At 24.9% G+C, this 126,777-nt stretch overlaps 5 protein-coding genes and 1 non-coding gene across 10 annotated transcripts; 2 read left to right on the top strand and 4 right to left on the bottom strand.

Annotated features, from left to right (window-relative positions):
• Positions 1 to 2,083: 2,083 nt before the first annotated feature.
• Positions 2,084 to 16,258, top strand: LOC113560540. Its single transcript, XM_026966470.1, has 4 exons — positions 2,084 to 2,387; positions 14,965 to 15,166; positions 15,494 to 15,659; positions 15,946 to 16,258. Exons 2-4 carry the CDS (start codon positions 15,030 to 15,032, stop codon positions 16,120 to 16,122), a joined length of 480 nt encoding a protein of 159 aa, XP_026822271.1. The 5' UTR covers positions 2,084 to 2,387; positions 14,965 to 15,029; the 3' UTR covers positions 16,123 to 16,258.
• On the bottom strand, positions 16,225 to 19,566 carry LOC113560539 (phosphatidylinositol glycan anchor biosynthesis class U protein). Its single transcript, XM_026966469.1, has 7 exons — positions 19,243 to 19,566; positions 18,204 to 18,406; positions 17,914 to 18,118; positions 17,246 to 17,477; positions 16,904 to 17,175; positions 16,676 to 16,818; positions 16,225 to 16,530 (listed from the first exon to the last, which is right to left on the bottom strand). Exons 1-7 carry the CDS (start codon positions 19,370 to 19,372, stop codon positions 16,420 to 16,422), a joined length of 1,296 nt encoding a protein of 431 aa, XP_026822270.1. The 5' UTR covers positions 19,373 to 19,566; the 3' UTR covers positions 16,225 to 16,419.
• Positions 19,567 to 21,483: 1,917 nt separating this feature from the next.
• On the bottom strand, positions 21,484 to 29,570 carry LOC113552867 (chitinase-like protein EN03). The gene is made up of 6 exons (XM_026955860.1): positions 29,402 to 29,570; positions 27,374 to 27,642; positions 25,583 to 25,715; positions 25,299 to 25,469; positions 23,386 to 23,785; positions 21,484 to 22,026 (listed from the first exon to the last, which is right to left on the bottom strand). Exons 1-6 carry the CDS (start codon positions 29,517 to 29,519, stop codon positions 21,789 to 21,791), a joined length of 1,329 nt encoding a protein of 442 aa, XP_026811661.1. The 5' UTR covers positions 29,520 to 29,570; the 3' UTR covers positions 21,484 to 21,788.
• Positions 29,571 to 32,717: 3,147 nt separating this feature from the next.
• LOC113560328 (regulation of nuclear pre-mRNA domain-containing protein 2) lies at positions 32,718 to 41,817 on the bottom strand. 3 transcript variants are annotated; one of them, XM_026966125.1, is made up of 10 exons: positions 41,606 to 41,815; positions 41,180 to 41,465; positions 40,750 to 40,900; positions 40,289 to 40,418; positions 39,732 to 39,907; positions 39,361 to 39,670; positions 39,124 to 39,284; positions 38,884 to 39,067; positions 37,897 to 38,701; positions 32,718 to 32,776 (listed from the first exon to the last, which is right to left on the bottom strand). In XM_026966125.1, coding segments are annotated over exons 2-10 (2,196 nt in total). In that variant the 5' UTR covers positions 41,458 to 41,465; positions 41,606 to 41,815; the 3' UTR covers positions 32,718 to 32,775. The 3 variants fall into 3 exon arrangements, with proteins under 3 accessions (XP_026821926.1, XP_026821925.1, XP_026821927.1); XM_026966124.1 differs by lacking the exon at positions 32,718 to 32,776 and adding an exon at positions 35,886 to 36,203 and having other exon boundaries at positions 41,606 to 41,816; XM_026966126.1 differs by lacking the exon at positions 32,718 to 32,776 and having other exon boundaries at positions 37,628 to 38,701; positions 39,124 to 39,251; positions 41,606 to 41,817.
• A 5,229-nt stretch (positions 41,818 to 47,046) lies between these two features.
• Positions 47,047 to 47,165, top strand: LOC113550738. The gene has a single exon (XR_003405049.1). It is a non-coding gene; the product is annotated as a 5S ribosomal RNA (ribosomal RNA).
• A 10,727-nt stretch (positions 47,166 to 57,892) lies between these two features.
• Positions 57,893 to 121,089, bottom strand: LOC113550008 (neuropeptide F receptor-like). 3 transcript variants are annotated; one of them, XM_026951586.1, is made up of 6 exons: positions 120,560 to 121,089; positions 106,584 to 106,646; positions 65,426 to 65,607; positions 61,293 to 61,700; positions 60,089 to 60,341; positions 57,893 to 59,188 (listed from the first exon to the last, which is right to left on the bottom strand). In XM_026951586.1, exons 3-6 carry the CDS (start codon positions 65,576 to 65,578, stop codon positions 58,827 to 58,829), a joined length of 1,176 nt encoding a protein of 391 aa, XP_026807387.1. In that variant the 5' UTR covers positions 65,579 to 65,607; positions 106,584 to 106,646; positions 120,560 to 121,089; the 3' UTR covers positions 57,893 to 58,826. The 3 variants fall into 3 exon arrangements, with proteins under 3 accessions (XP_026807387.1, XP_026807386.1, XP_026807388.1); XM_026951585.1 differs by lacking the exon at positions 106,584 to 106,646; XM_026951587.1 differs by lacking the exons at positions 106,584 to 106,646; positions 120,560 to 121,089 and adding an exon at positions 88,400 to 88,506.
• Between the last annotated feature and the right edge of the window lie 5,688 nt (positions 121,090 to 126,777).

Below are 126,777 nucleotides of genomic sequence, written 5' to 3'. Positions count from 1 at the left end.
TTTTTTCATAAATCATACAAAGTAAATTTCTAAACGTATCATGAACATAATCGAGAAAAAAAATAAATCAAGAACTTCAAAAACGGAATTATTTCCCAACTATAGTTATAAGTAAATATATACGTTTTTATATTTAAACTGGAAAAATTCTTTGAACTGAATACAAATATTTTAGTTTTATACAATAGTATTATATTAATTAAGAGTTAATAGTTATATATTTTAACGAATTCTTATTCGACATTGAATCGGCATTATATTGTATAATAATGATTATAATATCGAGGCGTCTAGTTTTTCACAGTTGATAATATTGAAATGGATATTCATAAATAATTAAATTATAGCTTATAATTATTAAAGCACAGAATTTTTGTTAAACGTTGAAATAAAATAACTATAATAAGAATTGAAGACAATTAATTGAATTTATTGATACAAAACTACAGAACTACCGGTGAGGCTTAATAGCGTAGGATTAACAAAAAAAAAACGCAAATAATACGTAGGTATAAACTAAATAATATAATATTTGAGGATGGTACTAAATAAAGCAAACGGAATACTAGATGCACTAATTGTAACTTTTAAATTTATAGGATGCTTCCATACAGTTTTAAACGATTTAGATATATAACAACAATAAACAGATAATATAATATAAATGTTTTGCTGTAATACATTTTCATAAAATTAACTGCATTTTATATAATATAGTTTACGTTTATAAATTACATTTATAAAAACAAATGTGAATTTCCGGGATGATATACGCGTGCTATTAAATTCTATTATAATAGCGAATATACCAAATGGTTTCAAATGTTTATAATCATAATTTTCATCATATATACCTATACTACCTACTATTATATCGCCTATAGTGGTATTAATGGTATTATTAAATCAATACTTTTTTTATTTCCCATATATAATGGTCATAACAAACAAGCTGTTTAAAAAAAGCACAATAACTACACATCGGGAAAAAATATTTGAAATATGTTAGTATAACGTTACCATTAGCAACAATTAACTTTGGATTGTTTACTTTTAAACATTTAAAACGCACGCATCTTGATAAAAATAAATACGCAAATATGTATTTATGCTTATCATTATTATCATGTATTGAATGAAGTGTTAGTCCTAAGGCTTAAGCATATTATTACGAAAGATTTATAGTAAAGCATGCAAAGACATTAAACTCAAAGCGTTACATACTTTGTGAAGTATTCTTGTTTAATCCCTAAATCGTCAACGGTCTAACGGAATCCTAAAATTTCCATAAGCCAACAACGGATTGAATAATATTTTTCAATATGACGTGTTGACACTATAGGCTTTAAATTAATTAAGAATAATTATATAAATTGGTAATTATATATATAATGCACCTACTAGTGTACATATATTTTTATAAAAAATATTTAAAGACTGTAATAAAAAACTAAAATATAATAACTTCAATAAAGACTCTTTATGACATTATTGACGTACACGAAGTAACTAATAAGCTTATTGGTCCGTGTGTGATGTTTATTAGGTATACGGAAACAACATTAATTTTAAAATTTCTCATTTAATGTAATACAATACATTATGCGCTTATATAATCTTAGTATAGTATACAATTAAAACGATTTCCGTTCAATCCGATAAATTCAGAAAGAAAATGATACAATAACGAAACAATTATTATGATATAGTAATCATCTATACTTTGCTCATTATAAAATATGCCTGAAGTCATTTCTCAGGTGGAATCGTTGTTTCCGATTCACCTCCAATTGATCGTTAAACCAAACGAGTGTACGCCAAAAGAATATTTTTTCGAAAAAATCATATAAAAATGTGCCGTGCCTGTAAGTTTATACAAACATAGAAATTTTGTACATGACAACCTACACATGTAGTGTGTGTATGTGTGTGTATGCGTGTGTAGGCGTGCGCGCGTGTATTGGCCGCGTTGTTTTGTTTATTTATGCGTACCTATACACGCGACTCTCGACACACGCGATTGCCGAGCCCGCGGTGGATTGATCGCCCCGCACGTTTCCGTATCGCATTTGGCCGACGAGTGCCGGTCGATTTGGTTTACACACGCGGTGGTCTCGTATGACGACGACTGGCCAGCCGATCGCTCGTACGTCGATTCTTGCTATAAAATACCCTCGTCGCGCACTGGTCTCCGAAATCCAAGTCCCCGAGTCCGATCGCGTCGCGTACAAAAAACACACCCGCCGACGTCGTGCTTTTACAAACACTCGGTCCGAGTTCGCGTCACGATCACGTCCTACAACACCTCACACGCGTGGTGTTTACCCACATTATAATAAAATATACGCTTACGGTTCACGCACAAACTTAGACCACACTGCGTATACGTAAGTAATATAATACGATGTACACATAATATGACGTGTACATATTTCGAAGTCACCGGCGCGACTAGGGGGGATTAGCCCCCTTCCCCCACGACCGCGACATGCATTTTGCACGATTTTATTTTTTATTATTATTATTATTGTTTTTTTAAAAGCTTGATGATAAACTTTAAGTATACCTATTAATACAACATAATATGGCTTATTATATTGCATTGTACTTAATTGCAGTCAAAATCTTTTTTTTTTGTTAATATAAAATATATGACATGGTTATTACGTTCTACACTATATGTTATTATATATAGGTTAACAAATTCGGCATGCACATACCAAGTGAGAGAGATACATCAGATACAATATTAACAGTGAAAGAACGTTTAAAATGCATTTCCAATAACAGAGCTCAACAATTATATAGTTGTTCTATTAAATTATTTTATTATAAACAAATATAATTATCATTTATACATTTATGGTTTTTTCGGAGCGGTTTTTACATTATTATAATTTTTTGTTATAGTCATTAGTTGTATTCTTAAAAAATAAACGTTTACAGAGATTTGGGGAATTAAGCTTGCGCTCATGTTTTGTTGAGAGTAGCCCTTTATAAAACCCCAATAATTTTGACTCTAGTTGCACCTATAGTTGGAACTAATATATATGTGATACGTTATTATAAATAATAACTTACCTATTGTATTTCAACGAGGTAATATATTAACTAATGGTTTGATCTTACTTTGAGTATAATATTGGTTAGTTACTTATTTTGTTCATTTCACTATCGTCCCATTTCTGCAGTATCATAATAATTATCAAAAATATTGATTTATCGTTGTATAAAATAAGATTTACTGTGTATTAAAATATACTCATATATAGGTAATATGTATTAATGCTGCACAATACATCTGTGGATATTAATTGGATATATTTCAGTAAATATTATACTGACTGTATTACTATTATAATCTTACTAACCAATACCTCTGATATACATATTATTCGTGTGCTTCGTTCCATCGTACCACAATTCCATCATGACATTTAATCACGTTGAATCTGAAAAATATCAGCCAACTTAGTCCATTGTCAAGGATTTTTTCACAATTTTATTGTCAGCTAAAGTGTACTACAATACTATAACTTCACTTGAAAAATAATATTTTGAATAATTCAAAATTTGAATGACACAGTAATTTAAAAAGTTGTATTAAGTAATCAATTAGTTAAAAAGGTCATCGTAAAAAGCATCATATAACAATTAAAATTTAATAAAAGTAATTAGTTTTGTCTATTTAGTTATTTTTTTTAACATTTGTACCACGACAGCCAACATTGCTTCTAGCTCTTGAATTACTATGTAGAATTGTTATTATATGACACCTAGTATTTAATGTTGGTAAATTTAATTATGCAAATGCATAGTCGTTTATAGAATAAATTCAGTCAAGTAAAATATTCTACGTCATGCCATATGCCTTACATTTATTTATAATTTATGTTTAAAAATTTTGTATACGGGTGGATTACTTGCAGATATTTTATAAGTAAATATCTAATTAATTCGATTTACTAAAATTTAAGAAAAAACTTTATAATTAACCTAATTTTAGTAATTATAGTTTTCCATATCAACATTGAAGTGCCATCAATAAGTGGCTAATGGCTATTCTTAAACCATCCCAATCATGCCTGTTAAAATCGAATCATAGATCAAAATATATTGGAGCACTAAATAGGTAGATAGCTAGTTTATGTCTTAAATAACAATTAATTATACAATAATCATAATAAATAAATAAAGTATACAATTCATTTATTAATGCTACGAACCCATGAATACCACAAAACAATAAATAACAATTTAATTATAGCCTAATAATAGCAGCTTATACTATATTAAATTATTGAGCTTTAATATAATTAGTGTTTTAAAAATAAAAATTATCACTATTTCCATAATTTTATTATGTTCTGTAGTATATTGTGTTGACGCTTGATGCTGAACATCACCAAGTTTGATATTTAATTAGTAAAAACACAAATTATTTGTAAGTGAATAATAAATTATCTGTGGTTCATAATACATTAAATAGGGAAACCACTATTCGATGTAGGTATTTACACAATTTTTTTAATTAAATTAAATTATGTTTATTATTAATAGTATATACTTATACTTATACTACTATATAATATATCGTATTATATTGAGCTTTAATGACACAAATATAAGTGAAGATTTTAATTAGTCAGATTATATTCATTAATCCAGAGTCTTGCAATAGCAAATCAATATTTTACTCTACATATACAAATTGTAAATTGTCATATTCTAATTTTATTTGAATTAATATATTTAATAATCACATAAACTTAAACCTAAAATATACACAAATTTCAATTTTATTTAACTATTTTTTTATCTGGTACAATAGCTGTAGTTACATTAAACTAATTATAGTACAAGATATATAAACCAACGGGTAAATAAAGATTTTGTATGTTATCACTTTATCAGTGATAACTTTTTTAGTTAAACGATGGCATATGGTGTACCAGAGTATCATATAAAGGTACCTACTTAAAATATGTAGTTAAATATGCAGATTTATTTTTACATTTTATATTTATATCGTTATCATAGACATTTATTTTAATTATTATTAAATTAATCTCGTAATTTAGTCAACTTGTCTACAATCATCTAACTTTTGCATTAAATTACAATAAGTTACAAAATATACCTAATTGTGTTTTATAGAAATTTTTAACAAGCCTTTAAATAACAATGTATCATAATTTTTAATGTTGTTAACTACAATTATTTAACTTTGACTTATTGAACTTAACGTGCTTTAGAAGAAAAATTAATTCTTTAATCTATTTTCAATAAACCGGCTAACCGTTTTAGTATAAACTGTCAACTTTGGACATTTTCATTAAATATTTAAAAACAATTAACATTTACTTGAACAATCAAAAAATGAAAAAATAGACGGAGTCTATTAAAAAACAGAGTTGTTTTATTATTAATAATATTGCTTGTTAAATTTGTTTCACTGTGTTACAAAAAATTTAATTTTGAAATCATATATTTATTAGTAGTTTTGTAAAGTACATATTATTAAAACAATAAGTATAGCATGTAATATAAGTACGTGACCGAGAGAAATGCTTTTTTGCTAATTAATTTTCTATTGTCTTGACCTTATATTGAAAACAAACAAAATAAATAAATTTAACTATAGTATTAATACAAACATATATTATTGTAATCAGTATTACGATTTAATATTATAAAACATATAAGTACAATTAATGTAAATAATAAACGATTTAAGTAAATTTGTAATAATATTATGTTATTCGTTTGCTGTTAATTTATTGATATGTAAGAATATACATTTATCTGAAAAATTCATAATATTAAAAGTATAAATATGCATAGTTAAAATACGTTGCCCTACCCCTTATAAAATGTCTGCGAGCCAGCTATTAAAAAGAAAGGGGGGATTTAAGCGAAAATTATACAGTTTTCATACCAAAATGCCACCTACATGATTTAAAATGATAAAATTATCAAATATAATACAATCAAACTATGGATGAATTGTACGCTCGCAAAATAGATACAACCATTATCGTTTAAGATTTTTTTTTTTATTTAACTATAATGTTAATAAATTCGAAAAAAAACTAAACAAAAGCTTTTATAAAATTTTAAACAATTTTAAAGTAAGACTCGCACACAATAATATCAAAAGTTTTAAATATTAACAAAAAAAAAAAACATAAACTCATGAATATTTAGATTATTTTTTACATTATTTACTACAGTAATTTATTTATTTAATGTAAAAAAAAAATTAAAATCATCTATGTTTAGTATTTTCTTAATGCAGTAAACATATCCTCATATTTTATCTTTAATGACTCGTTAACATAGTGATAAAAGTATGAACGTCTAATGATTTTTTTTTTAAACAAAACATTAGTATAGCTTTATATAATTTTATATATAAAACCATTCAACTCTGTTTCGCGTGGTGTGAAAATATAACGTTTATAACGATTGTGAGTGTATTATAACCCTTAAGTGACCTAATGAATAATCAAACCATTTTTAATATAATATTACAATATTCTACGGAGTGTGTGGTATATACAAATGTCTACAATATATACATTTTTATTGAGATGGTTTTTTTTTTAAATCCAAGACATTAATTATCGGAATTTTAAAAACAATACAATTAGACACTGAATATTAGTACACGAACACGGTATGTGATAAAATATTTAAACCAAAATCAATAAAATTAATATTCACATCGACCCTTCGTTCCTACCTACGTACCTAATATAAATATTATTTTATTATTTTATTGAAAATTTGTTAAAATAATTCATGGTGGTGTGACACTATAACGTACATAAACTATTTCACAATTAGGTCCAAACAAAACGTGTGTACCTATTTGCTATTGCTATAGATATACCTTTGCTAGGTATACAAACAATTTTAAAATGTTCTCAATAATTGATAAAATGACAGTGTCAATTAAAAGTTTCCTGTCAAAAAATTTAAGTCCACCAATTACAAATATACAATACCTACTAATTTGATAATCTATTAAAAACAATATTTTACTATAGGAATTTTATTTAATAATATTAGTAAATCCTAATGTAAACAATAAATATAATACCTAAATAGAAAATAATATTTATTTAACCATTTTACCTCTTGAACTGTTCGTTTCCTTTAGAACTTTGTATATTAATAATGTATTATCATAGCTGATTTTATAAGATATTATCTTTTATTATTATGGTAATACTGTGAATATGTTTTCTAATTTTATTTTAGTACAATAGACATTTTGTGTGACAATGATTTGAATAAATAATAAGTATATTTAACTAAATGTATTTATACTCTAAATCCAACAATAAAAATGAATTCCCAAACAAATTGTAAGTTAATGTTTATACATGTAAATTATTAATTATAAATAAATTTTTTAAATTGTCTTGAAATCGTTTCCAAAGAATTGTGTATTTTTAGACCAGCTAATATTCATATCTTTTTAATATTATATGTAAATGTGTGTAATATAAACACAAGTACACAACCGAATTTCTTCATTATCTGCTATACATTACATATTAATAAATTATAATACATTATTATGATGATATTCGTTCACTTTGGTATGGTACATATTATTATACATTATTGGTATGCATTATTTTGAGAGTTTCTTAACTTTTAAAGTTGGCACAAACAGAGAAATGTATTTGTATACATCTTTGTGTCCAATATCCTTAGGGTATTATTATATTGCTACAGTTCTATCCTCATATACTGTTTATATAACACACATTAGGCTAAAAAAAAGTAAAAAACTTCATATGTATATATATATGGCTCAAAAAGAGTAAGACTATTTTGGAAATTATGTTATATATCTAAAATAAATAACGTAGTATAAATATTTATAACATTTTCAACAATCTAGTATTCGTTTTCGAATTACGGTAAAATAACAAAATCGATTTTGTTAAAAATGTTAGCTTTAAACGAACATACTCGTTTTCGTTCCTCAGACCCTCAGTTATTATGAGAGAAATGTGGGTACTGGAAGCTAGAGTTCTTTTTTTTTTTACCAAAATTCACTGTCAAATTTGAAGATTGAAACGATTTTTACTGCTCCAATAGATGATGACAGATATGAAAATAAAAAACACACATCATTGTAAAAATGTTTAACCAATAAATTCATGATTCATCACTCCACTTAGAATATAATAATATGATTGTCATCGTAAAATATTGGTATGTACCTAGATAAAAAAAATTCAACGATGGACGATCGATGTCCGTCATACTCTCCACCATAACAACGGCATAATGAAACTTTCGACATACGTTACAATATAGTTGTTGGCCTGTATAATATAATATATTTAATGTAACAATGTAATGAATAACCGAAGCCACTTTGAATTTAGCATGTATAACGCGTTACTGTTATTATTGTTACGTACTACTTATACACGTCTTACCTACCAAGTTAAAAGTACATCCAAAGACAACCCACTGGCTATAAAATATTCTGCTAATCGACGTACCTGTACTCAACGTTATATTATTCGAGTGTAGTCTTTTGTGCACTTAATATTATATTGGCCACATTTTATTAAAATATTTTTTTTCAAAAATCTACAAGCTTTTTGGGAAGTCCTGGAATGATTGATCGGCTGACACGGTGTATACCTTTTAGTCTAAAAACGTTTTAAAATGTAACTTCTAAATATTTCCATTTTTTTTCTTGTTATCACAAACAGGTAATTTCGTTTAAATCGAGTTCAAGTTATAAGACGAAAATAAATGCTCTAGTCTTCGACGAATTACTCGTTTACCGTAAAGAAATATGAAAAATTCCAAGATGCGTTTGTCAAGTACATGCACATTAAAAAAAACACCTATTTTAAACTCCACTTTAGATTTTTATCAGAGTATGGGAACATTGGGAAAGACTGGTTGAAACATTTTTATTTCTGAAAACATTTTAAAAGCTACTCAGATAAAACATTCATATAAATTGATGATAATGAAACATTTATAAGAGGTTATTTTTCAAATTAAGTAAATACCTACAACGAAAAAAGATGAAGAAATGTATACACGAGAAGTGGTTAATACGTAATGTATTCCATTTTTTACAGTACCTCAGCGTCTTTTGGATAAAGTAATAGAGTGACTTAAAAGATAATAATATGGTTTATCAAAAGTAATAATTTTCGCAGTTATATAATATTAATAATATAAATGTGTGTATACTGTGTATCTAATACACGACTAGTAGACGTTAATGCAGTACCTATAATATAATCAAATAACAATGATAATCATTTTTAAATTAACGTATGATATTGTAATTAATATACGAGTATATAAAGCTATGAAAAAAATACCACACCAGCAATAAAAAAATTCAGGCTGTCACTAACACCGATTGTTTATCCTCAGACTTGCCGAATTTCGTTTGTAAAAGTTCAAACTTCATAAATCAGTCGAGGTTTAACCAAATTATTTTGTGTATCCTATAAGATTTACCGGTATCTTTACTTGTAATAGTTGTACTTTATCTCTCTCTATAAATATATATACATCAAAACTGATTGAAAAAAAAATCATTTATCGGAGAAAATAATTTTTACCACCACACAATATTATATAATAATAACTGCTATTATCTTCTACTCACATATAGTAATATTGCATATATATATATATATTTGGTTTGTTAAAAATCGATATTTTTAATGGTTCTGTGCGAGCAGCACATGCACGCCATATTGTATACTATCTGACTAAGTAATCTCGTACAAAAAATACGCTTAACAAATTTAAAACATGACTATCCTTTCGAAATAAAGAAACTTTTACTGTTATTTTGTGTGTCAGTGTAGGTATCGCGTTCGAGTAGATAAACGCAAATGACAAATTGGGAGGGGACAACATTTCTGTCTCTCCGCAGCGAAAAATACAAACCATATTAAATTTTAATAATTTCACATCGATATTTTTTTATGCGCATTTACATCACAGTGGCTCGATATTTCGGGCTAGAACACAAATTAGTACGTTTTTTTTTCATTTCATTTCTTTACCACGCACAAATTTATTATTTTAGTATACTAGGTAGGGAATGGGTACTATATAACAAACTTAGCTATAGTTGTAGCCTTGTAGGTAGGTAGCTATTTATATTATGTATACTCACGACCATAGTGTTTGCAAAATAAAGTTTTTAACAATCCATTACTCGATTTATTTATTTTTTGAAATATCCATGAACACGTATTTGTTGTGTAAATTTACTCTGTGAAGTGTACTCACCAAGCATGCTGTCCATCCTTTAATTGTCCATTTATTCAAGTATAATATTGATATTTGTCGAATACTACCTAGTCTACCTAGGTATACCTATTTCAGGCTTTTGGTATAATTAAACATTTGTTAATTTTAGATTCATAGCAAAATTCACAAATAACATTGTTTGATAAAAATGTATACCACAATATAATATATAGATATTAGGTTATAATAATTTCGATAATTTTGATATTAAATACCTACCTACACTTATTATGAAAGCTGATTTTTTAAATAGTTCAGAATATCTATCTACATATTATATATGTATATACATATTTATAATTAATTCACAATATTTAAAAATCAAACATATAAATTTAAATACAAAACCTCAATCGCTAAATAAGACGTTCAAGTTCAACTATCATAGCTTACTATAAGTCATGATCTTTACCTACCTATCTGTTTTAACTAATGCAGGCATGAATACACATAAATAAACCTAATTCATATATTTATTATTAATTATTATATTTTATAATCTTTTAACATATATCTAAAAACATTTTATAGTAGAAATCAATTATAATAAGGTCTAACAAGATTACCTATGTTAAATAGGAAATTGAATAATTATCTACTAAGAAATATACATTTATATCGGAGATTTGTATATATATTGTATAGATACCTACGTCGAACAATTGCATATGGTTTGTTATAATAATTTTAATTTAGTAGGAAATTATATAAAAAAATATTTGAAAATTTTAGGAATTGAACAAGGGTATAAAGGTAGGTAGGTTTAGTAGGTACAGTTTTCTTCTAGGCCAAAACTATAGACCACAAATATCAAAACGTGAATGTACTATCTACCCACTTACATTAGACAAATAATCAGCGTGTCTTTGACATACAATTTGGTGCCCGGCCAAATCATTCCCTATATATTATATTCAATTGATTAGATCCTTCCAATCCATGTACAGAGTTTACTGCCATGTATATGTTTTCTCTGGGCAATTTCAAAGTTTTATGTTAGTTTACATTTATATTTAACTTTTGATTCTGCAATTGAAATGGACAAGTGTCAAAGGAATCGCTTTTTTCAGAATTTGATAGTTTTCACATTATATCATGTCAAAGACATTTACAATATCTTATACCGTTTAATCCGAATAAAGTATATTACATAAAATTATATTTAATTTGTTAAATATCAAAAGGTTTTGAATCCAATAACTTTTAGAACGTATACAAAATATATTTTATTAATTGCATTTATTTTTATTTTTTTTCAAGGAATTTATTTCTTTTCTCCTAATTAGTCAAGAAAAGCAAATATATTAAAGCAGTTAAATACAAGAAAAGCTATTATTGACAAATCAATATTTTGCTAAATTTAAAATGAAATAATGTAAATGACTTGTTTATAATGACAAATTATTATGAATCGTGATAAAATTAAAATAATGAAATATGTTTATTAATTATTATTAATGTTATTTTTGTAGTGTTCGTATTTTATTTTCATTGACAATGTCACAAACTACTTACTAGTTACTACTATCACTTCATTTTTATATTCTCAATATTGATTATTTTCATTTTAGTTATATAGTTTATATTTCTGATATTTTGTTAAATTACGATTTTTAGTATTTTTTACTGTAAATACTATTACTTATCAAAGAATATTGATCTATTTACAATAAATAAAATAATTATCATATTACATATTAAGTAAGTACCTATACACATTTTCGGAAATTAAAAATACAAATCACTGTTAAGTGTATTTATCGTTAAAATTTACAATAAATACTTATCATATATTTTTATTCTTACTATTAACAAAACTTCCCCAAGGGGCTTATATCACTTAATAGATTTAGATATCTAAGGCTTTCTATAATATCGATTCTTTCTATATTCTATAAACCTTTTATTTGCTTATTATACCTACATATATTTTTTGTATTGATTGTAAATTTAATATTTTAATAAAAAAATGAAATAATAATTAGTAGTATTGCTATAATATTTAGTAAAATTAAAATATGGAAAAGCTGCAGAGGGAAATTATTTCTATTTGCACCCGTGTGCCGCTATTTTAATATTCACGCCTATTTCAATTACCCACCCCGTTAATATATATCTTTCAATTGATTATTACGTGACCTATTATTTAATATTGTTATATTAGGTATGCATGGAATTTTACTTTGTAAAAGCTAAAAATCGATAGCTACTTAATATTCCAAGAAATGCATTCGTACGTAGGTACTGATAAATTATAAATTATAATAAGTACGAAAAAACAACTGAGTCGTCGAAAATTGCAAAGGCGACAATAAGTGTAGATAAATAAAATCTATAAATTTAATTTAATCTCAGTAATGTTAATATTAATGCCATTTAAACTATAATTAATTATAGAATTAAAAAAATTCAAATTCCTAGATTAATATCATAGATAAATTAAATTAAATAAAAAATCATTCAAAGATTTTTTTCAAATAAGCATGAAAATAACCTATTAAAAAAAATTGGGGATGTCATCACTCTGTTATATAATAGGTGTACTCAAACATCGTGAGTATAGTAAGTATAGTATAGTATAGTATCGTAAGTTAGTAGGTTACTATAATCATTATATTAGGAATTTTAGCATAATATATAGGTATATTCAATTTGAATTCAATGATAAATCATTGCGTTTACGTCTTTTCTTTTAAAAATGATACCTAAGGTATACCTAGGTCTCTAGAATTTTAAATTTATATTTTACTGTGAAATATTTTCTAAACGGTAGAAGGTATTTTAAATCAGACTATAATTGTTGTAAAAAAACATTACATACAATTAATTATGATATTTAGACTAATTTTAATCGAATAATATACATGAACCTATTACAATAGTCAATAACTAATACAAATAAAAAGTTAATTACCTATAATTATTTTATTATTTCATACACATAAATAATAAATAAATATATATATATATATATATTATTGTTACTAACCTGTAAATAAATACTGGATACCGTAACAGGTTAGGTATAAAATATATTTTTATCCGCTTATAACGTGAACCCATTTACATTGTTCTATTTATACATACCTATAGTTGTTATAACGAAATTTTTAAAACCCCTTCGACCTTCGATTAATATTTTTTGAATATTATACAATAATTAAAATCGTGGGGACGTAGCTCTTAAGGAACTAATAAATATATTTTTGACTTTATTTTTAGTGAAATGAATAAAATTTTTTAATACATATGGGTTGTAATAAGAACCTTCCTACGTGATACCTATAATAATACATTAATAACAATATAACATTGACAACCTCTGTAATGATAGCTTACCTATATGTGCCTTTGTACCTATAATCTATATTATGTTATATAAATTATTTATTGTATTCGAAAAATAGCAAAAAATTCGTTAAAACAGTAGGTATGCATTCATAGTTACGTACGTAGGTACCTAAATATTTTATTTCAAGTTATTCTTCTGTTTTGCGCAATCCTCTCAACCATCTATGTTTAATTTTCAATCTATATCTACCAATGCTACATGGAACTTTTTTATAATTTATACATGTTGGTTTATTTGTAAAGTTATTTTTTATTAAAATATTGAAATATGAAAATTGAATACCTTATGTGTTCGTGTAAATTTTAAAATATGTATCATTTATATATTAAATTAGTATCAAATTTTCAATATGTCTATATTCCCCCTTCAATAGACGTATACTTACTGCAGAATTATGCTCATTACATACGGGTTTATCATCCATAATAAGGTTGTATTTTTGATAGGACTATAGCTAGTGCCCAGTAGCAATCTAGAAATTGTTCAATAGTTTGGTTGTGATATGCAGACTAAAATAAATATAGAAAATTAAAGTTAGGTTGATATACTGTAACAAATTATTTTTCATTATAAAAATAAATATTTATTATATAGGAAGTATTTTTTTAAGATATAGTAATATTATTATTTTACCTATATAGGTAATTGTATATGCACTATGCACTATAATAGTATATACTATATACCTACTAGTGTTTCCCAACTTCTTTTACTCGCAGAACCTTTGCAGGAGCTTGAACGTATTGTGGAACCAATTTTAATATTTTTTTATTTTTTTTTTTTATAAATCTGATATTATTATTTGGTCCAAATCATCCAATTGTATTATTCTGGACGCCTTTTAGAAAATAATTTTATACTCGTAATAATAAAAATAAATATGCAAGATGATTTGTTTAAAGTAGAATACTCATTAGTTTGAAAACAAATTACCATTTTTAAACATATTTTGTGCCATTTTAAGTATTTAGTAGAAGAATGATTAGATTGATTTTACAATGATATGTTATTTTTTTTATGTGTATATTCACACGACGTGTAAAAGACAAAATGATTCGATATCAAAATTTAAGGGCGATTTCTTATAGAAAATTGTATCTAGTTGGTACTTTTAAGAGGTAACAATTTAAAATGTTCAGTACCTTTCAAAATAATCGAAAAAGACCATATTACGTGAAATTTTAACAAAATGTTTATGATAAAAGTATTTTCTATAGATACAGCTTTAACCTCTTTTTGAGTTATTTATAAACATTTGACATTTTGTTTTGTTTTGTTTTTTTTAGTTTTTATCTACAAACACGTATGCAAGTTGCAAATATATTTAAATATTACAGTTACATAAATCAGAATGATTACTTTTGGACAGCATTTTGCCATATCGATGGCTACTCAACAGCACAAAACTAAAAATCAACAGGAACAACAACAAGATCATCAACATCAACAAGATACATCACCAGGCGGAGTTAATATTCTATTGGGAGGGTAATAATTATAAAATATATTTAATTACAAATACATATACATGCCTAGTATTGATTGAATTTACAATTTGCACAAAACCACAAATTACAATGCACTTCAGAAGCAGTTCATACCATACCAAACCAAACATTTGAATATTGAATTGTATTGATAATGTTCTAAAACATCAATTTACGGTATATAATATTGTATATAATAATTAAGTATTGTTTAAAAATATTTACATTTTACATATTATAGGAAAATGCATTGAAATAATTAAAATTTAACTCATGAATGTTAATACTCTATTGCTATTATATTCATTACATCATTTTTTAATAATAGGGTTATGATGAGTAGCATGATATTATTTATTTTATGGATGTGTTATTGTTGTCGATGGAAAGACAATAAGTTTGATACAACAACATGTGATGAACAACCACAACCTTTTTGGATTGATGTAAATTCAAACACTTACTATGAAGCACTACAATGGTCTTTACAACAAGTAATAAACACTAATTCATTATTAATATATAAAAAACCAAAAATAATATTTTTTGGCATAGTTATACAAACAGGTGTAAATATGTTTGATTAGTACCTATTCAGTTTTGACTAATGGTTTAATAATAAACTAAACTTTCACTACAGTTGATGATAATGAATACAACTCTGAATATAGTTGAATAATTACTTAATATATTAATCATTATTTAATACTGCTATCTATTCCACTAAATCAAATATTTTATAAAAGTACAAAAAACCATAAATCATTTTTTTTTTTTTAGGAGTGCTGTGAAATACCAGAAACATATTATTCACCGGAGATAATGCAGGAAACACCACCAAGATATGAAACAGTTATCACACCACCACCTGGATATGAGGATGTTATGAGAGAAAATTACAAAAAGAAAAAGTCTTTACTGGATGTCACAGAAAATAATAAGATGCATACCATTTGACCACAATTATTGTTTTAAGCTTATATATACATCCACATATATATTTACATTAAATTCTTTACACTAGGAATTACAGGGGAGTAGAAAATCTTAACAGATCTGTTTATGTTTTGTACAATTTTATTTTATTGTTTTTTGTAAAAATATATTATACATTTTACTTATAAATTAAAGTGATTAGATGTAATTTGGTATGATGTGTTTAAGTATAAAAAATTACCAATAACAATTTTTTTTTCAAAAGGTGTCACATTAAGATTTTAGAATTCTTCTTAAAAAGTTTGGCATAAAATTATATTAATCAAGCATTAAACGTGCTTCTTTTCCGTTGATCATACGTTTCATACCATGTTTCAGAGCAAACTCTCGCTTTATATATGCAAACAATAAATCAGTGATCAGAAATATCTAGAAAAATATATTAACCATAATATTAATTAACAATTATAATCATACATCTTTGATAAAAACATATATTGTGTTAATCATTAAAATAAATGCATTTTTCATTTTAATATTTTATACAGAGAATAATAACATTTTTAATTCTTACCTGAGTTGTAGCAAAAGCAAGAGTAACTCCAAAATAGAAATTTGCATTTGCTGAACGTGAATAAATCCATAAATGCCACACGGTTGGGGCAAAAACAGTGCAACCCACAAAGAAACACGATACAATAAACGCTTGTTGCATAACTAAAAATTAATATAAAAAAAATTTAAAAATGTATGTATTTTTTTTTTAATCTAATTAGTAATTTTAGTTATGAAGTTAACATACAATAGAATAGATGTCTATGGATTGGAAGGAGACTAAGATAAAAGCCAACATCTCCTATGCTTGGATATGACTTAAAAACCGCTGTTAATGTTAACAAACTGGTAGCTAACAACAAAGGGTCACGGCGGAGACGTATACTTAATGGAATAACATATAAGACAGATGCATTCAATTGAAAAGCGCAGACAAATAGTGCACGGAAATGTTCAAACATTTCAGTAAAGAAATACCAAAACAAACCAATATTTGGTTTTAAATCACGAACATTTAATCTGAAAAATAAATTAATATATAAATACTTAAAAACCAGAAATTAGTGTTTTATTAAAATGTAATATGTACATAAAACCATAAACAGAGTCTAGGAACGTCCATTCGTTCATAATAGTATAGCATAAGTACAGTAGCAAACAGCTAATAGTACCACAAATTAAAAATGTAATTATGAATGAACCAGTCTTTTTCTTTGAGTCAGTCGGTGCACAACTTATCATTAATGGAGCTATTAGACCAAATGTGTAAAACGTTGGTAAAGATGCTAATACTAAGCTCAGACATCCTAATAGTCTATGCCCTACAACAAAAACAAATATTCATTAGTTAAATGGTTGATATTAAATAGTGTTATTTAGAGTTACAGCCAAACAAATTTGGGATTGGCGACTCCTCCTAATATAAACTCAATATTTTAAGTAACATTCACACAACAACGTGGACATTTTTAATTTTCAATCATACTGTAAAATTAATACGATTGATAAGTATTTAAAAAATCAAAAGTTTTGTGTTGAGCAAAAATAGTAAAATAGTGAGTAAAATTATTTATTTTTAAAAGTGCGCCAACCCCTGTTGCTAACTAATGTGAAATCACCTCATAGTAAGCAGTCACTAACTGCATGTTTGTTTGGCCACAACTATAGTAGCAGTGTTTATGGATTTGTATATAAATTAAAATATTTCAATCACTACAATACCTATAGTTTTATTTTTACAAAAATGTAAGTACTTACGTTTTACCATAGAATATAAACATATTGCTAAAAATAGATTGTTAAACACTGTTGTTGTTCTTGCAATACAACTAAATACCGTATAAGGGTTAAGCATGTAAACTGAACATACATAAAACGGATTTATGACTGAAAAGTCATCTGGTATCAATAATTTGTTGAATTCTTTATTATAGACATGTTTTGTTTTTGTTTGCTGTTTAAGCTAAAATAGTGTAAAATTTTTTTAAAAAATAAGTAAATAAAATATAAGCAATAAAAATAAAATTAATATTATACATTTAACATACCAAACTTTCAGTATAAATTTTAGATGTATAATATAACACAAAAGCAGTAATGAGATCACACGCAATAAATACTAATGATACATAAAAATCTGAAAAAGTTGATGTCAAGTGACTGAAGAAAACAAGAGCCAGTGGAGTCTCGTGAAATAAATCCCCATCGTATGGATTGATATCCTTATTGTACAAGGATACACCTTCTATAACTAAAAAAAAAAAGAGAAATTAGATTAGGTAGGTATTGAATAATTAAATTACTATAAAAGCAATTGTATTTTAAGTATTTACTATAAACAATATTCAGTTTTAAATCAAAAATAAATGTCTAGGTATTTTTTTATGGATTATCAAAGCATTACAAAGATTTGTATTGCCCATGTCAGTTTTCCTTTATCTTATGTCTGTATTTTTTTATTGTGAATAAATAATGCCAATAAACAATTTTCTTATACTACTTATTGGCATCTTAGAAAAAAAAGAATTATAGGTACCTATCAAGCACATAATCAGGATCAATGTTTGGGAGGGGGGTAAAATATTTATAATATATGAATTATATTACTATATGTATAAAAATACATTATAAAGTTTAAAGTTAGTTTGTTCAATTCAATTGTACATAATATTTAATATTATTATAGAAACAAGAAATTTGGGTTACCATAAAATACATACAAAGATACTGTGCATAAGATCTGATGACAGTAATGAGGTGATAAATAGCAAAGAACTTTAATATAAAATAAGGTTTGAAAATAAATCATTTAAATAATATACAAAGTATCTTCCTACCTACCATGCAATTTATCAACACCAAACACTTTAGTGTGGATAAAATTACACACAACAATAAATACTTGCAATGATCATTATAGCACCAGCACAGAATAGACACTTTTTTTAAAAGTCACACCCTAGTTTTGTTTTTGTTCTGTGATGTAGGTACAATATAATATAATCGTCTATAACAAGAACATATTATGCTCATATACCAAGAGATGAACTTATGTAATTATGAATAAAGTAATTTATTTATTCAAACCTCTTTTCCAAGAGTTCAACGGTGTTGACACTTCAACACGATCTGCAATGGAAGTACTGAAATCGCTGAAGCTCAAATAGATCCTAATAAGGATTCCAATCGAATACACAAATAATAGTAATTTTTCCATAAATGACTGATGATTTGACTCTTAATCTAAACGCTATGTGAACATATTAAATTGTAATTTGATTGTGTGCGTAAGACGCGACATATTTTGCTCGATTGCTTCTGAATAAAAAAAACAATACCGGATATTCGATTTTGATAGTTAATACCTACTTGGCAGATAACGTTTAATCGTTACAACATACTAAAATACTAAATTACTAATGTTCGTCGGTATAAAATGTTGGATCCCAATTAACAGTGATAAGCGTGATAAGCGTGAACTCCATGTTCATACCAACTTAATTACCAGTGTTTAGTGTTATAATGATTGAAGCACTGGTGAGAGTGGGAGTGCCTGAGAAAAAAGATCGATGGCCGAACACTTAAAAATTTAAATAACAATATTCATTTATTACGTTAACAACTCAGTTATTCGAATAAAAATTTTTTTCAGTGATTTGGTCCGCATAAATGCGTAATCGAGCATATAAAGCATTTTTCGAATAAAGCATATCGAACTTTTTTTGATAAAATAAATATCCAAAATAGATAGGTATACCGTATACTATATACGATATACAAAAATATAAAATATAAAAAAATACGCACATTATTAATTTATTATGTTTCTTAAATATACCTACTGTAATTAATTTTCCAATTTTATACGTTTGATGTTTTTTAATAAAACACTACAACATTTTCCGCCCTAAGCAGCTGCTTACAGTGCCTAATGGGAAATCTGCCTCTGATAATGGTACATTTTTATACTTATAAAAGTTTTATTAAAAACTCTAGAAATAATACATAGCTATTAGCTAGAGAATCATGGTTACAAGTTATTGGATTCTCCGAATAAATGCTCCTCAAATCTAAATCAATATTTATTGAATGTGTACAGACTAGTGCAATGATAAGTATACCTATATAAAATGCTTAAAATCACGATAAAAAGTGTAAGAAATAATACTATCGAAGTATCAAATGATAATAAACATGTTAGAAAAAAACTATTTTGAAAAAACCTATTGACCAAATGACCTTTTATGAATATGTATACCTACCTATTTATTATCAAAACCAAGTTTAGGCACATATTCTAATTATATTTATCAATTTGTGAGTACTGTGACAGTTAGTTTATTTACCAAATAATATTTTAATATGTTACGGAAAATATAAATGTTAATGTTGGAGCTCCCAGTAGTTATTATTCGTATAATAAAGGTATAAGTAATATACGTTGAAATAGATTGATTTTACGCTGTTGATAGGTATAAACTTATTCGTATTTAATTTTTAGTTAGTGAATAATCCATCAGCTAAATATATATAAGCTTACATAAAAAATATTCATTCAATTTACTGTAAGGTTGCCATTCATCTTTAGCCGCTCGTTAAATTTGTATCAGTTGATCGGTTGATGGGAAGCGAAATCTAAAAGAAAATAACTTTAATATTGTATTATTTAAAATTTGTAACAGTTTATCTAAAAAAAATTTCAAAATCTGGCAACCTTAATACATTACATTTATACAAATAAATAATAATATATTAATATTTATCATATACTATATTTATACAAAATATATCTATTCTATTCTTCAAAAATAAACTAGAATAGGCTATAATATACAACGTGTGTTTCTGAGATTTTACCGATTTCGAATTTTTCACATAATATTATGTTCAGGGAAATTTATCAAGTATACTCACCATCATTTTTTCTCTTTAACAATGAGTTTATTAAAATTCTGATTTTCGTAATCAATAATAATTAAGTACATTTATATGTTGTATTTCCAATTATTTTAATTTTTTATACCATTTAAAAAGTGACTTGTGATGATAAAAACTTCCTTTATCAATTGAACATCGATCTTTTTTGCCGCCAATTATTCAACCTAATAGAATTTAGGTACCTATTGAGAAATACTGCTATATTATAAAGTATATATTAATTATTATTATGATGTTGATAGAAATTTCATAATGATTTTGAATTGAACATCATAAACTCCAAATAGTTCAAATCCCAAGCTGAGTAGGTAGCTGTTGCTGCAGCCTGCAAAGTGTATCAGTTAACTAAATCTTTTGAAAGTGAAAAATAAAATATAATAAACAATAAAATATTTATATTTTTTATTTATATTTATTCTCTGCGTCAAAAAACATTACACAATATAATATTAATGTTATAGATTAAAAAAAAAATAGGCTAAACATAATTTAAAAGAACCTTATCTCTTAGGTATATGTACCAATTTAAGAAAATAGTTTTTTTTAATTTTTAGAACAGCATAATACCGACGATATGTATACGTATTCCGGTACAAAATAATTACATATAAAGTTTTTTTAATGACAATAATATACGATACAAAATGAGCGTTTAAGACTAAAATCAATTTTATATTTCATGTACTCTATTCACTCTACAATATGTTCTTAACTGCTTTTAAAATTGGGTACTTATTCGCGTCGCACAAACCTCTGGCGTCGTCCAAGGACAGATCCATTAACGCTATACCTCCCAAATTATTTTGCTTAACATACGTGGCTTTTTGTTTGGCCGTTTCCGGTTCCTCGAAACTAATCCAAATGCCCTTTACGTCGTCTTTGGGCAAACGGAAAGCATAAGTTCCGAGATTTTTGCTCGAGTCCGGTACACGTCTACAAAAAATTAAAACAATATATACATAATAACACACACAAAACTAAATTTTCTTTAAATAAATATAAACATTTCCAATAAAATTTTTTTATAAAAATTAGAGCAATTAAAAATTAAAATAAAAAGTAATAACTAATAACCAATGATTAATAAATTATGAAGTAATTGATAACAATTTAAAAAAATATAAAGCAAAATTTTTGCTTTCTCACTTTTATAGTTCTGGCAGTTTTGTACATAAATATAAAATACATAAATTAATAGTAAAATAAAATATCGAAGTACTACTAAATTAAAATTATACTAAACAAATGTAACACCATTATCCATTATATAAAATAATCATACACAGCGTGTATAGTAACCATGTATAATAACGATACTTTACGTTTGTGTTATACAAATTCACAACACTGAAAATAATTATACAAATAAAGTTTATCTTATATTTTTTCAATATCATATAATATCATTATTTGATTACCGTATCGAAAATATAATATAATAATACACATAACACGTTTTATCAATATATTATAATATACAAAACATTATTAAAATATGTAAAAGCGATCAAAACCTTCACCTATTATTCAATTTAATTTCCAATATGCCAAGATCTATTATTACAAATTTAATATTGTTAAAGCCTATTATGCTTTGAATTAATAATGTTAGAGCCTTAGAGGATTATGCGTCACTGAATTATACTATTATGGACACTAAATTAATTTACTTATATATACAGGACGATTCTTTAAAAAAAAACATTATACTCGTTAAACCCAAGGTAAATATTAATGTTTTTTTAAAATAAAAGAAATAGTCTTTTAAATAATTTTAAGTATAAATTTTTGGTAAAATTTATCAAAACACTACTTGCTCAACAAATATAGTGTTCTGTTTTAAAATAAGTGACTTATAAAGTATAAATTATATTTTATACTTATACTTTTATTTTATTTTATATTTTAAATTGTATATTCATACACAAGGTGGTTTAATGATCTATCTACAGGTAATTTTCTTACAACAAAATGGTCATTTTTTCAATAAATATATGTTTCTGAAAACATTTTTTTTTATCTACATAACTTTAGTTATTATAACAATGTGTATTTTAGACATTTTAGTTTTTCAAACAACATATATGTATTTTTAATTTCTACTCAAAATTTGAATATCATTTTTTTAAATAAAATATTGTGTTATAATGCCACAAACTATTAAAACACATAAATCTAAGTTTTTAAAAACACGTATATTTACCAATATAATAACCGTTTAGTAATAGGAAAATCACACTGTACGGATACATGATTTAAAAATATCGATACGAGTAAAAATGGTATATATACCTGTAAAGTGTAAGTGAGGTGGTGGCTGCAGTACTCTCGACCAAGTGAGGGCAAATCTCGTAGTAGGCTAATAGACCTTCGGTCTTGGTATACGTGCCTTCTTCGCCGGGACCGTCGGCGTTGACAGGTGGTGCTCCGGACTTACCACTGTCCTTGTCCATCTTCCAGGTTCGACCGTATGTGGAGATACCCAATACCAGCTTTGTGCGGTCAGCTTTCAAGGCAATAGCTTTATTGACCTGCGACTCAATGTTCTGCCAAGCTAGACGGTCGGCATACACGAACTTGAAGGGCGATGCGTGATCGGCCAATTTGGGCACTCGGTCCGGAGTCCGGAAGTCATAAGTCATCAGCGTGAAGTGGTCCACATATTTTTGCAGTCCCGGGAAATCGAAATATACTATAAGATGTACAGAAAAACAAATCTGTTTTTTAACATATATCAACATAAATGTATTGTTTATATAAATTGATTCTAATGGTCCGCCGTAGAGGGCTCGTATACTAAGACCTATAATATCTTGGCCTACTATAATATATACATATTAAGTATAAAGTACTTAATAAGGTCGTCATCAGGGCAGTGCGAGCATTCCTATCAAGATGTATATTTTTTTGGGTGTCGCCCGAGTGCGTCCCGTTAATCATATCGTACCTTTTTAATAGCCCAACTGCGTCCGCGATGATATCGCTAAAAATGTTGATATATCCTATGTATGTCCGCGATATTATTGCAAACAATATTTATCTTCATGGATAAAATGCATTGATAAGGATAACTAATAATATTGCACTGTGTTAGTTTACATTTACACTATAGTCCATACGTAGAAATATACTATATATCGTAACTAGTCTTTGACAACCACATGCAGTATGTGTAGTGATATGTAGAGCTTCCATTCAAAATTGAATTAATGTTTTTACACACTTCATCCGGAAATATATATATTCCTTCTTAGAAATATTAACAAAAATTCAAATAGACACAACAATTTTGTTACAAACTTTTATAAAAAAAACTATATGTAAAGAAATTAGATCAGTCAATGAAAAAAATATTAAATTCATTGAAGAAAATATACAAAAATACAAAACTGAACAAATCTCTAGATAGGATTTATTTATTTAAAAATATATTTATATTTTTGGGGTGTAAGCCAGTTCACCTCCTCGTGGTGCACCCTGGGTAACGCTAAATGAACTTGGACGCGCTTGGGTTACGTCAAAGTAATGAACTTTTTCTCTTGGTACGCACTCGGTCGAGACCTTATTCCGGACGCATTTAAAATATTAAATAAGGGACATTTTGGGGCGCACTCGGGAGTTGCCCATTTTTTTGTAGATTTATGTAAACCGTAACTTTTTTAACAAAAAGTTATAAATATTTGTGACAACGAATTCAATTTCAAAACTTTTATTTTATATTTTTTGATTATTAAATAATTGTTTAACATTTTTAGGTAGTATGAAAGTATATTATTCGATGATCACTTATTATACAACTTAAATATAATAATAAATAATAGTAGGAAATATTCTACATGAAATTTTTACTATGAATTTTTAAACAATATATTATTTTAATTTTGTATAAAGTTATAGATTATTATAACAGTGGCTCTAGTTATAACTTATCTAATTATAACAATTACAAAATATTAAATAAACACTAATTAAAAAATGTATATGGTACATGAATTTTGAAGCTTTTTTAAATATAATTATTATGTAGTTTGTAAAAACTATACCTATTATGTAAAAATATTTCTATAACATTTTTCACTACTATAGTTTTAAATTAAACTTTTTTTTTATTTTAATCAAATATTTTTAAAAAAAAAATTCACGAAATTGTAGTACCTTAGTAATATATACATATATTATATAGTAAGATATTATAATATAATTACCACTAGAGTTTACGTGTGGAAGAATGCTGACTGAAAGATAAGGGCAATTATTGGCATTCAATACTCCTTTGACTTCGCGGACCAGTGCAGTGAATTGTTCCTTGTGTTCGGCTTCCTTAGAGTCCTTGCTAGTGATACCCACCGTTTTAGCCACTTTGTGGATAAAAGATCCTTAAAAATGATAATATTATATTAGGTACAACAAACAAACAATAATATACAATAATATACTAGTCTATACACTACTCTAATATAGAAACTTATATTATAACTATACGGCTTACCCCAAGTGTGTTTTTCCTTTTTCTCGGTGACCACTGGGAATTGCCAAGCCAAATCTACACCATCGAAACCATTCTCCTTGGCCATCTCCGAGATGGTGGACGCGAACTTTGTTCTTGATTTCGGTGTCTCCAACTATATGCATTGAATATATATTTTAGATTTTGAGTGAAATAATGAAAGTTAAGAAGTAGGTAATTTGATTTTGTTTTATATAAGTACCAACATTTTTTCCTATGAATATTCGATTATAACATTATAATAAAAACATCACACATTTCAAGCATTAAGCAATTAGAAATTTCATATAATTATCTGATATTTTAAATAAGTATTTGTTAGCGATTTCCAATAGCTATTATCTCAATAATAAAAATAAAGGGTGGGCAAGTGGGTATCACTCTGCTGTATAGTATAGATAGAGAGTAGGTTACTATATAATGGATGTGTTAAATTTGAATGAATTACAGGTATCATTGTATACAAAAAACGATACTGAACGGAGTTGATTTGTCAGTCTAGGATAAGGGTGGCGAACCTTTTTGGGCCCAAGTGCCAAATTTTCTCAATCAATGTTTGGAAAATTTTTCACGTGCCTAAAGGAAATTCATTTTTCTAAAGATAAAAATACATATACATTATTTTATTAAGTAAGAACATATTTTATTGGTAATTATAATTTTTACGGTGTATATATAATTTGTTTCTTTGAATTTCTTTTAAGGCTGTTGAAAGCTGGTCGTTTTTTTGTCGGTTTTCGTGCATTTAGACTAATAAACGGAAGAAAAATTTACCCAGTAACAAAAGTCTGATATTAATTTTGAAAACATATTTGAATTCCTTATTTTCTTTTCTAGGTTATGTAGGAAATGGATTTTAAATTATTATTTTTTTTTAGTAACACTAAAGTAAGGTGAATTTTGAAAATACTGTACGTATGTACGTTACTGATTTCCAAGAATCTTAGCCGTAGTTTATCATCAATTACATAAAGCGTTCGGGGAACTCACGCATACTAATGATCAGTCACAATACACACAGTTACACATATCTCACGATGGATATCGAATATTGCCTAAATACAACCCCAAAATGGTTCGCTTTCAACAGAGGGTAACGCATAGGTAACGCAAATATAAATAGTTTGTGAAAACTTCAAGTATTTACAATGATTCGTTTTTGAGTTACAGCTAAATAAAAAAATCGATTTGATCGAAAACTGATTATGCGTAAAAATTCCCGTTTCCATAACTTTTTTAGGGTTTTTCCTAACACTTTTGACTCTCATCCCCCCCCCTAAAGTACTAACAAGATGAATTTTCTTTTTCAGAGAGGGACTGAAATCAAAAAATCAAAGCATTATTTCTACTCCAAAACGTGATGACAGACACAAAAATAAAAATAAAATACATACATCATTATAAAATCAATATATTCCTCACTCCGTTCAGAATCTAAAATAAATATTAGCTAAGTATTTTGAAATAACATTATTTTTCAAACTAAATAGCTTTTTAAATTATTCTTGTGTATACCAAAACTTCCAACCCTCTCCCACAAGACGTAATTTTAATCAGTGGCATATGATAGATATATTTTGATGCAAAATTCAATGCAGTAGGGTCCTATTTCACAGATAGTTTTTTATTTACACAAATTTTATATGTCAGATACTAAATTATTATAAGTTAATCAATTTGTAACTTTCTAACTTATGACCCAAGCTTTAACCGCTATATCCGGCACGCTATGAAGTTAATAATATATTATATGAAAAAGGTAAATATACTCACAGCAGTGAGATATTTATCAGGATCTTCGATATCAGCATTGCCACCAACTGACAACAGTATGGTAAGACTGGGATAAATCTTCTTTAGAGCTGTTATAGATTTAAAGTTTCCCTTTCCGCCCTTAACATCTTTGCTCTCGGGTAGGTCCAACTTTGGATCCAACGATTTCGCTTTAAACTTATCATCGTCAATACCAGCGTAACCGTACACTAAATGCGTACAATAACTTAGGGCGGGTTTTAACTCCTCGGCACCTACTTTAACGACATCTGAAAACAAAAATTGATTGGATCGATAACAGTTTTAGTATGTCGTATAAAACAAGATACTGTAAATATTTGTTCAACGCATTGAATTACAAATAAAATATAATCAAATTTATAAAAAATAGTCTTAATGCATAATAATAATAGTAAATATCATATTTAACAGAAAATAATCACATATTATAGTAGGTTCATAGATTAAAATAATCTATCGTTTGTATTGCAGTAATTTAGTATTGTGTATATTATTATTTTTATTATATGTATTTCATAATCATGATAATATTTTTAAACGTATAATGTTAATGATGCTTATTTTATATACCAGCAGCAAGAAATGAAATTATTATTTTAGACTTTGATATTATTTAAAATAATTCCCTAAAATCACTAATTAAGAAAAATATATACGATTAGCTTGTTGTAATAGGTATGCATATTTTGATTGCGTTTATTATATTATAACAGTAGCACAACCTTTATAAAATAAACAATAGTTGCATTGCAAAATGATCATCATTAATGAATACCTAGATTCTTTTAAAATGGTGGTTTCGAAATAACTACAATCTTATTTGTGTTTATAATCAGTAATAAATAAAAAATAATTGCTAAAAATATTAATTCGTCACTGAGAATTCCAAGTATCAATATATCAATATAATATTTATATTTACAAAAACAATATCATGATTATGGTTGATTAATACTTATTTGAAAACAATTATATTTTGAATGTTTCTCTTTAGTAGGTATGTCTTAAATAATTGTTCACAAACAAACAATTAATAAAATTAAAATATTTATAATATTGGCTAATAACCTTAGCAGTTGAAGCCTGAAACTTTTTAAATTAAAAAATATAAATTTATTTTACAACGCCTAAAATTTAATTAGCTTAGAATATTACATTTGGCAATTTAATATTTAACTGGTTATTATAGTAATATATAAATCATAAGAATAGCAGATTAATTTATATTATAATAACAAACTACAATGAATTAGAAAATTATTTTAACTCTAAGGGATTTTAACTGTATATTATTTAACAGTATATATTGTATAGGTATAATATAAGTATGCTATAGAATTTTTAAATTAAACTTAAAACATAAAAACCTTTGAAAATTATAGATAAATATACATATGACATATGTAGTATATGTTATAGATACTTAAGTATTATAAATAATTTAATTTTAAAATATTAAGTAATTTCAACTGTTACTTATTGAGCACTGAAAAATAATATTAATTAATTTATATATTATATTATATTATTGTAAAACAATATTACCAAAAATTTTAAATAATTAATTTAAATTATAATTTATATCAATAGAAAAATAAAATTCAACACTAATCTATATGAATATTGTATATTATATATTATTTATAAAGTGTGATTAAAAAAAAAGAAAGAAGTTACTGTGATAATTTATATTTTTCACGCATAGTAATTAATATTTTATTTTAAGTATTAACCAAAATTATTCGATACATTGTATTAAGATATAAATACTAAAATACCTATGTAAGTGTATAGTAACAGTTTTTTTTTTTTTTTAAATCGAAACAATAAATCTACCCCATTATACCCTAATAATAATATAAAATAATATGATATTTTAAAATTTGTGTCAACAGAACAAATTGTACCTACCATAAATATTTTACGTACTTAGATATAAATTTTTTTTTACAAATATATTTTTATAAATTTATAGGAGTATTATAATAACCCATAATAGGTGTATACCTTTTCTCCAAAGAGCTCTGCCGTCATAATAACATACTGTTCTAAATGCTTGCGAAACGTCGACAATAGCCAGAAGGCCATATAGTGCGACCGCACCGAACAACTTTACTCCTAACATCGTACTACCGAAAACAATCTCGAACTGACGACCTGTTTGGCTCGGACCAAAGGTCCAAGCAAGCGATTATTTATTGTACGATGTACAACTACCTATGTAATAATAATTTTGTTATATTATCATCACCCCTACTTGTTCTTGTATTACAGGCCAAGGTCAAAGTTTAACTCGTTTTTTTTTCTTCTCCGTAATTTGACGTTACGTTCTGTTATTATACAATTACATTATATATTTATATTCATTGAATAATAAATAAATCGTATTTTTACTGGCCTTATATCAATCCGACGAGCAAGGCTGAAAATATAATAACCAAACAAAAGGATTTATAGACACGGAAGATTCATAAACATGTAAATTTAAACAGAGTTGTTTGCCGATTATACTAGCTGGGTCTTGTAACCTTTGTTATAAGTGTTAAGTATATTTTAATAAATATACATAGTACCTATCTAAATAAATATTATTTAATTTGAATATTTTTATTTACAATCCAACATGTCAAATAAATTATAATTGATCATACGTTTTGTACATCACAGTAAATTAAATTTTTTTATAATAAAATGATATTATTTCAAATTGAAAGATAATAATTTTGTTAAAAAAAACAGGTTAAAACTATTTAGGAGATAACTATAATTACACATTTTTTTAAAACATACCTACAACTTACTATATTATTGTAAGTCACAAATGGTTTCGTTAGACATTTACATATTTTTTTAATTTTACACACATATTCCATATCAATTGCATTAATAACATTTTCAGTTACATTGCTCATATGAGTTATAATATTATTATAAATATAAATTAATAGTATTAATATTTTTTATTATTTTTTTTTATAACAATGTACATTATTAATTCTTTATTTCAAAGCAGATTATTTTTTTTAATTACTTCAATAAATAAAAATTGAACTTTGTACGAGTTGTTTATGAGTTATAACTTATAAGTACCTATTTAAAATTATGAGCGGCGTGGAATAGTAAAGAAATACCCCGAAAACTTGCATGAAATTTGATTTTTATAGATGAAAATACTTCAAATAATATAATGTTTAGGAATATACAATAAATAATAATTTAATTTGTAATGTCTGTTTTCTTTACAGTAATGAGTGTTTTACGTAAAATTATTACCCTAATTATCGACAAAAGATACATCAAGAAAAGAGTTTAATTACGTATAAATGTTGGTAAATAGCTATTATAGATAATAATACTATACACATAAATGTCATTTAAATAATTTTGAATTTATGAATTTTGTTAATTCTGTTAGTTTGCGTAAATTCCGCTGTTCCGAACCTATTAAGAAGGGGTTCATATAGTTTTAACAGGTTATACAAATATTACATTATATTAATAAAACTATTAACATAGGAAATTACAATACTAAAGGTATAGTTATATATTTATATATTGATGTAAAAATAGTATGTACTTATCTACCACTCGTCGTCCACCATCGCAATTATTAAAAATATCTAATAAAAATATAAAATTAACGGAAATAAGTATTTTTTTATGTTATATTATTATTTATTTTTATGACAGTATTTGTTTGATAGTTTCTCTATTTTTTGAATTTTGTAAATAACTTATTAAAAAAAGATACCTAGAGGATCTTACCTTCATATCCCCCTTGAATATCCTCTGCTACGAATTTATATTCACGCCATTCTATATATTTATATTCACCAAGTATTGACTTATAAGTTAATAACATAACAATAATAAATAAAATGTAATATAGGTACATAAATATTAAAATAAATGTAATAAAAGTAATGTTGGGAAAAAATTATTCCAACATATCGTTCTACTTACAATAAATTAATTTCTAATAAAATTATACCCTAAGGCCTAAGAAATAAATGCTGACAAAAGCGTATCTGTCCAGAAATGTATTTCATACACAAACATTTTTTTTTTTAAATCACGTTAATATCAATTTAGTATCTAATGTTATAAACAATTAGGTATATTTTAGTTTTATTTTTTTGCGCAATTTTTTTTTACAAAAAGCTAAAACTAGTCAACCGACTTAAATATTTTAAGACACAAAGAGGAAGGTAGGAACGAATGTGCATACAATAAAAATCCACTGTATCTTATTTGAACATTCGACATAATAATATAGACTTGTCGACCTTATTTTAAATATTATAATAGTACAATCACTGAATCATTAATTCTATAATATTATGTGTTACATGATAATAATATGACTTGTGTCTTGTGTGATTATTTTATATCTCATGTACTTAATTTGTGTTAGGAATTTTTTTTTTATATCAAAAACACGAGATAAAGACGATAATGTATTAAAATACGATCGCCCTCTGAGCATTACCTATTGCATACTCAAGTACCATATATGTCTATATATAAAAATATAAATAGAAATATAAGCACTTTTACAACTAATATATTGTATAACTTACGTTTGAACTTAATTGGTTTTAATAGAGCTTAAATTAAAACATGCACTTTTAATTAAGTAAGCAGGTGCCTATTGATCAACTTCATTCATAAATTTAAAAGTCATAGATAGGTATAGTTAAATATATTAAGAAACTAGATTGCTATATAAGGTATAATATTGTAGTCATTAATATAATAGGTACCTAATATATATACTTAGTGTCCTATAGTCTTATTGATATTTTATCATGCAATATAATATTATATATTTTTAACGTAAATAGTAAATTATCAAAATTATTTCTTTGAATTTTTTTATGGTTTGTATAATATATTGGAGTATAATAAAACTCAAAAATTAAACAACTAAAATATTAAAGAAATAGATTAGTATTAAAAAAATGTTATTGCTTATTGCATTGTTGAGAGAAGGGGAAAATAATAATTAATAAATAATAAAGTATTTACTAAGTTCTATACTATTCTTGAGTAAATAAATTCTAAAATAAAAGTATAGATATACCTGTATGAATTTAAGACTCTTTAAATGTAATTTAATGTAGATAAATAAAATAATTGCATGGATATTTTAAAAAAAATAAAAAACATTATACACAATACTATATTACATAATAGGTTAAAATATATTTATCAGTCACTTATTATAAATATTAAATCTAGATAAGTAGTAACTATTTAATTTTAACATGTATATATAAATAGTTGTAGTTATAAATTACTTACAAATGAATATGATGTTATTTTAAGACAAATAACTGATTTTCAAATTTGTATTTTGACTGTTTTTTATGGTTTTATAATCTGAAAACAAAATATACAATATTGTTATAAATTAATTTATGATCTAAATTTACATTTATAATATCAATATTTATTAAATGTAATAATTCAATAACGTAGAACATAAATGATAAATAAGTAGTTAATAGTGTTAATACCTATACCAAACTTATAATAATTATTAGATATGACTATTGAATACCGATTAATATTATTGTAGTTACTATAAATATATTATTAAAATAACTCATTATTACTCATGACAATGTGATTTTTTAATTTTTTATTTTGCGATTAATATTAATAAAAAAGAATTTTAAAGCCAAATAAGATTTGTATACCTGTTTATCAATATATTTAGAAAATAATGTCCAGGAATGTATGATTAAATTTAAAGATTTGAATTTTAATAGTGAATGTAAAAAATTAAAAATATGATAAGGAAGACAAATATTTTAATATATAATGTAAATAATTTAACAGGATACCTATGTATAATATATTGTGAAAAAAAAATCAAAAACTAAAAATATTTTCAGAGATTTACAACCCTTGGTCAGTTAAGGAAAACCATGCTATATACATGATACATCATATTATTGTTAAAGATAGGTCAATAAATTGAAAAAAGAATGCATAAACAAAGAAATTATACAAATAAACAGTTAAGAAAAACATCAGTAACATGATATAAGATAGACAAATAGTGACAATAAAAATTTTAAAGCAATAATGTACATGGCTACTTAGTACTTATTCAAAATTAACAAATTTAATTGGACTACCAATTAAATATATTGTTATTTAAAATATAATACCTATATTTTTATTTTTTAAGGTACTATATATTTTAAGGTTATATAGGTATTATTATATTATTTTCTTTTAACTTATAACTAAAAAAATCTAAAATTTATAAAATATACTGAGTTATTATTTTATCAAACATCACTTATTATTTTAAAATTGATTTACCTTGATTAACATAACCTAACCTGAATTTTTATGTATTGAAATACCCCAAAAAATATTCTACTTCAGAATGTAAAATCATAAATGTATGTTATGATTTAAAAAATAAAAAAACTTAAAAAAAAAATATAAAAATAAAAATAAAAATATTATAAAATTTATTATTTTGGAAACTATGTAAGAAAAATATTTTCAAAAACGTTAATAGATTTAGTAATAATAAGACTTGTTTGATAAAAGAATCACCCTGTGTATAATATGTAAGTACCTAATAATTTAATATAGATACAATATCTCTGTTATAAAAACATTTGCAGTGATGTATTAGGTTTTCATTTTTATCTAAGAGATTGTTAAGGCATAACACTTTTGAAGTATCCATGCAGAATTCAGGGTGGAATGGGAAAAAGGTTCTATGCTTACATGAAAATAATTTTTGAATTTTAATAACCTTGTTCATTTTTAAGTATCAATAAAATTATGTTTATAATGATGTGGAACTGTTTAGTATACTTTTTAAATGTACCCACTATTGTAGAAAATAAGATTTTATCATACACCCAACACAAATAAATAAGATTTAAATTAAATGGTTATTGATATTATACAGCAATTGGAAATATTAACAAATACAAAGTATTAATTAAAACAATTTTTTTTTAAAAGAACACAATATGGCCTACATCAGTAATCATCAACAAACTATAAATAAATATATAACATTTCTGACAATATACATACTGTCAAAACAAAAGTAAATATTTAAAAAAGGACAAGGGTTCAAATCAGTTGATTGTTTGCCGCATCATCCACTCCTGTAAATACATCACTGCATTTAAATAAACTCAAATTGTATTTTAAATGGAAATCAAGTATCTATGTAGTTTTAGGTAAACAAAAATAAGCAAGTTTAAACAAAGTCTGTATAATATTTTAGGTACACATACAAACATAATACATACATATATTACTCTATTAATATATCTTAACTTGATGATTTAATTAACATGTGATATAAACATTATGATTATCATTTGCAATTTGTATAAATATGTAATGTCATATTTTTAGTAATTACATTTTTAAAATGATATTAGTTAAACTTTGTATAGTAAAAAAATATTATCTACATATAGTAAATTAATAATCAAAAACCATTTTTTAACATTTTTGTCTCTGTATGGATCTGGCCTTAGGTTAACCTAACCAATAATTAAGTTTTTAATGCTTAGTAATACTATTTAATTTTTTTATTTAGAAAATTCAAATATTATTAATAATATTAATGGGCAGTTTTTTTGTAAAATAACACATGCCAATTATTAATTCACATTTCATTGATTTTAATTAAAATAATGTGTTTTTTTATTAATAATTTTCTACTATTACATTTTAACAACATTAAACATATTACATAATACATTTTAATTAAAATAATAAACTATTTTTTTAATAATTGCAATTATTATGATTATAAATTATGAGTATGTACAATACTACAATTTTAAAATGTTCATATAATGCGAAAAAATTAAAATATAATAATAAAAGTCAATGTATAAACATATAAATATATGTTCTTAATTTTAGGTTTGATAGTAGGTAAGTTTATTCTAACATTAAAGCTAAGAACACAATAGTGGTTCTGGTGAATGCAAATTTACTATATTTTTAAGATAGGGACAACATACAATATAACAATGATACAATTTATGAAAGGAAAGCAAAGATTAACTGTTATAATTGTTACATTGGTCTTGACTATAATCTAAGTATTTACTGAACTCAATTATTTCTTGGCAACGATATTTTAAAATTAATGAATAATGAATCTCACTTGAATACTATTCAACTCGTGCTTGGAAATTATTTTTTACAACTTTCATAATTGGAAAACAAAATTACCTTCATAAACAATAGGATACATATTAAACAATATCTGTAGGCTAATCATACACTAAATATTACAATATACTAATAAAGTAAATAATAATGTAATACAAATCATAAACAATATTTTGAAGTATATTTATTCATACATAATATTTAATGGGGATTCAATTTGAGAACTTTCCTCAAAGGATTTATTTTGTTCATAAAATATTATTTACTTTTATTAATAACGCATTAATATGTGATTTTTAAGTTAATTTAAACTTTATTGTACTTTACAACAATAAAATTAAAAAAAAAATAATAATAAAATATATACATGAGTATATAAAAATATGTATTAATTTATCGAATATACATAATTAAAGAAAGAAGTTAAATAATACCCAAGATATTCTGTTGACTAGGCCCTTCCACTAAATTTCGCTTGTTTATATAATACTACAAATGTATCACTGGTAACACATTAAACATTAACTAAACATTTAAATATATATTAAATGAGTGATCTCATTTTCAATTACTCATTCTTCATCAAAATCATAGTCCCACATTTTTGACAAAATTGTAGATGTCCGGTTACCTAATGAATATTTCATAACAACAAAAACTATGAGACAAGGGATTATGACCATATGTATAAAATTACAACACTAACAAAATACATAATTAATGTATGAGATATTGATCCTACAGTTAAGTAATTTATTTTACATAAAAAATATATGTATAACTAAATAAAAAAAAAATAAAAATTATGAAAATATATACATATATTAAATTATAAAAATTAAAACTTTTTTCATCTCAAAATAAGAATGAACAACAGGAATATATTGAAATATAAATAATAACACTATGACTGGCATATAATTATTACATTAATGTCATAATAATGCAATTCAATAAGGATAATTAAATCAAACATAATATTTCTTGCTCTAATATATACAGTTTAAGAGACTGTTGATAAATATTGAATAAGAAATAAATTAAAATATAATATTAATGAAAAAAAAGTAGTAGAATATGTCTATTATATATTAGGTAATTATAATTAAAGTAGTTTCATCAATTTATTTATGATTACTGTAAATATATTAACAGATTTACTTGAATTTAGTATGCATATATTTTATGACAGTTTATTCAATAAAGTTTGAAAAATGGTTACTGATTTAACTTGTGAGCGAATAGAGATATAATATTATCTGTAATTCTTTATAGAGCAATATTAACCAAGTTCTAAAAAAAATTTTGCTATTGACTATTTTTAAAGGACATTTTATTTTATTTGTCATCAGATTATAGAAAATATGTCATTATTTTTTTTTTACTTAAATTCTTATTAATTTTATTTTTATTAAAAAAAATTAATAAATCTCTTATTTTAATTAAAACATGCTATCAAGTAATTCTTATAAGATTTAAAATAACTATAAAATATACAATACTAAGGAGGTAATATACAGAATAAAGTTGATAATTAAATACTCAACTCATTCAAAACTAAAATTTCCAATTCTATTCTTCAAAGATAAAAAAAAACCACCCAACTAATATTTAATTACAAATGTTGATTCTTTTCTATTTCAAGTACGAAATTTAACAATAACACATTGACGAGTATTTTATTTTATTAAAATATACAATAAGAAATATTATATTAAGCAGATCACATTATTAGATCTACAAATTGATAACACTTGACAAACCAAATACTTCAATGTACACTTACATATTATTTAAATTTATTGATTAAAAATTGTTTTTTAACATTAAATGTTTAACACAACATTTTAGAATAGTTGGACAATATTAATTATTAGTAAATATACATTTTTAAGTTTATACGAATATATTGCACTTAATACCTTATAACTTTGGTTAAATAAAACTATGAATTTTTTTTGATTTTTAATTAATAAAATATGCAATACCAAATTATTTTAATTAATTAAAAAATAAAACAATGAAAAATATGAGATTCGTGGTCAATTTAAGTGCTAACAGGTATGATACAATTATCAAAGCAATAACAAATATATATATATAAAAAAAATCCTTTTTAATGTAATTGATAAACATTACATTTTTGTAAATAATAATCAACTTAAATTATTAGTATACAAATACATAACAATGAAACAAAAATGTTCAAGCAACTTAAGAGTAGTTCCTTGATGTTAACAACAGCAATTCTTAGTGTTATTAAATTATAAAAAATATACATTTTCTCATTTCAGTCTAAGTCTAACTTAAAACAGTTCACTTACCAAGGTTGATTCCTCGGTCCAAAACGTGGTCCCAGAGTCCATCTATTTGGTGGTCTAGAAATTGGTAAGTATCTAGGGCCTCTTGGCCAATTACTAATTCCTCTTTTCCATTTTGGCCTAAAATCTGGTCTTTGAGCATGTTGAGGCCACTGAAGTTGAGGTTGATTGTGAACAAAGTTTGAATCACTTTGCTCTATTTCCCACTGATTAGAATGTTTCCATGGTTCAGATTGTTCTACATTCCACTGGTTATCATTAAAAGTGGGACTCCAAGGTTGGGATGGTTGTTCCCATTGGTTTGTAACATCTGGTACACTTTGTTGGTCAAAGTCAAAAGGCATTGGTGGTGGAAGAGGTGGGGGTAAAAGTACAGGATGTTTTTGATCATGGTTTGATTTAGACTTCTCATCATCATCACTCAAATCCATGTCGACACTTTCTACATTATCTTTTTGTGGTTTACTTACAGCTTCCATAAGCAAAGCTGGTGGTGATGGTGGCATGGGAATACCAGGAAATGCTCGGTAATCAACATCAACAGATACTACTGACGAATTCATACTTGGAGAATGTGTCAAACTTATTAAGTTTCTATGGTCGATATCAGAAGTTTTAGTAATAATTTCTTGAGGAATTCGTTCATCTCTATCTATTACTTTTGATGCTAAGACACAATGATCAATTCCTGGCCCTCCGTCAGATTTACTAATATTGGGAGTGTTTTGATAGGAGATTTTTTCATGAAAAGGCGGTGATGCTGGTGTGTCATTTGTTGACCAATCATTATGTACAGTTACATCCCAATCTGAAAATTTTTGACAAGTACAATTAATAATTGTTGTCTCTTATCATAATTTGAAAATAAAATGTTAGCAAAATATTTCATCGAAAATGATAAAGTTGAGAAACTAATATATATATTTTTTAAATATTGAATAAAATAAGACAAAAATATCAAAGAAAATTTGTATAATAAATTAAAATTACCTGTTTGTGGAACAAGAGATACTGGTATTGTATTTTCATTTATAAGTGATGACGAATTGGTAGGAGGTATCATATTATTAGAGAATTCAGAAGTTAGAAATTGCTGACTAGATGGCATTGGAGTAGGCACATAAGCTTCATAACTGCTCGTAGAATATGTGGAACTTTTATCATGATGACTTATCTGTAAAATAAAAATTATTATAAATATTATAATGCACAAATGAAATATATACATACATCATTAGTATATGATATATCCGTTTGATTAGGAAATGCTGAATAGGCAAAAGTCTCATCTGGGGGTGGTGATGGAGCATCATATGGAAACTGGCTAGTTAATGATTGTTGATCTTGATTTTCTATTGCTGGAAAATTCACAGAAGCTGGATCATACAACTCTAAATAAAAATTAATTATATATATATATATATTTTATAAACAATATTGACAGTCTAAAAATATAAATTAACATACCTTGAACAGTAGTGTATGTGTCAGGAGCAATATATGATTTAATATTATTAATAACTGTAGTGGGCACATAAATATCAGAATCATTGATGCTATTTTCCATCGAAGAATTTATCATATATTTATCAGAGTTTAATACAGTGTCATAATTAATATTATGTACAGTTAAGTCTTCAATAGAAACTGAAGAACTCGAAGGGGATGGTGCGTTAATATCAGGGGAAGGCATTGGACTGTCTGTTGGCATAGAACCAACTAAAGATTCCAATTTACTCTTCAGAAGTTTTACTCTTTTAGTGTAATTAAAATATGCCTAAAATTGTTTTTTAAATTAATTTTCTGTTACATCATATAGACAAACATATTGTTTTTACTTGAGCAACAGTTTTAACTTCGCCATTTTGTTCTTCATAATAAGATGTAGCAACTTCTAAAGCATCTATTAGTTGAGCACGATCAATAGTTTCTCGTTTGAGGCATTTAATGTAACTTTCAATTTTTAACATGCCATCATTTAATTCATTAAGAAACTCATGACTCCGTGTTCGGTCTAAAAAAAAACACTAGTATGTAAATTTTTTAATAATGGATATTTATACATTTTATAATTTTTCTTAATAGAACAGAACAAGACTAAAAATAGAAATAAAAACTTTGTAATAGTGCAATAATACTGTTTAAATCTGACAACACAGTCAATATATTATAAGCCTGTCGGCTTGTACAAGAAAAATCAATCTCAAAACAAATATGAATAATATACATATTTTGTTTTTTTTGAAAATTAAATATTACTATTTTTACTTTTAGATTAATTATAAATCTCTCTAGAGAATAATAAAAATAGTTAACTTGTCAACTTATATAAACACATTAACATGTCTAGTAAAAATCATCAGCTCTTTGCAACAAGTCACAGAATATATATTACCTTTTAACATGTTCTGTATAGCTTCATTATTAGTAAGAGGTAAATTAGCTTCTCTTAAATTCTTCATCTTCAAGTCTGTAATCTGTTCCAGTTTAACACAAGAACGTATTTTAACTGCCAATGCATGTATCTAAAAAACCATAATACACATTTAAATAATTTAAAAAATTCACATTTTTAAAATTCATTTAAAAACAATTTTAAAATAAATAATAATTAATAATTTAAAAATACATAAGTAATATGCTATAAGAATTTAATATTAGTTATAACCAAACAATTAACAGTATATAGTAATACTTCTTATTTGTGATTTTTAATTTATATTATTGAATTAAAAGTATAAAACTAATTAAAAAACAGTTTTAAGAAAACTCTGAACCCATTATAGGTAGTAACCATTTTTAGAAATTAATTTGTTATTTATTACCTGTATTAAAACATTTAAAAAAATCACTTACTTGAAATTCTTGTACAGGATCAGCTAACTTTAATTTCTGAATTGGCGTAGTTAACAAACCAGTTAAATCAGCCAAATAACTATCATCATAAACACCTCTTTCTTCCCAGATTTTAATAATTCTTAAAATTTTAGATTGTATTTTTTCATCTCTAAAAAGTAGTGAAATTCAAATATGAAATACAGAAATATTTTTAATGTTTGATACTATACATTTTTAAAGAAACGTTTGGTTTTAGAATACATTTTTAATAAAATATATTTGTTAATAGGTACTTACTTAAGGTAAGTATTTTAATATTGTTGACTAAAAAAATATAGTAGGTAATACCTGAATACCTAATTTTTTTCCATTCAATTCTAATATTAATTGCATTATATTGTCACATATTGTTAATATTAAAATGTAATAACTATATAGTATAACTCACCTAACATAAGGAATAGCTTTTTGAATAGCAGTAGCCCATCCGTCAATAAACTTATAATTCTTTTTCTTACTATATTGTATGACATCATTGGCTAGATAAAACAAAGTCAAGCGTTTCTCAATCTTCACCTTCCTAATAGCCTTTAACCAGATAGCGATTATGCTTTTGTAATGTTCGTGTCGTTTAAGGCACCATGAAGACAATGATTGAATTGCATCCTGGGTGTCTTTTAAGAGCATGAGCTTCTTTTCGAATTCCGGATCTGAATATTCAATCATTTTGACGTCTGTTGCACAAACATAATTATAATATTAATTCATTAATAACACGTTTGGCAATTGATAAACAATTGTCCGCAATAGATAAACCTATTTTCACCGAACAAAACGTTAAACAGTTCGTAAACAATAATAAAAAACAACCCACCTTATAGGTGTTTAGTCGAATAAGAAATTATAATATCAATAAAACTCTCGAATCATACTAGATGCCGCAATAATACAATCAATAAGCTATGAATATTTTAATTCATATTAATAAACTGATTGTTTGTAGAAGCAAAATTAATAAAGTTGAATGTCTAAACGCAAAACTGGAAAAGAAATATTTGAATAACACAAGTCAGAAATGAAAATGTTGTATATAGACATACGTACAGTATTATCGATGGTATAATATAATTGCATGGCGTGCGGTGGGGTACATAACACGATAAGTTTAATCAATTTTCATGGAGTACAGTGTTGAGTTATGTACAGCTGATAAACGCATTATTGTATACAAATAAATTAATACCGCGAAAAATATTTTTAATATCCTTGGGATAGAAAATGGCAGTAATGGCGGGACCGGATCGAGTTACTCTTAGATCATATGATCTAAGGAGTTACTTTACTCGAAAAAACTTGGAAGAAAAAAAATAGGAGATTAGGTACCATACTACCATTTGATTTGATATTCGGCTATACTTAAAAGTATTACTTGTCTGTGTATCAGGGATGGGCAAATTAAAATTTAGCGGGTCAGAGTATAGAGAGCAAAAAAATAGGTCATTCAAAATATGCATTTTAATTAAGCATAGAGTATAGACGATTGACTTTGAAATTGTATGATGTAATTTGGAAATGTAGCGCGGGCCGCCAGTTGCCTACCTATACATGCATACCTACGCCATACAGCCAGTCGCCAGACACCCCATACGGTAAGTACCTACTAAGTCCAAATCCGAAGTCGGTAACAATATAACTATTACTGTAATAGTATACAGTAAACGACTAAACTATACATAGCTAGTAGCTAAGTAGCACAATATTTTAATGGCAACTGTATAGGCAGTGCTGCAACAGTTATTTAATTATTTTTATTTCTATATAGTATATCTATATATATTCAGTCGTGAGTCTCATCAATCGATGTGTTAAATTCTGAATTCAATGATACATCATCGTTAACGAAAAACAATTTTGAGTGGTAATGATTCGTCAGCGCCTATAATATCATTAATAAGTATATATTTCATAAAATATGTTCTGATATTGCATTATTGCTATAAAAAAAATCTATTTCTTAATGGGTAAATAATATTTGGTTAATAAAATTAGGATAGGTTGATTTTACTTTTATGCAAAACATTGCACTTATTATATGATTGGTATCTAATTATTATAACCTAGTTTTAATATTTATACCATATTAAGTTATTATTATTTATTGTTATTTGTTATTAGTAGGGCAGTGAATTTTAAAGTGCATAATTTCAATTATGTAACAACATTTATAAAACTTTTATTTAGCATTTTTTGACGTTTTGAATTTTTTAGTTCATTTTCCGATATTTTTTAATTAAATTCCGTTAATTAACATCTATGAAAACCTTTCACAAAATGTTTCAGGCAAATACCATTATTAAAGAATAAATCAATTTTTTATATTTTTTTTTTTTATTTTTAAATAAATACATTTTTATGCATATAATATAAATTATAAAAATTAAATTAAAAAACATTTAAAGTGTATTTTATACAATAATTGTTGGAATTTTAAATGCATTTTTAAGGTTTTTTTAGCGCAATTAATTCACAGCCCTAGTTATTAGTTATTATTTAACTTTTGAGTCATTATACTATATAGGTAGTCAATACCACCGTTGTAAAACCGTAGAAAAGTGTAAATATGTTAATGGTATATAACGTATAAATAGGTAATAGCTTAAAATAGTTAAAATGAATCTATTTATATGTATTTATTTAAAAATTATTATTGACCATTGTGATGTATAGTAAAATTTATAATATCTGTTAAGTTTACATATCCCTACAGATGTTTTTCAATATACTCGTATTTGACTAAACGAACATTTTTAAAAGATCTAATTAGTAATTTGCAATTAATAATCACTAATCAGTAATCACCCTCAAAGATCTTAGATTAATATAATCATTGTTCAGCTCAGTTTAAAAAAGATATAATTATAGTCACGACCTTAATCTAAATCATGGATTAATACTTACTAATTACTATAGTCTATAAATCTTCTAAGACCGTGTTATTGTAGCATTGTGGGTTTAGGTCACTTTGCACAAACGAGTAGCATTAAAAGGGCGAATCTCGGACGCTTTGTATACGGTCAGGTAAAACTTTAGATTGCAGAACGCAGACACTTTGTACTATTGTAATACATAAAGTATACATATAAATATATAATATAAATAAATCTGGAGTCATCACCAATTTTATTAAAATTATTATTTGGTAAATCTAAGTATCTCCTAAATTTCTATAAACCATATAGAACCAGTAACAAGTAACAAGGTACTTACTTTATAAATATTGTATTATTATAATTCTTAATTGTATATTATGTTTAAATAAGTATAGTGTCTATAGTATATTTTTTATTGTTAAAAATATTATTTTATTTCAATAATATAATATATTGAGTACATATAGTACTAATAGTATATCTATATATAATATATACTACCAAATGAAAGTGTCACTATAACAAGTAGCTGTTTTCCTCAAACATAGCATGTATTATATATAATTTATTGTAAACCATGTTAACTGTTTTAATTAATATTTAACATGCTTTGATACCTTATATATATTTTTTTCTTGTATCACATTTTCTTATTGTGCTATTAAGTACAGATTGTTAATTTCATATAAAAATAATAATTATACAAAATAAGTATTTTTGTTTTTAGAATCTAATGAAAAACTGATTATTTTGAGTATTTTGACTTGTAGTTAATATACTATTATATTATATTTTATAACGTTATTACTTATTTGTAATTGTAATTTACTTTTTATTTTATATTTAATTTTTACATTATATATACGATATACCTACTTATTACTTAATTATATAAGTATAGAGTATAGACATTATAATATATACTATAATATGTTCATGCACGCTAGCACATTTGTGGAAGCTTCCTGTACGATCTACACAATTAAAAAGACGTAACACTAGATTTTTACGGCAAAATCATCAAAAAACGACAAAGGCCAATAAAATAAAAAAAAATATTGAAAATTTTGCGTTTTTTGTTCGTAAACTGTTTCGGCAACGCATCTAACAATGCGTGTAAAGTTTCGTAGTTGAAAAATAAATTCTTCACTGCGAAAACTTACATACGAGTTTTTTTCAAAAAAGTGATATTTAGTGACCCGATGTATTAAATATTTGGATTTTCGTAATTTCATTGACATAAAAAGACAGGTCGTTGTACAATTATGTATATAATATAGTACAAAGTGTCCGTATTTTTAAACTTAAATTTTTATCTGACCGTACCCAATAAGTGTTCTCGTTCTGCAGTTTTAACAATGAACCGTTCAAAATGACTGCTTACCAACTCAGGTCATAAAAACTAAAAGTAAAGAGACCGATCTGGAATTCACCACAATTAAAAAATTTCTTGAGTAAAAATTAATACGTGTATCTTATCGAAATGTTTAAGATAAACGTATGTTCGTATCATTAACTTGCATTATAGCTATTTCAAGTTTTACATTTCATGTGTGAAATGATGTGCGAGCACAACGCGGTGGCCAGCGTTACCGGCGTAACGAACTACTATAGTGTTGATAGGGCACTATAGAAATGCCATTTGTAGTATCATTTATAATGTCCTATATAGCGATACTGACGCGTGTAAGAACGCATTTCCGCTGTCGATGACGCCGCGAATGACGGTAACAGCGACTTATTAAATCCTGTTATTAGTATACTGTATTCAACGGAGAGATGTATTTACGGCCCTAAATAAATATCGCCGTTATCGGTGATATTATTATTATTATATGTTTTGATGCACATCAACATTTGTGTCATATTTGGCAGCTTAATAATTCTATTAAGTTTCTGTAAATGCCATTTGCTACAAAACCACTTAATTGTGAATATTAAAATTATAATAATTATATCCCATTATATTTATTATCTTGTTTTCAATAATTCAATAATTCGTTATTTCCCCGAACGTCGCGTTGTACGTCCATAAAATTTAATATTACATTTTTATTATATTTCTAATAAATTATTTCATTTAACCTACACTAGTACTACCTACGATAAATGTGTTTAAAAAAAAAATTGCAGGTCTGCAAAGTCTTGTTTTGGTCTTGCAGCAAGACAAGACCAAGACAATTTTGCATTTTTGCTCATTAGTCATTATTAATATTATAATGTCGGATGCATTGCCGACGACCGACTCGACCGAGTAATAGTTGCTTGAAATTATTTCTGGTTACGGTGCAAGTGAGCGACATTGGCGACGACCGGATACAGACAGAATAAACAGCTCGTTTGTTCTAGAGTATTATAGACGGGTATAAATCCATTAAATCCGCATGTTTAAATTATATATATGTACTATATTTGTTGCAAATAATGTATTCATACTATGAGTCTATGCTACAGATAACAGATTTTATTGGAAGATAGTGCGTATATTATATTTGTTTGTGTGTATCGTGTACCCTACCAGTGTACGTACTATTAGTATTTCCTATTGAATATATTTTATTTATTATGTATGTATCATATTTATATTGATGGGCCTTTTTTCTTGATTCTTATACAATATTGGTTGTATCACAAGCATGGGCATAGTGCCGTAGTTTGCAGATGGAGCTATCGGGACTACATTTTTCTATTGTTATTTTTTTCATTTTAATTACCTCTTTGCTACGTATTTTTATATATGTATCTATTTGAATGTAATAATTAAGTAAGCAAATCGTCAAATCGATACCTAATCATTAATTGGTGACTAGTCACTATTCAGTACTCATTGAATGTAGAGGCATTTTATTTTTAAGTAGGTACATCGTCGTTATTTATAAATTATTCTTTCGAAAAATATCATTACTCGGGACTCAGTTTATCTAGCACGTTAAAGTTTTCCGGACTTAATTTACCTATAGCCCCAATATTCATCCAATTATTTGGGACTCAGTTTACCACTCCCGACAAAAACTTTTCTAGCCCCCTCACGGTGTTTACTTTTATTTAAAATATTTTATCAGAAATTTTAATAAATATTTTAATAATTTTAGTCACATACTTACATATCATAGTAGAAATTGAAACGTTACCCAAGTGGGCATTCATCATTATCTGTCATCATCATTGAAATTGGCTAGCATCGTGCAATTTTGGGCCAGTTTATTTTTCTAAATACTATATTATCATTGTTATATTATATTATACTTAACACAAATTGAAATTTATTTATAATTTATTATTCGACATTAGTAAGGGCAGTAAGGCATTATATTACAATGTATTTAAATTTAAATATTCTTTTGATTACGATATTTATTAATTATTTTTTTCAACCTTTTATCTCGCCAACGACCATACCACGTTGAATACACCAGTTCTCGTCCGATCACTGAAGTTAAGCAACGTCGGGCGTAGTTAGTACTTGGATGGGTGACCGCTTGGGAACACTACGTGCCGTTGGTTTTTTTTTATCTTTTGTTGATAATATTTATTTCAATTTTAACTTAAAAAATGTAAAGATATTTTTGTTGTTTTCATGTTGGTTTTTTTACCATTTTTAAATTGCATAATATAAAAATATTTTTACCTAACCTAACCCGTTAAGCCACAAACCCTCAACGAACTCATTTTAGGTTCATATATTATTATACATAATATATATATTATAGGCAATGTGTAAGTTCCGACGAGCCGTAGGAATAGAAATATCTGACTGTTATGATGAGTAATCGAATAGGTACTCATTAAATGGTGGGAATAGGAGCTTTTGGGATTATTAGGCGTGTTAGTGTTTTCCACTACTGTCTACACTTCTCTAAACTCCAAAGCCAGTTGTTATGTTTCCTTTGCGGTCTGTTAGAGCCGTGCCTCCACGATCGCTGATCAGTTATTGTGAGTTTTTCGTTATTTTTAAATTTCAATTGATAAAGACAAATTACTTGGTAGATAAAACCCACACGAGTTGTGTGTTTTTCTTAATGATGTTTTGTGTCCGTACTATTATTATGTATATTATTTATTATTGTAATAAGCTGTTTTTGTCAGAAAAATCGTAATATTGCGTACTGAATGTCAGTATGTTTACAAAATGCGTAATACCTAATTATTTCATCTTTATAAATTAATATTATTTACTATAGTACTATAGGTGCATCTGTTCTTTATGTGTAAAATGGCTTATCGTAGAACTACGAAATAAATCGAAATTTTGGATTTCAGGATCAGCAAAGTGACTGTGCTATAAAAAAATGTTTGACAACCTGACAACAGACGTTAAGCTAACCGAGTATTAATTTGAGATTGTTGGTGATACAGGCAGCTTGACACGCGTTGAAAAAGTATAGCACCTGTAACTGAATGCGTAGATTCTACAATCTGCAATTATTGGCTATTGTCAATTTGAGGAAAATCCTCAACTATGTTCAAGAAGTTAATTATTAATGAATAATGACGTATGTAATTATTGCCCATTTATTTGACATAGTTATTTATTTCCCAACGATATATACATAGATTTTTTAATAATATAAATTACAAATTATTCTAACCTAAATATAAAATTGTTCTATATTATGTTATTCATAAGTAAGGTGAAATCGAGGATAGAGTATTCCCAATGACCTAACAACTACCTAAACACAAATAAAATATACAGATAATAGATAATATATATATAGGTGTCAAAGTATTGTAATAAAGTTTAATTGATATTATATTATAAATTGTTAATAGCTAGATTAATTATTAATCTAGAATTCAACATGATCAAACAAGAAATTTCTAGAAATTATCTTAGATTTTATTTAGGAAACTTTATTATTAGGAAAAACAATGATAAATATTTGGAAATATAAAATCTAACTAACAATTGATTTCTTAAAAACAATAATTAAAAATGATAATAGTAGGTTAGTTGAAAATTAGATGTTTGTTTAATATTGCAGAGTAAAAATTAACAATACCAAAAAATGTCCGATGAAGTATAAGATGTAAAGTCTACAATACTATAAAAATGTAATTAATTTTTTTAATTGAAATTTATAATAATTAGGTTTGAACATTTAAAACAAGGTTTCATAATATAAGTTTTGATTACAAGAATTATTATAAAAAATGAGTGTAATGAATTCCAAAAATGTTTGATGAACATCTAAAGTTTATATGTTGACGGAATTTGGATATTCATGAATGCGTAAAATAATGAATTCTTATCGAACCTTCTAATTCAAAATATATACATCGTAGATACATGCAATTTTCCATAAACAATGTTTTTGTAACAGCTTAAATTATCATAATATTCTATATTCAAAACGATAAATTTTAAAACTATTCAGATTAAAGAATACATAAAAAAAAAATTATTTGTATAGATATTTTAAGTTCAAATTTGGACGAAATTACTTATTTAAACGATAAATAACGATGTTAATTATTTTATTATTATTTAAAAACATTATTCGTAGGAATTTAAAACATTTACGTATATTAGGTTCATTATTATGTGAATTTGTATTTATATGCGTTTGATTTATTTTAAGAAATTATCTATTTATACTATGAATCTATTTCTACTGTTACTTACGGTATTCACAGAAAGATGTTATTTAATTTTAAGTTACATAAGTTGATATACTATGGTAGGTATATATATATTATTATAGTAATTAAATACATTAGTATAGTAATACTAGTAATAGTATAATACTAAGGTACATTAATATAATATTTTACCTACACAATATTTTTTGAAAAAATTATATCAACTTACCGTAATACGTTTCAAAAGTATACTAATATTATATTTACTTACATCGGTTTGACAATAATAATAAGTAACATGGATGACTAAAGAAAAAATACGAAATATGAAATATGTGCAGTGGACACCGTTTAGTAACAGAACCTAAGAAAATCGTAATATTAAAAGTAAAAAATAGAAAAATGACTTATAAAGCTATATCAAAAAAAATCATGAAATATACTTGGTTATATAGGCTGACAGACCGTTTACGTTCAGAATCGTTTTTCGTATAAAATGATATATCATTGAATTTAAATTGAACACACCCATAATAGTGACCCATTCGACACCTATTGAATATAATGGCGATACCCATTTACCTACTTTTTTTTTAGCAATCAGCAGTTATCAAAACCTCAAACGAAGACATACATGGCAATCAAGATGACAAGATTATATATATATATTACATACAGAGTGTCACGACTTATACAGTTAATTGTACATATTAAAAATAATGTTTTAAAAATAATGAAATACTTCTTCGTATAAATGACACCTTTAATACGGTTACATTTGAAAATTGTTTACAAAATAATGTGGCAAAAGTATTTTTATTGTTTTTTCATTGTTGTGCCTTTACATAATACATATAACATGTACATATGACTATTATTTGAATTAATTTAAAAAATGCGTTTAATGCTTTTACAAATTGTTTTATTTTAATATTAATATTAAGTGTTGTCCGGCGTAGAGTATAGGCAAAATAAATACATCACTGAAGTGCTCTGCTAATTATATTTTATATATTTTAAGGTATATTATAATATTGCAATAACTCCACGGTATAAACCAAACTGCATCGTATCGCAAAACCCAAATCTCCATTTGTCATAATCAACTGATGTGCATAGTTGTACACGTGAAGTTACCACATTTTATCAGTGAACGGAGTTGATTCATGTATCCGATATTACATACACAGTAAAATACAAAAATACAATACCTAAACACAACGAAAATTCATCGATAAGACAATGAAAAGTAAGTATATGAAAAACTTTTGTATAAATATTTCATCAAATATATAAACAAAAAAAATCCATGTATAATAATTAATATTAGTTGTTATATTAATGCTTATTACTTATTAATTATTATAACTGTTATAACTTTATAAGCTATTAAAATATTCATTACTTGAATTTCTTAATAAGGATTCAAATTTTAATACTAGCAATGATATTTATATATTGTATTTTTATCATAAATTTATTATAGTTAATATTTTTATACTTTTGATAGATATTCCCTAAACATAAGTAATATTGATACAAAATATTGCACAACTAGTTAAACAATTTCAATAATAATATTTTTATGAAGTATACACTATGACTATACACATATGTTTAAATACTTAATTGTATGTGCTATATAATTTATATGATTCATGGTGGCTAAATATATATATATATATATATATATATTGTATATATTTTATAAGAATCGTAAAAAAACACGGATAATTACTACACGATGTTGCAAAGTAGCAACTGATGCAATATCTGTGCAGTTATTTAATAAATTAAAAATGTTTTTTTTTAATCTCGTTGCCCATTGATTGGTCTATACAGCTCTTAGTACTCTTACCTCTTCTGAATGTATAAGTGAACAATGTTAAATTATTTTCTAACTTATCAATGTAATAAAATCAATTGAGAAACATTATTAACCCATCACACGACTATTTTTATACTTGTTCGTTGGTTTTTTATTTTTCTTATAGTATATCTTTGTCATTTGTAATATTCATGAATTGTATATATATATGGCTACATTATATTATTACATTATTCTAGTTTCTTAAATAAATAAGACATAATAATATTATTTATTAATTTTATTGAAAATTGAAACTGCAAATCAGTAACTTTATTTTAAAAGGTATTTTTTTAACTTAACCATCAATTTTTCTGAGCACGAGGAAAAATTCCAAGCACATTTCGTAAATTTATATTAAATTACACCGTAATAGATTTCTATTACGGTGCTTCACTATAAACTCTGAATATAGATTTTATTTTCTTTAATTCAATGATTTTTCGACGCTTTTAAATTTATAATGTAATTACATTGTAATTCTATGTCAAGGCGAGATAAGTCGAGCTATAGTCAAATACTGAAACCCACGCCTTCTCTGTAATTATCATCAACATATTTTTTAAAACTTTATTTAATTATTTTTATTATTTATTTAGGACAATTTATATATTAACGGTAAATAAATAAAATGACATTTTAATATTTGAATGTTAAATTGAATTTCACTAGTCAAGTTGAATATCATTAGACAATGAAAACATTATAATACCAATTCAAAGTGTATAGTTTGAAATAAAATGATTTAATTTAACAATAACTGCAGTATAAAGGCAGTATAAATCTGCCCGTCCTTAGACAGCCAGCTTGAATTTTGAATCGATTCATTAATAAACCACGCGTCATAAATTATCAAGTCCTGACATATTATAATATATACTCACAGCCATAGAAATATAGGGCGTATATTAAATCATAAAACCAAATTTATTATAATTGTTTTGTTTGATTTAAAATAAGTATACATTTGGATAGATTTAATGTAGGTATTTACAAATTTAAATATTATTTGTCATGTTCGAATACATGTAATAGGTAAAATTTGAATTTTATATTAACCTAAAATTTGTCAGACTGAATTCACTGAAATATAATATAATGTAAGTACTATATTTTTTTATTGTAAGTAAAGCGAGCAATGTATTGGTTTTACAATCATGTAGTTTGTTAAAACTTTCAGATTTGAGTGTGATTTTTGGTAGAAAATTTAATCTAATAATGGTACTTAGGAATTAAAATTTAGAAATTATCAGTATTTTTCTAAATAATAGGATGTATGATCAAAAAAAAAAAAAAAAAATAACAGCGGGAAAATGAGAATATCTACAACAGTTGAACGGTAGACGTATTTTATAATTACAACATGCTATCGTTAATATAATATCATGTTCTTTTTTTTTTTACATCTACGGTAGCAACGGCAATTAAAGATTAAAGAAAAAGTACAAAGGTATGCTTACAATTAAAATAATAGTATAGGATCTATACTATAGATAAATTATTGTTTTATATTATTTGATAGATATTGGTCAATTTGATGAATTTTTATCATATTCTGTTTGAAATTGTGCATATCGAATTATATTTGAATTCGGTACGAAATCTGCAGCAGTGACTCATCGTTATGATCACGCACATCAAACCGGGTTATAACTTTTATATCTATGCAGTATGCACCGGTGCCTTTGAATGCGTACGTATCTTTCATTAGTGTATTTGTTATTCGTGGGTATATGTAAACTTGTCGGTAATTTCTTTCTGTACACATCGCTGTTGTCATAGTCGTTGCCACTGCACTGTCGCAAGTGGTACGTACAGAATGTTAATTACTGTTACTTTAGTTATTATCACATATTACTATTATTATATATTAGTTTAGTTTGCAAATTAAATTGAGTCTATTTTAAATATTATAATAAGTATGACGTGTATATTATCATACGTAATGTGTTTATGCGTGTATCGTATATCTTGGCACTATTTGTATTGATGTGATTTTAATTATTTATTATATGCGTATGGTACTATTGTGTGTATCATATGAATATAATATGATATATTGTATACATTTTTTATCACAATAATAATTTAATTTTTTAAATATATATATTTAATATTATGTTTACGTTGCTCATTTAGCTACTATAATATAGTATATCATGTTATACAGATTTTTACGGACATAATATTATACAATATATATAAACATAGCGTGTATAGTAATTATCAACATTTTAAAGTTTTGGATAAACATTAAAATAAAACTATTGCGCTATATAGTTTATAATACAATAATGTCAGATTTAAAAATTACATAAACAAATAGAGTATAGTAGATCTATTTAAATTTGAACTAAGTATTAAGACCCGTTGTAAATGGTACGCCAACCTTCTAATCCTAAATGATCTAAACGATTAAAATTTAATATACATATATACATTGTATTAAATACACCCGCATGCAAGGAAGTTCTACCAAATTATAATAACTGTCAATTATTTGGCTATCTGATCACATAGATATTTGCAGTCTTGCAGGTATATAATATTACAATATAATAATAATATTATTAATACCGAAATTCGGCTAGATAGTCATGTGATGAGCAGTTATTTTTTGAGGCAGTTGCTTCAAGGAAAAAATTTGGGGTGGGTGGGTTGGTTATTAGGTGTGTTGTGTGCAACTCGACACCTGTTATACTGTTATATTACCTTATAATGATTGATATTTTTTTATAATAATATGGTATATTTGATCGTACAGATACCTTAAAAAAAACATAATATTAATATTTATAATTTTTAATAATAATAATAAAAAAAATAGCAAAAAACTGATGGTAGTGGGGTGGGTGGTCAAATTTGATGGTTTGCTTCAAGTCTGAAAAATGTTCAGCACACCACTGCGGTTGGATATATTATTATAATATTATATTAATGTACTTAACATAATATTTATTTATTGATGTTGAATAACATTCGAGCTTATTATACTATATACATTATAGACAGACAAATAAAAGGATCTAAATATTTCAAATAGTCATATATTATGGCTATTTATTTTAGAATTAAAATAAAATAAATATTTTAAAAAAACTGGTTTTGTGCAAAGATCCCCTGGATTTATTTTTATATGTTTTGAGAATTTTCAGTTTTGACTTTCTAAAACTTACTACTAGATTCAATTTGTTACCAGAAATTTCCTTAGATATAAAAATAGAAGCATTTCTATAAAACGTTTATGTACATACAAAAAAAAAACACATCACATCATTGTGATAAAATCAATACATATTTATCACTCCGCTCCGAATTTAAAATGTAATACTATTATCATTATTTAATATTAAATAATTTTTATTTTTTTTTTTGTTACTATAGCAAACAACTGAATATGTACAATGACTGTTGTCTATTACATATACTTTTTTTAATAAATGCATACAATTTAAATGTATTGTATGCATAGTTATATTATTAATTAATAAAAATTATAAAATTTGAATTGTAAAATTGTTATCGTGACCACAGTCGTGTACATGGCATTCACCGTAAACGATTTTACCGACGCACATCAACTCATTTTTATTAAAATTAAATAAATAAAGAATTTAAAATCTGTAAAATTAATAACAATAAGAAAAGTTGGCGAATACTATAAAACTGTAAAATACAAGAAACGAACAAAAATTGGATGATGTGATGAGAGGGGTTATCACAACGGATCATTATATTTTCGCGATCACATTAGTTATATTTTATTGAGATTTCAGATTTGGCACGGACCAATGCAACTGTTTAAATAGTTCAATATTATTAGATATTTATTGGTATATGTTTAGCTATATTTAGTATATTATTATATTTTCACCGTGCGCGTTCTCGGTAATTGTTTGTTTATATAATTAAATGTAGTTAACGCAATGTGTACACAAGTAACTTGATTATAAAAAAAGAAAACATATTTTGTATTTTTGGAGAAAAATTAATATAATGGGTACAGTTTTAAGCGTATATACAAATAAAACTATTTTAATTTTATAATTCAAGTATTGAGAAATCGTTTAATATATTTTGATTGTAGGATATTGCTCAAAATGCAAGATAAGATATTATCGAATTTTGCAGAATTAAAAATAAAATATAAGGGAATTTAATGTAATTTATTATTTCTCTGAAAAATTAGATAAATCGTTGAACCTTATTGTATACACAATAATATTACTTTATTAAACAAGAATTTACAATCTGTACGTGCACGATTAAAAAAAACAAAATTATACGATATTGTGATATCATTATAACATAAATGTTCATTAAAAAAGAGTAAAAATGGATTACCTATAAAAACGTTCAGTCATCATTCATTTTTAAAATGAGAATTATCCCCGAGTTGTTATAAATGTCAATAAAAATACTCCACACTGCATATAAAATTATACATTTTATGTAATTTATTATTTAAAACTTGTAGGCGTGATTATAATCCGTCTATATAATATGTATAATACATTGAATAAATTATTAGATCAATGATATTATATAAATATAAATAATAAAATTGCATTAATCATATTTTATGACTTATGAATATCTGAGGGTTGTTAAGCACTGAACTTCACGTTTGCAGTTTAATAATATTTTTGTCATAAAAAATATAAAGCAAACTTCTTGGGTCCTAAAGGTTTTTAAAATGCAAATACACCTATCGAGTTTTAATTAAATGATTACTGATTGTATACCAGATATTATTGTTGCAATATTTTTTAGTTACTTTAGTTTAAAATAATGTGTGTCTGGGGAAAGTGACCGACTATCATCATTATGATGGTATACATTAAGTTATAAAAAAAACCTTTTTAAAGAAGGGGGAGGGGGTAAACTATTTTATTTTTTAGTTATATGGAAATATAACTTATTTTTTAACTAATTAGAGCTGTTGAAAATAAATTGCGTAGTATCACTTCAAATAACGCCATATTTACTACGGTTTTTATTTTTATTTTATTATTGTACTGAACAATACCTAGAATACCTTTGTAAGTTTTGTTTTCGTATCTTCTGTAATTTCTGAGAAATACTGCTAAGCGTGATTAGTTTAGGATTCTCAGAATCACTTATCGGTTTATGTATGGGGTAAATGAGGCAATATTTTTTGCATACCGTGATTAGTTGCGATGCATTAATATAGCTAGCACGATAAGTTTATTTTGTGTTGTATGTTCTTCGAATTTTAGTTTGCCACAATGGACAACAATATAACATGAAGATTTTGATTAGTTTATAAAGTTAAATTGTATATAACTAAAAAAAAAATAAAAGAGTTGACTCCCTTTTTAGACAGGTTTTTTTATAACTTGAAGTATATTATCACATGATTCCAGCCAGCCAATTATCTCCGGAATATATTTTTATAATATTATTTAGACCATTATAAAAATATAATAATATTCTTAATAAATATATTTTATGGATAATTGAACTAATTGATTTGCACATGTTAGATAATTTTAATCAAAATATTATACGAAAACAACCTGTAATATTATACTAAAAGGTATTTTACCGGTTATTTTATATGAAAAACTAATGTAATCGAAACTTGTTGCAGATATTATATTTAGTTTTTGTTTACTTGTACATTTGTAAATATTTATACTTTACGATGTGTTTACTCGATAAAAAAATGGTTCATAATAATTCCTTTTTTAATTCTCCACATTTAATTCCTTCATTTGATACATTCGTTTGATTACACCATTTACAAATATACAATTGTATGTGTTTCTTCATAAAAACGCGCTGTAGCTTGTATTACAATAAATATGCTAATGTAGTGATTATTTTTAGTGAAGTTTAAATTATATCATCATAACTTTTTTATTGTTTGCAAGCAATTATTTTTAAATTTATTGGTATTGTTTGGTTAAAAAAATATAATATTTAATTATGCTAGATTAAATATTTTTTTATGAGAAATATAATTTTTCGTTTGTAGTGAAGAATTAATTTCTATTTAAAATATATATTTACATAATATATATGGACATAATATAGTGTACACACGTAAATCTAAACTTAAATATATTGATTAATTATTGAGTCTTTTCACAACTTTATATAAAAGATAATATAATTACTCATCAAGGACTTTTCCACATGCATAATCAGTCTCGTGTGATATATTTAATAATTTACCAGGCTAATGTACAAAATAAAAATTTACAAATATTATATAATGTACCTACGCTTCAGTAAAATTAGGCGAAGATGCCGTGAAGACGAAATGTACACTGTACGTCTGTATAACAGTATCCTCATTTTGAACCAACATAATTCATAATAAGCACTTTATATATAACATTTAAATTTAAATATACTTAGATTATATTTATATACATTTATGTTCTTAAATAAATCCCAGAAAAATGTTTAAAATTTGTATTTTACCAATTGTTATAATAATTTGATGATCATTTTATAATGTGATACATTATTTTGTATTATTGAGCAGTATTGAGTGATTTTATTGACGATAATCACCGATTTCGCCGATCCAGTTTATTGTTATTACGATGTCTTTCTGATATTATATGATAATTTTTTTAATGAAATAAAATAAAGATTTACACTATAGATTCATATCTCTATGAAATGAATATGTACTAGCCATTTTTAAGTAATAAATATAATATAATTTTCTTATTTTATTGTCGTATGTATACTGTATAATATACGTACCACCTTTTAACAATTTATTATATAATCGGTAACAAAAAAATGTAAATATAATATAATATAATATAATTATAGAATTGTTATTATAATTTTTAATAATATAATAATATAATTGAATTAATTATGATTTTACAAGAAGCGTTAAATGACAGTATTATGTTGAAAATTGAACGAAAAAAAAAAAGGAAACACTAATCAATCAATTAAGTCATGGGCCATGGCAGTACAAACGTATTTAATTATATACGAAGTGTGACAGAAAGAATTTACACTATATTATCTAGTTGACAACTGTGTAATAACTGTTGGTATAATAAATTATATGTAGTTATTTTAATGTTATTACATAGTTGGTTAATATTACATTTGTAAGTTATTTCTGTTACATTTTGTATGTACCTATACTGCGTGTGGGTAAATTTAATTATAAATCATGATATCTTCATTATATAGCTTATATCAATGGATAATTGGTCTTAACTTTTTATGGGTCATTCACCCCTTTAATATAATATAAAGTATAGTGATGAATCCACAAATAAAAACAATAAAAACAATTTTTTTTTTTTTTGATTATTATTTAATGATAATTTAAAAAAGTATTATAAAATGCTATAATTTTATTTTAATTATAACAATGAATACCGTAACCGCAGGTGAACCTAAGTCTTCAAATAGTTTGCATCATTAAAAAAATGTCAATATCTTAAACAAAAATTTAGAGCCTCTCCATAAAAGCTCAAGGAGACATCTACGACAATAGATCACCGGTTAAGAACCTCCTGGTTTATATATAAGATCGTAATGGTAAAATAATGTAACTTTTCGTGTTGGAAATTAATATCGTTGGAAATTAATATCGAGCCTCAATAACGCGATAGAGGATGGGATAACATTCAAAAAAAATAAATGAAAACAAATTCTGGAAATGTTGCCCCTTCGGCGGAACAGCCGTGGTCATCCACAGCCCATGCCTAAAGCACAGTGACTCCTCTTGAAAACGTCTCTTGACTTCCAGGCATGTAATTTGAAGTGTTGTACGTGATCAAAGGCCGGGTTCTGTTCCTAATAGTTGTCGTGGCCGTCGCCATGGACCGGTTTCCCGGTCGCCGTCTCAAAATTTTTGCGTAGAATAGTTGAAACAGCTCGTTGCGGATATTGGAGTTCATCCAGCCGTAAATAATCGGGTTTGAGATGGCTGATGTCATGGCGGTCAGATGGCAAACCGCCAGAGTTACGTACAGCTGTTTGGTTGTTATCGGTTTGGTCATCAGGTCGGCGGCCAACGAGAACACGGCCAGCGGAAGCCAACTCACAGTAAAGACGACTGCCACTCCTAAAACACCGATTTTTTAAACCCTTATCTTAAATTTAACTCGAAAAATTAGGCATTAAGTGAGATTTATATTTTGTCGCGGGCAACGTTGTGCAGGATCAGCTATTATAGTATATAATAATAATAAAATGTGTATTGGTGTAGGTATGATTGTATAATATGTATAGGTATATCATTTATATTATTACACCAGTGATTCTCAAACTTTTTTATTCCTAAAAAAAATTACGAAGCCCCAAAAAGCAGAAATGTCTATTTGAGACAACAATAACTGAGAAATATAATAATAATTTAAATTTAATAAATATAGATATGTCCAGGTAGTGAGGTAACCATGGAGCCCCTAGACTACTCTCTCGGAGCCCTAGGGCTCCGTGGAGCACAATTTGAGAACCACTGTGTTACACAATTACAACGATAAATTTTGGGTGGTGATAAATATGGTTTTGTCAATTGCATTGGTTTGAAAGCTACAATATTATAAAAACAAAAAAAAAAGTTTCCAATCATTCGTATATTTACATAAAATTACTCGGAAATTTCTAAATTTTGTTTGAAAAACATGTATTTTCTATAGGTACACCACATCACGTAGTATACTAGAAAGATTATAACCCGCTTTTGTAATATTTCTTTGATAAAAAGTTTTTCAGTGTTCATAATATATTTGACAAACAAAAAGTAAGAAGTTCGAGTGATGGTCAATTGTACATTTTTAAAAGATTATCGAAAAGTTCTTAAATATGATTATATTATATGCGAACAGGGTTGAAAAAAAAATTATTATTCCAGTGGCGATGTTAAATTGTTTACGAATAATTGAATTTATGATTTAAATAATATTAAATAACAATACTGTGTATACCGATGATTTATTTAATTTTGTCATTAACTATATACCTATAAGGAGTAGAGTGGTCCGTTTGTTTCTTTGAAGTTCTCGCTGTGCACGCCTTGAGTCTTTTTGAGAAGCAGTGTGTGCGTGTAAATATGCTGCAATACGAATATGAACCACCAAAAGAACAGTGGCGGGGAGTACTGCTTGAATGAGCACTACTGCTATATTATACGCCACTTTGATATCGGTCGAAGGCCATTTTTCTCTACAAGATTCATATAAAACTACATGTTGGAATTTTAGCGGTTCGACCACCTGAAAACGAAAAAAAAAAGGTGTAAGATCGTATTATAATATAGATTTACACAAGAATAAAAAAGGTATATATGAATATTTCAGTTATACTTATGCCAAAGATATGATTGAATTTTGAACTAAATGACGTGCAGTGCGTATTAGCTTTACTTTTATACAATACCTACTGCCAAAAAATATAATATTAATATAATACATGTAATTTTTAGATTATAACGTTTCACGTAAACTGATGGTGTTGGTTCATAATAATATCATATTATGTAGACATAAAGTTTCAAATTTAAATTTAAGTATAGGTACTGCCAGCACAGGAACGCCAGGTGGTGCAAATGTACTACTTAAAAAAAATATATATTAATTATTTGAAATTTTCAAATAAATAATTTATTATAAAAATTCCTTCATTATTAATTTATAATTTATGAGTTTATATAACCACGATTATGGTCTAAATGTAAATAATGAATATCTATCACAAGAAATTGTCGTACTTTGTACTGACGTAAGTAGAGTCACGAAAGATAGGAAATTAAAAACCATCTCGTTATAATCTACTGATTATTGGTGTATATAAATACGATATTATAATAGTAAAATTTAAAGTTAATTAATAATTATCTATAAAGCCACAATAGAGTATAAGAAAGAAATAGTTTGAACATTAAATAAAAGAAATTATTAACAAGTTTGGATTGAGTTCTTCGTGGTGGGTATTACTTTTCAATGGTTAATGTGCACATAATATGACGTATAATTTGAATAAGAAATTAAAAATTTTCTGCGGGTACAAGTACTCTGCAATCGTTATTGTAAGCCTACAGCAGTATAATATGTGTATTCATTTTTAGGCTAATTATTTCAATCGATAATTTATCGATCGGCCAAACGTCTTCTCCTAATCATATATATGCTCGAGTTATTTTTGTAAAACGTCAAACTAGTGTTCACCTGATAATAAGCAACAGGCGACGTGGTCAAGACGGCCAACAACCACACGGTAGCTATGGACACGTACACCGTGCGCCGTTCGTTTTGTGCGGATCCGCGGACGATCACCCAGTATCGATCTATAGCGATCACCGTGATCGTGCCCACCGACACCATGATGTTGGTGCCCTGTAACAGCGGCACGAGCTTGCATAACACTGTGCCCATGGTCCACTGGTGTCGCAATATCGACGTCAGCGTAAACGGCATGCACACCAAGCACAGAGTCATGTCGGAAACGGCCAAGTTTACGATATATAGGTTCCGGGAAGTGTGCATCTGAGCACGTCTGGCAACCACGTAGATCACGGTAAGGTTGGCCGACAGCCCGACGATCATCAGGCCCAAGTATACTATTATCAGCAGAGTCTGAAATAATATTAATAAAAAAAAATCCAATAGACATTATCACCGCGTCGTTTCATCACACACTATTGTTTTGGAATAACGTTTTAGGTGGTTTTCGATTCATTCCGGCTTATGAACTTAACGTACGTTTCCATTATATTTTATGCCCGTGAAACGGTAAAATAATATGAATGCACGAATAAATGATATGTTTTGTTTCGTTATACGAAACTTTTGCGCATCTACTCGAGCAAGTTTAACAGACGATGAATATGTTACATTATAATATTATAAAGGATAATCTTCCATATGCACGGGACGATGTATACAGGACGATTCACCAAACACACTAATACTAATTTTTTCTTTTAATGTATTCAAATAATGGTTTTTAAAATTATGAGTATTCTTAATGTCTATATTTTTATATAGAATCTTTTATGCAATCTAAGAAGTGTCTTGTGGCTATACATTGATTCAAAACCCGAGTTCATATTTTTTATAATTTGCTAAAATTGTCAAAGTATAATAAACACAAGACAAATATTACATTTATATTTTATGTTTTATATAAAATCATTATTACCTAATAATAAAATATCTTTAGTACAAAAGTGTATAAACTCAGAAACTTTATTCATTAAAATTAAAAATTTTTTCTAAGATATTTGAAGTATTTGAATAAATCGTCTTGTTAAAAGTTTACAGTTAAAGGGTATTCTCATGTAAAAAATCAAGTTTGTATCATCATACTCCACTCATCACATCATCAGGATAACTTTAAACTATACAGATATTGGTTTGTGTATCAATCTTGTTCCTTATATTTTACGGTTTAATATGTCAATAACTGAAATACTTGCTTTTTATTTTATTTTAAACTTTATATTTATTTATATACTCTTAAAGAATAACAATTTATAAACTGAGTTTTTTTTTATAACTAGCGTATAAAAAACGAGATTTTATATTGTTAAGCAACTAAATTTTTACTGAATATGATATTTATTATATAGCTGTTATCAACCCCATTTTAAACAAAATATTAGTAAACTCCCAATATTATATTATGCAGTCATAAAGACACGTTTTTAATTAAATGTAATTTATAACTGAAAAACCTGAAGTGTCGTGATGTACCAGATAGTATACAAGATAGGTAGGTATTATGAAATTATTATGAATATTCCTTAGAAATAACAAAGATCTGTGTTCACATTTGAGCACTTAAATATTAAATAGGTATAAATTTCATCAGTGTCATTTATGACATATCATTCAAATTAAATTATACATTTTTGAGTTTAAAATATTTAACTTCCGTCAATCTTTATTTTATTCTTCTGTAACTATACTTACTACATACGACGCGCAGTATATAAAACAATTTAAATTAAGTAGGTAATGCCTAATTAAAGCTTTTGGTTGAAAAGTAACTAACCTATTTTTCCAAAAAGTAGACATATACTATAAAGCAATTAGTTGGATTCAATTAAGATATTCACAAATAACATTGTTAAATAAAAAACCATTTTTCTCGTACTCAACCAGAAATTGAATAATTTATTTTAATTAATATAAAAGTATATATTATTATACTACCTATATAATATATTATTTACATCATTACGTCAAACATGTTATTATCTACTATAAACTATACATATTAAAATAAATTAAAATTGTTTATTCGTTAACACCTATATAAGTATTTGGTATGGTTATACCCACAATGGGAAATTAATTAAAAAATTATACTACTATATCAGTTTTTCTATTTTAAAATTCAGATTTGTTAATAGTATAATGACTAATGACTAATATCTTTTACAGAATTTACTTTATATCATTTATTACCTATTTTTAAATTAAAACATTAATACTATTATGTTTAAACTCAATAGTCTATAGTCTATACTATAATAAGTATACAATATTTTAACTTAAAGATTTTAAGGTTTGACGCTACAAAATAAGTTTTTGTCATTGATATATTTCATATTTTTTTTAAATGTGGCATTTGATTTATATATTATTAAAGTTAATTCTATTGGTGGAACAATTTTTTTTTGTACTTCATAATATAGGTAGATTGAACTGTTAATATTAATAAATTATCCACTTTAAGAATATAATATACCTATGTGATATATGTGAATAATAGAAACAGAAAGAAAATAAATATAAATAAAAAATGACTAAGACTCATTTCAAAATTGTGAATACAATTAACAATTAATATAATAAATTATAATTCTCAAAGTTTTGGAAATTCATATCAATTTTTATAAATAACGTAAAAATTGTTAATAAATCATTTTTCAAAAACACTTTCTGAACATTAAATAAAACAAAGTGTTATGGATGCTTGAATGCTTTAGTATTATATTATGGAAAAGTAAAAGTTTATAAAATGTTATTTTTATTTTTAATCTGATTTAGATTTTGAAATATATAACCGTTATTTTTCATAAATTGTATTTTTAGCAATATATATATTTTTAATTATTTAGTTATTATATTATAATAATGTCATTATTTTATGCAGAATATTTTTATATATACTTATTGTATTATTTTAAAGTCAACTAATTTGTATTTTGATTACAAATAAATTCTAAATTTAAATTATTTTGTACAAACTTCAATTTAAATAGAATTTTTATGACTACAAAATCTAAATTAAACAATAAAATACATTTAAAATCAGGGATTAGCACCAAAATCATTTATTCGGGTTCGGGTTTAGGGTGTTCAAACACCGGAATAAAAAATTTAAACAAATATTTGGGTTTTCAAAACCGTTATTATTCGGGTTAATATTGGTTAATACGAGTGTTGAGTAATCTGGAAAAATCATAGCTTTTGATGACTCCCCCTCCCCCCCCCAAAAAAAATGTTAGTTATTTATAATAAAATATACATTTTTAAACGAATTCGCAACATTTGTAGTTTGGTTTAAAATAACTTATTTCATTAATAAAATAATAACACTAAATATTATTAATTATTAGCGTTTGGTATTTTAGTCACGACTTTCGTCAATACGTTCAGTTTTGTTGAGACCGTGTCAATTGTATATTGCTATTAGCTGTATTTAGATTTAATTATATACTATAATAATAAAGTAATAAATTATATTATAAAATAGGTATAAGAAATAATTTAGTATTAGGCGATTTGGTTTAATACTTTAATTAAAATCAATTAAATTATAAAATATTTTAATGGTTTTATTTTCAAGTAAATAATTATTGAATTTACTTATAATTGATTATAAGATTGTTCCTGTTATTATTATTAATAATTATTTAACTCTTCAAAATTTATCTCACCACAAGAAATACATACAAAATGATATATGACATGAAGATTAAAAAAATAAAAAAAAATATTCGAGTTTCGGTTTAACCCGAATGATCTATTCGGATTTTGGTTAATACAGGTGTTATGAAAACAGAATCATTCGGGTTATACGGGTTTTGGGTGTTTAATTTTTTAAGGGTGTTTAGGAGTGTTAAGGGTTCAGGTTAATTTAGGTGCAAAGCCTTGTTTAAAATTAAATAACAAATCATAATTATAAAAAGTAATAAGATTTATAATATTTGAAATGTTTAAAATTTAAATACAGTAAAAGAACTGTTAGTGCTAAACTAAGAAAACAACTATCTAGAAAATAGCATTAAATTATGAATAGATATTATTAATATTATTCATTTAATATTTTTTTAAAACAGCGTAATTACCTCAGTACTTTTATCTAAATTTCGGGAATCACGTCTATGCTCCAACAAAATAGAATATACTTCTTCCAAACTGAAATTAAATGTCGAGTTCATTTCTGTATCATTACAGGTTTCCATAAATGTACTCATTGTTTCATCCAGAGAGCAAACCATTGAGTCATTGTTTGATGAAGATTTTAATCCTGAAAATTAATAAATCAAATATGGTATTATTATTCTATCTTTTTTATTTTGTATATTGAATGTATTTGTACATCATACATTTATTCTAGAATTTATACAAAAAAGGAAGAAAAAAATATTATTATTTTTAAAATTAGATGCTAGTTATATTATAATATTAAGAATTAAATTATTTGGTGATAGTACTAATATGCTTTATAATTTGTAATAACGTACAATATTGTATGTAAGTACAGTAATTTTGTATTTCATAATTGTTAAAATTTTGAAATTGTTCATGTAATTCTGGTTCAACTATGCGTTCTCCATATTTATAATAAATTATAATTTTATGTTCAGATTCTAGATTCCTATATTATGATTAATATTGATATAGAAATTTTTGTTTTAAGATTAGACAGTTTAAAATTTATTTAAAATGTAATATTTAAAATGTAAATAATAGTAATTAATAGACGATAATATTTTTACATGTGAGACATATTTTTATATTGAGTGAATGTTATTTTATAATTAGAATATTTTATATTTTCAAATTATACAGTACTATTTGGCAAGAATCGTAAGTTATTTTAATTTTAAGGTGATATATTATAATATACATTTTTAATTACAATAATATAGATATTCAAGTTATAATTATAGCGAATGATTTTTACGATCTATCTAAATATAATATTTCAACTTAAAGATAAATGTTATTAACTAAAATTAAAGGTTAAAAATAATAATAATAGAAATCTTTCCATATTAAGACATAATAAATGTCAAATCAGGTATTTTTTGAAACAACTCGTTTAATGTTGGTGTTAACTGTTAATATGATTGATTATACTCGATATTAAAATATAATTAAATATCACTTTCAAGTTGAGATTATATTATAACGTTGTCTTTAAATTTATTAAACCTTAAACATTTTTAATCTTTTTTTAAATAGGAAATATTTTTAAAGGTAAAAATAAACTGTTTAAAAAATGGTTATCAAGAGAACACATTAACACACACTAAGAGGTATACACATATATATTTTGTTTTCATCTTATACGCATAACATATAACATTTTTTAATATTACAGTAAATTTATCAAAAATATGAATGTTAAATATTAAGGTATTGAGAAAATATAATTTATTGAAATCATTTTATAGATAACTATACAAAATATTATATGATATAAATATATAATAAATAAACAATATTGAGTGCGTTATGTCACAGACATAGAATAACAACATTTATAATAATGTAAAATCAACGATAATTTTCTATTGAGAGGTAATTTCTTAATAAATAGTAATCGACTAAATTCTTTATTAGTCAACAGATTACTAAGTTTAATGTTAATAAAAATAATTTTTTTATAATTTCAATGTTTTAAATATATTTTTTTAGCATGTATATGATTTAATTAACTTATATACAAAACTAATACGTATCAAAAATAGTAGGTAGGTACATTTAGATAAAAAGTATTACTTAATCTACTAACGGATTTTTTTTTATTAATCTATGTAACTTTGATTTTAAGTCACTCATAAATATTATCATACTATTAAAGTAATATAATTGCTTATTATAAATGGCGCAGAGTTAAAAACATGACGTCGATATCATAAAATATGCATTGAATCAAACCAAATAATATTATATATCAGATAAACATATTATATTCTAGATATTTTATAACTATACTAATTAATATGCCTATTTTTAAATAATTCTCTGCACATTATTTTTAATTTTTAATTATTTCTAAAACCACAAAGTAAAACTCTGTGGTTGCTAATTCCATATTACTTTCTATTTGAAAGTAAATCTATTTTTTAATATACTTAGGTATTAGGTATATAGGAGAAAACGATGTGTTTTATATACATCTAAGGATCTAACCGTAATAATAACTAACTGACGTTAAATACATTTATAACTTACACACAAATAGATCAAACTTAAATTATTATATTATGTGAACAGTGATCAAGAATACTATGTGGTTCAAAACTAACTACATAGAAATGTTGAAATAACATTTCAAGTAAACTGTAATAAATCATTAAACACGACGGATTAAGATAAAAGTGTACTCTAAAAGTTTCAAGTTGTACCACTAACTATCGATTTAAAATCTAGAATAGTTGGTTATTTTGAAAATATTATTTTTTTTAGAAAAGTAATTGTATAGAGATGTGTTAAAGGTAAGAAAATACCTAAACCGAATTCCAATTTTAATATAATATAGTTTCCATTAAACGTAAAATTTACACACACTATTACATCTTAGACAGAGCAGATCAAAATAAAAGTCCGTTGCCGAAATTTTTATTAATTTTGGGTTTTTTCTTAATTTTATATTTTATGAAATTAAGTATACAAATCATAGTTGAGCTGACTTAAAAATGTAATTCGATTACATTTTTTTTTTTTTTAAATATTCACACAATTTTTTTTAAATTGTGAGGGTTATGATAGGTTAACATTGATAGTTATCAAAGTTTTAGGTAAAATTGTATTAATAATATTTAATCATTCATGGTAGGTATTTATAAAAATAAAACTTAGGAGTTTAAAATTATTAATATTAACGCTAAAGAATACCAAACGTTGAATAAATTACAATATATAAATATTTGTTTTCCTTAATAAATCACGGTAAAATAAATTATTAACGACCAAAAACCTATTCTTATGATAGGCACAGTGAATTTAGAGTTAATGGTGATAAATTATGACCATTTAATAATTATTTATGGTTATTTTATAATTATGATAACATTTTAAAATAATTTAGTTTGAATATTTAATTTTTAATTGTCTTAATATTTGTAATTTATTCTTGATAATTTTTCTAAAATGTGTAACTTTAATTTTAAAATATTTAAAATTGAATTCGAGATCTTTGTCAGACTTTTGAAATCTATTTACAATTTTTTTTAAACTTTTTATGATGCCATTTTAAATGCCTATTTAAATGCCATGATAATATCCAGAATATAAACCGCTAATTTTTTATCTCTAAAAGAAGTAATTTTTTAATACTTTAAGTTGATTTTACTTGTAAAATGTGTAAAATTATTAATACTCTTTGGCTCTATTTAACTAAGCACATCACTCATCTTAAAACTATCATAGTAACATCTTTACAAGTCGATTATAGATACTATATAATATATATATATATATAGGTATACTTGTATACTAATCAAAATCGATGTATATGCAGCTTCAGCTTAGATTATAAAAACAATATAAATAGGTAACGCATACTATTATACCTACGACTTGTGAAAATTTATTTAACATTGGATACAATATTAAGTAAATACGATATGTACTTTACTTGTATATCTTTTTTTCGACCGGTGTATTGTAAAACAGTTAGGTACCTAAGAATGCGTAAATGCATAGTGAAACTGTTTCTTAACTCAAAGTTAGTCCGTTGGCTTAAACACAGTTTAAGTAAAAAACGAATTCCTATTATTATTCCCTATCCGCTCCATTTTTTTTATAAAACAAAAAGCAGTTGAATATTCTTTACAGAAAGTCGCCTCTTTATACGGTATATTATACGTATGCAATGCGTACTGATGCGGGTGAAACGATCGATTGTGAAACTTTCCTGGCGCTTCTCTTTTTCTTTTTCCACCACCGTAAAACTTGCCTCACCTATGGCCCCAATGATAAACTATTTACCTGGATTTTTTTGTTTTGTGCGTGTGTTTGTGTATGCATGCATAATATTGTGTATAAACTATAAACCGATAAACGTGAATCTAACAGGGTATAACGGCATGGGTACTTATCATCAACGTGCGATGTTTGTTTTCCGATAGCTACGGAGCTTTGTGTTTCCAAACATGTCAAAAATGTGCCATCGGTTTCAATTGATTCGATGGGTGCGAGTGAGAAAAAGAAACGAAACAGATAAAGTTAGAAAAAAGTCATTATACGACTAAACGATAATAATATTAGACACCATATAGAATAAATTATAATATAGGTAAAAAGAATTTAAAAATATTCAAGACCGCGTTCGATTACCAAACAATAATTACATTGAATGATGGATGATAAATATAACATTATTTATTATTTGACATGATTTTTCTGCTGTTTTTAATGGATTAAACACATACGAGTATTATCTATTTTTTTAATTGTATCAATTGAAATAGTATGTCGTATATGTATCTATTATAGTTATTACAATAGTTTCGATATTTCATGCTGGAGTATTTATCGAATATTTATTTAAATATAAATATTATTAAATAAGAATAGAATCGTCGATAAGCATTAATTGCATCTAAATAATTTTTTAGTTGTGATTTGTATACAATATTTTATAAACACCAGTTTGAGATTTTTTCCATTAATAATTTTATTTTTTCGGTTTCATAATCTCATATAAATAAATAATAAATAAATTATATCTAAATTTAAGTGCTCGATATATTGTCACCTTACATAAAATCTATTAGAAATTACAGATTATAAGAATTTTAGATAATGGTTCAATCATTTCGTGTTCATAGACTTCATCTTATATATGTTTGTAAATGAAGTAAACTGATAATTTTGTGGTTTATAATTAAATATAGCACATAATAAAATAGAACTCTTCGTGTTTTATAATATGTTTGGTTATTAGTTATTACAATTGTTTTTATTTTTTTTATTAGAAAATAAAAGTAAATAGCAGAGGTGATTCTAGGGATTATCGTATGAGTGGTTTGACTATTATTGACATCATTTTTGTAACTGGAATTTTTGGTTGACATTTTACAGTAATTTTCATACAGGTGACAACGTACCAACTTAAAAATGTCATTTTTATTTTATTTTTAAGTTTTTCTGCGAACTTCTATGGGACCTAGTATTAAATATTCACATTTTCATGGAAGAATTTCGTTTTTCCCAATTATTAAGAAAAGTACTAGGAATCTTTAACTGTTTACTTCATAGTACTAACTAAATTAACTTCTTACCAAAAAAAAAGTTGAAGATTGTAACTTTTTTACTGATTGAAAAATGATGTAAGACACAACAATAAATAAGTAAAAAAAAATAATTACTGTTAAAACAATACACTTATCATTCCACTCAAAATCTAAAAATCAAAGTAAGCATACTCAATATTTTTATAGTGTAAGTATATATTATATTTTGAATGAATAAGTAATATAATAATAAACAACATGCATTAAAATATAAACACCTATACATCAACTTATTTTTAAACAAGAAAATATACACAAAATATTTGCTATTTTAATCCTAATATCTTGAGACATAAAAGACAACCCTGTTCAGTGTGTAGAATTTTTTTTAAATTTTTTTATTATGTTTAAATATTTCTAATTTTCAACGCATAACATTTTATTACAAGTTATATTTTATATACATTATATTGGTATTATATAGGTATTATATTATATATAAGCAGATAAATGATTAATAAAATATAATAAGATAATTATTGTGTGTAGTAAATTTTTATATTACTAGAACTTCTGTGCTCTGATTATGACCATGGAGCAGTATAAACTTATCCATAAGAATTTATTTTAGATGGTTTGGATTTTTTGAGGTTTATGGGAGAGGCTGACGCACTACTAGGCATGCGTAAATGATCGGATTGTTTTTGTGTATACAGAAGGAGTGAAGATTTTATTTTAAGTGTCGATTTGTGGTTTACTAAGGTTTGGAGAGTTTTTATTCTGTTATAGTTTGTAGTACAGAGTTAGTTTTTTGTTGACTAGGAATTTCCATGTAGGTTTTTTTTCTAGTTCAACACCAAGGTACTTTACTGGTTATCTTTTTATAGTATTAAGTACATAGTATACTAGTATACGATTATCAGATTTTTTTTATTGAAAGTAAAAAAAAATCACCAGTGAGCCTATTTAAAAATAATAAACTCTAAGATCACCTTGAGTCAAGACATTTATTTTGTTTTTATTTAAATCATTAGTGATATTAGTTTAATGCCTGAAATATGGTGAAGGGTTAATTTAATTTTCAGGCCCTATATAATAAACTAGGTCAAATCATTTTTCGAATAATTTATTTACCTTCATATTTTACAAATACTTGACAAATATTTCAATTATTAGAATCATGTGGTTTATACATGATTCATATATTGATTCGCAAAACTATTTTATGATTAAACAAATTTATTTATTTTGGAATAATATGTTATTGTCGTTGATTAATAAAATAGGTATGTGATACTGTGATATTGTTTGTTTGTACAAATCGCTAAATTTATTAATTTAGTTTTTTGTTATGCTTATAACTGAACATTAAAATACTTTATTATACTCGTAATTGTATATTAAAATATATAATTAGATAAAGCTAAACAAAAAAAAATTAATATTTTATGTTATTTTAAATTTTAGTTACGGATTAAATACGAGTTATTGTAAAAAAAAAATATATAATATTATTATAATTGAAAAAACTAACACACATTATTGCAATTTACTTTCCTATTCTAATATCTAGAAAGTATGGAATTATTATTTTCTATCTAAAATCAATAATGTGGTACTATCATAGGTACCTATTTTAATCTTAATTTATATTAATGAATTATAATTACGTATATGGAAACGAGTTCAATCTATAATTTGCATTAGTATATTGAGCTGTTCAGTATGCAAAATAATATTTTTTTTTTTCTTAAATATATAGTGGCATTATTAATAAACATAACATTTTATCTCATATAATTTGTTCCATTAAAACAATTATGCTAACAATTCATTAAAACACGACGTAAACAAACAAATTTAAACATAAGTTTTCAACATTTGTAAAAAATAAAATATGACGTTTCATACTTTCATAAAATATATATGTCCTATAAGTTATTTGTTATTTTTGAGCGCATTGTGTGTTGTTGATCATCCTCACTCTCAGGTATCCCCATGACAGTTATTTTATAATTGGTGGTCACTGTATTTTACTACCTTTATAATCCGACAAGTTATGTTGATAAATGGATGCATTATGTTCGGTCAAAAAATTGATCCATCATTTTCTTTTGTTTTAAAAGTTTTGTTAGCGCATGATAGTTATTTGACTGAAGTCTGGATATATTTTTTTTATCTTCGGAATTTTCAACCTCATTGCCATTTACTTCAATATAAAATGTGGTCACCGATAGCTAATTCACTAATTTGATGATCACTAAGTAGATGATGTTTACATGGAAAACGATAACGAACATAGGTAGTCTGTATTTAAGAATTTATTTAACCATTTCCTAGTGGAAGTTATCAAACGCACACACTGTTTAGTATACACCTTTCAAATTCAATCAATTCAAAATATTTAGAATTAAAGGTAAGAATATGTTTTAGAATTAAAAAAAAATGTATTAAATATATATAATATTATAAAAAGGTATTTATGTTACTAAATTGCTATACATATTTATAAAAAAATATCAGATTATTTTAACCCTTTCACTGCTATGGACGCACATATGCGTCCTAGCATTTTAAAAATCAACAAAAGCTGTTATCGATAATGTGATAATATCATTAAATGGTAAATAATTAGATGAATTCAAAGAGACAATAAAAAAAAATATATGATAAATATTAAAAAAGTTATAAGCAAAAAAATTTATTTGATTTTCATGGTTCCCAAATTGTCATTATTTGATAAACTGAAATAATAGTTCATTATCGACTATTTGGGAACCAATCACTAACTTAATTAACTAATATCTGCTAAAAAAGTTACTAGACAATTTTTTTTTTATTGATATTTATTATTTGAACTAAAACAATATTTAAAACAATACGAAAAAAATAATTAAAAATAAAATTTAATCCCAGCACAGTGTTGTGAACTGGGAAAAAAATAATTCAGCAGGGAAAGGGTTAAATATTAAAAATATAAAAAATTACATTTTATTAGATATTTTAAACAATTTTGAATATTATCCTTTGGGTTCAGAGTTGATCATGACATAACTATTATTTTATTTAAAAATCGAAAGTATTATACTAAATTTTTAAACTTTAAATTAAAAGTTTATTAAAATTTAAATTAAGTCATTGATTAAGATTATAACTAATAAACTATAACTAGAAATAACTAATTAATAATTACTTATTAAAAATAAGCAGAGTATTTCACCTAAGAAATTTATTTAAAATAATATTTCGAATACTGAAATATTAAACTTAGTACATAATTTTATATTTTAAATATTAATTTTATGAATTTCAAAGTAGATTTTAAAGAAAGATTCTTTGAATATGCTATGTTTATAAGATCAATATATAATGATGATAATAATACAAAATATGCGATTCGACCCTATATAAAATGTGTAATTTTAAACAATGTTTAATTCTATGGTTTTTAACATTTCCAAGTAACTACATTAATTTTATAATTATATGTAATTTACAAAAAGTAGTAAAAAGCGTAATACTGGTGAAAATAATAATAGTTATAGTAATAGTTCGAATGTTAATATTGTTTAATATTAAACGGTATTAATACTTCAAGTTTTATAATAAAATATTGTTTTTTCTTTTATTTCGTCGATTTAACTTTGACGAATGTCAGGTTTAAAAAATGCATATAAGCAAACATTAAATAATTAAAATATGAAAAATAAGATAATAAAAGTCATCAAGTTCATCTCCATTAGTCTATATACAGATGAAAAAAAAAACAATATAATTTTGAATTAACTATTCGTTCACAATGATGTACAAAATGACGTTAATATACTTTTTTATTTTGAAAAAATGTGTGCTGTCAAAAACAATATTAGTTGACACGAATGTAAGTGGGTGTGACATCTATGTCAATGTCCATAATATTTTAAACGAATTATATTCACACCAGTAGTTTTATATACAAAACTAAAATGAATGTTTATTATTAGAAGGTAGTTTGGATAACATACACCTATATGGATTAATTTTAAATTTTAATAATGATTTTACACGGACAAATATAAAAATCTTATTTTAAAAATTTTAAAAAATAATTTTAGTATTTATAGCTGTATGGTGTGTACATTTATAATGATCAAAAGAGTGAAATTGTAGTGATATATTTTAATTTTTATATTAATATTTTCAATATTTTCATAGTTAAACTATATTGTATCTAACATAGTGTAAATATATTTATAATTTTCTGAAATTGATAATTTCCTGAGCTGTATATTTTTGTGTAAATTGTTGCATATGTTTGAATCATTTTCAACAATTGAAATTAATCAATTTAATGTAATAAATTACTTATGATCCGAACTAAATAGTAAATAATATTTACTACACGTAATGATTTATTATTAATATATTAAAATTAAATTATGTATTTTAATAATTTAAGTAGAAGTAATATTTGCCACGAGGAAAAATTAGATTATAAAAGAGTAATTTATTATATTACGTGTAAACTGCGAGTGTCACGGCTAAAATTAAAACTGTTAAAACATGACGTGACGAAAATATATACCAACAATAAGACATTTTCAATATTAAAACCTTATAATTTAACCCTGATAATAAAATAACTAAAAATGATTGTATTTAACTTTTGTAATAAATAAGAAGTAATACATTATATATATAAATATATATATCGTGCAGTTATTATATATTTTTTAAAAACAGTACTCGTTAGTGTATTGAGTATTGATAGTCAATACTATATAATAACAAATTTGTTTTAATTATTAAATTATTTGTATTTAATTAATGATATGTGAGTTTTAATTGAAAATATAACTGATAAACATTATTTTACTAATATTTGCTTTAATTATTAATTAAATCGAGAATTATGCACGCATAATATGATGTATACATAGATAAATGATTATTATAGATATTACCCGAAAAATTAAAATAATATACATTTTACCCATCTAAATTTGTAAATGTTGACAAAAAGTTTATTATTTTGGTAACTCAATAAGATATTTTTCAATATTATTATTTATTTCACCGGCCTAGATACTTTTTCAAGTAAAATTATTACAATAGTTTTATCATGTCATAGTTCTATTACTTTTATCGTTAGGCTGATATTCTTACTTAAAACAAACTTTAGATTTTGAGCAGAGTGATTAATGTATTGGTTTTATAATGTTCTGCATTAAATTTGTCTTTAAGACTCTTATATTAGAAACACTATAGAACTAAATTAATACAATCATTAGTATTGAGAATTGTTTCTGTTTGAAAATTAGGTAAAGTTTGTACTTCAGATTGTCAAAAGTAAATATAATATAATTTAGAAAAACAAAAATGTATACGCAATGCACTTAGTTTTCACACAAGTTTCAGCTTAATATATTTTGCTTTATTTTTTGTAAATCATTAATGATTAACATTTAACCGTACATATTGTAGATTTTTAATTTTCTAGACATGACATAACGGCATAGCCTTTTTATGAATTATTTGTATAAACTGTATTTATATACGTATAATATTCTATTAACATTTTAAACTTTTTAAGTCTTTTGAATTTATGTCGATAATATCATTTTTGTTTCTAAGTCAGCAAGTTTGAAAATGTAATACAATTTTTCTTATTATTTGTTCTTACAAAAATTAATACATGATGTTATAAATAAATAATTGGAATCTCTTGAAAAAAATAATAGTTCAACTTATCGTATTACTAATATAAACATTAATTTATTACTTTTTAATAATTTATAAAAAATATTTAGAAATATAAATTGACATATTGATATATCTTTGTATCTAAATAATTTTGATTTACAATTGAATTGAAATTTAACATGTTCTTTACAGTGAAATGTCAACGACAATGCATACTTGAAATTTATTATATAGCAGAGCGGTTTTTGTATTTGTGTTCGTAAATAAAACCTATGGAACTACAAAAAATTGTTAAATAAGTGATTTTGAAGTTCAATAATTTTTAATTATGTTGGTTAATATTAATTTTTGTTTATTTTGTTAATGCTTTAAATTTTTTTTAAATCTTGTGCTCGAGTAAACAAAGCACAACGAGTGTCAAACACCCAAAATTAAAAAAACCATTACCCTAGCTATTTAGAAACTCAATTAAATATTGTTAGAGTTGTATAGGTTTTAAATAAACTACAATACGATTATTTTGTTGCAACATTCTCATACTGAAGCATTAATGCATTATTGTTTGTTGTTTCGTGACGAAATCTGTTCAAACAAATTATATTTTCATCTAAAAATATAAACTGTGGTCACAACGATCGTGGTTTATTTTTACTAAAATAGACTAGAGAAACTGTACTAAATATGTTATCGAGTTAATTTATTTAACCTATTAATCTGTTAAAATTTAAATGTAAATAAACCCGATTTATGTAACGTTATGAAAAAAATCTCTTGTACTTTAATTTAGTTCACTAACAACCAACATTATAGTTGTATATTGTATAGTTTATTTTTATGAAAAAAATACGACCGCGCTGTGGAAAACATAATATATTTGAATGTAAATAAACATGTTTTTTCTAAATATTTTCGTAAAGTTAGCTAAATTAATGTTTAATTTAATAATAATAATAATTATAATTATTATTATTATTATTTTAATTCAATAAAATTTTAACATCGTATATTGGTTTTTATACGAAATTGTTTTTAATATAAAAATGGCACTTACATATATTATATATTGTAAAGATTTATTTTTTTTCTTTATTTGAAATATACAGTTTATACGTAGGGGCACAATAAGTATATATGATAAGATTGGGAACACATATCGTATTAAGTATTAATTAAATAAACAAGTTTAACAATTAATAAAAAATACAAATATTTACATGAAACGCTTGATGTGAGAAGCCATCCATTAAAGACACACACTGATGATTGCTATTTTTTTACAATTATTATAAAGAGGGGTCAAGAAGGTCACGGCATCAATTACGTTTGAGACGTCTGGGCAGATTACCAGGAATGGAAGGAGCTGCAAGATTGCGTATTAATGGGTTATAGTTGGAGGACAGATGACAATGAAACCGTTTGTAGCGAGCTTTAGCTTCTTCTTGGACTGATTTCATTTTTAGGTCAGAATGAATAGTGTCGTTCGAGACGTAAGGTGGGGCATTTAATAGCTTTCTGAGAGCTAGATTTTGAAAAGTTTGTATTTTATTCAAATTAGATTTTTTTGTATTACCCCAAAGTTAAATCTCGAATGTCCAGACTGGCTTGATTAGTGATTTGTAGATTAGTAGTTTTATGTTGATATTAGTGTGTAAGTTATTGTTAAGGAATGTTTTAAGTAATCGAAATCGAGAGTTTAGATTTAGTATGCTTGGCCCAGGTTAGCCTACGATCAAGATTTAAGCCTAGATATTTGACTGTATGAGTGATAGGAATTTGGGTGCCATATATGGAGACAGTAGAACAAGGCAGGAGTTTGAGGGTAAATGTGGTATGAGTGGATTTTGATTAAAGATCTATTTGAAAATGATTTCATCTTGATTTAGATACAGTAATGGCATGCAATGCTTACTGTATTAGATAATTCAAACTATTGAATAAATCGTCACTTGTCATTTAGATTCATTTTTCAAGCAGACGATAATTAGTAAAAAGGTAATTTGTTTGGAAAACTTCAGAACAATTTAGTATCACGAAGTCGACAGATAATTTGCAATGGAGTTATTTCGCTCAGATTTTAAATCTCCATAATCATTTGTACGGGTAGATTAATTCTTCAATTGGCATTTTAAACAAAATTCACGAATTTAGTAAACCTCTCAGATTTTGTATTTTATCCACTTTAAAACAGGTGTGTCAAATAGGATTCCATAATATAAAGCGATTACTTAAAAATAATTTACTTTTAAAATTATAAAAATATGATTTATACAAATTAGTTTTATGCATTTGGTTAATTAATTAATTAATTTGCACCAATAGCAAGGTTTTAGCTGGATTTATATAATAAATCTTCACTTTTGTTCTAAAGTATAAAATATGTTACACAAAAAATATAGTTAATTAAATTTAACTAAAATGTATTTGGAAAGATAATTTCCATATAGAAAATATATTATATTATCTTTTCCTTTTAGTTAAAATTAACTTGGCACCTTTAAAAATATATGTAGTTAATAGAGTTTATAGGTTCCATAATTTAAATTTTGAAGTATTAAATGCAATTATGCAAAATCAGTCTTAGGTATTTTTTAAGCCATTGAATTCAATTTATTACTAAAAACTAAATAAACAAATATTAATTTTTAAATACAATCACATATTTTGTAGCAGGTACCTACCTAGTTTATTAAATTATATTATGTTATTTTTATAATTTTATTAAAATTTAAGGTAATTCTATAAATATTATAATTTTTGATAAGCTAATATATGTATGTATTATTTAATTTAATAATGAAACATAAAAGAAAATGAATTCCAGGAATTGTGCGATATTTGAGTGGTATTTAAATGTATTAGCAATGATAAACCGTTACACTTAAAAATCGATTTGAATTTTGAAGCAGATAATTGTTTTTTGAAAAATATTTTTATTATTGAATTAATTAGATGGATTAATTGAGTATAATTTATTTTTGTTTATTTTTCATTCAAGAGAAAAGCTGCATAATAGTTCAAACACTTTTATGCAGTTTATTATGTAATACCAATTATTTATTTATCGAAATCGTCCATAACAAAATCATGTATTATTATAAGAGTTAACTTTTTCATTTTAATTCAAATTTCTAATTTAAAATCTTTAATGAAGAATACCAAATGACTTAAATATAATAGAGTATAATATACGTATACTACTTTCTTTTAGAAACTTTTAAGTCTTATCCATTTATGTCCACCACACATATTCATTTTTTATACTTAAATGTATTAGCAATTATTTAGAGAGCCAGGAAATAATTAAAACACATATGGCAAATAAAGATCCATCATTTTTTTTAGTATATATTTTTATATTATAGTATGCTTGTTATAATTATTAATTATGTATTTTATAATATTGTTTCATACAATTAGACTATGACCCATATTGTTAAATAAATAAATAAAATATAATTTTTCTGAATTTATATATGATACTTGGTGCTTTAAAATTTGAACATTAGAAATTAATTTGGTACTTATCAATACTTTATAGACTTAGGTGTTACGTCCATCATACGCGTTCTTTAATCATAATCGTTTATTGCAAAACTCATTTTAATTTTGATTTATATTTTTTTACTTAGTATATTGGAAAATTGCAGTGGTGGTCAAAATTTTGTTGAAATGAATAATAAATTAATCAAAAACATGTCATGCAACAAACATCTGACAGTGTTTCAGGTTTCCGTTCAACTCAATAACAAAAGCTATGAACAAAGTTGTAACGCCGCAGTGGGCACGAAGGCCAACAATAAAACTGTCTTCAAGTCTTTTCTTTACGTAAATGATATAAACGATACACATCTTTGTAAAATTAACGATTCGTTTGTCATCCACAAATGAAATACGACAAAGCCATTTTTTATTCACGTACAAAACATTGCAAATTGTCTTTATGATTTTCAAAACAAGTTTACCCTAAAGTTGAGAAATATGGGCCGGTTTCTTTATTTAAAGCGACAATAAGTTTTTAATAATAGTTTTCAATGATTGAATTAGTTATAATATGATTATTTTGTTTAAAAACTTATTAAGTAATTGATTTTTTGCTTATTAAATCATGGCATAAAAATACAAAAATTTGTAGCGAATATATTGCATATTATAAAAAAGATTATATTATTATATAGTATAATGTTATAAAGTAAAATCATTTTAAAACAAACCGACATTAATACTTTGACTTACTTATATATTTTTATAAAAAATTAAAATAGAATATATATATATGCTTTTATCTAAATGTAATATATTCTATGTGGTCGTCTATAAATCCGAAATCGTTTTTAAGATTAATATATTAAAAACTCAATTTATATAAACAATAAATAACATAACATCTATTAGTTCTGAATAAAATAAATAACCTTTAAGGTACAAACTTCTAAACTTTTTTCTTTGAAAGCATTTAACTTTAAATATATTAGCGATTATCTTACATAATCCTTGATCACCGTTAAGAGGAATTAATATGGGGAACAAAGCAAAAATCTATAAACTTACTTAATGTATACAAAAGTTATGTATGAGAATGGATTAGTGGAAATTCAATTTAAACAAAAATTAGGCGTTTTAAAATAATTGTAATACATTTTTAATACATGCCTCCATCTCGCCCGAAAAGAAAAATATTATTGGCGTATGAATAAATAATTTAAAGTAAGACTGAAACCCCCCTCTAAATCTACATAAACTATCATGAATATTTGACAGCATGAAAGCTCTATTATGCGCCATTATAACAGTAGTTATCATATATTTTCCCCACAGTATCTTTAATTTATCATAGCTGTGGTGATTGTAACTATCGTATTTTAACGATATCATTATTCAACAATATCATCATGGGACAAGAACTGTGATGATAAGATCAGCGATTAGTTCTATTGTACATATTATGTCGTGTATAATAAGCTATATGATATACAAGCAGAGTATAGAAAGTTAAACTTTATTAAATTATTATACTGTCGCTATATATTTTAATGTATTATACATTATTGACATATTATTATACGTAAAATATGTAGGTATTAACTAAAATAAAAAAGGTAGGTAATTACATTTTTATCATGAACACGACAAATATATTTTCTATTGTTTTAAAGATACAACTATTTTTATCGAAAAAAGTCCTATCATAAAATTAAATAGGTTTCTTCCTTTTTCCGACAAAATAATTCGTCTTCAAAATCAAGTATACTATAATATTGGTATTTAAATTAAAATCGGAAAATATAATGAATTCTGTCAGTAGAAATAGATTTATAGCAACCAGACAGCCGACCGATATTATTATTCAGTGTCTACCATACCACTAAAATATTTATCTTTAAAGAAAACATTGAATGATCATAATATTAAATTTATTATATATTTTTAATTATTTTTTGGTACTTAGACTTGAAAATTAGATCAATAAAACAAAATAGTATATTAGTATGTAGAATGTGGAATATTGTTTTAGTGTTTTTACACATAGTCATCGCATAAAAAAATAAAAAATAAATATTTATCAATTACTTAGGTAAGTAAAATAATATTAATATGTTTATGTGATAAGAAATGAAATATAAATTTCATAATATTATTATAGATAATTTTTCTTTTCGGTGTAGCATAATACACATTAAAATAATATGATATGTACCATGTACGTATACCCATACAAGAAAAAAATTAATCATACATCGAAATTTGAATACTTAAATTATTTATTTTCCGATAAAAAAAATATATTTTATACTCTACTAAATTCTGAATAATTAATGTAATATTACCTAAAAATCAATTCGTAACTTTATAGTATTACATTATTTATAGGATACCGAAAGTATCTAACGCTCCATAGATGGCGTTAGGCGCCGTATTGCTACAACAGTAAGCCGTCACCACGCCTATTGACTCCGTGGCGGGATCCTCACGTCGTAGTCGCGGTAGAGGCTGCATTATTATTTCACGGACGGTCGTGTTGAATGTTAAGCATCAATGCGCATATGAATAATATACCTTCTATATATTTTTAATGCGAACGCACTTGTTCACAAAGTTGTTAATAATTAAATTTACTGTTTGTCTAAATATGTGAGCTAATACATAATGCGTTAAAAATTAAAAATGTTTTTACCGCGTTAAATGGTTTATACAAGGGGAGCGTTTCAGTGTTTGGTGGATATGACACCATCTTTAGCACAAGTTATACATAAATTATTTTGTAATTAACTATTAAGTATAAGAAGGTGATGGGCAAGTGGGTACCTCTCTCTAGTGTATAGTATGTAGATGTTGAGTGGATCACTGTAATGAATGTGTTAGATTTGAATTCATTGTACCCATAAGAAAAACGATTCTGAATAGACTATAGAAATACCATCTGTCAAAGTATATGTATTTCATGATGTTTGTTATTATATTTTTATTAAAGTAATTTATTTAACTATTAGTATTGCAGTAGATTGATATAATTTTTGCGAAAGTTTTGCTCAAAGCATCGAGTTTATAATATTATTAAGATTTATTCATTATTTTAATATTTATATAAGCTAAATAATATTCACTTAGATACTGATCACTACTTCTCAAAAAAGACAAAACATATGAATTTGTTATTAGTGGTTCCTTTAATGCTCTAGATGTGCAATAAGAAGGGATTTTAAAAAATACACAATATAAAAGAGGGCTTACATTGGGATTTTGTTCCGGCAAATGGAAATAATATTTTTATTATAATAATAAAATATATTTATTTGAATAAGATTGTAATTGGTTACAGAAAATAAAATAGTTATTATAATTTGATATAATTTTAAACTTGTATTTAAATTTGATCAAATGCACCCAAATTAATGTTTTAAAAATACGAGTAGTTTTTATTAAAGGAAGCTTAAGACAGAGTAAACCCACAGACATTATTTCATTTGTATAATGGGCAGCACCGTACAAGATTAACTATATAATAAATTAATAAATATATTTACTATATAAAATTGAAAACCTTAAACAGTTAAGCGCCATAGTAAGTCCATTTGTAATGTCATAGACTACCATTTTATCATTTACTTTTTTTTAAAATGTTAATATAAATATTTTATGAAAATGTCAATTATCTAATTCATTTTTGAATTACGACAAAATAAGAAAATCTATGTTGTAAAAAACTGGTTTTGCGTAAAAATTTTTGTTTTCCCGATTATTTTGAATATTACTGGTCATTTTTAATTTTTACCTTCCAAAAGTTCCAACTAGATTTATCATCCTACGAGAAAATATATTTTTTTAATAAATAATATTGATATTTTAAGTACATAACAATATAACATAACTGAATATAAGTCAATAAAATATTTAGAATATTTTTTTAAATATAAGATAAAATGAATGTTTTATAACTAATTTAAAAGAAGTCACATACCGTGATGAAAAATTTTATGATTGAAATAATACTGTTATTTAAGATCTTGATTATTTTGACTCAAGGTATAACAACTTGGAGAATGGTGTTCTTTGAAGATAAATAATTCGAGCTTGATAGGAATGTTTACCAATAGACTGTGAATTAAGCCAAGTGCAAACGTTGAATTAAAATTATGAGTAAAAACTAATACAACCTAAAGAAATTTATTTTGAAATTAATGTTAAATAAATAAAGTAAACTTTGTGTAATATAAGTTTAGTGTAATATATTTTTATACTCAATAAACGACAAATTTAAAAATAAATTCAACATTTTCGTATACATTTTTTAATTTTTTTAAATAAGTTATAGTCTTAATTTTGAATAACTAATGATTATAAAACGATTAGTATACAGTATACACCAGTTTTGGAACAAACCTTTAACCGTCAAACATAACTTGACCAAATGCCGCACATACATAAAGGAGAGTCAGGAAACTAAAATCTTTATCTACCTGAATCGTTCAACTCGTAAAACATCAACAAACTTATTCGACTTATACAAACGAAACTTTTCAGTCTTATATGGTATAGTACCTACACTAATGTATGTGTGAATGTAAATAATCTCAAATGTTGTTATACATATACTATTTCGATGGAATACCACGTCGCTGATGAAATTTAAATTAATAAAAGCAATTTATTATGTCCAAAACTAATATTTTGCATATCCACATATAGATGACCAAAACTCAAAGATATTGACAATATTATATGTTACGAATATATAATATAAAAATATTACCTTCTTCATAATTTATTATTATTGTCAGTAAACTAATATCAAATTTCACGCGGAAACACACAGCTAGATAATAACGTATTTCATTGAGTTTATATTCTAAAATGTATTTATATTATGTGTTAACCTTAACTTTTTAATCCTAATTTGAATCAAATCCAGGTTTTTTGAAAAAAAAACACTATTTGGATTTGGATATCTGGGAGAATTGTTTACTAGCTTTAAATTGTGTATCTTTTGTATATAGGTACCTTTTTGAAGTAAACTATCGAGTTCAAAGTATTTTTTGATATAGGTAAGTTAATTGTGTCCAACTAAAGGTACTTATGTATATAATGAACATTTTTAAATTTTTAGTAATGAAAATAATATATATTATATTATAATATATTATATATTATATTATATAATATACTATAATATTATAGTATTTTTCTTCCTATTTTTCTCACTTGGTTTATACTTAGTTAAATTTGTCAATATCATTGTAATAGTGTAATAATAATACATAATAGTATTTTCATCAAGCCAAATTGAATTGAAACTTTGGTAATCTAAGTCAAAATTATTTTTAAACGAATAAAACTATTACAGTTAAGAATTTAAAAGATATTGTTGCTTCACAGATTCAAATTTAATTATTTTGGTGATATTATGTTTATTTTTATTTTTCAAATTATGCTTGATTTCGTCACATTATTTACGTTACAAATTATAAATATTTTAATGTCCATAACATTTAATATAATATTTTTTAGAGAAGAATAATTAATTAATAAACTGTTTAATTTTTAGTGAGATGTTGTGTAGTTGTCTATGGTGTGAATTATTGATATCAAACATAATACATTTTAACGATGCAACATTAATGTTTACTTTAATTTTTTTAAATATTTAAAAACAATATTTTAATCCATCAATTTTTATATATTTTTATTTTTTTCTTTACAAAAATTTTAAATAATTTCACTCATTCATGTAACTATCAACGAACTTATTAATGTCTAGATTACAGTTAATTCATCAACAAATATTAACGATTGGGTACTTTAATCATTAAATTTATTTTTAGACGGATTTTCTACGGGATTTACGTACACATATAAGACCGCAACTAACATCATAATATTATCGAATGCTTTTATCAAAATGTAGTTTACCTACTATTTTTAGATTTCTGAGGATTTTTGAGGGTGTTAAAAGTTTGTGTTAATTTGGTGCAAAATCCTGCCATTAGAATATAAATACATAATGCGCAATATTTTCGTATTATTATATGTCAAAACCAGAACTTAAATATAATATTAATAAAACATTTAGTTTTTGAAATACAAATAGTTGAAAACATAAACGATATTTTCAGTATATTTTATTATTCCATGCATATTCTCAGGGTTGCACGAACAACAATCACTAAACAATTAATGAACCAATAATGGGATAATGGTACCTTAAACATGATTTAGTGGCTCATGATTGGTCCATTGAATTTTATAGAACCATTAAATAAATCAATTTTTCATACAACCTAGCTACCTAGCAATAATAATATATTAACTTTGAGAAAAAAAAATAATTGTCAACAATTATTAATGATTCGATATTGAAGTAAGTAGTGTTCATTACAGCTAATTTTATTGAATGTACCGTATACCACAAATCTGTTATCTGCACTAACAGAGTCAGATTTCATCATATCATGTGTATTACCGGCCATACATATATTATGTACCAGAAATGACCAACATGAATATGTTCGCAAACCACATGGATGGATACTACGATACCAAGGTACAAAATGTTTACAAATGCATTTCATTTAATTTGATGATAAATTGTTATAAATCTGTACCAAAATAATAATAATAACAGGTAGATTTTGATTTTATAAAGATGCGAGGCTTAACTTGGCCACTCTTAGCATATACCTGCCAGCGGGTGGTTTAATTGGTTGATAAATTTGTTAAATTGCGTCAATTCTTAATGTTAGTTTAAATTTTTTCATCTTTATTTTATTTAAATCATTTAGATTTTAATCATATATTTGTAATTTTGTCTATATTATATACAAATAACAGAAGTTACATAATTAAGTCATAGTAGAAGTAAGATTTTCAAATTATGCTTACACTGCTTGTATAGTTATACTAATATATCTTAAAGATAGCCACAAGTCTACATTCATAAATAACTGGCTTTCTTTAAAAAAAAATACTTTAATACGTGTAAGTATTTATTTTTTTAATTTTTAGTACGTACTTAAGTGGAAAATATCTTTATAATATCTAAACTTAAAACTTCAATAAGATTTTTTTTAAACTATACATTTTAAGTTGTGGTAGTAGACACGTCTTGTCTTAGGTGTGTAATATGTTAAGACGTATTTTCTGATTAATTACTTCATGACAGTTTTTTTTTATTGTGAAAGTATCAATTAAAACAAATGATTTTGTTAAAACCCATTATTTTTGTATGTCAAACGAGGCTATATTGATTTTTTTAAATATACATTTTGTTTTGAAAATACTTTTGATGTAGGTATAACCGTACTATGCCATGTAGTTATAGTGCACTGATAGTTCACGTAAAGCTACATGTAACTCGATTTAAAACTAGACGTCTATAGATTATGTACTTTGCGTTTATTTAAATTGTAAAATGTTCGTTTACTTTGCTAACCAATTGGACAGAACACTGCCTACATTAAATCGCTTTAATAGCTCATAATAATGGGTTTTATATGTGGATATACACTATAACACTTCTTAAACATTGTTCAATATATTAGTATTTATAGTATAATAGGTACCATTAATATATTAAGTCTTATATTCTTATAATCTTATTTCTTATAAAAATCATACTTTAATGCTCATAGAAATTAATTTTGTTCTAAAAATTAAAATTAGTTGTTTTTTGTGAATATCACAAATTTAAGAACATTTGTGGTATGTATCACTGTTAAAATTGATAAGATTATTAGCATAATTTATCTACCTGGAAATTTCACATCTGAATTTTAAAAATACAATTGTTTACATTGTAAACATTTTCTATAAATCATATTATTTTGAATCCTGTTTTTTAATAGAAAAACTGAATGTACCTGTACTTAATATTTAATTTATAATTATATACTTATTATATCAGTGTTTCTTAAAGTGAGTTATAGAACTTTCTAGGGGAAGGGGGATAATGGAAATTATATCTCTACTAAGGAACATATTATTATATAAGTGGGTGGTGACTATTTCTGTGTGAATTTTTTCATTCTGAATTTTCCTCCAGCAGTCACATTATCGTTAATATGTTGTACAAAAATGTACGCCTTATAATATACTGTATGTAGTTATAATATATTTTTAGAATAAATAATTATTATTAACGAATATCGTATCGAATGTGAGTTTTGAAAAGACATTAAGAGCATACATCTAATTAGGATATTATCAATTGTATTTACTCCATATTTACTAATATTACACGTCATGTACAATAAATTAATTTGTCATTGTATATTTAAAATCTTTCTACTTTTTGAAACCACTCTAACTTAAGTTGTCACACAGATTAAAAATTTTATCAGGGGTGATGTAAGATTTATGAACATCAAAAGGGGCGTTGAGTAAAAAAAAATTGGGGAAACTATATATTAGATATTTTAACCCTTCGTATAGCTATACAAAACATGAATATATTTTAAAATACATTCTAATAATAGGTTAGTAGGTATTTACTTTTTATGATACATATAAATACTAATTATTACACTAGTGATAGAAATTCTCATAATATATTAAGCAAACGTTATATTCTATAAAAGTTCTTAGTATATATTTGTCGTGGAGTAATATATATTTACCTATGGAGTTTTAACATATTATATATTATATTATATTTAATTCTTAAAAAAACTATCTTACTTGATATCCACAAATTGAGAAAAATGTTGACGTCTTAACTAATATGTAAGATAAAGAAATCATAAAAATATTTAATTTTGTTTTTTAGTATTTGAAATTGAAAAAACTCATTTATTTAATTTAAAAAAATAATTTAAATGCAATAAATTGAAAAATAAGTGTAGTTATAGATTAATTGGTCAATATGTAAAACATAATTATTTTAGTTAATAGAAACGTATTAAATATTACATATAAGAAAGATGATTTTAAATCGCACTTCTGTTTTATTATGATTTATCAATATAAGTATTTTTTTTCGTTCTGAAATTCATATATGTTTATATTATATTACATAGTCTATTATCAATAACAATACGTATAAATGACGGTTAATTGATAATCCTTTGATCCAAGTACTTAATAAGTATAATAACTTCTAAACATAATTTAACTTATAATTTTGATAACAAATTGGATTTGTATAGAATTAATTTCGTGTCGATCATAATTGATTTTAACTAACACATTAGTGAAAAATATTCACATTTTTAATTACACAGTATAGTATTTATTTAACTAATGATTGTTTATTTATTAAAGTCCATATAATTAGACCAAAACAGATGAATTCTTGAAAAGTTGTTTTATTATGTTTTATATAAACGTATTTATTTTTAATTAGGTATCATGCTGAATATTATATATTTTTTTTTTGAAATATATAAACGGTTGAATATAAAAAAATATTTTAAACAAATAAATTATATTTTTTATAATGATATAATACTAATCACATATTTCATTTAAATAAAAACTCAAAATATCGCAACTCAAATGTAAAATATACTTTGTTGGCTTAAGTTTTTTTTTTTTTATTGAAAAATTGCTTTTGTTATCACTTGCAGTTTAAAATAGCGGAGTGATGTACTTACTAGAAATTCTTTGATATTAATGATACAATTATTAACTACTTATTTAAAATTTGGTATTTATGGGATATAGAAAAATCTGAAAAGCAATCATTATTGTAAACATTTAATATACATTAAACAATTAAGGTTTATAATAAATTTATAAATTATAAAATATGATTTAATAATTGACTTAATAAATTATGTTTTGAAAATCTTTATAAATTATATTTACGTTTGAATTGATTTAAATATATATTGTCGGTTATAAATAATTAAAACTTAAAAGTAAATAAATTATTAATATGTAATTGACATAACTATATTTAAGTACTACTGCAAGCGAACTATTACTATTATTACCTATAAATATTAAATACTGTTCAAATTTATCGTTTTATATCAATAGTTATACTAATATGGAAATAATGTATATATTTTAAGTTTCATAACAAATCCATTTAAGTAAGTTATCAATATTCCATAAATATATTTATTTATCATCTAGCAATTTATGCAAAATACAAATTTAAATTGTAATGTTTGGTATTTCTATTTTTTTTTTTTTTTTGTTACTTCTATATTTTGAAGATGGAAATAATTTCTGCTGCTTGTGCATGTAACACGGTTAATAATGTCGTAAGACAAATACCTATTATTAAATGGAATGTTAATAATATTTTTGAATACAGGAGAAGTATTCGTGTGTAATTAAATAACGATGATATTAAATCAAGAAGCGACAGTTCTTACAGTATAACTATTTGTATTAATAATAATATCTTAACTATGGTATGATGAAATATTGTTATTACTTTGTAAAAGAATCGTGAAGTTCATATAATAAATTAAATTTGTTAATAAAATAAAAAATAATAACTACATATTCTTTCCTATTAAATATCAGAAAAAAATATATTGCATTTAGGTTACTTAATAAATATTTTTTTTTTCGTAGATAGCAATAATTGAATTTCAAGTAATTTTTCTTATTTGTTTGTTTTTTGTTACAAAGCATAAATATATAAAATATTTACATTTGGTTTTAAACTTCGTATTTTATTTTAGTTTTTAAAAATATACTATATTAAAATATTATACAAAGTTATATATATATATATATATATATTATCAAATTTAGGTTCACTATATTATAAAATCTAAAAAAAACATATTTTTCTATCAGAGCATATATTTATATACAAAAAAAAAAATAAATAAATAAATAAATCCCTGTAATACCTACATTTACTCGTAAATAAGTGAATATAGAATATTTTAAACATTAATCAACTAATATATGTAAATAGTAACACACGTGTTGTACATAGATTTTATTAGTAAACAGTTTTTGTATACCATGATAAATGTAAATTTCACGTATACACGTGAAATGGGAAACTTTAGTAGTGTGATATAAGAAGTTTTATTTTAACCACATACTGTAACATCCGTGAATATTATTATAGTTACATGGTTCATTACGTTGAGATTATAACAACAGGTAAAAATTTGAAGTAATAATAATATATTGAAATTTACAGTATTGGGTATAAGTGCCAAACCGATACTGACTTATGTTAATTATTCAATAACTTTTAGAAATATTATATACTGAAAATAAATCTATTCTTATTTATTTCAATTTTTATTTATATCAAAAAAAGTAATGCATAATTATGATTTAATGGTGATTTAATGGTGATTTATTTTTGATTTATAAAACAAAATGTTTATTTTATAATTTTGCAATAATGAATAAAATACAAACTTGAAGTTTGTTATTTTTATTCATATGTACAACACTTTAACAATTTAAATATATTGGTAATTATAATAGTATAGATGCATGTAGTAGCACTAATGACCATCTATTAAAGTAAGTAAAAACAATAAATATATAAAAATGCTGTTCTGAAAGTTATTCCGAAATATGAAAATAATATTAAAAAATTAAGTAAAATACTGAAACAACATTTTAAAATGTTAAATTTTAATATTGATTAAAAAAAACATAAAAATCGGACATATTACATCGTAATATAAATAATAATAGAAATAATTCTACTCTGATTTGTCAACAATCTTATATTTTCATAAAATTATTAAATGATACTTTAATAATTAATTTAAATATAGTTTTTAAGTAATTTAAGATATAACAGATGTTATAAATTTATTATTGAAACATGCTGCAATACGCTATTTATTACTTGTGTTCTTCTTCTCTTCGTTCCCTTTACTCTTCGTTCCAATTATACTCGTACACACAAAGTCAGCTACTTTTAGATATTAATTATGTTAAATTTTAATACAGAGCATTTTATAATTATATTATCTGTTTTTAAATATTATTTAATTTTTATTTGATTAAATATTATATTTATTTATTTTGAAAAAAAAATTAGAAATGTATCAAATTAATTTTGATTTTTATGAAAGCGTGTTGTCTAATAAATTACTATAAATAATAAATTACAAACATGCAAACAATTTTATAGTCTGTTATATCCGCATATATTATTCCATCTTGTGCGTCAATATAACATACCAAAATGTACTTAAAAAATATATAATAATTATTTAAAATGGAAATTATACGCTTTAAAATAAAAATATCAAAATATTCAAGAGGTATATAATCATATAATGTTATATAACTTATTAATATTCTTTAGATAATATTTTTACCTTTTAATTTGATTATACATCAGTTCACTCTGATATTAAAATCAGATTCAAAAAACGTTAAATTTGACATACTATGCGTTAGTAAAACGGAGACAACACATTTATTGGCTATAACGTGATTTACAGAATTAAAAATATGAAAAAGGAAAAAGTATAAAATATATACATTTATGTATGTATTATAATTGTACTTTTATATTATGTATTAGATTTTCGAGATACAGAAAAAAAAATTATAAGGACATATTAATTTTTCAAGTATTTTCAATTGGCAAAAAATGTTTTATCAATATTTATAGAAGAAAAAAAATTTTAGGTGTATCGATCAAAGCTCAAAACATATTAATAATTAACATAAATAGCTAATAGTGCTAATACAGCGTAATACTATATTATAAATTTCAAGTATTTATGGTTTTTTTAAATTTTGAATTATCTTTGATAAAATAAAAATCAATCTTGCTAGCTAAGAATTATAGTTTTGCATTAAAAATTCTCATTTTCCCTAATTGTATTTAAAATAATTATAAGTGTTCAATTTTATCCTAAAAGAACCCATTAGATTTTCTTCTAATAAAAAACAATATACATTAATCGCTCCATTCAGAATTTAAAATGTACCTGTACTCAGATATAAGTTGATTAAATGTTTATAAATTCTATAAAGATTAACCATTTGTTTTCGTTAGGATTTTCCTTAAATTGATGGTCGGTGATCTTAATAGCATTATTGTTACGTAGAAATCCACTTCATCAGTTGTTCCCAAAGTTTAAGTTTTTAAAGATACACTATGGCAAGTCTTACATATAATGTAGAACAAACACTAAACATATGATGACACTGTTGCACATTATATTATGTTGCTAGTGATGATACTACAAAAATGTATTGCAATTTTGAATGATTTTTTCCGACCGTTATAACATTATATTATTTTATATTAGTGTAACTTAAACGTTCTTTGTTCAATTATATCGGAAAAAATCAAATCAATAATGTTGCAAAATATAATATATTAAAAATAAGCTATATAATATATCCTTATAAATTTAAAGGTTATATTTCCGCCCAGAAACATTTTTCGTATGCAATAATTAATCATTGAATGAAAATTGAAAACATCTATCGCAGTGACTACTCAATAACTAAACCCTATTATACAGCACTACAGAAGAACTATTTTTTTTTTATTCTAACTTAAATATTTATAATTATAATAAGCTGTTCGCTGAATTAAAAAAACGCAAGATACATGAGTTCAATGATATATAGGTAGATTAACTAACATCTTTATCAAAACACTTTAAAATAATATGTATTATCATTAATAATCAGTAAAGCCAGCGAATTAAAACATTCGATTATTTTAACGCATTAGATGCTAACATAACAACACTAGTAATTCATAATTATGACATAATAATTTATCATCAACAATTCATACCAATAATAATTTTATTTATCAGTCGTTCATCATTTGTCAAAACCCATGTAATTTATACTGATATCATTAAAGAATTTAGCAGAATTTAATTATATTAATATTTATTAGGAATTTATAGGTATTAAGTCGTCCTTGATATGCTTTTTATTATTTAATTAATTAATACATCAATTCAATATTACACACTAATGCGTGATTATTATATCGAGGTTAATATATAAATAAAACAATCCTTACTACTTACTAGTCGTTATTATTATAAAATCAACTAAAACAATAATATATATATATATATATATATATATATTATAATAATATAATACGATGTAAGTAATTTGTATCATTTTTCATTGGCATTATTTTTAAAAAAAAATCCCTTAATACCACAGAAATAAACCAACGTAAATTTTATATCTTATTCGTTCTTTTAAAATGTTTACTTCCAAGAAATATTATTAAGTATACTACATCACTATTATACAAGTTGTCAGATAAGATAATAGAATCACAAATATAAATTGAATAATATAATATAGGTAGCAACTATATATATAATATGTATCATCTAACAAACAAAAGTTCAAAGAACAAAATATACATACTCTGGAAATAAACTTTACGATTGTATACATTACAAGTTTATTTTGTTATTTATAACTAAAGGAAATACTTGAAGCATCTAATAAATTACTATAATAAAATACATCAATCAAATGAATCTCATTAAAAAAAAATCACTACATAGTCAAAATAATTTTAGAAAACTCCCAATTGTTCCAGTTTATCAGAATTTCTTAATCCCAAAAGTAAATAAATAAATAAAATAAACATGCAATAATTTAGCTAGAACACATAATTACAACTAAAATCACCCTCAATACATCATGGAATACTACAGTAAATAAAAAATATAGAGCATAGTTAACCTCCGACGAATTAATAAACTATCAATAAACTCTGAGGTATGGATACATAAAGTTAATTAAAACAACATTTTTGACCACATTAATTTTGCTTACAAATAATAAAATTATTCTAATATACACCAAATAGCCTTTAATGTTCTACAAATTAATTATAACTAAATTTCAGCTATTAAATATTATCAATTATTCTTAACCAATGCCCAAAAACGTAATATATACACAATAATAATAAGATCATAATTGTATAGTATTGACTTACAGGACACTCGTCCTGTAGTAACTATTAGAAACATAATATGTAATTCAACAGATGTAACAAAAAAAGTTTGAATTTGTTATATATAATATTAAATTACTTTTATGTTCAATTTCATGCTAAGCACAACTTAATGATGGGTTGTCTATACTTGAATTGTACAATACAAGTCATATTGTATGCATTAAATGAGTAAATAAGTTGGTAGACTTACAATTATTCTAAAATGAGTCTACACTATTGAAATTTGTTTAAAATTAAGTGGTTGATACTCTATCGTAATAATTATGCGTTTATGATAATTTACTTCAATATCAATAGAAATGTGAAAAAGTAGGCAACAAATAGATTAAAATGATAAAGAAAACCTGTTAATCGTAATATTTACTATAAAGCGTTTAATGGCTAATAATTATATATATTATAATAATAATTCACGCAGTCTAATATTGTAGTATATTATCGTATTCGTATTGCACTATATCGTATTAAAAACTATATAGAAACTATATAAATATAAAGAATCGAATTGTAAAAATTTTTGGTATCGAATACCTAGATATTTTTTTATTTTATAATAATACAAATAAATATTAATGTAGGTATTACCCTTTTTATTATTATTTCTTATTCTCCAAATAAATATATTAATTTTTTAGTAGTGATTTATTTAACTCATACGTATCTACATCACTTAGACTTGTCTCATTTTCAATTTTATGCTAACTTTTTTAAGTACAGCTTATATTTAATTTGACGTCAAGTTCCTCTTGTGATTAAATTAATAAAAATATAAGAAAGTTGTATACAAAACGAATATTTTTAATGACGTTCTTTATTTTTTAATACATTACCTACAAAAATAATAATAATAAAATAATAGTAATAATCAATTGAATACAAAAAACATTGTATCGTGTCTCTTGAGATAAAAAAACAGACTTTAAATTATATTATTACTTGACATGTCTTAATATTATATTTATTATTTACTATTTATAATATTTTCTGTATCATAAAATGCATGCTATTCATACGGAATATTCAGTAAGTATTGTATTCAATTATTTTTCATCGTGATTTGGTAAAATTGTTTATAGTTTTTTTTGTATATCAAAGGTAGTTTATAAGAGGATATAGAAAATGATACTTAAATGTATGTATGTATAAATGTATACAAGTAAAAGTTAAAAGAGAAGAATGCAATATATTATCACAGATTACGTTTGAATATTCTTCATAAAATAAATTGAAAGAAATTTTAGTGTATAAATTGTTACATTGATACTAGTATATTGCTACAAGTGCGTAAAATAATGGAGAGAACCCGTTCGTCAATAGAAGTCCTAAAGTTCGTTTACATAAACTCATTTAAACTCAATTTATTATTTTAAATAAAGTATGAAAGATTTTACTACAGATCCATATTATACTAGTACATAATGGTCTTATAATATTATAACCCTACCTTATATAAATATTAAATTTCGCTCGTTAACGAACTAGATTGATTTGTAAATAGAAAACAGTTTTTATAGGTTTGATGGTATATTATATACATATTTAAAATCTAATTATTTTTAATTTTTACATTTTCACATCTAACTCGAACATTTCAAGAGGAAAGAAAATATTCTTCTTGTTTAAAATAGCTTAATATAAAGGAGGTTTATTATATTACAATATAGTTTAATAGCACTAATGATAACCATGCGTTTTAAAATGAATGAATAATTAATTTTTGTTTTTGAAATACTCGAATAAAAATAATGGTACTTATATATTTTTTAAATGTTGGTCCAATTTTATATTTCTGGGAGATCAGTTGGCTACATTTATATGGTAGATGTGACTCCGAAATATCTCTTATGATCCACTTAAGTACAAAGTTCAAACTTAAGCCAATTTGTTATCAGAAACACCTTCAATTATCTGAAGACAAAAATGCTGTGATCATAAATGTTTGTTTTTAGATAAAAAAAAAAAAAATAATAAAAAACATGCACCATTGGAAAACCAAAACATTCATCGCAAAATATAAATGTTCTAAATGTACATGTAAATAAAATATATCCATAAAGATCAAACTATGGGCACACCATTAAACCATCAAAACATTTTTTTTTAATTTTAATTACTAACAATTAGTGCAAAGAAGAAGAGAAATCATAAATTTCTGATCAATTTTATTTAGCAAACAAATTAATTACAATTGACATGTATAAACACACATTACTACGATAATATTTTAACTCATCTTAAATTAAGTTATATTTTTTTTTATTAAAGAGATATTAACAAAATAGTTTATATTATTATAAAAAATTAAGAATTTTTAAACGAAAAAAAGTAGTTCATTAAAGTTATTTATTTTAACTTTAGTATAATAATATATTGATGTAATTTTTTCAAAAATATTAAACCTATTATATTCTTAGTATTCAATTATCATAATAATATATATTTTTATACCATATTACATATTTATATAATTAAAAATGTAATAATATCTTTCTGTAAATAACCATAAAACAGTAAAAATTGGTGCATAGTATACATAGATAATATCTTAAAATAAATAAAAAAAAAAATAATTTTCTATAGTAAAAATCATAATAATATAATAATATACCTACTTAAAAGTTTTAAGTTCCCACAAATAAAGTTTGTAAATTATAACAAAACAATGAACATTGTTATTTATTGTTTAAATAAGTATTTTTATCCTAATTTGTACATATGTCTATAAAAAACAATATAGTTTAAATTTTATGGTATCTGTGTGAAATACTTATAAGGAATTCTTTATTAAATATTTAAAACTTGAATATAAAGAGAAAAGTTTTTTATGAACTTCTAACTAAAAATAGCTTGTAAATTTTTGGGATTTTGACGAATATTGTCAAGATTCTAACTTCAAATGTATATAAAAAAAAATTGCCTATGTATTTTATATTTTTATACAGATTTAAGGACAACTTATGTGGAATTTCGTATTACATTTTTAATAATTTTGTCCCAGTGAATTATTTTTTAACGACAATTATGGAAAAAAAATGTTCATGTCTGTAAGAAGTTCAATTAAAAAAAAAAAATTGAAAATGTTATCAATGATAACTTATTATATAATGACAATGATAATATAAAAATGTTGTGAAAATTTCAAGCATCTACAGTTATTCGTTTTCGCGTTACACAAAGAAACAAAATCGATTTGTGAAAAAATTGGATTTACATAAAAATACCCGTTATTCCAAATTTTTTGTTTATTTTTCCTAATTATAAAAATAAGTACTTTAAAATTTTAAATATGACCTTTATAAAGTACAAACTATATTAAATTTTATATCTAAAAACCACCCTCAAAGTTGAAAATTGAAATATTTTATCGATTACATAATATTATGAATATATTATGATGTACACATACGCACACCAAAAATTAAAATAAACATCGTTGCAAAATTAATGCATTTATTACTCCACTCAGAATCCAAAACTAAACAGATGAAATGTAAAATTCATACATTTTTCAATTTAAAAGTATATATTTAGTATGAAGTGTTAATTGGATTTAATTAGGGTTGGCATTATTGTTAGGAAAAAAAACTTCATATAAGAAGTTGAACCGATAGAAAAATATATTTTTTTAATTTGAATTTAATGGAGAAAATTGCAGGAAAATTAATAATTTTACTATGATAATATAATTTACATGAAGTAATAGGGTTCCCATTACGCAGTACCCTATCATACAATAGGGACTAGGCCGACTAGGGACTTTAATTGAGTCCCAAATTTAGCGAGTAATTAGATAGTTAATTATTTTTATTACGTTATCTTGTGTATAGCACAATTATGACAGTATGACTATCTTTAAACATATGAGATGGTGGTGAAAAGAAATTATTTTTAAAACAGAGACAAGGAATTTCGAGAGATTTTCACATTCATGATTATTATTTAATCTTTATAACGTATGTAGTATTTTTGGTGTAAATCATAAAGCATTTTTTAATTACAATATTTAATACTTTTTCAGACAAATAAATCTATGACTGCGGAGTGAAAGTGTTTGACTAGTAAGTACTTATGTATAGTAAATATAGGCACTAGAGCTAATATTGGTACATAGTGTTAGTGTTACACACTACTATAATACCACTACTGCTATGTAATTCATAGGTCATTAATTATTGGACGCTCATTAATAGTAGTTTGGAATCTTGTATTCAATAATGCAACGTAATGCAATAGTACTTTATATAGGAACGTTATACGGAAAAGGCATAATAATATATTATAACTCTTAACTATGATTAAATATTCAGCGAATATTATAATTTATAATCAAACCTTTGCCTTAAATTAGTGAACACTGCTTAATAAATGCTTATAAGATTTATTATTTTAAACAATACTTTTATTTTATTATTTAACCATTTTAATAATACAAACACAAAAAATATTATAAAATATAATTTAGGTTTAACTAACAATTAACATAATTTCAAAATAATATAAGCCTATTTATTATATATCAATATATTAATCAATGGACATAAAAAATCGATTAGTCACTATAATAATTCAAATTCAAAATGTAATATAAACTTTGTCATAAAAACATTGAATTATTTGATCATTCATGAAATTATCTCTTGGATAAAATCATTTGGAAATACATATTCTGGAAAATGTACTATAACAAGTATCTGTATAACTTAATTAGTTATTAATATGCTTGTAAAAATAAATAGGTATTTATTCAATGGTAATGAATAGTACTATTAAGAAATAAAATGCCTAAATAAATAAATTAAAAAATTATAATTTTATATACAATAATATAAATAGTTGTATTCTGTACTAATGTTATACCCGAATACTATTTATTATAAACAAATATAAAAATGTTGTTTAATGCAATAAGTATGATAGAAATAGAACTAAACAATTAAAATTGTTATATTTTTGTTTATTTTGGATTCTGAAAGAAGAAAGAGAGCTAAGAAGTTACAACCACGTTTGTATACATTGTTTGTACCTATTAATGGATTTCCATATTTTTTTTAGGCATTTAAATAAAATATAAAGCTATAATTTAAATGATATAATTAGATTGTAATTTGAACACTACATTTTTATTTATTTTAAATAGTTTTTCAAATATTTCCTGCAATTTTTAAAAATTATTTAAATTAGAAACTCTAAAATAGTATAAAGTATAAATCAATAAAATAATAAGTAATCGGCAAATGTTTAAACACTAGTGCAAAAATATGAATTTGTAAACTAAATTAAAATTAATTTACTTAACCATTTTACTCAACTATAATACTGATTTTAATCTTTTAATTGTAAAAATATCATTAATGTTTGCCTCAAAATACCAGTCAATCTATTTAATACCTTACATTTTAGTTTTGTCGAGTATTACACATTAAAGGCAATGTTAAGTCCACCCGTTTTATATTCTTACCTACAATCCATATATGGATACTCCAACAGTATCCTAACCTTAAGTTTTAAGTGTCTTAAGGACTTAGCCTTTCAACATTAGTACATAACATACCTACGTTGTATCCATTGCGATGACATATGTTAAAATTACTAAAATTGCCATTAGTTGATTACACGCATTGTTTAATATTACATACAGAGTAATTTTATATTTTGAACTAATTTTATAGTTTTAAATTTCAGTTCTTTTCGGCATACTACATATTACGCGTATATTTATTATATTTAATACGAATAATTATTTAAAAAAATATGATTTATATTTATTTAATAATAATAAAATAAATAATTTTATATTTTATCTGATTTTTTTTCTGTCGGAAATTACACTGGAAATAGGTACTTGTAGTTGAGTTTCGGGATACTTTGGTTGCGTTAAACGAATTCCGACCAACTTTTTTGGTTGTATTCTATTTTATTCTTAGCTTTACAATTCTGTTAGAATTTTGACCTCCAACATCGCTGTTTTTCAATCATCACAATCCTGGAATCTATCCTCCCAATCTGCCACTTCCAGTGTTTCTGTTAGAAAATAGAATTTTTTTTTTTGTTAAATGGGGTTCTTCGTGGTGTGTTTATAAGAGATCCTGATCTTTGATTTTATTTTTTGATATTTTATATTACGTATATAACATTATAAATTACGATAATAAATGGATTTTTTCTTGATAGTTGATAAATGATAAGCAATAATAAGCAAACTGCCGTTTATCGTTATCATGATTAATATAACTCGGCCTTTATAGTATACTATGTTATTGGTTAAGCTTTATATTGTGTATACATGTATTGTATATACATGTGCGATGTATAAATATTATTTAGTTTCGAATTATTTTAAATTTACCAAGCTCATATATGCGTGATTAGGCAGTGTTAAAAGTAATTAGTATACATTCAACGAACAATAAATCATAAAATAAATGTGTTATTTATTTAATAATTAGTTGTTTAACAACACTTGATTAAAATGCACTAATTGCATCCCTAATATTTTGGGACGTAATTTGTATATACCTTTTTTACGGGACGCAACTCATTTGCAGTCTTGAGTTACCATGCGTCCAATTTAACCATGTTTCTTATTGATATTCATTAGTAATGTTATACACATTTTTATATTATTATTAAAAAATGAGATAAATATAGAATATAGATAAAACAATAACTATACTTTTGTGACACTCTTGGCATTAGTTCTTAAAACGATTAAAAATATTAATTAATTGTTTTCAATCCCAACTTTTTAAACAGTATAACCAAAATAAAACATATTAATCATATTTTATTCGTTCATTGTCAGCTCATTTATCCGACAAAATGCCATTTCATTTCTAATGATTTTTCAAAAGATAATTAATATTGTAAAAATGATAACATCTATATTAATATTAATATTTTTATTTGAAATAACATTTTATTGAAAATAATTTATTGTTTTTTTAAAAAAAAAGAACATTATATTCTTAATGCCAGGGACAAATCTAGAGGGGAAGCAAAGGACCAAGGCCTGCTCAGAATTTACACTACAGTACTACACGCATAAATAATTCCTCATTTTTTTAAAGAAATTTTTTATTTAATAATTTTATAATATAAGTAAATCGTCAACATAAATAGGAATAGAAAAATTTTACTGATTGCAAATGGAGTTTAGATTTTATAATTTAAAAATATATTACTTGGATTCAGGATATTTTTAACATAAAAGTATTAAGTATGTATTCAAAAATCAAAAAATTTAAAAATGTGGTGTAATTTTTTTTATTTAGCTGTTTTTATATATAGTATACATACATGTATACATACGATCAATATATTATTATATCATCTCCAAATAACAATTTAACAAGTGGTGAATTTGATAATCATAGTTAATACTTAACAATGTACAAGTTAAACGAATCTCCCATCCAGATCTTCAATTTGGATTCATTTTCGTGTAAGGTATATTATAAATCAAAATAGTTCATATTATTAATTTGGGTCATTTTTGCAAAATGTTACAAATTGCGTTTACTAAAACTATTCTTTTTTTTAAATTTTATTTCATTATAATAAATATAATATTATAAATTATTTACTTCCTAATATTAAATAATATTTTTTATACATATATTATAAATACACTTTTGTTAATCTTCTGAACATATTATTATAAAAATAATCAAAAATTGAAAATATAATCGCATTTTATAATATTTTAGACTTTTATAAAAATTATTGCTTGTTAAATTCAATTTGACAATATTTATATTATGGTTATGTTAAAAGAACAACAACAAAAAGTTGAAAATCAGGACATTGTATAATATAGGTAAGTTTTATACACACAAATTTATTTTAATATTATTAAATTGTTGTTGTATGTAACTTTATAATGATAGGTTATAATGACAAAATGTGGTTATGTCACTGTAAAATTAGGTTATAAAGAAAAACAAGGTCCTATTAAAAATTACTTTTAAATTTATTTATTTATACAATTAAAAAATAAAAACTCTGTTGGTGACTTTGAGTTTGGAATAGACTTTTTTATTGTTTTTCATTAAGTATAAAAGCTTAATGAACGCTTGATTATTTATTTACATTTAAATATTGTAATACAATCATTAAATACCATCCATATATATATATATATATATATATATACTGTATATAAGTCATTGTTATTTATTAAAATAATTGATTTTTTACAAATTGTTTTCATTAATTATCATATGAATGAGGCAAATAAATAATATATATAATAGTAGTAGTCGTGGACACGAAAAATGAGACCTGGCACTCGCGGCCCATTGTCAATACTCATTTTTGTAACCATTGGTACTTAACATTGTACAATTGCGTCACCATTACATTTCGTAATCTCGGATATAAAAAAAGGTACGCTGGCCAGATGGTCTCTAGGTGTTTAATATATTACATAAACAATAGTTCCTTAGGACCTTTATATTTCTTAATGTATTAAGAGGTAAAATTTTGTTGTTTCCTGGTTTGATAACAACTACCGAAAAACCATGACTTAGCGCATGATGGACAGGTTTCATTTTTCATGTACACTACTTTATTATAAATTATAATGAGAAATTTGTTTATAGTTTTTCCAAACTACAAAAGTATAATACATACATAATATAAGGTAGCTCAGCCATGAAAAAAGTTGAGCTTAATGTTTATAGTTAAGAATTCCAGTAAAGTAATGCATCAAGGGATTTAGAACTAAAATATTTAAGGAATTAATAATAAAATTAATTAATTAACAATAATGGTCTCAATGTACATATATGTTGTACATAATGCTTTGTGTGTTAAAATGTTTTTAAATAAAATACAGAACAAAAATGAAAATAATATACGTTAACATTTTAAATATCTTGTTTAAAATGATATTGGCATCTAATTATTGTGTTTATAACGTATATTTAAAATTATCAGTTTAATCTTAAAAATGTAAATATTAGTTCGAAGTTGACTGCGGCAACACGCCCACACGTATATATATATATAATAACTAAAAGTCGTGATTTTTAATGACGTAATTAATTTACATATTTGATATTGTTGAAAATTCCTTTACTTTTGACATGTCGAATAATAAATCCTCAAGTCAGCAAGTAAATTCTCTAATTCACAAAGAAAAAAGAAAACTTTCTATTCGCCTAATCGCTTTGCATTCAAAACCACATTAGTACAGTTTTCCGGTACTAACAGTTTCTTGTATAAGTCACTACCTTTTTCTGATTATCTGTCTTCGTGGATGCCTAAATTATTATAAATTGATAAATTTATCATGAATAATTTGGCTGCAACACGTTAATGTTTGCTTTCACACATTCTTGCCACCATCATTAACGTTCCTATAAGCTATAAGGTAATTACCAGGAACCTACGATCACCTTTAATATCTCTGAGGCTCTTGTAAGGTCGTTCTATCCAATGTATTGCAAACGTTAAAAAATATTTTTAAAAACACATGACGTCTCTTCTCAACTCTTCCTCTCACTAGTTCAAAGCCTTTTATTATGCATTCGTTACTAACTTCAATACTACCGTATTGTCTAATAGTTCCATGACCGATAAATCATTAACCACATTTATTTCAGAACTTACTGCATTAATTAATTCCCCTGCTTTTCCACCTGTCCTTACTGCGGTATCTCATAAAATAATATATTCTATACTTCTATAGTCTAATATTATTTCTACTTTATAAAACATAGTATTATAATCGTAATTTTATTACACACAGAATACGTTATCTATGAGTTTTTATCTGTAAATTTTTAGTTTGATCATATTTATGTTCAATTAAATATCATATTTTATTGTCATTTCATTATTTCAATGTTCCACTTTTATTATTTAAAACTATTATTATATATATCTAATTGTTGAGACTAATTATTTTGACTAACTCTAATGAAGTAATAAGTATAAAAAAAAACTTAAGTATAATTTATAAGATTTATGTTTTGTTCTTACATAAGTAGATTAGGTTAAATAAAAAATAATGTAAAATAAAAATGTTTCATGAAAATATGACGTTACAGTTATTATGTGTTTAATCGTTATATACCTATTCAAATTTATATAAATCCACTGATAAATTAGGCCAAACAATTTATTAAATCTTAAATGTAATATTTTATATGCTTGGTAGTATTATACTGACCAATAGATAACTGAATATGGTTTAAACAAATAAATATCAATAACGGTATGTATAGATGGAGTGAGAGTGAGAAGAATATGCGCATGTAAATATTATTTAAATATTGTGTGTAAAAAAACAATAAGAATAACAATTATAGTTAATAGACTGTATAATAATAGTGATAAATTATCTGAAGCTTGACTCATAAATAAAAGGAAATATAAAAAACGATGTAAAAAAATCTTTATTCTATCAATAATAAATAGGTATAAATATATATTTTTTTAGTTTGTATTTTGTACTTATTTTGTAAATAAGAAAAAATAAACCGGAATTGACAGATTAAACAGTGAAAATTAACGTTAAAATGTTTTCAATGCAGTAACACGTTTGTAAAATGATATAATATAATAATTTTTAAAATTAAATATTTTTCACACATCAGTTTTTTCGAATATTTGAAAACTTGTAATATCGTAATAATATTATTACGTCATTATATCGTTTACCTACCATATTGAATCCATAAGAAAAAAAGCGTTTCAAAAATTAGGTTTATTAAAACGGACATGTAGAGACTTTCAAGTTTCAGGATGTGACGTCTCTTAAATTGTTATATTGCTTATTAGTTCGCTTACAACTAGAATATGGTACTCATCTCATATGGGTTTCAAAATCTTTATGTCGATTCAATACACTGGATAAAATTCAAAATAATTTCCTTAAATTTCTGTCATATAAATGCCATGTCGAAAAAATTCCACATAACAGGTGTTGAAGGATTTTTTAGCCTACCGAAACTTATAGAATTGTATTTAAAAAAATAAATTAAAATTTCTATTTAAATTATTAAACAACATAATTGACTACCCTGAATTATTAAAACTTATTAATTTTAAAATAAATAAAATTAGATCACGTGATAAATCTCTTTGTTTTATCTGAAAAATATTACAAACAATTACTTATTAAATTATCTGTGTAATATATTAATGTCTCTAGGTAACAAAAGGAAAAATCTCAATTTTTTCAATTTGTTTCTTAAACGATTTTCTTCACATTTATAATGTATAACTGCTTAAAACTATTATTTTAATATACCTAATGCATTGCACTTTTATTTATTCATAGTTCCATATAACATCCTTACACTTAGCTAAAAATAAGTTATCATTATATTATATTTTAATTTAAACTATTTATTATACCTTTCTATATTAAATATTATAAATATCTATATTTACACTGTATGTCTGTACCATATTGTATACATAAATTAAAATTGGAATTTTATTTCGTAAAGTAAAGAATAATAATAATAATAATAATAATAAATGTATATTATAATTCCTTAACATTTAATAATATTATGATGTTTGTGGTTTACTCGGTCTGTTTGTCTCGAGTGTAATAAATTATATTTAATTGATTTGCCGATCACGTCGTTGCACAGTAGTTTTTAAAACAATCATGTTATGGTTTCATTAATACATCGAGAAAATACCAATTTATTACATGTGTGTTATTTTTAGAACAGTAAATCATATTTTAAAGGAATTCCGGGTCAGCGGATTAGCAATGGGCTTTTAGACTACAACGTGTATACCATGTTCCCCTTGATAGTTAAATCAATATGAAACATTTTATCAATGTTATATGCAAGCTGCTCAGGTGTTTGATGAATAGAGAGAAGTATATATATATATATATATATATTATAATATTATATGGCTTTAATTAAATCGTCAATGGTTGTATCAATAAACGTCACTCATCGTCAGGTCTGAGCTTACCACACCGTCCACAACGTGTGAATGAATGAATTAAGTATAGTTGTAAACGAAGAAACGAATCAGCTGGAAAAAACAAAATTAAGAAGAATATTATTATCATCAGAATATTTATTGATAAAAATGTATACATTGAATTTATTTTTATACGATTGAATTTTAATTTATTTAATTCTCTCTCATAATAAGCATATCTTAATAGTTAATAGTAAAGTACAAGTACCTACATATTATTTATCTTAGTCCAAAATGTTGTTCATTGATTGGTTTATAGAATTTTAATGTAATTGTCATTTTTATTTCGCACGAATCAATGATAATAACTAGGGCTGGGATTTGTATGTAAATCCTACATATTTTTACTAAAACATGATAAATTAAGTATTGCAAATTATAAATTCATTTCACGTGATTTGCAATAAGATAAAACATATTTTATTTTACATATTTTTACATATTTCGTTATAAATACATATTTTAACATTATTTGTAAAATTTCTGCTTTTTTTACATATTTCGTAAAATTTGACAATTTTGGTGGTTAAGTAGTATTTAGTATTATACACTTATACTTTGATAATAGTACTCGTAAAAATTGTGAGTGTACGCATATGGGAAATAAGTATTAGTTAAATATTAATAACTTGATTATAGTTTATCTTATTTGTTTCTGTTCGATAACCATACATTAATGATCTTAGATTATACTTTGTATTTAACAATTATTAAACAAAATATATTTACGAATTTTCAACAGTGTCAATACTTAAGTTCGCAGGATTGTGAAAATATCTTAATATTTTATATTTTTTAAATTAAATTGATTAGAAATTAAAAACAATTAATTAGATATTCTTCAAAAATTATTTAGAATTTTATTTTAATTTTACACGTGAATATAATTTAAAATTTTTCTTATTACATATTTTCTATTTTATACTACATATTTTTGTCATTTTAACTTCATATATATATGTACATATTTTTGGTTTTTTATTACATATTAATCCCAGCATTAATAATAACAATAGAATCCATATTTTAAACTAATTATTAGTTTTAAATAAATATATTATTTAAATTTAAAACCTCTTGTTTAAATAATTACAGTGTATTGTAACGAATTTCAAAATATTATATCTTTATCTATCATGTTAATTCGATAAATTTTACTTTAAAAATTTTAAATTTTAAAAGATGAAATCAATTGTAAATTGAACTTTATTAGAAACTATAATAAAAAATGTACATTGCTATTGAACAATCTATGTTAAATTCATAATAATGTAATATACGAGTACATATGTCATATAATATGTATCATAAGTGATAAGATTATATTCACACCATGATTAACCGTATTACAATGTATAAAATCAATAAGTTAAAATATATAAGCATATTTCATAAAAATATGTTTATTAACCTTTAAGTTTGTAAATGTAATTTTAAATGATCAGGTACATATTTTATTATAATTTATTTGTTAAGTATATTAAGTTAAGTGTTATGTTTAGAACACTTATTATTTATAATATAAATTCCTATCGTATTTTTGAGTTGGGTTAGATTTTGAAATATTATTAAAAAGTTTAACCATGTAGGATTATTACATACGAAAACTACAGAATATAAAGTTACACTGTTAAAACTACTGAAAACTGAACAGTATACTATTTCTGACAAATCAGATTAAAAAATAGTAAATATCTGAAGATCCATAACTTTTATTTTGACATTCTGCAAGTTTTAGTTCCTTTCAGCCAAGTTCTATTATCATAAATACAACATTTCTATTCTCAAAAGTCACCTATTCACAGATAATGAATAGGAAATATACTTTTTGAAAGTTCTATATGAATTTTGCTTCTTACTATTGCAAAATAAATCACCTGTATGTAAACAAGTAAACTCACATAAATCGTATAAGTTAACTGGATATGATATTTTATTAAACTCTCACTATATACAGATAATACTCATAACTTCAATTGTAATGTTATGCAATACTTGTTATACATACCAAAAAAATACAAAAATACAACTATACGATTCGTAGTGATGAATTTACGTATTTTACAATGATGTGTATTTTTTGTGTCTGTGTACATGATTAGTAGTCAATAAAATGCTTCCAATCGTGTTGAAATCTAGTGGTTTTAGATGGAAAATTAGATCTAGTTTGTACTTACAGAGGTCAAAATTAAAAATTCCTAGTACTTTTTTTATGATCGGGTAAACAAACAAAAAATTAAGAAAAAACAAGAATTTTTACGCAAATTAAATATTATTATTAAAATAATTGTTATCCCGAAATGATAACCAAAATTTAGATTTAAATTTCTTCGTATATAATGGGGTTATCATTGAATTGAAATTTAACAAACTTAATAATAGTGATTATAATTCTATAAAGAGTTCCGCTCGACACCTATGTACAGTAAAGCGGGAAATACTTGCCTACATTTTTTTTTTTGTTTCTGTTAATCTATGATAATTTGCACATGTTATATTATACTACTATACTGATATACTATATTAACTAAATACATTAGATAGGTTAAGTAATGCCATCATCCGTTCTAAATGTCAACAGTTTTGAATAAAACAGGTAAAATCTTAAAATTTAAATAAAACAACTACATTTATTGCTCTAAAAATAATAATGATATGAGTTCATATATAGTTCAAAAATGTATTTCATAATATGCTACAGTAGCATATTTTACTGAGGAATCCGAAAACTTTAACTACTCAACTTAAAAATAATTATGAAACAATTTGTTAGCATAATAATTAATAATTCATTATATATTTTATTGACATTTATTTTCATTTATGAATAATTAAGTAAAACGGTAGAAATTTGTTAAACGTACTACTGAATACTTTGCATAAAAAAAATATATAAGTACATAGACATAATTTCACCAGACCTATACTAAGAAATAAGTAAATTAGGTAATTTTTAACATTCCTTTTTAATAGTTTCTGATAAACAAATTTGAGTTCAATTAAATAACTAACAATTAATGGTTGGTAAAAGCTAAATAACATAATCAATTGATAATTAACTTTGTATTATTATCTATTCAGTACGAGTAATTTATTAGATACGCGAATCAGATACCAGTGAAAGAGTGTGTTTATAGCTGAACATATCACTCATTCGTCGAACAATGTTAATAAAATATAACATATATTTTATATTTTATATTAAATAATCTAAGTAAATTGTAATCATAGACTATAGTTAAACCATAGGTACATATTAGTTGAACATATACGTAGTATATGGTGTATGTAATTTTCATTTATAACAATTTCTTTAGAATATACGTAGACATATGCTGTAATTAGTTATTAATTATATAATAACATTCAGCCGTATTTGTACAACATATTTACTGATTTATTATTGTTCATCACGCAGTACATAAAATACAAAATAATATTATGTCTATACATTATTTTCTTATAGCGGAAAAATAACCCCAATGATACAACAACTTACTATTTATATATTTTTTATATATATATAAAAAGACTGGTATAATTGATGAGTAAAATTTATTTACCTGAATATTTTTCGTACAATTCAATATCACATATTTTAAATATTATCATACATAAATGCACCCTTCTCAATGACTCAATGATTGATAGCCTGAATCCCACCATTAGTATTCATGACAATGTTATTGTATTTTAGATACTGGCCAACGAAGCTTATCATTAGGTTTTTACCTTTTTTTTTTTATGAAAAATACTGTTTAGGTAAGTTATAATATTAAATTCTTTACTTCAACAATATAAATGTTCGATGAATTTACAATAAAACCGTTAAATTATTTATCTTTATTTTTCAAATTACCAAATTACCAAAGTAACATACAAAATAAATATGCTAAAATATATTCTTATAATCTTTTAATTTATAAAGGATTTATTGAAGTTTGTTGGGCTTACTGGGATTGTGCTTATCAAATCCGTATTAATAAATCGGAGACCACATTAAATTAAGTAATTAAAAATCTATTTTATAAGCCAAGAATTTACTATACCTATAATTGTTCATGAAGCTATAGGTACAGTAAATTCTTAGCTTATAAAATTATTTAAAATTACTTCTCTTCACTTATTTCATGTTTGTTTATTAATGTTTAATTAATATAAATTTAATATTGAGCCACTAAATCATACACATAAAACACGTTTTAGGCATAATAAAAATATAATTTTTCTTAAATTTTGAATTGAATTTAATAATTTTTAATAGCTCAATCGGGATAATATTAAATATTTATAGATGTTTGTATAAAATTAGTCCCCTAACTTTTATTTTATCAGTCAGTTCAAAAATATTGTTACTGTTATTATTTATAGAGTAAAGTAATTTAGGACAATTTTTGTTATTTATATTCTATATGTGTTATGATTTTAAATTAATAATTATTACTTACATTTTTAGAATATTGCAATTATTAAGTTCATATTTTATTAATTATCCTTTACAGTTGTTACTTATTTTATTTTATTGACATATTTTATTTATAGCAATAGTTTTTTTTTTTAGTTTAAATACCTAATTTACTTATGTACAGCTTACAAATATATTGGCTGATTTTGTATATTATCGAACTCTACTCCCGCACAGTCAATATTGACTGAAGTGGCCAACTATACTACTATTATTATTATTATTATTATTATCACACTGTATATTTTTTGGTTGTAAATCAATATTATTATTACATAATATTGTATTAATAGCTTAAAAATTATATTTACCTAATAAAAATATGCATATTTAGGTATTTTTGTAGTTCCAAACAAGTCAAACTTATACCTCCTAGTTACTTAGTTAAATTTCTCAATATTTTAAATTCTAAAAAAGCAACAAATATAATATTATAGATTGATAAAAAAATCCAAATTGAACTTAAAAAAAATTATAATTCCCACTCTTCGTACACTCCACTGCTAACCATACTTAACCTCGAAACATTAGAAAAACGTCGTTTGAGATTAGATTTGTACTTTTCGTATAAACTCTTTATAGGAAATATTGATTGTCCTGAGTTCCTAAGTCGTTTCTCCTTCCATGCCCCAAATCGTAACTCCCGGTCTAAAAACACATTTTATCTTAAAACAGAAGTAACTAATTATGCTAGCAATACTCACCATCATAGAATCATGAAAACTATAAATAAATTAAATATCGATATGTTCATATCACCAAACTTTAACTCATTCAAAAATTATTGTAATTTCTTACTTGTTAATTCATAGCTATAAGTATATCATATTATAATTTATATTGTGCACCATTGTCTTTTGTCCATTTGTCTTTCATTACTTTTCTTTTTGTATATTACTGTTAAGATCGAATGTTGTTATTATTAGACATGTAATTGGACCTAGCCCGTTTAAAACTTAAATAAATAAATAAATAATCAAAAAATTTCAAATTATAATAATTAAATAGTTTGAAATACAGAACCATTGTGTTGTTTGTATTTTATTTTTTACTTAGAACTTTTTATTCTTAATTAAATGTAGATTGTCAAAAAAAGAACATTTGGTTAATAAAAGAAAAAGTGGCGTTAAGTCAAAACCAAAATTACTCGGTAGTAAAATCATTTATATGATTATTTTATGGATAACACATTGAATACGGAAAATTACTTTTGGTTTTGAATTTGTGAAATGTCGAGCCATTTTGAAGCGAACTTAGCTTCCGCTGTATTTACCGGCCTCTATCCAGAACACTGTTTACCACGCATAACTTACTGTTTATTATTGTTTTCAAATAAACTTAGCGATTAATTCACTACAGTTTAACACCACGGTCGTTGGCGCCAAGGTGAGCAAAACGATAATAATTTTGCTCGGCACCGGGTTTCTATGCGATTTCGGAGAATTTTAAATTTGATTTCATAGAATACATCTCGGGATTTCGCGGGATGATCGAAAATAGTTTGTTGCGCAACATTTACAATACACGGAGATACTATTATTACGGGAAACGGAAACTCGAATAACAAACTTCGTGTAACTTGATCATCACATTACGTGGAGTTTGGTGGAGTTCGGACATGCATTAAAACGACCGTCGGACTCGAGAATAAACGCGCCACGCGAACGGAAAGTCGTCGTACTTAATCGGCCGACAGCCGTCGATAACTTCTGTTTCGCGAATAATAATTACAGCGAACACTTTTGAGTCTGTTTGGAATTCTCGCGGCGCGCGGATCCATAATCGTTCGGGATTTACGTGGCGTGCTCGTTTATTGTTTTTCGGGTGTAATAATTATTCCGCGTCGGGGCGGCGCGAGATTATCGCGCATTATGGCGGTCAACTGCCGCCAATCCGTCAGTCGTTCCGCGTTCAAACGCGTTTATTGCTATACAGTAGGAGGTATTGTATTACCTACTGTGTAGGTAAGCTCATTCGGATTCCGAAGTCACTGGGGCGAGCTGTTAATTTCGAGTGTCCGGTGCGCGCGTTTAATAGTACCCGATTCGCCGAGTGGAAAATAAAGTGCTTCCGATTCCCGGGACCGGACGATCCGGCCATCGCCATCGTCGAAATCACATCGGCAATAATTATCATTTCACGTGAACTACGAGTTAAGCTACATAATATAGGTATAGCGCAACTCTCGGGCCACCACTGTGAAATCGTTTATATTTTCACGCGTACGAGATAATATTATATGTAATACACGCATAGGATAATATTATAGTGTTTCGTGATATCTGGTATACGTATACGCGTACGTCTCGCGTATACATACGGTCGCTATTGCCCGAGTTTACTTTTAAAGCACTCAGCGTCTCGAGCTGCGCAATCTTTGACCTGCTGGTTAAATCTTTTCTCTTGTATAGTTGTTTTTCTGTTTGGATAATTGACACAACCCGAAAATAAAACAAATAAAAACAGCTGCATCTCAAAACTTAAAAATCTCACCACATACTGCTGTCTGTTTTATGTATCTCAGATTTCTATACAGATAATAATATACAGATGTAGCTGTAAGTCTAGACGGCAGCGCAATTTATTCCACTCCGAGAGCGAAATTTAACCAGTAATATCACACATTCAAAATCACTCGTTAAACTATGTATATATATATAAGAACTGAGAATAAATATTATTTCAAACCAAAGCACTACATACGTCATCTTCCATACGTCATCGAATCGAAATTGAAACGCAATGTGTAATACTCGTACAATTTTATTGGTCAATGCTTTAATGGATCAGAAAAAAATGTGGTAATTACTAAATACAAAAAATAAATTTTCTGGTTAACCTGAAACTATTGCACATTTCTGATTTACTATTATCAGCTAGTCAAAATATCCAATACTTATTGTGTAACTCGATAAATATTTCGAAATGAAAACTTCAGCTACGAAATAAACAGGTAATAATGTCTGTCACATTTATTACTTATATTGTGAATTGTGATGCATATATTTCTTTTTATGCAAGAAAACAGATCAAACATACACATTAACAGCCTTCAAGTTTTACAGTGCGTAAAATACTAACCTGGGCAAAAACGTAAACGTCAACACACTCAACACGGTTTTTCTTTGAAAGAAAAATTATTTTATCATAGTCAAGTGGATATTAATTTATCTAATGAGTAAAAGTGAATCGTCTATACAAAAATAATATTTTTTTAAATATTTATATAAAAAATAATTCACACCCAACGTGCATGGTTTGAAACATTATATTTATAGTTTAAAATTGATACATTTAAATATACATTCATTAATACAAATTATTTCACTAACGAATAAGAAATCAAAAACGAATTAATTAAATTAACCAAAGTTTATGGAAAAAATTAAATTATTGTTTATGATAAATTCTGTTTAGCTTTAATTTTATTAATTTAAAATATACTAGTGTATTTATTGATATTTATGAATTTTAAGGAAACATTATATACGACTATACAGTAGAATCTACTGAGTAGATTATCATTGAGTTAACACATTATTTTCACAATTGTGCAAAACTGTCATCATGAGTTCGAAACTGAGTAACAAGGGGAACTTAAAGAAGAGAAAAAGTTGGTTCCACGTATCACTGTATCAGTACTTGAAAATGGATATCTTTCCTCGATTGGATGTACGTTGCATACAGGATAGGTGATGTGGTTATGATAGTGTACGTATAGAAAATCAACTTTTGTATATCTAAAATACAGAGAAAACAGGTATATCGGTATCAAAGAATAATATAGTTCGTACGCTTTATATTCACCTAACTTGTCGCATTTTTATTATTTTATTATTATTGTTATTATTATTATACATATATATGTAGTAAACCAATACATTGTAAAGTGAATTTATAAAATAACACTTCTGTCACGTTCAAAATAGGTGTGTTAAAATATTTCGTTTGACAAATTATTACTAGAAAAAAATACACTATTGGGAGTTAAACACAACAGTTGTATACCATTGCGTACGTGTTTGTTTTAATTAATCATACGGAAAATGGTTATTATTTAACAGAAAAGGTTAGACATAAATATTTTATGTATATTATACAGGTGTAATAATAAGGGCTCACAGAATTTCTTCATTTTCAACGAATACCGATTCGCTGTCCCTTCAATTTAATATCTTCTGGTGCCTATGTCAAGTATGTTATTAGAATTTAAATTAAATAAATCCGAATTTTTTTTAAATACCCAATTGTTAATTTTGTGCAGGTTGCAGGACTTGATCGTTTAAATAAAATATTTTATTATATTTACTTTAGACCTTACTTAAGCTATTGAATATGTTATGATTATTAAGATGTTATCACAACGTAAGCAAGTTATTAATAATTTACACCGTGTTTCAACGTTAATATATTAATGAGAATTTACGTAAATATTAAACGTCACTTAAAATTAAGGCATTTCCTTTGGAGCTCTTAACAACTGTTCCCAGTAAATATATTATTTTGAAGTATTATTTTAGTCATAATACTTTACATCACTGAAGAAAATGCATAATATTTAAAATACAACATACCGTTATGAATAATAACAATTACATTATTTAATGTCTAAATTGTCATTTACACCATCACGAAGATATTATAATAAATAATTTCTATGAGAATCTTATGTTTATGAATCGATTAAATGTTCAGTTGTAGTGAAATTTTAATAACCCTTTAAAATCAAATACTAGAAATCGTCCTTTGTGTTGAAAATGGAAGCTTTTTTACTACTTCTAAAGGTGACGTCACACAAACATACACTCACAGAACAAAATGTCCAGCTCGTTACTCACATGTAGTATATACGAGTACATCATATACACGAACAAATATGTATATAAGACATTATTGTAAAACACACTCATCATTCATCACTCCTCTTAGAATCTAAAATATTATATCATGTTTATTTATGACCATTGGAATTATAACTTTTCCAGTTACTTAGTTGTAATCATTTATTTAGATAACTAAAATGGTTAATACCTAAGTATTAATTAAGTACTTGAAATTTCTGTAATTTCATATTATTATTTTTAATTCATCAGTAATAACTAAAATATATTTAATATCATTCGTATACTGAAACTACTTAGTCTTAGTATTATTGTACACTTGTATTTGTATCCAAAACACATACTGATTTTATTTTTACTAAAATAAAGGGGTCTATTAGAAACTAATAATAAAATTATTTATTTAAAAACAAATAATTTCCCGATGATTTGCTTTTATTCGCTATCACTTTAATTACACAAAGATAAGTATAAAGTTCCTCTTTTTTAATGGTGATACATAAATATTGAAATTTGGACGAGTAGTTTATGAGTTATTTAAAGCTCTGATGAATGAAGTAGTAGACCAAGATTTTGGAGTGGTATCACCGATACCCGTCCGAATTTCGATAATTATGTATCGAAATACTCCGAAAAATATTGTCCTTAGGAATATTAAATTAAAAATGTATGTTGTCATTCAAAAAAATAAAAAACTTAAAAATGTATAGATAAAAAATATTTTGTTTTATTTCGATTGAAAACTATGTCAAATTTTTTTTTTTTCAACATTAAAACTTTTTGAAATATTGAGCGTTTTTCGATAAAATAATTACTCAGTATATTAGTATAAATATAAATAATTTTTATCGAGTTTTCCTGATTTAATCATTTAACCTCAGTGTTAGTACAAAAGAAAAAATAATTTTTTTTAAATATTATTGAATAAAAGAACACTTATAAATTTTGTGTAAAAAAATTATAAATGAGAAAGTAGAATTCAATAAATAATACTTAATAATACAACAGTATAATTATTAATAAAATAAGAAATATTTTAATTTGAACATTAGTATTATACTATGACAAATACTAATTAAAGTTATTATAGTTTTTCTTATTTATAAAAATATATTTTATGCTTAAACATTAAAAGACAATAATAACAAATTTCTGATTTTAATTTTTGGTGTATATTTGTTCATTGATAATTTAAATTAAGTTTTTGTACATACTCGTATCTTGTAAAATGGTTTTATAAAAATACCTACTAGATTATTTTATTGTATGTGAAAAATAAATTTAATATAATACTCTTTTATAGGTTTCACGCATCTTTACTTTTTCAGCATCTTATAAAATAACAGTTATTACTAATTTTAATAGGTTAATTAAACTAAACGCGTTATTATATCTACTTTAATAATGTGTTTTTATGTTATAGAATAAACGGGAAGATAATATACTTAGGCAAAAATTATGTCATAAAGAAGAAAAATAAATATTTTTCTTAGGTTTCATATTAAACTTAAATATTGACTTTACTTACAAAAAGTGTATTAATTAAAAATATCTACCTTTGAAAATATAAATATATTATAAATAAACATACTATAAAATAGTTTATCACCATTTTTCAACATTAGATTAGATTTAAAAAAACAGTTTAACAGTAACATTTTATTAGAATATTCCACATACAATTTTCTGTACAGTTTTTTAATTGTCGATGTATTTTAATCTTAAAATACCTGTTACATGTATAGATGAAATAAATACTTTCAAAATACAAGCTGTAGGACATTAAAAATATCAAAATATTTACCCATGCATTATCTTCAATATTTTTATTGTGCGTACGTTATGTCTTTAAAATAATATACTAATTATATGCAATATATAGTTTTTTAATATTGCTATTTTTTTAAGATTATTTATAATTATAATGTATATAATATGTTGTATTTCTAGTTTAAATTCGATGAACGTATAGAATGTTGATTAACAATCAATGATAATGTGTGTATGATCATTTTTTTTTTTCGTAAAAATTATAAGAAGTATTTAAGTTTTATCTGACCTTATCTATCGATTGGAATTTTTATCTAGTTGGTACTATTTCAATAAGTAAACATTTTATATTTGATTAATGAATTAGTTCCTTCAAGCGTATTAGAAAATTATCTGTAGGTCATTGGTTTTCGCTAATTTGTTGTAACCACTAATAAAATCATCACATATTATTTATTTTATTAGGCACATTATATTATATTATTTATTTAATAAAGTTTATATACAGATATAATATGGATGTAGAACAATATATTTCAATTAAAAGTTAATATTAGACACTAACTTCCAAACGTGATAGGAATATAATGGCTATTTTATAGCAAATCCAACTTTATTTAAAATCATGTTCTTTTTTTAAAAAGTTATGTGTTTATAATTTAATAAAATTACTATTTTTTTTCTTATATTTATAATCATAGTAGCTACCTTATGTTAATAAAGTTTTTTAATTTTCAAACAAAAAAAGAAAATTTACCGTATGTTGGATAAACTATAATTGAAAAATATTAAATATAAAAGTCAATACTGCTCTCAAGAATATATTACAATTTTATTATGATAATAAATTTTTATTTTACAAAAATAGTATACATAGGTATTTAAATTACAATATATTATGAGTGGAAACAATGCATATAAAAGCAATCCCCACCCGGTCGTCTCATTGTTGATACAGAAGAAAAAAGAGTAATCACATTTACTCCGTAAAAATTAAAATTAAACCGTTCCATTTATTTTTATTTCGAAACAACTGATAAATGATTATTATAGTTTTGAAATGTATAATATGTTATATGTAACAATTATAATTATTTAGAGTACTATCCTATGACAGTATGATACCGATGTTCGAACAAAGAGATAATTATTCTGAACACCAGATATTTTGAGTAACTGGACCGGCCTTTTAATTATTTTAGATCTACGCTTTTAATAATTTATAGGGAATTCTGTTAATATAATAATTATACAAAGCTTATACATTGTAATTAAAGTGTCCCTGAATCAGGTATCGGTTAAATTTATTGCAATAGAGTATATTATGCCATCGACTATGTTTATTTTTAGTTTCCAAGTTCGAGAACCTAATTGATGCAATACATTATACTTGTTTTTCAGAGACATGTATTATGACTACGAGCAAAGTTCTTTTATATTTGCACAGACGAATATATTAACAAATAAATTGCCTTGTACACAATTAATTTACCGCCCACCCATTAATTGAATTGTATTCATTCGCATCCACTTCGAAATTAATGAAATATTTATTTGCGCAAATAAATAACATAAAAATTGTTAGTGTCGTACATATAATATTTTGTATGACAGAATAATGTAATCTTGGAACAACACGTAATTTGCGTATATTGCAATAATTATTATAAAACTCCGTATTAGATATTAGTAGATACGGTACGTAAATGACTAAGAAGTAAATACTATATTTACTAAATAGTCTCATTTTCTTGGAATTAGTTGACCAACTTAGAGGGATTTATTTTTCATAATATAATTATTATTTTTTTCATATACTTACAAAATAAATAAACGTGTTTTTTTTTTTTTTTAATTATTTTTGTAGTCAAGCCGAAAACTAATTTCTCCGTCGAAGAAAACCTTAAACGGTTTTATAATCCTTCCGTAAAGTAAAACGATAACGTGGTACGACAGTTGTGTGACGTAGTTTTCTTATACCTACGTGCTTAATCATATTATAGTTTTTGCTCTTTAAACCAAGGAAAGATTTCATACTAATATTATACACCTAGTTACATACAACAAGGGTGTTTAGAAACCGCATCACGCACATACGGAACGAGCAGTTCACTACCACGACCGTTAGCATAACAAGACATTTTCTGATGGTGATTCAAAAACATTACTGCAATAAATTTACCTTTATAATAGATAGAAATTTATCACTTGCTATAAATTCTTAAATTTGTTGCTGTACGGGGAAGGAGGTCAATAACCGAGAACCCACCAGCGGCGGATTGCCACTAGTTGTAGTGACGTATTTGAGTGTGCAAATTACATTCATAACGATAGAATAGTCAAATTGGTATTGAATCAAATAAAAACCATTATTTCTGGTTAGTGGTAATAAAAATATTCAAGAAATGTATTAATACGAGGAGACAATGAGAAGATTTAATCACCTCCTACTGTCCTCTCTGGTCAAGATACACCACCATAGCCAAGGCATCGGCCTAACGAGTTTTATAATTTCTAACGTTTGATTACAACTACAGAACGGTTTAATAGTTCGATTCAATTATATTTTTTTTTACTAATGTTCGTATTAATGTATTAGTATTATAAAAAAATAAAATAATGATTAAACACTCATGACTATATTTTGTGCGGAAAATCGAGATTTTTACGGTAACTCGCTAGCACCATTCGGGCCTGTATGACAGTGACAAGGAAATAATATAATATAATCACAAACACAAGCTGTACGGTACGGCGCTGTCATTATAGTCGATGAGATGTACTATAAATAAATACGTGTGGGTTACTATAGGTATAACGGAGAACAAATAATGCCGATTATTCTATGAGTATCATGTTATTATTATTACGATATCACACACGCTTACCTTTCGGATTGTAAACTCTCCAGGCGTCCTTCGCCTACAATTACGTTGGTTTGAGTACTGTATGCGCGAAGAAATTGATATAAACGTGTTTTAATTCAATCTCAATATCTCATTTGTTTTTTATTATTATTATTTCGATTTCCGTTTGTCCCGCGGCGAACACGCAGATCCACACGACACTGACCACTATAATCGATGGCGAGGAAAAGATTTCAAAAATATGCTTATACGGTATTGAATTATACGTAATGGACAACGCCGAAATGAAGTAAGAATGAAATCAGGAACGGAGAAAACAGAAGTTTTTCGATCCCTCAGCTACAGTAATATAATATAATTAAATTATATGCGATCGTGTTTGTGCTTTCCGGAAACAGATCCGAATACGACAAGAACGTTTACTTCCGGCCGGCCGGTATCGGAAACACCGCGTTCGATGGCCGCCGCCCGCCGAGCACTGCTGCTGCTGTACAATACACACGCGCGCACACCCGTTCGTCAACGTTTGCTGCTTCTGCTGCTGCTGCTGTTGACGGCCCACCGCCACTGAGACACCACTCGTCGTCGCCGTCGCCGTCGCCGTCGTCGTCGTTTGCCGTCGTTGGTTAGCGTCCTATATAATGCACACACACACTTGTTGCCGTGGCGGCGGCGGCGCTTACGTCCAAAACTCGTGTGCCGGCAGCAGATAACAATATAATAACACAAACACGAATCTGCGTCGAGCTCACCGAACACCACGTATATTATACGGCACCTGCGTGATATCGGAGTCAGATTAATGGTCGTTTGTGGTTGTGTAGCGATGCATTCTTGCTACCCCTCTAATCAATATAGCGAGCGATTTTTAAATATTTTTGATCGGTTTTGCATTAAAATAATTAAATTATTTTTTCTCTACAATTTGTACGTAAACGATGTTTTTAACACGAATTTATTTTGGAAAAAGTGTTACTGTAACACCCCCTCCCCCCAATTGGATCCTATACGTGCATAATATTTAATACGATTTGTTTCGTGTATAGTAGGTGTATATACAATATAAGTATAGTTCCCAAATGTATTCTCTGTATGGCACATTATTATCACGCATAATTTATTTTAAACAAAATTATTTTTTTATTAATAACCCTAATAATGTATATATATATATATATTTCGCCTCGGGATCATTATGTTATCGGTTCTTAACAAATCAATAGAAATACGTTTTGATTTTTTTGTTTTCTTTCACGTACGTGACAACTACTTTTAGGGTAGTATTAAAAATAATCAAAAAGTTACATGACTTGTGCTGAAATGAGATCGATTTCTATGTTATTCTTGTTAGTTCTACTGTAAATAGCTACTAGCAGAGAGTACTACTGAAAAAATAACTATATATAGTTTCTCACAGTATAGCGAAATACCAGATAATGAGTTTTGCAACCTACGTGTTTCAACTTTGGTTGTTGTTTTTTCTTGATTAAGAAAATTTTAATAATTGTCCAGAATATTCGTTATTTTCTTGAAAACTAGTAATAATATAGTATATAGTATTAATATCATGTCAATATATTTTCTCAAACTGTTCAGCATTGTAGTAAGTACTAAAGTGTAAACATTAAAGGTTTAAAAAATGTATATTTTTCTTCAGATTTACTTGAATAGAAACACGAATTGCTTTTAATCATTCATTATTTTATAATAATTATTCTGTTATCATTAACTGTTAATAAATAAATTACAAAACATGTTTTTGTTTTTTATTTGAAACCAAAAAAGTTAAATTTCAAGAATAAAATACGAAACATATTAAGAAATAAATGAATAATGTTTAATATAAATTTAAATATTTATTTACTATACAAAACGCAATTGATGCAATATTGAGATTTAATATTTCTTTTTATATTAGTTTTTACTTTATTTTAGAATAGTTTATTTTTTTTAATTTATAAAATTTTCTTATTTGCAAATATCTACGTGGTTTCACATCTTGACAGCCAATATATTTCAATTTGATATTATATATTGTTGGTGTATTGAGAACAATTCAAAACTTTAATTGAATAATGTTTAATGTAACAGAAAAACTATTTCAATATAATATTTCTGTTTTTATTATTTATACAGTGCATTTTCTTCAACTCTAATTTAGAATATTAACACTGGATATTTATTGTTTCCCAATGCAATAACATTTTTATTGTAAATTAATTATTATTTATATCGAACAAAAATAAAAAGCATTCACAATTTTAAACTACAATAATATTTTTAATGTAATAAATAATTGCTGTTGTAAAATATAATCGTTAAAAGAGATAACAAACATAATATTATAATAAGTTTATTTTTACTTAGAGAACTCATCTTCTACGGTCTATACAATTTCAAATAGTTATTATATACTGTTTAAAGCTCGTCAGCGTACTTCTTTTTATATTTTTAACACTTAAAGGGTAATGTATCCTTAAATCAGTTTTGAATGTTTATTTATTTTTAAATATTAAACTATATTTATTTTAAAAAAAGCATTGCCATTCCTGTAATTATAATTTATTCATAGCTTTTAATAAAACATAAGGCTATAGGATAATGGTATTATCAAAATGTATTAAACGCTGTTTATAAAATTAAAATACAACGTGAAACGTACATTTACAATTAAACTTAAGAAGCTTTTTCTACGGTAAAGGGATAGCTTTTATATTGTGTGTTTAAAGAAAATAATAAAGTTTTAGTACAGTTGTAATAGAAATGAATAATTATTATGTTAACTTCGAAAATGTTCATAAACATCTCCGAACAAAATGTTAAAAAGTTTTTATTAATTAGCACGTCGAAGTTAATTATGAAATATAAACGTGGAACTAACCTAGTTTTATAATTTTATTAATTGTATGATTTTAACAAAACTATTTAAAAGTTTAACATTTAAAAATAGTCAAGTATAACATTTAAAGTTTTTAATTAATATATTTTTAAAAATAACTTCGATTATTGTTATATGTCAAATGTCTGTAATAGGTATTCAAAAAATAATAATATTCATATTGTTCAGTACAATTTTTATAAAAGTAATTTTAAATAACAACACTTTAAAATTAGTATTAAATCTATAAATAAAAATAAAACAGAACCTTTATACAAGACATTTCTAAAGCAAGAACATCGATTTTCGATTAACTTTCAAAATTAAAAATATGACCTTTGTCCTTTGCGTAACGAAAATGTATTAGATCTTGTTGTACTTAGTAAGAATACCATACAATTGATTAAAAAAAATATGCGAATGCAAGGAAGTACCTATTTGCTCTATTGGTTAGGATAAAAACGATATAAGAACACTTTACTATCATAATTATTTCTGTTTGTTTGAAATTGGATACACATCAGGACTTAGGAGCATACATTGGGTTTTTTTTAAACTTAAAAAACCTGCATAAATGGTATCTATTTAAAATATTTCACAAAGTAGCAGTAAAATAAATAACAAAATATTGTCATTAACAGACTCATGTATGTTGCACTTATATTAGGGCTTTAATTTTAAGGGACATACAAATATGACTAAATTATATGCCTATACAGCATTAATTAACAATATCTATTATTACCTTTGAATATTATGCATACCTATACATAAAATATCTGGCCTCTACAGTCACATAAAATGTATATCACATTATTATTTATTTTCGATCCAAAGGTATTGCATAAAATATTCAATACTTTGTTAATTTGTCACGGATTTCGATTACAGTCGACCGTGCGAAACATCAATTATTTTTCGTTCGCACGTCGGTTCAATATACGTGTAAAACTCAGTGATAATGACACGACTGTATATACCTGTGAAACGACTGGGACACATAAAAATGGTTAATAGTGTTCCGATAACGACGACACCACGTCACTGGTGATCGATGGATAACGAAATATTCGAAGCCTTTGAATGTCTACAAACTTGAGTTTATGATAAATTATTTTACGCGAAATTACGATTCATATATTGGAATCCAAAAACAGTATAGAGCAAATTGATAAAAATTTTACCTGATAAGAAAAATACATTATTAACTTAAAGCTACCTTTTTTTATTTTTATTATAACAATAACGTATTTCTACGATTATTAATAAAGTTTACGGTCTATTTTTAGAGCTGTCACAACCGGAAATTCACGTTAACAATCCTTGGTAAGAATATTTCCTTAAACAGCAATTTTTAACAACGTTGGGCTGGGAAAATCCCAGCATTACCGAAAGCTGTGAATATTGTCAATTGTTTTCAGTTATTATAGATAGTTACATCTCTTGATCTATGTATTATTTAAGTATTATTTATTATCATTACTTAAATATATTTTATAATTTCAAAATATATTGCAACACTCTGTTGTATAGTATGGAATGGTTATTGATCATTAAGTACAGTTAATATTTTTAGCAGAAAAACGAGTAATTGTTTTCAGAGTAAGTACATACAATATAATATGTACTATTTAACTATTAAACCTTTTAAAGTAGTTTTTAGATCCTGAGAGGAGTAAGCAAACTATAAAAAAAAATTGAATAAAACGTCAATCAAATGTTTTGTTGATTATTTATTTTTATTTTAGAATTATGAAAACTAAAAATTACTCCCGACATAAACATAGTCGTAGTGTTGTAATGTTTTTTTTCTTTTACTTATATTTTTACTCCGACGAATTTTAGAATTGTCCAACTGTATGTATTGTATACATAAGTTTTAAATTTTTACGAGAACGATATTATAGTTGTTAATATATTTAAGTGTTATTGTTTCTTTTACTGAAATCATCACTTTTAGTTTGTATAACAACTAATTTCACATTAAAGAACACACTACAGGGTAACGTATTGTACAATAAGAATTCATTTACCCATATAATTCAAAAAAGACGTTTGTGCGAAATTTACTTTTCAATTTTCACTGAAGTGAAATGTACTGTGGAGATACTATGTGACTGAGTACGGTCTTAAAGTGATGGTTCACCGCTAAAAGTTTCAGTGCGGATGGGATTTCTAATGATGACTGTCTATATGGTATGGCTCATCTAGTATTATACCCACTAAATCACTGGGGCCATATTGCTCTATAACTTCACTTGACAATTATTTATGTGTTACAAGTTATGGTAAGCTATAATAATACATATTAGGTTAAATGTTAATAATAATAATAATAATAATAATTTATTTATTCCATCAAACAAAAGGACACTATAATGTAATGATACTTAACAACATTTAAACAAGATATGAATCTCCTGAAAAGTTAATGGATGTGCAAGAGGAGTGAGCTCAACCTGTTATTATAATTAGGTATATAATTTTATTATACTAAGTTATAAACAAAGAATTTGATTTAACAGATAAAGTTGAGTAATATAATTAATAATGAAGTAATAATATACTTTTTAATTTTGATATACACAGACATTTTTTAAATGATTAAAAACATGATTATAACAACATTTAATAAACTTGTATTTAGGACATTGTTGCCTAAAAACTATTCTTATTTTAGAAACGATGACATTGTGCTTAGATTTAAGTCAGATAGAATAACTATTATGACTTGGAACCAAATTGATTTTAATTATAAGATTTTAGATTATATTGAAAATACGTGTACGGTTGATGAAATCCAGTAGTTTTTCAGTGGATGTGGGTTCGAGCCAAGGTATTCCGCAAGAGTTGGATGAATCATGAATATTATTAACTTAAGAGGATGCTTCATAGACACGCGTTGTCTCCGTTTTACAACATAGTAAAAATTGTTTCACGCGAGCAAGGACCACTCAGCCAAGTTAAGCGACCAAATTTTCACGCAAGAAAGAAGATATTTTGAACTGCGTAATATCGTTTTTATTTTTTTGATATGAGAACTAAAAAAAAAGTTATTCAAGTTTGAAAAAGACAAAAAAAAATAGATTTTGAAACGATAAGAACTTTATTTGTATTAGTCATATCAAAAAAAAAAAAAAACATCCGAAATCTTCTCTTTTTAGTGTGAAAATTTGATTGCTTAACTTTTACTACAGTCTGAGTGGTCCTCGCCCACGTCCAACGATTTTTACTATGTTGTACGTCCGTAAGACGGATACAGCGCATGTGGGTGAAGTTAATACTGTTCTATTGAGTTTTATAAAATCGGTATACAGATACACGACATGTCAATTTTATTTTAAAGTTATTGCTATATCGA

The sequence above is a fragment of the Rhopalosiphum maidis genome, chromosome 4 (assembly GCF_003676215.2).
Source record: "Rhopalosiphum maidis isolate BTI-1 chromosome 4, ASM367621v3, whole genome shotgun sequence".
In the NCBI taxonomy this organism is placed as follows: Eukaryota; Metazoa; Arthropoda; class Insecta; order Hemiptera; family Aphididae; genus Rhopalosiphum; species Rhopalosiphum maidis.
This window is presented reverse-complemented; position numbering and strand designations above follow the sequence as displayed.

What these genes read in the sequence shown, in the direction of transcription:
- LOC113560540 (XM_026966470.1), top strand. Translation starts at nt 15,030, where the DNA reads ATGATTACTTTTGGACAGCATTTTGCCATATCGATGGCTACTCAACAG. An exon ending in GTTAATATTCTATTGGGAGG is followed by an intron (nt 15,167 to 15,493) that starts GTAATAATTATA and finishes TTTTAATAATAG; the next exon opens with GGTTATGATGAGTAGCATGA. An exon ending in TACAATGGTCTTTACAACAA is followed by an intron (nt 15,660 to 15,945) that starts GTAATAAACACT and finishes TTTTTTTTTTAG; the next exon opens with GAGTGCTGTGAAATACCAGA.
- LOC113560539 (XM_026966469.1), bottom strand. Translation starts at nt 19,372, where the DNA reads ATGGAAAAATTACTATTATTTGTGTATTCGATTGGAATCCTTATTAGG. An exon ending in AAATTTATACTGAAAGTTTG is followed by an intron (nt 18,119 to 18,203) that starts GTATGTTAAATG and finishes ACACTATTTTAG; the next exon opens with CTTAAACAGCAAACAAAAAC. An exon ending in TTGCTTTTGCTACAACTCAG is followed by an intron (nt 16,531 to 16,675) that starts GTAAGAATTAAA and finishes ATATTTTTCTAG; the next exon opens with ATATTTCTGATCACTGATTT.
- LOC113552867 (XM_026955860.1), bottom strand. Translation starts at nt 29,519, where the DNA reads ATGTTAGGAGTAAAGTTGTTCGGTGCGGTCGCACTATATGGCCTTCTG. An exon ending in CTGATAAATATCTCACTGCT is followed by an intron (nt 25,716 to 27,373) that starts GTGAGTATATTT and finishes CAATGCATATAG; the next exon opens with TTGGAGACACCGAAATCAAG. An exon ending in ACCTCACTTACACTTTACAG is followed by an intron (nt 22,027 to 23,385) that starts GTATATATACCA and finishes AATTTTTTGTAG; the next exon opens with ACGTGTACCGGACTCGAGCA.
- LOC113560328 (XM_026966124.1), bottom strand. Translation starts at nt 41,457, where the DNA reads ATGATTGAATATTCAGATCCGGAATTCGAAAAGAAGCTCATGCTCTTA. An exon ending in AAAGCTATTCCTTATGTTAG is followed by an intron (nt 40,901 to 41,179) that starts GTGAGTTATACT and finishes ACTACTTTTTAG; the next exon opens with AGATGAAAAAATACAATCTA. An exon ending in ATCCTGTACAAGAATTTCAA is followed by an intron (nt 40,419 to 40,749) that starts GTAAGTGATTTT and finishes ATGGTTTTTTAG; the next exon opens with ATACATGCATTGGCAGTTAA.
- LOC113550008 (XM_026951586.1), bottom strand. Translation starts at nt 65,578, where the DNA reads ATGGTTTGCTCTCTGGATGAAACAATGAGTACATTTATGGAAACCTGT. An exon ending in ATTTAGATAAAAGTACTGAG is followed by an intron (nt 61,701 to 65,425) that starts GTAATTACGCTG and finishes ATATTATTTCAG; the next exon opens with ACTCTGCTGATAATAGTATA. An exon ending in GACCACTCTACTCCTTATAG is followed by an intron (nt 59,189 to 60,088) that starts GTATATAGTTAA and finishes TCGGTGTTTTAG; the next exon opens with GAGTGGCAGTCGTCTTTACT.